This window comes from Dermacentor silvarum, chromosome 6 (assembly GCF_013339745.2).
Source record: "Dermacentor silvarum isolate Dsil-2018 chromosome 6, BIME_Dsil_1.4, whole genome shotgun sequence".
Lineage (NCBI taxonomy): Eukaryota > Metazoa > Arthropoda > Arachnida > Ixodida > Ixodidae > Dermacentor > Dermacentor silvarum.
Window position 1 is genome coordinate 103,048,914 of NC_051159.1, and position 144,179 is coordinate 103,193,092.

At 46.4% G+C, this 144,179-nt stretch overlaps 2 protein-coding genes and 1 long non-coding RNA gene across 4 annotated transcripts; 1 reads left to right on the plus strand and 2 right to left on the minus strand.

Annotated features, from left to right (window-relative positions):
* The first annotated feature begins 6,564 nt into the window (after positions 1-6,564).
* Positions 6,565-80,105, plus strand: LOC119455801 (facilitated trehalose transporter Tret1-like). Its single transcript, XM_037717272.2, is given in 4 exon segments — positions 6,565-6,936; positions 61,763-62,005; positions 76,050-76,366; positions 76,368-80,105. Coding segments are annotated over 4 exon segments (1,503 nt in total). The 5' UTR covers positions 6,565-6,869; the 3' UTR covers positions 77,244-80,105.
* A 10,531-nt stretch (positions 80,106-90,636) lies between these two features.
* LOC125946134 (uncharacterized) lies at positions 90,637-91,118 on the minus strand. The gene is made up of 2 exons (XR_007467418.1): positions 90,969-91,118; positions 90,637-90,807 (listed from the first exon to the last, which is right to left on the minus strand). It is a non-coding gene; the product is annotated as an uncharacterized LOC125946134 (long non-coding RNA).
* A 12,110-nt stretch (positions 91,119-103,228) lies between these two features.
* Positions 103,229-131,297, minus strand: LOC119455802 (facilitated trehalose transporter Tret1). 2 transcript variants are annotated; one of them, XM_037717273.2, is made up of 3 exons: positions 130,932-131,297; positions 114,390-114,632; positions 103,229-107,255 (listed from the first exon to the last, which is right to left on the minus strand). In XM_037717273.2, exons 1-3 carry the CDS (start codon positions 130,996-130,998, stop codon positions 106,063-106,065), a joined length of 1,503 nt encoding a protein of 500 aa, XP_037573201.1. In that variant the 5' UTR covers positions 130,999-131,297; the 3' UTR covers positions 103,229-106,062. The 2 variants fall into 2 exon arrangements, with proteins under 2 accessions (XP_037573201.1, XP_049525286.1); XM_049669329.1 differs by lacking the exon at positions 130,932-131,297 and adding an exon at positions 124,054-124,127.
* Positions 131,298-144,179: the final 12,882 nt, after the last annotated feature.

Here is a 144,179-nt window from a genome sequence, read left to right on the forward strand (position 1 = left end):
TTTAACCCATTGCGCCACAAACGCATTTGCAGAGAGCTACACAGACGCGCCTTATATATCTAACACTCCTCCGTGTACCCGCGCTCTTGCTCGGGGCGGTGCCGCCGCCTACGAGCAGAAAAGAGAAGTACTGCATTATGACACTAACGCGCACCGACAGTGAACGCTTCGGTGGTCTCAGCACTACGACGCCTCGATGCCAGCATTCGAAGGGACGCTGGCATCAAGAAGCACTACCAACGCCACCTAGGTGGCGTTGGTAGTGGCGTTCACCGTACTCAGCACAGCGGAGCGTGGCCTCCGCAATTAGCTCTGAAAATGTTTCTGAAGTTGATCGCGGAGGCTGCAATTACGACGCGCTGTACGCGCTGATTTGACTCGGTGACGATTCAGTTACGTGCTTTGTCTTGCGCGTTGTATTAGTGTGTCAGTTACGTGCTTCGTCTTTCGCGTTGTGCTAGCGTGTGCAGCGTAGTGCAGCTTCCATATGCACGACGGTTGCTCATGGTCATCGACGTTGGTAGTCGTGATGGAGGAGACGTGCCACCAGGCGTCAGCGTGGGTGCATCAACGCCTAAGGGCGCTTTAGCCACAAAACACCAATAGACATTATATATCAATGTGCAATAAACATTACACTACTTCTGTGAAGACACGTTTCACTTTCGTGTTCTATACCGATTCCTATATAAGAGGGATCAACCACATTTTTTTTTCTATTCTCCCTTGCTCTTACCCCAGTGTAGGGTAGCAAACCGGACGCTCGCCTGGCTGACCTCCTTGCCTTTCCTGAGTTTCCTGTCCTTGCTCTCTCTCTCTTGTACGTCGTGTGCTTATTGTAGCCACAACCAGTAATTGTGTGCTTGGCTGTTACGCTAAGCAGAGTTCTACGTGAGGCACCGAAATGCAAGCAGCACCCAACAGACACCACATCCACCCACTTTCACACCGACAGCAGCTTCACACGTAGCACAGGCGGAAAAGACTTGCCGATGATGCGGTGCATGTCGGCAGTACTGCGAGGCTTACCAAACAAATGAAACGCAAGTTTACGTCGCAATACGTCTCACTTCTTGAAATTGAGGTTTCCAACATTCGAAAATTTTGCAGAGGATAGGGCACGTTAGGGCATGCTAGCACTGCTCTTCGCACTTATCCTTTCAAAACTTACACGATTTTCTGAGCCTTACCTTTGGCGCTCTAGCGTTCACACCTCTACGCGGGCTTTATTTCTCCATCTAACTTGTATAATGCCGCACTTGGTACGAAAACATTCAAGGTCCATCTGCACGTTTAAGAAACATGGCCGAGAATAGCGGCAGAAAAGCCCCTATACTATAGGCATGGGGAAGTGACAGTGCTGGGTGTCAAGTTAGATGTGGATCGAAAGCTGTTTTCAAATTTTGAGCTAGGTGCTCCGATGCCAAATCCGCAAATACGGAATACAGATCGCCATGTATGTTTGATATTTTTTCATTACATTAACTCGAATAGTGCAGTGGAATAGTGCAGTGCAAGGTAGCTGTGGAATCTACAATGATTCCACAGCTACCTTGGTTCTCCACAAGAAAAGCAGAAAGATACCTATCAAGAAAGGGGTCAGGCAAGGAGACACAATTTCTCCAATGCTATTCACTGCATGCTTAGAAGAAGTATTCAAGCTCTTAGACTGGGAAGGATTAGGAGTGAGGATCGATGGCGAATATCTCAGCAATCTTCGGTTTGCAGATGACATTGTCCTATTGAGCAACAATGGAGAGGAATTACAACAAATGATTGAGGACCTTAATCGAGAAAGTGTAAGAATTGGGTTGAAGATGAATATGCAGAAGACAAAAATAATGTTCAATAGCCTGGCAAGGGAACAAGAATTCAGGATCGCCAGTCAGCCTCTAGAATCTGTAAAGGAATATGTTTATCTAGGTCAATTACTCACAGGGGACCCTGATCATGAGAAAGAAATTTACAGAAGAATAAAATTAGGTTGGAGTGCATACGGCAGGCATTGCCAAATCGTGACTGGGAGCTTACCACTGTCGTTGAAAAGAAAAGTGTACAATCATTGCATTCTACCGGTGCTAACATACGGGGCAGAAACTTGGAGGTTAACAAAGAAGCTCGAGAACAAGTTAAGGACCGCACAAAGAGCAATGGAACGAAAAATCTTAGGAGTAACGTTAAGAGACAGGAAGAGAGCGGTGTGGATCAGAGAACAAACGGGGGTAGACGATATTCTAGTTGACATTAAGCGGAAGAAATGGAGCTGGGCAGGCCATGTAATGCGTAGGATGGATAACCGGTGGACCATTAGGGTTACAGAATGGATACCAAGAGAAGGGAAGCGCAATCGAGGACGGCAGAAAGTCAGGTGGGATGATGAGGTTAGAAAATTCGCAGGCGCAAGTTGGAATACGCTAGCGCAAGACAGGGGTAATTGGAGATCGCAGGGAGAGGCCTTCGTCCTGCAGTGGACATAAATATAGGCTGATGATGATGATGATGATGATGATGTTTGTCGGGTTGACCTCCCTGCCTTTACTCTCCTTGCTCTCTCTCTCTCTCTCTTGACAGAAGTTTCATTCGTATATCATAGACATGCATACGCACTTCACTCCGCATTTTCATCAATGTTCTGTACATCGCAATGGAAGCAAGTTTCCAGAAAGCACTTTTTTTAGATCTTCGTCCCTTATAAACAATCACGTCGAGATGTTTTTCTTGATGACTGTCTTTACGGTGGAGACGCATGAGAGTTGTAGTTCTGCTATCCAATCATTTATTACCTTGCAGCGCATAACATTTATAATCACAGATATTTTGTTTTATAGATTGCTTAGTTGCAAATTTGGTTGTGAGACCTTTAAAACTTGCCCATAGTAGCAATCTTAGTCTATTAATGATGTAGGTCTCTAAGCTCAAGTGTTGTCAACTGTCCAGAAATAGAATCCCGGCCTTCCATGCCACAACAAGCACATTGCCCTATGATAGTGTAAATGTTTGTAAATGTAGCTAGCCTTGCTAATCTTAGCTTTATCGGCAGGTAGATACGGCCCACCCAATCTTCACACAAGAGAGAGAGAGAGAGAGAGAAAGGATGCATAGAAAGGTAGGGAGGTTAACCAGATGCAGTTCCTGTTGGCTACCCTGCACAGGGAGAAGGAGTAGGGGGATAAAAAGAGAGAGTTGAAGGGGGGAGAAAGAGAGACGAGCACAAACAAACCACGTACACTATGAGTGGTAGGGGGCGGCGTTCTTAAAATCTATCGTGAAGGCCCGTAGACCGCAGGAACTTTAGTAACGCGAGTAAGGCCTTCAGTGCGGATGTTCTGTCGGAGCATTGACCTAAAGCTTTTAGTTCCGTTAGAGGAAGATTGTCCAATTGGTCCAACACTCTGCACCACACTTGTCTTTCGGCATTATGGTGGACACGTCTTTCGCTTGATAGGCAGCTATTTGTTTGAAAGATCTTTCTTTATTTTGACTGAAGACGGACGAACACCGCCGTCTAGCTGTATCAGTCGTGGTGTACCCCAAGGCGGTGTGCTTAGCCCTACCCTATTCAACCTGGTGCTTGTTGGTCTCGCCGATTCGTTACCGCAAACCGTACAGCTCTCCCTATATGCAGACGACATTTGCAGATGGGCTTCAGGAGTGACACGTGTACAAGTCCGCGCACGACTTCAGAAGGCTTCAATGGCCGTGTCAGCATATTTAAGAAGGCAAGGCTTGGAGCTTTCCCCTGAGAAGTGTGCACTCGTTGCTTTTACTCGCAAAGCGATGGCCCCGTATGCATTAAGGAATAATGACCAAAAATGTACCGTATCAACAAACGCATCGATTTCTTCGCGTCATCATTGATAGAGACTTGTCTTGGAGCCATCACGTCTCGTACATGACAAAACGTTTGGCTGCCATTGTGAACCTTCTCGCGTTTCTCGGTGAGAAGTCCTGGGGCGCAACAGTACCATCAATGTTGCAACTATATAAAGCACTACTTCGGAATTTCTGCGATGTAGCTGACCTGTACTAGGAAATACTTGCACAACAAATATCCGCAGACTCCAGAGTGTGCAAGTCCAAGCACTCAGAACGTATCTTGGTCTCCCCAAGACTACGTCATCTATGGCGACAGTGGCAATTGCCAGAGACTCTCCTTTGACAGTTTGCATTGTTACTGATGTCCCGAGAGCACACATCCGACATCTGACTCGGATTACCCCACACCATCTTGCTTGCTTGCCAGCAAAGAGGCCACATTCAACATTCTCCAAAAGTATTGTAAGACATCCATCCTACTTGCTATCATAGTTAACGCCTGATACACGATTATCAGCCCAATTGTGGTGTCTGCACCATCCGCAAGTACAACTGAAAATACCGGGAATCAAAAAGAAAGCTGAAGCTCCGTTGCAAGCTTTGAAGCAGAAAAATTTCGAACACATTTACAACGTCCACAGATTCCGGCAACATGTGCACACAGATGGTTCGGAAAGACTCAACAGCTGTGCTGCTGCTGTCATCATCCCGGCAAAATATAAACAAATCAAGCTAAAAACTTCCTTTGTTACCAACCCGACGGGTGCAGAACTTGCGGCACTCCGTGCTGCAGTTGATTTCATTAATCAGGAACCACCGCAACAATGGACAGTTTTTAGGGATTCCAAGGCAGCCCTTCAGTGCATACAAGGCCCAATGCGCCACGAACCCAGTGAACAACTCGCCTCAGAAATACGAGAGATATATCATCGCCGCCATGACAAGGGACACAACATAATCTTTCAATGGCTTCCAGGACATTGCAACATCAGCAGGAATGACCACGCCGACGAGGCCGCCCGATCTGCACATCAAAGTGGTCAATCTGTCTTCATTCCACTTTCGCGAACAGACACTGCGACTGGACTGCGATTGATGTCCCGTGAATGTAGTTTGCCCCTGTGGGACTTGAACACTTTCACCATGTGCCATTTGCGTTCGTTGTCTCCGGATATACGGATGCATCTACCATCTGGATTACCACTACGTGAACAAACCATGCTGTACCGTCTGCGGCTAGGCGCTGCATTTACAAACTCATATACCTTCCTTATTGGAATGGCCAACAGCCCCACGTGGGACACGTGGAACAGTGATGAGACGCTCGCACACATTGTCTGAATCTTCACACAAAAGAACTATACAGGTAGGGGTATAGCGCCATCCTCCTAAACGAGTGGCGTTCAAATTTCGCTTCGCAACGTTCGGTTGTGAACATTTCCAAGATGAAACAACCTGCGCCGCTAGTCCAACCACAATATACAGGGTGTTTCAGCGAACACTTTCAAAATTTATTTAAGGTTGCCTGTGGCAGATAGCCCGATTCTAGATAATGTGCTGGTCAACTCGAAGAGGCGGACATTACTTGCACAAAAAATTGAAATGCATAATCTACTAATTAGCAGAAATTCACTAATTAAGTTTTTAACTAATTACCTGATGACCCATATTGCAATTTACAAATTGTAGCCGGGGAATTCACAAGGCGGATCCACTTGGAACGAATCCTCGGGATGACGCCAGTTTCGAGATATTAATTCCCAAACTTTGCGGAGAAATGCATTGGCGTTCCAGTTAATTTTGTTCTTCAATGCATAGAGCGACGTTTTGTTAAGAACTTAACTGGAACGCCAATGCATTTCTCCGCAAAGTTCGGGAATTAATATCTCGAAACTGGCGTCATCCCGAGGATTAATTCCAAGTGGATCCGCCTTGCGAACTCCACGGCTACAATTTGTACATTGCAATATGAGCCATCAGGTAATTAGTTAAAAACCTAATTAGTGAATTTCTCCTAAGTTTTCGATTATTCATTTCAATTTCTTGTGCAAGCAATGTCCGCCTCTTCGATTAGACCAGCTCATTAACTAGAATTGTGCTATCTGCCACAGGCAACCTTTAAGAATTTTTGAAAGTGTTCGCTGAAACACCCTGTATAATGTATGCGGTGGCACAGATACTGTATTTGACCTCTACGTACACGCAACGTTGATTTTCCACCATCAGTAATGAGCGGATCCTGTTTGTCAAAATTTTCAATTGACACACAGCTTGGCGAATGCATCGCGCACATTAGTGCGCCAGCGTCAGCGACTTGAGATCATCTGCGCCTGCCCCCTCCCCCCTTCTTTGTGACCCTACTTATCAATGCCATAGCGCAACAGAACGAGCCACTTTGCGAAAGGCACGTCTCCCACACGTTGTCATATATATACAGCTGCGTCCAGTATGGGAAAGCGGAGAGCAGAAACAACAGCGTCAAGCCTATCGGCGCCAGCTTCACTGCCCTCTTTCTCCGATCTTTCTCTCCGGTGTGACGATCGGTCTTCTAACGGATAACGGAAATCCACAGCCGAGTTAGCTACCTCCTCAAGCTGTTATCAGCACGCACTTCAAAAACTGTTCGGTGCCTTCTGTGTCTTGCCGACACACGGCTTTTGTGTCCGCCGCTGAACAGCGCGTGTAAGCCAAGACGCAGTAGGTGGAGAGGAGGAAATCTTGAGAGAAAAAGCGAATGGGAGGAGAAGCAGGGATAACGCGAGTCTTCAGCTCGAGAAGAGCCCCGTCGTGGAACCTCTTCAGCATTTTGAGCCTTACCGTAGGAAAAAGTTGACCGCTGCGCGCATAGCAGGGTCTGACTGTGACCAACAGGCGTTACAGCAGACGAATATCAGTGCACTTTGTCACCGCTACTGTTTTTGTTGTTGGTATTTCTCATCTTCAACAAAGCGGGATAATTTAGACAGGTGCTTGAGGATAGAAGAGTACACTCCCGTGCATTTCTACCCTACCCTAGAAGACTCGCTCGTATATTCGCCTCAAGGATCCCGACGATGGGTTTAAAGGCCAAACGCAGACCGTCTAGCCCGCCCGAGAGCCTCAGCTGCCAGTTCGAGAAAGGTGAGCTTCCACTATTTTGTCTCGTTTAAATGGATTATGAAACGGCTTTCGCACCCGGTAACAACCCTTGCGTCCAGAAACATGTTTTGCGCCCCCGAACATCTTCACCTACAAATTAGCTGGACGGTCCAGAGATGAAGCGAACTGACCACGATTGACAAGTGATTTGCAAACAAAACAACGGCTTTTTTTCAATTCTTGTTCTTCAAGGCTGGCTTCCGAACTTGTGCCAGTGCTACCAACGCCGCCAGTGAATGTTTTCAGCATCGGTGACGCATAGCAGGGGGGGGGGGGGGGGGGGGGGTAATCTGTAAGAGTCCACCTAATGGACTGTCCACTTCGGATGTCGCCATTGGCTGCCGCTTCACGAGCGCGAAGGCGACAGGCTGGCACTTTCGCGCTCGTGAAGCGACAGCCAACTGTTACAGCCGCAGTGGACAGTGCACTAGGTGGGCTCTTACAGACTACTCCCCCCCCCCCCCCCCCCCCATGTGTCGTAACAAAGCAGAAGCTGCGGAGACCTGGAAACGCTGGCAATGCATGACACACAGATAGCTAGGGCTCATTTAGCTTGACTTATAGAACCTTGGAATGGAAAATAAGAAGTTTGAAACTGGAACGTTCATCATAGAAGACCACTTTAGATTTAAAGACCGTGTTCTACCCGGTATAGTCGGTACGATCCCAATATTCTAGACAATCTTCCGATGCGAAATTAAACCAAGGAAAACGAAGAGGAATATTCACATCAACGAATGACTAATACCCTTTTGTTTTTATTTTGTCCTGTGGATTTCTGAAGCATGCACGGGACTGTTTTAAAGAGAAGCTTTCTTGCGAACCCTCTGGGACCTTCCTGACCGCGGCGGCGACAGCTGCCGCATCAGCAGCCCCAGCTAAAAACTTAGTAGCAAATAAAAATCTCATGGCACATGAAGTTGTCGACCCTTGCCTTTCCAGCAAGGTGAAGCGAAACGTCTTTCTATTCGCAGAATTCGATAATGCGGTTATAAATTCGGCTTCCGAACTCTGACGTTCCGTTGTAAACGCAATAACTGTACACATTTTATTGATCGGGAAAAATCTGGCATGTATTGTTCACTATACGATCTGAAACAGAGGAGGGAATAGGCGTAACTACAGAGCTCTCACATTGAAATACGAATCTCTGCCGCTTAACTGGTTTCATTGCTTTCTACACAACAGTCACATGGGCCCTTAGTATACCAAGCCCCGTAAACGTTACAGCGAGCAAATTCATTTTAAAGACGATCTTTCTTGGGCTACCTAAATACCTAAACGCGAGAAACTCTGTCTGTCTGTCTGTCTGTCTGTCTGTCTGTCTGTCTGTCTGTCTGTCTGTCTGTCTGTCTGTCTGTCTGCTGTCTGTCTGTCTGTCTGTCTGTCTGTCTGTCTGTCTGTCTGTCTGTCTGTCTGTCTGTCTGTCTGTCTGTCTGTCGTCTGTCTGTCTGTCTGTCTTGTCTGTCTGTCTGTCTGTCTGTCTGTCTGTCTGTCTGTCTGTCTGTCTGTCTGTCTGTCTGTCTGTCTGTCTGTCTGTCTGTCTGTCTGTCTGTCTGTCTGTCTGTCTGTCTGTCTGTCTGTCTGTCTGTCTGTCTGTCTGTCTGTCTGTCTGTCTGTCTGTCTGTCTGTCTGTCTGTCTGTCTGTCTGTCTGTCTGTCTGTCTGTCTGTCTGTCTGTCTGTCTGTCTGTCTGTCTGTCTGTCGTCTGTCTGTCTGTCTGTCTGTCTGTCTGTCTGTCTGTCTGTCTGTCTGTCTGTCTGTCTGTCTGTCTGTCTGTCTGTCGTCTGTCTGTCTGTCCGTCCGTCCGTCTGTCTGTCCGTCCGTCCGTGTCTGTCCGTCCGTCGTCCGTCCGTCCGTCCGTCCGTCCGTCCGTCCGTCCGTCCGTCCGTCCGTCCGTCCGTCCGTCCGTCCGTCCGTCCGTCCGTCCGTCCGTCCGTCCGTCCGTCCGTCCGTCCGTCCGTCCGTCCGTCCGTCCGTCCGTCCGTCCGTCCGTCCGTCCGTCGTCCGTCCGTCCGTCCGTCCGTCCGTCCGTCCGTCCGTCCGTCCGTCCGTCCGTCCGTCCGTCCGTCCGTCCGTCCGTCCGTCCGTCCGTCCGTCCGTCCGTCCGTCCGTCCGTCCGTCCGTCCGTCTGTTTGTTTGTTTGTTTTGTTGTTAGTTTTGTTGTTGTCGTTGATTTTAACGAGCAAACTTAAAATGTACTTGCGTCATATCGGACGCTGCCAACGTCAGTACCTTTTTGCGCCTTCAACGTTTTATGACGTTAGGGAAAATTTCGTACCGTTTGAGCTTTGATGTGAGGCTCCTTCTGCGAATAGCATGACTGGCATCCTGTATCATTAAGAATATGTTTCCGCCTTTAGCGGCTGTTTCTAATGCTATTAATAGCCTTTCATATGATGCCTCGTCATTTTATTTCAGACTGGGTCAACCAGCATAACAGAAATCAAACAAGAACACTACTCAGTTCTTGTTTTCTTCTGCTGCTCTTTTTCTTTTCTGTAGTTCCTGTGTAACATCATTTCATGCGTAACAGTCTATTTGCATCAACTAGTCCTGCAAATATCGTATCCTTTCTAGAATTTATAATTCCCCATTGCATGCCTATAATTTAGAGTGACTCCTTCCAGAATGGTGCATGTGAACCTCCAAAGGACACAGATTTACCTCGCCGAGAAATTCCAGAAACCTATTGGGAGTTCGGTATAGGTGACGCAAGTGCGTCGCTGCGAAATCTTGTTTGGGTTTCTTACGTCTGAAGGTGACGGATGTTGACTGCAGATGAGATAAAGCAATGGCACGCGCATCGACGCTATCGTCAGGGGTCTTTGCTTCTTGCACTACTTGAGAATGTTGTCCTCCAGTGACGACAAATACCGGGCTTGGGCACGTGCATGAGTGTTCCGTTTTGTGACTGGAATGGTTGTGGGTCAACAGCGCACTTCATTGGATTAGCGCACACTTTCCAATGTGACTGTCAATGTCCTTTCGTAACACTCCGCCTTGCCTTCGTCGAATCTGGATTTGCATGCTCAAATAAGATGAATGGCCGCGTTGATAACTATACGTGTTCAATCCTGTAATGTTATAAAATTACGCATTACTATCAACAATATCTGCTGGCTTCCCTAATGATGTCATGATTGTCTGCTTTTTTTCTTGCATAACGAGGCTTCTCATCCCCGTCATCGGGTTAATTATTTTAGGTCATAGGTCTCCCCCATGCATTTACAGATACCTTTGTACAGGTTGAAATCAAACCCTCACTACACCCATAAATTTTCAAATGGCATCAACACGTCAAACTTTTTATCACCATCAATTAAGTTTATCTTTCCTTAGCAGCCAAAGTTTAATGCGAAGTGATTACGCTTTTCTGTTCGACGCATTACATGACATAAACAGTTTTAGTACTTCCTCTTGATGTCAACGAGACTATCGTATTTCTAGCATTTATTGTTTAAAGTCACAAGTTTCTTCTCATTATGGCCTTCGTAATAACTTCTCTTTGACGAACGTGCCGGTTCGTTGCTTCGAAATTCTACAAACATGTGGCGATTTTTTGTGCCCGTACCTAGTACTGGACATTAGTTCTCCGCATGTAATCATCCTGTAACTTCCGTTTCGAGGCTATTTACAGGATGTGCTAACACGACGTGATCTGAGAACCGTAGGCTGCTGTTATATTCTTTGCTAATCAGAATTTATTTTGTTTTTATAGGGTCCAGAGTACTCACGGCAGACAACAATGTTTGACGTGATATATCTATAAACGTAAAACAAGTGCGGACATGATACTTAGTGTGAATTTGCGTACCAGGTCAATTAAAAAAAGAAGAAAAAGAAAACGTTTGAAGAGTCAGCTTATAGGCATTTACTGCGACACCTAATGTCCATACTTATATGTATTGAAAATACTACGCAAGCATAACTATCAAGCATATTCGAACGAAATGTTTGCTCAGACACGTGCACCCGTTGTGGAATATTACTAGCAATATTCGCTTTGTCGTTATTTCATGCGTTATCCTATGCCATAAACCAAATCGGGTAAGGCAGTAGAACAAGCGTCCCGATTCCGTCATACACTCAAGTCACCGTAAAATGAATAGCGCACTATCTGTTGAAGCGAACCCGAAAGGTATATAATCGCAGCCCATGCAAGCATGCGATTGGCACCAGCCTTACACGAATCGTTACTATAAGAGGCTGCGCACTCTATCAAACTCTCCGCATCTATAGCACCGTAGGCAGTATCTCTTCGCTTTAAGGCCGTCTTTTGTAGTGCACAGCTGCAGCATAATGTGCCGAATGCGCAGAATGAACACACAAACGCCGCGCAGTTGTCGTTGCTTCATTATATAAACACACCTGGTCACAGCCATCGTGACGCGAGTCGGGCGAACGCTGTATCGTAGCTTCCAGTCGGCGAGCACCAAAGGCCCATGCGACAACGCTACTTTACAAGTAAGTTCACCGCATTGCTGACGAGAAGTTCGCTGCAGGAGGGTATTTCAGTCGCAGAAATGATAGATTTATGGCAGGACACACCCACAATCGGTTACGATGAACGGAGTGGCGTCATATGTACTTCTCCACGGCATAAGCAGTAGTTGTATGAACTTGCCGCTCAAGCAAAAGAGCGGACAGAAACAAAAGTGACAACGAAATCATTCTCTTTAACTTAGCACGTAGGATCTGCGCATTTGGGTGGGATTGTGTGCTCAACAGAAGCACTTTGCTTTCCGTAAGCGCTCTTAGGTTTAGTTATTGTTACTTTTCTCTTGTTTTTTGTTTGTTTGTTTTTGCTCACGGTGGTTAGACCGTTTCAAAGTTACTTCAACACGACAAATATCCCGGCGGGAATTGCATCAAAATGTTATAAAAAGAAAGCTGCGTCCCTCCTGCATCCATATTTTCTTTTGCGTTAAAGAAAGAACGTGGCACAACAACTCTCCGAATTAGGTGCCGGCAGAGCGCTTTAGCAATAGCGCTGTATTCCCTATACTTACTTGGGTAAATTAAGTGGAATATGCATGCCTTGGTACGGACCGATGTTTCCAGTTGATCCACTTTTCTGCCAAATTTCACCTAATGTTTAATCTTAAACAGTCGAAAGCAAAAAAAAATTTGTCTTGGAACAGCGGAGGCGATTTTATGCCGACCAAAACAATGCAAGTTTCTTTTATCAACACTTTAGAAATATAAAAATATCATGGCTTTTTTTATTCAGAACCAACGTGCCTAACATCATAATTTAAACGTATATCAAGCTACAACCCGCCGTGGTTGCTTAGCAAGTATGGCGCGGTAATGCTTATCACGAGGTCACGGGATCTCATCATTGGCACGGCAGCCGCATTTCGATGGGGGCGAACTGCAGAAACGCTCATGTGCTGTGCATTGGGGGCATTTTAAAGATCCCCAGCAGGTAAAAATGTCCGGAGTCCCCCACTATGGCATGCCGGCTAAAATAAATCGCCGACCTAGCCTCGAGCAAGCGCCACTTCCGTCTCTTCCGCCCCCAGCAGGAGCAGCGCGCACACTGCTTGCCTAGAGAATGATCACGACGTGACAGCATCGCCCTCGCTACTGCTCGTCACAGGGACGCGGAATGGTCCCTGTGACGTCACCGAAAGCGTGGTGCGAAGCGGCACGAATTGCGTACGGTAGGAGAGAAAGAAAAGTGCCAGAGGAGGAAAGAGCGAGAGAGAACGCTAACGGTTGAAGGCAACTATAGTGCTTACGCAACGAGCCACACAGCCGAGTTGGCACCTGCTGTTTTAAAGGGCCCCTCACCAGGTCTGGCCATGACGAACTGACAGGCGCAGTGCATACAATGCACGCTAATGATCGTGGCTGCAAAGTATTCCACCGCTACGCGCCGCGGAAAAGAGCCTAAATTTCAAATTAAACGCCCTGCGCCCTCCTGGTCGCGGGAGCCGCGCTCCCAGCCGGAGAGTCGACGTCAATCGCGCAAGTGCGCCTACGTTATTACCTGCATAGTTCAACCGTGCAGTGACGTCACTCGCAGTTTCACGTGACTTTGAGAATTATTCAAAGCGCCAGAGGTATTTGTTTCATCTGTTGTTTCAATAGACAAATATAATTAAAGTTTCGAGACATAATAAAACCTACAAACCGAATGTCTGCGTGTCTTTGTTTTACTTCGTACCGTAACAAGAGAGATGTACTTCCGTTTCGTCTGCTTGTTCCCATGTCGTGCACTCGCGCTGCGCAGAGAGCGAAACTAAGTCATTTTCTACCGTGTTCCAGCGCGCGATCATGCTCTGTGATCCGCTTGCGTCTGCCTCAGTGTTCGTGTAGCACTGACTTATACCACGGCTATTTCAGCTGGTATACCCCCCAGGTAAACGGGAATTGCGTCACGAGAGACAGCTTTTCCCCTGGTGCTTGGTAGGCCATGCTTCTGAGAAAATGATTTATAAATTAAGCCTGATGTTATGGCAAAGGTTTTGTGGATGCTTGAGGGGGAGATGACCATCCCGCTTGTCATCAGGAATGCGCTCGACGATCGCGCGATTTCTTCGGCTGACGCAAGAGGAAACGCGCACTAGTTGCGTCGGCTGCTGCAGTCTGTTTTGTTCTAACAGCCGTCATATTCAGTCTCTTTATTCTTGTAGTTACAAAATTCTCTGTGTGCATGTGGTTGTTCATGTATTGATGAAATGCGAGCAGCGCATCCATGTTTCCTGAACGTTTACCCGATATTCCGCCATGTTACGTGAGCCAGGACGCCAAGGCACGTGGCTATTGCGTTTTGGCAGGACAAGAGCATGCAGAGAAACTTGCTTTATTTCGCTTTTTATTAGCGACTGTTCTACACCAAGAGATAAAATACACAAAAGAGTATTGCCGGCCTCAGCATCTCGAATATACTGCAGTACAAGCAGCACATTCTATAGGAGCATATATATAACAAAGCTTCTTACAAATTCTTAATACCAAAAGTCATGCTTTCTTTTCTGAGCATGTGACAATCCGAAAACGGAAATCTTATGTCGCAACAGTTATCTGTGATTACTTATGCAAAACAATTTTCAGTAAGCGAGATCGGTTGCCTTAAAGGCTGAAGGCATAGCATTTCGCATACCCAAACACAGACAAGAGAGATTCGGGAGAGGTAGAGTTGTCCTTGCTGGGGCTGTGGTCTGGAAAAAATGGAGGTAATAAGTTATATGTGTACGCTCAACTCAATTGCTGGAACAAATTTCAGCACTGTTTCCACAAAATAGGGCTTACCTTTTATGTACGTCAACTGTTACTATATTTTGTTGTGGGAACTATGCTAAAAATGTGGCATAAGAAATTAACAATCCAAATTCTTACATTGACTACTACTATACTGACTACTACTATACTGTTTGCTCATGCAGATTTCTCGGCACGTGTCAAGAAAATACTGATCAGTTTCTTACACTTATGTTATCTTGATACATGAATTTCTTGTTCACTTGTACATGAGGCACAGACAGATTAGTTTGGTCAACCTTTTATTTACTTCCTGTCGTCGTCGTTTTGCACAATGCCTATTACATGAAGACAAGCTTCCAAAAGTTACAAGCCACTCGTCAACAGCCTATGAGCATTTCCTACTCTAGAATAATTTGATTTGCACTGCGGGAACAAAACTTTGCGGGAAAACCGAAGCGCATGACTCGCTATGCGCCGATGCCAGCACGCCTTGACGCGAAGGTAAATTCGCTCGTTCTCAGCAAACTCTGCTTGTCTGCTTAGTTCTCAGTTAACAACTGCGAACAGCACCCGTCGCAAACGGATACCGAATAAAGAACAGCCAAGGCGACAGTTTTTTTTTTTTTGGGGGGGGGGGCGACACTCGTAACATTACGCAGCGTAACGCAAAATGCGCCCGGCGCTGTAGCAGACAACACGAATAAAACGGCGAGAACAGTGCTTCTTGCGTCAGCGCAGTGCTGCTTCAACTGGTTTCCGCACCTTGCAAACCTCTAGGCGGCTTGTAATGGCAAACCAAGAACACCAGGCAGCCACAATATTTTCTAACCTAACCCTCTCGTCCGTGCAGCAAGCATTGAAACATCTTCAGGAAAGATAAATTATCAGTTTTTTTTTATACTTTCATAAAGCGAACAGCCGTCGCCGAGATAAACCGAAGCGCAATTTGAGTCAGCGGGTCAGCTAGCAGTCACTCGACTCAGGAGCTGCTGTCAATATGTAGCTTCAATGAAATTAAACAAATATAATTTATTCCGTACCGCGTACGGAATACCCTTCCTTTCATCTTATAGCCATTTTGATAAGGTTAGCGGCAATTCGCTACATAACGACTGCATAAAAAGTGGGCTTACCTTTCATTTTATGGAAGCGCGAAATAGTGGCCCTGCTGTTCCTCCCCTTGTTTGCCCACCATAAAGCCTCTCAGAACGTCCTATGGCCTTTCTTCTGTTTTACTTGCATTGCTGGAACATTGGCCGATACAGAAACAAAATCTTACAGCGCACAGGAGAAGGCAAATGCATGCACGTGTCCAGAGAATACCAGGAACCGGCGAACAGAATGGCAGCCGAAGCGATAACAGCGAGTGCTCCGCCCGTTGGCGCAACGAAAGAACCGACCAAATACAGAAAGCACGCCAAATTAAAACAGAAAATACGGGGAAAACACCTTTATTGTGATAGCAATTATAAGGACACTGCAGGCGCACTTTTACTGTCTGCGTCGACGTGGGCATCGGCATTGCCGTAGGTGTCGGCATCGCCGTGATGTTCCGTATCAAATCCGAGGGCGATAACATCGCCGCCGTGCGCCGTATGCTGTATGTGCGAGTGGAAGCGTGCGAGGGTGAGGTGGCAGTTGTGGCTTAACCTCGCGCGCGCAAGGGAAGAGAGCGGGGAGGAAGCGCGCCGTCTTCCGTGGCGCACAAGTCACCGCGGAGAGAGGAGGGAGGGGTCGTTCGGAGTGTTCTACTCCGGCGGAGGTGCGTAAGGCGCGGCCACGCGGACGCTATCTTGAAAGCGATCTGCGATGGAGATGGAGTGCGCCGAGGGCTGATAGCTTCGTGTGCGCTGTGTTCTCGCCGCTTAGTCCGGATTGAAGCGAGAGCGAGCGCAAAGGTCAAATCAAGCACTACTGCCCCCGCGCTTTCTCACTCCAGCATTTTGACAGAAAGTGCATGTGCGTGGTCATCGAGTGAAATGTGTTCATGTTTACTTGTGCGCGTGATACCATACTTGTTAATTTAGTTAGTAAGCGAATGTTTACAAGTTTATACGGCCGATAAAACTACTATCCTGACTTCGTATAGCTGTCTGCTAATTTCTATCACAATTGATGCTTCGTCTTTTGGATCAAACTGCGACTTTTTTATACACACAATCAGTAATTTTACTTTAATATTCGTAGGTTTCAAGGATAGAGCCAAATATGAAAAAAATGTATTTATTTTTCCGTTAACCACCAGAAACATGGCGACGCTATTTGCCAGATACCGAAACTATCCTCCTGTCCACCCAACGCTTATAGCGCTAGTCACTGACGCTTTCTGGTGCACAGAAACGAGAGAAACGCAACAGCTCGCGCGCGAGACCGTCAGTGGAAGTGCGCCGCGCAACAAAAAAGCGAGAAAAAGAAGGCGGGGTCCGTGACGTATGCGTCACGCTATCCTCCAGCTCGGGTTTAGGGAACGCAAGGAAGGAATTTCGCTTGCGAAGACTAGACGGGGACAAGTGGAGAGAGTGTCTATGTTGGCGGTGACGCTCGCCTCATGAAATCGTGGGTTCGCGGCACTGAAACATTTCTATCTACCTCTTTCGGCTGCTCTTCGCCTTCTACTGACGCTCCGCATGCTAAGCCCGCATACTCTCTCCCTTTCACAATCCTCTCCCCATTTCCCTCCCCACCCCTCCGACGTGTCTTGTTCCCTCGACCATGCTTCGTCCTCCTCCGACGCTACTCCCTCGCTAAGGTCGGCCCACGCCCCCGTAAGCGGTGTGGGAACAGCGTGAGGTCCGTACGTCATTTGCCGGGCGCCGCGGGTTGGTTGGCAGGTGCGGTCTCGCTCGTAGCTGAACTGCTTGGCTCGGGGTTTGCCCCCGTCTTTTGTCGTAGCGCGGAGAAGAAGCGATCGGTAAAGCTGTCATGAAAAGCCGCTATTTAGACGAGTCGACGCGCGATGAGCGCAGTATATCGCTACTAATCCCTGCCATGGATTTCAAAGCTGATCGGGACGAGCTCGCCGACGGAGCAACGTGGACGGCTTCGTTGATCGCCGGACAAAGTTTGACATCGTTCCAATTTTATTCGACTCTATTGAGAGCACAGCAGTGTATTGACAGTAGGGGTCGCAAGCTTAGAGTAATTTTGTTCAGCGCGCTGGGTAGCTTTAGATAACCGCAGTGCAATTCTCCCAATAGCCTGTCATTATTTAAATTAAATGCGTATTTAATAATTTGGAAGCCCTCTGCAAAAACAACATTGTCAGCGCTCTTTTGTCAGTGAAATAATTTACCATTACAGCTCGTGCTTACCTGGGCCTACCATACACACACACACATGCGCTGAGACATAATCTCAGTGAGACGGGTGTCGTCCGCCATTTAATCTCACTTCTTCATCTTCACTTGTCCCCCTATCCACCCTCTTCGTCTTCTTTCATGCATCCAGCGCAGACCGCTTCACTCTTCCGGACTTCTTTTGATTACACCTCCTGGTGTAATACTTGAATGTGTTCCTAATGGAAGCGCACTCCGTTTGACAGGACGCTCCAGTGTACCAGACGTTTTTCAATATTCAACTTCGTGTCGTCCACCCATACAGCGTCTACGATATCTCCCGAAACAGAGGTTTGCTAAGCCGCACCGCCGTCATACACATCCATTGTAAACACGGAGGCAACGGAGGAAGTTGAGGCTATAAATGGACGCGTCACCACGTGATCAAACATGACAGCGCCCACGGGATCGCCACGAAAAGGGTCAATAACCCTCGCCACCGCCGATGCCTCTTTCACAAGTGTCGCGATACTCGGCGGCGGCATGTCCCACTAATCGCTGCTCCCCTTTGTCTCGTGACGTAGAGATCGCGCTAGCGCTGTTATCAGCAGTTGCCCTTCGGACTCGCTAGGGGACGGACGCTCGTTTAAGCACATCTTCCAGGATCCTGACGTCAGGATCCTGACGACGTCTTGCAGTGTGCCGCGGCTATTAACGCTGCGGCTCATACGCTAGTCTATGACGATGGGGCGGACTTAAATGGCACAGCAAACGCACTACTTGGCCATCGCGCCTGGCTAAAACAAGACGCCGATGTACTTGCTCTTGGACGAACATGCCGAACACGCTCAATATTGCTAATAATGATAATATATAAATTCACTATAGGAATATTCACTATAGCAGACCCACCATAGTCACAGCTTCGCTGGCTTCCATCTTCACAGTAGCGGGAGGGCTGTGAATTTTAAATAAAAAATAACACTATATTATAAACACTCATATTCTTACACTCCAACTCACTATGAAGAACATAGTGGCCTCAAATCGCCCCACCATCCACCCTATTGCATCGTGCATGTGCTTCAAGAAATTCTTGCACAAAACGTTCCCTAGAGCTTTCTCGCCTATATTATCATTACTATAGTGTTACGGCGCAACCAAGAATAGCGCCAAAGTCAGAAGACGACGATTTGATGTGTCGAGGTGAAATCGGTCTCGACAGGTGCTGTGTCGCGCGAAGCTACAACAGCCATCTTGTTTGTAAATCGTTGCCTGTCTTGTAATGTGTACGTGTTTATCTTCCCTGGGTTTCTGGACTCATCTGCAGAAGTGTGTTATTGCTGACTTACGTTTTTTTGTGATACATTTGTGGCACATTTTTTTTACTGATTTTGTGTCTATATTTTTTTGCCATGCGTCGAGCAGTAGCCGGCCACATCTAAAGGCGCCAGCCTTTTTTATTACAACATATTGTTACGGCGCAACCAAAAGTGGCGCCAGTCAGAAGACGATTTCACGTGTAGAGGTAGAATGGTATGTGCCAAAGATGATAAGGTCATCATCATCGGTCTCGCCAGCCGTCTTGTTTACGTTTCATTGCCTCTCTTGTAAATATTTTAAAATAAACCTGTATATGTGACTTCCGCAATGTAACAAATTGCTGAGGTGCTGGGTACCCACGAGAGAAAACAACGGAGCTCTGCAGTGGTCGTCACCTCGGACAGGACAACATGATCCACGAAACAGGACCCACGAAACGCCTACAACGCCGACGGTTGTCCTGGCTCAGCCGTGGGATCCAGGAACGTTCGGCGCACCGACCACCTTCACGTAGAAGACTGGATCGCCACGTATGAGCGTGTAAGTGCCCACAACATATGAGATTCGACGATTATGCTGGCTAACTTGGTGTTATACCTACAAGGCCCGGTGAAGGTGTGGCATGATAACCATGACGAAGAGCTTAACCACTGGCCTACCGCAGCCGTGGCCTAGTGGTAGAACGCCCGCCTCGGCTGCGGGAGGCTGTGGGCTTCGATTCTCACCGCCGCCGGGCACCCACTGGTTCAAAAGGGTACAAGCGTATACCCCGGCCTGGCGTTCGGCTTCCTTCAGGGGTGATATGCTTGGGAAAGGAGCCTGCGCCCTGAATTCCCGTCGAAACCAACGTGAGCACGGAAATAAAGTGGTGTCTGGGCCGCTCCCATGGCGGTCATTTCCCATGTGGCGCCCCAAGCACCTATTGAGGTGGGGGCACCTTCGGGTTGAGGTCAAACACCCCAGCCAGCGAAGCTGTGACTATGGTGGGTCTGCTATAGTGAATATTCCTATAGTGAATTTATATATTATCATTATTAGCAATATTGAGCGTGTTCGGCATGTTCGTCCAAGAGCAAGTACATCGGCTACAAGCAGAAGCTGAAGGACTTGTTCGGCCAACCCGTTGGGTGGAAGAGTGCCGCTAAGAACGAACTAGCGACCCGCGTCCAGACGTCCACAGGATCGTAAAGCTCTGACATGCAGGACGTGCTGGCTCTGTGCCGTAAGGTCGACCGCGATATGACTGAGTCAGACAAGGTTGGCCATGTACTGAAGGGGATCGCTGACGATGCGTTCAACCTGCTCATGTGAAAAGGTTGTGAGACAGTACAAGACATCATAGAAAGGGTGTCAGCGCTTTCACCAGGCCAGGAGCCGACGCATTGCAACGCCGTTCACACGTTTGCCGAACACAGCTGCGGCAACATCCTCTTGTGACGACAGGCTCGGAATGCAACGACCTTCATCAGCAAACGGCCTAACTTGAAGTCATGGCTCCTGCAGCATTTCCTTCCCGCCCCAGTGAGCCGAGCAACATGCCTACAGTACCATTTGTGCAGGCAATAGTCCGCGAAGAACTTGCTAATCTTGGAGTTCATTCTATATGTGCCGTTGTCACTTCACAGCTGTCGCATGTGTCTTGTCCATCCACTGGTCAGCGGTTCTCCACGCTACATCTCCACGCTACCGAAATCCAGCCAAGTGGCGAACCGCAGACGATCGGCCAATCGGTTTTGCTTGCAGGCGTATCGGTCACGTTGCTCGCCATTGTAACAGCCGTACTGTCTCCTCGACTCAGCGACCGCCATTCACCAGTTATTATCGCCCCAACCAGAGCCAGCATCGTTACCAGCCTCTATTTGTAGCGCAACAGCCAAACAGTCACACTCGTGCGGCTTGGAGCAGTCCCTCATCGTCAGTTCCGACGTCACCAGTCACGTTCAGCACCAGCTCGTCGACTATCGTCCCTATCGCCGGAGGTTCGTCACCTACCGTCCGCGATGCAGCCCCAACGCCCGTCTCCAGAAAACTAAGTGATGTAGCTCCCGGATGTGACGCTACATTGACGACTAGACCGCAAAACCCTCTGATCACTTTGCCGACTAAACAGAACTTGATGGACCTTGTAGCCGATGGTGTCAGTGTCCCAGCACTAATCGAAACTGGCGCTACACATATCCGTGATGAGTGCCCAGTTGCGCCGACGCCTGAACAAAGTTGTCACACCCGCTGCATCACACACCCTCCGTGTCGCCGATGGAGAGAGAGATAGAGAGAGAGAAATCACTTTATTCTGCGATTAAAAAAATGTATCGACGCCCTCAGTCCAGGGCATCGCTTGCGGCGTGCTTCAGCGCTAGGCCGATGAAGTCCGCAAGGAATCGTTGGTCGTGAAGGGTGGTTGCGGCGGTCAGCCACTCGGAGGAAGGGGTAGGTGGGAGGGATGAGGGTTTCGATGAAGGAACGCCTACCATGCTTGGTTTGTGCACTGCTCGTATTGACATCGCGGGGCGCCTAACCACTGTGTTATTTGCTTTTATGCCTTGATTTGCCACTGTGATGCGACTTCCGCAACATAACGATTTCAGGGTTCGAAGATTCTATTCTATGATACTTAAAGGTAAATTGAACAATTGGCGGTTTAGAAGCATGACAATCTTAAAGAATATCTGAATTTCTTCCCTTCTAAACAAGCAGTTTAGAAGTCTATCATGCATTGGGCCCTTATCGGTGCTACAGTTGCAGCTTACGTCTCAACTTAAGACCATATGACTAATGAGCAAGATTATCCATTTTTTGTTTTAACTTTTTTTTATTCCACATTAAGCGCCCATGAGTATTACATAAAAAGAGAGAGAGAGGGAGGGAGCGAACACTTGTGTCGACATTACACATAACAAGAAATAAAAACAGAGAACGATAAACACTGCGGTTTATTATGACAATCACCAAAATAAATAGAAAAGCAGAACAGGTTTAAAATATAAGGCCGGCTTAAGCTATCGTGGTAAACTTTGCGATCACTGCTTCAGGCTGTAACATCTGGTAGGACATTCCATTGTTTCATTTAATGAGGAAAGAGTATCATTCTCACTTGTGGCAGTCTATTTTTGCAATCGGATAACTTATTTAAGCGGGATGACACACTCAAGGGCGTTTTTAGCAATGCGTGTCGTGGTACCGGATGGGAGTAGAAGGAATGCAAGAGACGGAGGCGGAATAGGACGCAATGAGGCTACTGTATATCGAGCGAGATCCAAGGATTGGGAAGGAGTACTGTGATGTGGTAAATCTAGCAGCACGGTTTTGGATGACTTCGATTCCGCCAACGAGATATGGTGTCTAACATTGTGCGACAAGTTTGCTCTATACTTATACTTCCGTTTATTTAGAACGAGGGCTAGATTTAGCACACGTTGTCTTGTCCGAGATGGGATCAAATGGCACGATCAGATGGAATGGGAAATAGAAAGTTTAAAATTCCATAGACAATGTGTTCAGTCTTGTAAAGATGAGTAACTGTCCTTTGAATTTTGAAAGACAATTCTTGTTCACTAGTTGTTCTCTTTTTCTTCACCTTTGTTGTAATTGAAAGCTCTGAGGCAGCAGTTCTCCACGCGAATGACGTTTTTTTTTTCGTTTTATTTAAAAATAAATATAGAAAAACGTGGGCCGTGGTTTTTCTGCCAGTTCAAAAAATCATTGAAGAAAGTGGGCGGGTTCTACCAGTGTGCATCTCACAGGTACTGTATAGTAGAAACGAATAACAACACATGCGCATGGAAGCGTATGCTTGTAACTGTCGCGGACGCACATGCAGCCAAAGTATTCAGTATAAGTTCATTAACCGTGCAGCGATGTGTAGAATTTCCAAGGACAGCCAGTCAAAGCGAAGAGATATCAATATTGCATTTTTTCTTCGTTCTTGGTTCTAGCAACAAGTCGTCGCGCTCAGCAAGCTGTGTGAAAAATTTGCCTTCCAAATATGCCGAGCAGTAAAGCTTGGTGTTCAGAATGCGTACGAGCCTTTGGTAAGCGTTCGGGGCATGGCAGGTGCTTGTGATAAATTGATCTCTAACGGCTACAGAATGACAAGCAATTGACGCGTCTGTGCTTATACATCATAGAAATTCCATACCGTAATATGTTAAGCATAATACCAATGGGATTGAAACAGCCCGATGACGTCATCGTATATTGTGACGCTTTCGAACGACTTGTTTAATTGTTCCAGAAGCTCACAGAAAGATGCAGGGTCAAAATGATGAACAGCAGTAGTATAAACTTCATTTCTCTTAATGGTTTTGGGCAGTGGGTGGGTCCCTCAGTCTAGGACTTCACTATAGCTTCTGCGGTTTGCTGGGCTTGATAGAGAAGAGCTCTCTGGTTCTCTAGATCTTCACTAGCAAGCCACACCTCCCACTGCCTGTTACTTGGCACTTGCGCCGTAAGGGGCGAGTTGGAATTTAGAGGCCGTAGTTTACACGTATGTCCATGTTACGTGGGCAAGAGTTCGCCGCTCCCAGCACCAAGGACATATATCACCATAGAGTGCAGGGTGTAACATACTGAGTATTTGGAAGTTTGAATATGTGTGTGTCTGGTATACGGCGCCAATCCCTGGCCTGTTCTCCCGTAAGATCGGGGTGTGGGCGGCTGGATTTTTGTCTCTATTTTCTTTTAGTTTTCGAGGATGTCATGCGGGTGAAGGGGGGTGTTCCTTGAAAGGACCGTCTGGTGCTTGGATGCTTATTCCTAGAGCAGTTCGGTCCGACCTCTCATTTCCCTCGAGTACAGAATGCGCCGGGAACCACATTATCGCGTGGTGCAATTCTATGACTGTGACTATGCTGTGGATTTTGTGTGGGACGGTACCCACCATGAACGAACGACATGCTGCCTGGGAGTTGGTCATGAACAATGCAGATTATTCTTTTGCCTCTGCATCTCGACGGGCTGCTGCCTCCGCGGTGCAGGTCGAAAGGCTCCGAATGGAGGCCGATTGATTGAGGGCCACTATTGCGAATTTTCCTGTCGCGCTCTACACGCGTCCTTATAGTATATGTCTGGATTTCTTCCATAATTGTTTTGTAAAGCCTTTGATTGCGCTTTTCTTCTGGATTGGTGGTGCTCCGTGCTCATATTCTTTGGGATTGGTGAAACTAGAATTATTGCTTCTCGGCCCTTCTACGAATCGTTCGAAGTCGCTCAAGCTCGTACGAAGTCGAAATCCGTACGTTTTGTTGTGTACGTAAATGTGTGCTTAGTACCAAGTCTATTCATTACCTCAGAGACGCTCGACGTATACAAAAGAAAATCCAACGTCGTATGATCAGGCTGGAGGAACAACGGTGGAAGGCGTTCTGAGAATCACTTCGCCCTCGCAAGCCACTGTCTATCATATGGAGGACGGTGCGCGGTCTTGGCTCGTCTCCACAACAACGACATCCATTATGCGCCCTAGCCTTCCATCAAGGTCGTTCGCAGGTTGATATAGCCGAAGATTTCTGTGTGAAGATTGTGCATAGTGTGGTCACTATCAATGGCGAAATTATGGGTGAGGTTCCTGCGACATGCTTCCCAAAATTGAATGTGTCCTTTTCATTTGAGGATTTGAACGCTGTTCTGGCCAGCAGCAGGCATTCATCGTCGCCAGGGATTTGATCATCTACGCTGCTTTATGCCACCTAGGTGAAGATGGCCAAGGACGACTTCAGGGGGAGAGAGAGAGAGCGAGAGAGGAAAGGCAGGGAAGTTAACCAGAAGAGAGTTTCTGGTTTGATACCCTATACTAGGATGGGGGATATAGGGGTTGGAAAGAGTGCAAAGAGAAAGCGAGCGAGAGAGAGAGAGAGCGAAAAAAGGAAAAAGAAGACACAGACAGGAATGTTTCAACCAGTCATTGAGTGATGGTGGGGTTCCAGAACGGTGGAAGTCGAGCCGCTTGATACCACTCCTGAAGCTTGGAAAGTCACTGCTTGACCTAGCATCCATTACACTGTCCAGCTGCGTTGAGAAGGTCACAGAAATAATGGTTCTCACACGCCTCGAGTGATATCTTGAGCTCCACAATATATAACCCGAGGCCATGGCTCGGTTTAGAAGAGGCCGCTCATTCCGTTGACAACGTAATCGACCTCGTGACGTGCTGCGAAAAAAAAAAAAGAACTCAAACGTATATCAGTTGCGCTTTTCCTCGATGTGAAAGGCGCCTATGATAATGTAACGCATGATGCCATCCTTGATGCCCTAGAAAATAATGGAATTGGTGGACGAATGTTTCGGTGGATTCGGAGCTGTCTATTCAAAAGATCCTTCTTTGTGCAAAGTGCGGATGGCCGAACCGCCGACAATTACACTTGTCGTGGTGTGCTGCAGGGGGGTTTCTCAGCCTCACTTTGTTCAATCTTGCAATCATTGGACTTGCCGAGGTTCTACAACATACAGTCAACATTTCCATATATGCTGACGACATTTGCGTCTGGGCTTAGGCAGTTCCACGTCCCCAGGTGCAGTGCACGGCTCCAAAAAGCAGTGCACCCTGACATAGTCGTACCTGCGTGCTCAAGGGCTCCGCATTTCGACCGAGAAGTGCGCTTTAGGTCGCTTTTACCCACAAGCCAAATGGGAAATAAATATTTGATTTTCCTTCCTTCTTGGTTCCAGGCAACTAGTCGTCGCGCTCATCAAGATGTGTGAAAATGTAGCTCTCCAAATATTCTGAGCAGTAAGCCTCGTGTTCAGAGTGCGCACGAGGCTTCTGTAAGCGTTAGGGGCATGGCAGGCGCTTGTGATAAATTGATCTCTAACATCTGCAGAACGGCAAGCAATTGACGCGTCCGTGCTCCTACATCACGGAAATTCAATACTGTATTATTATGTTAAGCATCATACCAATGGTAGTGAAACGTTAGGATCATGACGTCATCGTATAAGTGTGACGCTTTCGAACGACTGGTTTAAACGTTCCAAAAGCTCACAGAAAGATGGAGGGTCGAATGATGAACAGCAGCAAAACAAGAAATGTCGGCCGTGCCATCGTTTCGAAAAGGAAAATTGTATTCGTCAGCCCGTTGCTTCCCTGACGAAGACAATCGCCCTTGGCGAAGCGTTGCTTCCAGTCACATTCCTTGTACTTACACTGTTCATTGTTTAATAGCTACATTATTTAACGTTTGTTCGATAACTTCAGTTACACACGGGACGCAGCGCGTACTGTTCGATCTGGTGCTATTGAATGACGGCGTGGACTGCGTCAGTCAACCGAAAACCTGAAATAACTGAAAAGCTGACAAATACCGGAGACATAATTTTGGTTTAGGTTCAAATTTATTCATCCCATTCTGCCCGTACTGAAATATATCTTCTAATCACTAGAGAGCCTGCACGAGAAATTGTCTTCCATTTTTCTACGCTCTACGCTTTCTGGTAATGTTAAGTGCTCTGAGGTCAATGACCCGCGCAGAAAAGAAAGCTGCCGCATCGCGTTAGGTGCCGGGAAACAAGGCGCTACGCTCAAGTGCAGCCCCGCGAGCACAGACAGTTCCGAGCTCATACAGGGTGTGTCGTTACAACGGGAAACGACAACGAAATGTGACGAGGTAACGCGAAAGAATCCCCGCATTCAGCGTAGAGGTGCTCTCACGATAACGGGAACGATCTCAAAAGCGTCGCGCAATAGCGCATTCCCGTAACTTCAAATAAAGATTAGCAAGACTGTGAAATGCGTTCAGCATGATAACGCTCGTTAGAACTACAACGCTCGTTCCAAACGCCCGTGTGCTGTGCATTGGGTGCGTACGTTAAAGATCCTCAGGTGGCCCAAGTTTCCGGAGTCCCTATATGGCGTGCCTCATAATCGAATCGTGGGTTTTGGGTCGTAAAACCGCGAGACTTAAAAAAAAAGGCTACACCCACCATGACGGTTCAAAAACTTGAGAACGTTTGACAAAGAAATCGTTTCTGTAAAAAAAATGTTCTACGATATCCAGTTTACCGTAAGGTGCAAATTCAATTCAATAATGTGCCAAAGTAATTTTTTTTCAGTTAATAAATCTTCTGGAGAAACCAACTTTGCGTTAAATGTAGCGCGCACAATTCTTTGTCCTAAGAATCAGCGTTGGCCGAGCAAACCACTTGGGATGTTTCGGAAGGAAATGACCTCATTTTACGTCGAAGCAGGACAGGTGTCAACAAATATCCAGCTTGTCTATCGCTCCAGTAAGCCTCGCCGTACCCAAGCAGGGAGTCTCTGCTAAAAGCTCTTCAGAATTTGCACACACGGCTTTATTGTGTAACAGATATAAGGACCATGCAGCGCTATCTCGGAGGTGCTTCAGTGTGTTCTCATGCAGCGTTGCAAATGCCGAATGTTCGTTTACGGCGTTCTACGGAAACCTGTGGCCACAACGCGTGAAGCGCCTCGAGAGGGAGCACTTAAAGTGATGCACACAGTACAATTCTAGAAGGACGTAATTACAAGTGAATGTTCATTTATTTATTTTTAACTGAAGTATCATGGAACGATAAGAACTTTTGAAATTATGACGAAGTTGAAAAGTATAGAACGAGGGTGAATATTTGAAACATGAAAATTGGGGTAGAGTGAACTGCTTGCTCAAACACTTTTTAAAAGCCTAACTTGGTTCTCGTTTACAGTAAAGTGCAAGCCTTTTGCAGATAAACACCTTAGTTGATTAGACTTATGCGTGAATATGCTAAGCAATGATAGGCTCAAAGGTTTCTATAATGCATGTCCGTGAAACGAGACGATATTCCGCGAAGATTATGTTTTTAAAGACGATAGTCTTTCTTGGGGAACTTAAACGCTGAAAATTTGGTCTGTCTGTCTGTTTGTCTGTCTGTCACCCGATTCAACCACCCGGCCAAAGTTGGACCACTTGCTTACCGCCCACACTACTTAAACTGGTACGGCTGTTCATACTTGTGAACGTTATCGATCACAAAGTAAATATTACGCATATCTGAGGCGCAGCATCACTAGGTAAGTTTTTTTTCTCGGTGTTCTAAAGAAAGAAGCGGCTTTGACGGCTTTAAGTATAGGAAGTACCTTTACAATCTTGAAATAACGAAACAGTTGTCCAAAGAGCAAATACTTTTAAAACATTAAATAAAATATATGACTTGTGCGGCAGTATTTTTCTGTTTCTTTCGACGCGTTGCCTCAAAGCATTGTAGAAAAATTTATTTTATACCTGACGATTCGGAAATGTAAATTGCAAGTAAAGTGCTAGTTGAATAATAATATCTTGATAGAAGATATTAAGCTAGCTCCCAGCCAATCACAAAAATAAACAGCACTTCCATTACTGCCCATTATTGTTTACGCAGTAAGAATTTTAACAATACAAACACTGCAAGGCAGCGAGATCACTGGCTGAATTTTAGCCTCCCAAACCTTCACACTTAAAACAGCACGTTTTTTCGTTACCTTAGACACACCAAATCAGAACGTGTTATTCAATAATGTTCGCATTAAACGTATTGTTCTCTTTTCTCGTGGCATCCTGTTTCCCCCTGTCTAGATGATTTGTTATAACATCTGTTATTTATTTATTTATTTATTTATTTATTTATTTATTTATTTATTTATTTATTTATTTATTTATTTATTTATTTATTTATTTATTGAAAATACTTTCAGGGCTTGAAGGCACTACAGAAAGGAGTGGGGGAAAATGAGAAGACGTGCAAATAACAATAAAATATTACACGGCATTTTGTAAAGCAATCTTGAACTTGTGTTCATCAGTTATGCTAGCGATTGTCGAGGGAAGGTGGTTCCATGCGACGCTTGTTCTAGGAACAGATGAGTCATTACACAATTTTGTGCGACAAGATGGTAGACCAACCTTGAAGCGATGATAGGTAGTTGAAGAAATATAATGAGGTGGATGAAACAGGATGGTCCTTTAAATCGTTGTTATAATAATAGATTTTGTGAAAAAGATTAAGGCGAGATGAATTTCGACGCAACGAAGGGTCAGGCAAGTTTAGGGTTTTCTTCATAGACGTGACACTGCAATGATGTGAATAATTCGATAATTATTCGATAATGTAATGCCCCTAAGGGGCTTTTAAGGTAATAAAATGAAATGAAATGAAGATGAAACGTGCTGCGCGATTCTGAATGGCTTCAAGAGTTTGAATGAGGGTGGTCTGAGTAGGATCCCATATGGCGAATGCGTACTCTAACTTAGAACGTACCAAGGTTTTGTAAAGTGTTAACTTCAAGGACGATGGGGCATCAAAAAAATTTCGACGCAGATAGCCAAGCATGCAATTCGCGTTGTTAGTTACATATTCGACATGCGTATTTCACGAAAGGTTAGAAGAAATGTGAACACCAAGGTATTTATAACTGTCAACAGATGGTAATGGGATATTATTGAGGGAGTAAGTACGCGGACAATGAGTAGTAGCGTGGCATGAAACTCGCATGCTTTTACATTTAGTTCTATTAAGTGTCATGAGCCATTGATTGCACCATTCAAGCACCCTATCTAGATGGTGTTGCGGATTGATATAATCAGCATGGTTAGTAATTTTCTGGTAAACTACACAGTCATCTGCAAACAGTCGGACAGTTGAGAAAGAAATGCAAAGTAGGAAGATCATTAATATAAATCAAGAAAAGTAGAGGGCCCAAAACGGACCCTTGCGGAACACCAGATGTTACGGGAGAGTTAGGTGAACAAAAATTATTAGCTGTCGCATACTGGCTACGCTTAGAGAGAAATTCCTTAATCCATGCAAGTACACTGGGGTCTATGTTAAGTTGATTAAGCTTGAAGATAAGTAGGTCGTGTGAGACGGAGTCAAATGCTTTGGCAAAATCTAAATATATGCAATCGGTATCAACGTCATGATCCGCGTTAATAAATAAGTCGTTGGTAAAACATAGCAATTGCGTTTTCATGCTGATAAATACTGAAGAAGGAATTGGATTCAAGGAATTCGATGAGGTGCTAGTATATTATATTCTCCAAGATTTTTACTGGGATGGATGTTAATTATATGGGACGGAAGTTATTGGAGGAATGTACATCACCAGATTTATGCACAGGGACCACCTTCCCTATCTTCCAGTCAGAGGGCAGTGTAGACACCCATAATGACTGTTCAAAAAGCTTTGAAAATATCAATGAAGAATAAACTTGTGTACACTTCGTCATTTTTGATGAGATACAATCTGGGTCGGCCGATGAAGACACTTTTAAATTGACAATAAGCCTTTCGACACCAACTGCATCAATAGCGATGGAGATCCATTGGTAAGAAGTTGGTTTTTGGTATTTGTGGAAACACTGTGGGAATGCTCTTATTAAAATGAGTAACAAACACATTGTTTAGAACATTGCAGCACTCGCTTTGAACTACTGGAACATTAGATTGGAATAATTGAATGTGTGTCCCTTTAGAACCGTTAATAATGCTCCAAAATTTACGGGGGTTATAAAGCTGTAACAAAGGAAGAGTTTTATTATAGAATTCCTTCTTTGCTTTCGAAAGCGCAGTACAGAATTCTCGGTTAAATTTTTGATAGCAAGACCAGTGGTCTGTTCTGGCTGTTAGCTTTGCCCGTCGAAATATCCGCTTCTTTTTGTTGCGCATGCACTTTAACGTGTTATGAAACCACGGAGAGCGAGGACTCGATGAAACTTTTCTTTTAGGTACAAAGCGATCAATTAGAGACAATAGTTTGTTTTTATAAAGCAACCAGTTGTCCTCAACCGACCGCTGCTCAAAACCATCAAAAAAAAAAACTATCAACAAATGCCTGTAGTTCCCTATTCATTCAAGTAATATCTGCTTTACTGTAGTCTTGGATGACCCTGGTTTTTTCTTGTTGGAAACCCGTGCCCGTAGGGTGAAGTGAATTATAGAGTGGTCGCTAATTCCCGGTGAATGAGTTAAGCAGGAAGCTAGGTCTGGTGTAGTTGTAAGTACTAAGTCTAGAATGTTAGCGGCAGTGGGAGTTATACGAGTGGGAAAGTGAACGAGCTGAGTTAAGTTGAAGTCTTGACAAAAAGTTAAAAATTCCTTGCTTTCAGCTGAGTTGCGTTTTAAGGAAACCGGGGCTCTTTCCCACCTGATGTCTGGAAAATTTAGGTCACCAAGTACGAAGAGGGGCCATTTTGGGTATCTGACGAACAGCTGATTGACAGCATCGTGCAGGTCATTACAAGAGGACAGTGATGCAGTTGGTGGCCGATAGCAAACACAAAAAAAATATTTCGCGAGAATCAATGAGAACGCGTACACACACAAGCTCAAGTGAAGATACAATTGGAATGGCATGAGAAGCAAGCGTATCGGCAACCGCCAACAGAACGCCACCACCAGACCGGTAATCACGATCACATCGGTAAAATTTGAAGCCCTTCTCACAGTCCAAAATTTCTTCATTTTTAACTTTTGCAGACAGCCAGGTCTCCGTCAGACCAATAATATCAGCAGAGCATGAATCAATAGCGGAAGACAGTTCAACGCGCTTATTCAGGATACCCCGGACATTGGAAAGGTTAATACAGGCGTTCCTTGCGCGGGATCTAGGCAGACATAGCTATGATGCACTAGAAGTGCCGGCACGTGCAGGTACAGTGGCCGCGCTATCTTGCGTATCTGCCGATCGTGGCAAATCAGTTTCGCGTACGCTGTCAGTTATTGCGCAGTAAACGTACCTTTTTTTATTCATGATCAGTTTATTCATGCGAAGCAAGTACGGCTGCCCTGCTACCTTTGCAAATTCTGCTAGTTTCCTCCTGGAGTTTCGCGTAGCTCTGCAAAAATCTTCGCTAGCTGATACACCAGTCCCTTTGAGCTTACGTTTCTGCGCCCAGACTGTATCCCTGACATCCCTGAGATGACGAGACAAAACATGTTGAACAAGGCCTTCTGACTGAACCCACGTCTGAGTCGGGCAGTCCGGTATTCCAAAGAACAATAGGTTATCTCGTCTGGATCTGTCTTCAAGATCGTCCAGTCAAGAACTGAGTGCCTGGCCTTCCATTCTGACAGCTTCAGTGATTAGACGTGGTGCATCACTTAGAACTGCAGAACCGTCGAATGATTCGACGAAAGATTCAACCGCGGATAATCTTACTGTTAAGTCACAAACGGTTTGTACTAAGGCCTCCTGTTTTGTCTTTAGGTCATCGAGAACTTTCATGACTTCACCGTGACGGTGGTCAACTTTTTCAGAAAGTTTAGCGATAGCATCAAGTATTTCTTTGTTAGTAGGGCCAGGGTTTAGTTCAATGTCTCCGCAGCATAGTAAGAGCTTTGTAAAAAATACACATTCACACAAACACTCAAAAAGCACACTTGGGCACGATAGGAGCAGCACGCAGACGTTGCTAGTCCGCTTACAGCAGAGAGAAGGAGGTTTACTAACCTGCACAAAAAACAAGATCGGGTTTATGAGCGACTGCAAGGCTGCCGCTCCACCGTGCCCACTGAAGGGGAATAGGAATTCCAAGGTCCTCATATCCTCCCGTGTCGCTGCAGTCGCCAACAGTGTTGTAGATCAGCTGAACGTGGAAGGGATGCCACCGTTAAAGCAGGGCTGAGCACCTGAGGATGCATTATTGAAGATCGGGGCCGTCAGCAACAGCGTCGATGAACAGCCGACAATCGCTGGATCCGTTGGTTGTTGCCACGTGCCAAGCCGGGCGATAAACTGCCCAAAAAGCAAGATCGGGTTTATGTGCGACTGCATGGCTGCCGCTCCACTCTTTATAAAAATCTAACGTTATAAAAACAGGCACTCTTGTTTGGCTTGTCGTTCAGAGCCATCAGGCAAAAGCAGAAGGAAAGTATTGTACTCGACGACATGAGAGTGAAGACACACATTCATTGTAGTTGCATAGGCTAGCGCCCAGCAAGCGGTACTCAGATCAACCTAACTCTCCTCTATAGAAATATACCACCTATATTGTGCTACTTTGCTATCATCATAAATGTATCTCTCTGTTGTCTTGTTTGTGTAACATAGCTCAACTAAATGCTGCTTAATATGGGGTGGCAAAAACTATTGTCACGTTAGCAAATGTGTATCGTGTTTCTATTGATACTTCTGCGTATTCAGAAGGCATCGCTTTCCTTTTCTGCTTATTCAAGAGGGCTAAAAATAGTAGGCGTCCTTTAAGCTCAAACATCCCTAGCTCTCGGTAAATAGTGCTGTTGCCTTCTGTTTCGTTTTCTTATTATTGTAACGAAAGCTTGCCGTTATTCAAGTTCCGCAGATGTTTACCGTCCGTTTGCACTTTCCAGTGAGATGCTCTTGCAGTGAAAAGCAGGCAGGAGGCAACAAAAGTCTATATGAAAAAAGTTAGCTCACAGATGAAGGGTTCTAGAGCATACTTTTGCCATGATCAACTCAGTTTTCATTGCATGGTTACACATTGGCCAAAACGACATCCGATTTAGAAGACCACCTTGAGTGTTCCGAAAAGAACAGAAGCTAGAAATATGTTTACGGAACATTTATAAGGGGGCTAAAGCGCCACCAACTACGGCATGTTGACCCTACAGTGGCACTGTCTACATACAGGCTACAGTACTGTTGCCTTCAACCGTCAGGCTGTTTACGAGAGTTCTTCTGATATACCATCAGCTCCAACGCCGTGGGGAAAGAAAGGACCTGTAGTTCTGACAATCCAAAGTCTGCAATGTCAGAAACGCCACAGAAACTGTACAACGCAGCGAAACGGCATTTGTGGTAAATCCGCGAAGTAGACCGCACACTTTTGACAAAGAGTGCACTTCTCCGACCCACTGAGCGCTGCCTATATCACCGCTAAAGAATTTCTCGGAAAGCTTCATTTGTGAAAGTTTGTGCCACCGCCAGAGTCCGATTGGGTGCTCCAGAGTGGGAGGTTCACTGTTCATGCGCTGTTTATTATTTATGGTGAGTCTAGTAATGACAGGGTTCACGAAGCAGTGTTTTAACATGAAGACGGGCACAGTATAGGCCAACAATCATACAACAAAATATTTTTTTTAGAATCGGCCATGGCTCGTCACTGAATCGTACTCGTACAAGTACTTACTGATTCTATCTCCACATTTATCATATATATATATATATATAATATATATATATATATATATATATATATATATATATATATATATATATATATATATATTCATTACATAACGAGGGTCTCGAATCCGGTAACGTTGATGCCTTCAGGTAGCATATGTGGGTTTATTGACCAGTTGCCGTTCACCCAAAAAAGATCACGTACTCGTGACGCCTGCGGCAGAAAGGATGTTCCAGATACGACCCTAGGTTTGTGGGTGGTAGCGCTGGCTAACACTCCCAGGTTTGGTTCTAGTTGTAAGACATAAATACCCCAGAAAGTGGACGGGAAAACGGCTCCGCGGTAGCTCAATGGTGAGAGCATCGCACGCGTAATGCGAAGACGTGGGTTCGTTCCCCACCTGCGGACAGTTGTTTTTTCATCCATTTTCATTTCCATTAATATATCATTTCTGTAATTCAATTAGTAAGTACCAGTAATTGCCCCTATGTTGTCCTTGGTATCATTGTTTGGTGGCTTCTAACGACATATATATATATATATATATATATATATATATATATATATATATATAAAGCCGTATTGATGTTCTCTTCATCTCCCCAAAGACCCTATCGGTCGCTTTTAAATAACAGCTACCGCCCAAGTAGCTTGTAGTACATGGGTATTTGTAGGCCCAAGGGGCTGCATATTTTCGTAGGTTTCCATACTTAATTCCTTTTCGCGAAGAACTGGTAGAACGTGAATGAGTAAATCCTTCGTTGGTAAACAACCGTGCACTTAAAGCAGTTTAACTTTAGGGATTTCTATAAATAAGGTATTTATTACGAACTCGAGAGCTCGCCTTTAACGGTAGTTTCACTCTAAGCGAGTCACGGTGACGAAGCACTTGCGTTTTCATTGCGTGCGGTTTATCACGTCCAAGGCATGCCACCAATTTAGCAGCCGATATTTCGCATTAAAAAAAAGAAAAATTCTGTGATGGCAAGCACAGGTGTGATGCTTTTCCCTGTATATGATCGCTACATTTCCTTGTATGGCCGGCGCACCACCGAGTTATGCGACGTATATTTTGCGGAAGACTAAATTCTTTCTGATTGAGCTACGCTCAACCTACGCTTCTGTAGTATTCCCCACCACATTCCTTTACATAAGGATAGTGGCCCGTCCTATTCCATAGCATATGCGTGCTACTTCCTAACAGGGCGCAATGACGACACGATTTCCCTGTTTACATAGCCACATTTTTCTCACATGCGGCAAACCCGCTTACGATACATGTAGGCAAGCGTTCCAGCCAAGTGAGTCGATCAGGGGATCAGATTGTGCAGTTTCTAAAGCCGCGTTGCCTTATATGTATACCACCAGAGATCACCATTAGGTGAAAGCATAAAGGCTTCTATCATATAAAGATCATCATAAAGAGCATAAAGACTTCTTAGCTAACCATATACGTGAAAACAGAGAAAATTTTACACACTGGACACTCAAAGGCAGCCCCAGCCTCAGCCGCACTGATGCCTTTTTCAGTGCCCTTTCTCCGTTCCGTGTGCACAGTTTGAGTTATTTCCATAAAGATGCATCGTTCACGATTCACCAAAATGCCTCCTCTCATAAATGGAGTTCGGACCGCTACGAGCGCGGAGGTGTTTGAATATTTGTAAGCGAGGCAGAATAAAGAAACAGCTTCACATGTCTAGAAGAAACGCTCAGATTTCTAATCAATACGAAGAAAGGTAATTATTACAATGGAGGGCGCTGCCTACGTTAATAATTGAAGAAGAACACGGAAATTAGTTTTCTTACGAGGTGTGCACCTATCTAAACGTGCAAAGTTTAGTAGCAGGACTAAATGCACAGTTAAAGTAGCAAGAGCTGCATATTTTTTGGCCGTGTGACGACTTAACCAAGAGCTAAAGATAGCATAGCAATCATTCGAGTTTCCTTTCTTTTAATGTGTTAGCATTCTTGAGGTACTTCATGGACATTCTGAGAGCTAACTATCTATCTTTCTTGCATGTTTCTATCTAACCGTTTTCCCGCCAACCTGGATTACTGTGCAGCCTATAGTCGAATGGCTAAAGCACCGGGCTGCTTTGCTGAGGAAACAGGGTTTGTCGGACCACCTTAAGTCACTGAGTTCGAAGAAATGCATTGGCGTTTCAGTTACTTGTGTGCTTCAATGCATAAAAAGACGTTTTGTTAAGAAAGTAACTACAGTCAACCGAAAGCATTACCGTCAACAGGCGTCATGAGAATCCAAACTTGATTTCATTTGTACAAAAAGTGGTGATTATGGTGATGTGTGTAGTTTTTTGACGCAAAAAGAGACCGCTAATCGACCTCGAAGATCGCAATGTTGGCTCAATTACGGCCGTAGTTCGAAGTTTTCCGGCAAAACTTCGTTCACTTTCAGATTTAGCAGCGCATTGTCACTGTCGCTTAAGTCCCTCTATACACTTAATACGTGTATATGTTTACATTATCAAAATCAAATTCTGGAGTTCAACTTCACTAAACTTCACAGTGGATCGTGACGGTTGCAGTAGCCGAGGCTTATGAATTGATTCACACCAACCAGGGTTGAGTGCACGCCAAAGAGCGTGCACCTAAATTTCTAAGTAAACGAGCTTTCTGTATTTCACCCCGATCTAAATCGACCGTGAATCTGACCCGCGATCTCGTGCTTAGCAGCAGTATGCCATAGCCACTAAGCAATCACGCCGGTTGTGTCTATATAGTGCTTGTCCCAGCTAACGCTAGTAAAAACTGTTAAATGAAAAAAGAAAGAACATACGGTGAAAGATATGATTATAAGCCCTGCAGTGCTCGGTCGTCAGAGCTCAGACAACCGAACAACGTAGGTCTTTTAATCATGTGTTGCACCGTGTTTAATTCCTTCTTTTTCCTTTTCTTCTTCTTTTTTATTCCCTTTTTTTGCAGAGCTTAGCTAACGGTAGCTGGGACACTCTATATAATGATGGTAAAATAAATAGATAGGCAAATAGATAAAATCACAAGCCCAGAGAGTGATTCCCCTATGCATTTGCAAACTATTAGGATCAGTGGTCCAGCTGGTGAGAAAACACACCTGCTACACATGACCGTAGTCCGTAGTCTACACTAAAAAGATGAAATTCCATATGTCTGACTCCTTCCTACCTCAATGAGTGATAAAACTCTGTAGAGCTTGTAGCATTTCAAGTTCAGCTTGTTTATCTATTGCTCACCATTTTGTCGACCCCAGCTTTATGTCATCATGCACACCGTTACAGCGTTCTAGGGGTACAAATTTTGGGGCATTTACGTGCACCTTTCGGTTTTGTATTTTCAAGCTGAAGGTTCCGTAACCCCAAGGTAATCACCTGAAATGTCAATTGGTAAATATTTGTGTATGAAACAAAAAGTTAGAATTTTTTACAAAATATCTCATCTTAGGCGTGCTGAAGCGAATAATCTGAAACAAAACATTCTTATCACCATTGTTTCCAACAACGACCTCCTACAGAGTGTTCTTGAGAGTTTGAAAAATCCAGTTTGATTGGGACTGTGTCTAAAGGATGGTGGGGGGTGCAGCGTCCGATCCACATCTTCATGCATGCATGCCGAATTTTAAGAAATATTGAATGTCCACGAGAGGCCGGTTCTCTATGCTGTGAGGAACATATTTTTCGGCAATGGTGGTACTGGTTTGATATTGCATAAATATATAATTATTATATCTATAATACACAATATTGCATTTCTAATTTGATTTAAGTCAAGGTAATGCTAACATATTACGATAAAGCGCTCGGAAGTGTTCCGCAGATCATGTAGAATTAATCCAAATATTGCGCTCACCAACAAACAGGAATACGGAATGCCACGACAGAGAAACGTTAATGAAATTCAGCCTATAACAGTGATACAGGCGCATTATTTCTTGTTTCTGAAGGCAATGCGGTGCGAAAAAAAAAGGGGGCGCATGCTCATGTGAAAGGATACTGTGAGTGTTTATTTTTCAGTCTGCTACAAAAATGTGAAATGAATTATTTTTTAACCTTATACACTTTTTTTACTGTCCGTGTATACATCCCTACCATTAAGCAATGAAATGACGAGGCACTCCACTTGTCTCAAGTATTTTTCAAATTTTTGCATTCACAGGGCCGAGAAAAAAATTAAGCGTATATTTTTCTGTTTACGGCGGGAAAAATTAGCAGTGGTTTTCTCGCATTGCTCAGAAGCTATACAGCCTTATATGCCAGCAGTGTAAACGGTGTGGGGAAGGAAAGTGGTATAGCGAACAATAAATTTTAAACCCACTTGGTCCCTACATTAAACCAATCCTCGTGTTAAGTCCTCAGAACTAGCAACAGACACACACAAACCAAGCTCGAGTTACATTGCTGGCCGATAGCCTCCTCGCGCAACGTAAACCACGTTGACGTGATCAGCTATCTCACTGAGAGCCGCCGAACGCGGCATGCGTTGAACCCGTCACGTGAAGCGATTCGCGGTTGGATTCGGTAGACGAGCAGAGGCTGCAAACGAGGGAGAGAGCTTGGCCAGGCCCCGAGCCGGAGAGCGTGGCACACGCGAGACTTGCGAGTGGCTGCTCGCACGTGTTGCAACCGCCGGAGTGTCAGTTCAGCGCCGTGCTACGTTCACTCTGCGTCGCGCCAGCCTGCCTGCGCTGGTTTAAACCCGTCCCCACCGGTTTGCACGCCTCCGCTGCAGCCTGTGCCTGACACGTATACTTATCTCAGCTCTTTCTCGCTTGCGGCGTCATTCCACAGAGCTGTGAAACGATCGCCGCATCCGTTTGAGCAATCCGTTTGAGCAGGCTGAACTTCGGCTATGTGGAGGCTGCTAGGAGAATCTCCGTGTCCTTCCTTTCTATATAGCACCCACAAACAGCTACTCGCGCTTCCTGAACGTTGGCTAGCTGCTTCCATTCTGCAGTATATCGTTCGTCTTTTAATGCGCAAGCATTCTTTGGCGAGGAAACCCCAGCAAAGCCTTTCCGTCCCGTGGCGCCTTATATCTGCAATATAAATGCACAACTGGTGAAGTTAACGCATGTAATCGTTATTATAATCTAGTATTAGATGCTTGGTAGCGTTAGAAAAAAAATTACCGTAACTTGCACTGCAGGCGCAATGCTAAAGAGACAGCGGAGCTGATGTGCACCTAGCTAGTCCTGGCTTTTGGGCTTGGCTAAGCACTACGAAGTCAGCCCCAGCATTTTCCGGAATTTATTTATTACTGATCAATTATCGATTAGCTATTGATTGGCTATCGATGACTGACTAAGCTTAAGTAGTCCCAACCATGCTTAGCTAGATTTAGCCAGGATCAGCTTCGCTAGTTCACAGGGAGGCCGAAACAACTTTATTTTGTTAATTTGGCTTAGTGAGGGGTGGCTACCAGGGGATGCCTTACAGCCACCTCCTCGGCTCTTTTGATGGCCCGAAGTTGAACCTCCAGGTTCGGGTTCATAAGTATCGCTGCCCAAGCTTCAGGCGAGGGAGTGGCCAGGAGATCTGGTGGGGGGGGGGGGGGGGGGATCTTGTCTGCAGTCCCAGAGAATAGGATTTAAGGAGGCTAACATTTTTTTCCGACGACGGAAAGACTAACGGCCCACTTGAACAGCTAGGCCGTCGCCATGTCAAGGTCGTAACAAAAAAAGGAAAATACTGAAGTTAACACATGTAATCGTAAAAATAAGGTAATAGTAGATGATTGGTAGCTCTAGAAAAAAAATCTGGTTACGTCGCCATCGCCGCGTCACGGTCGTAACAAAAATATTCAACGAGGTAGAGCGTGGGTGACGCGTGGGTGCAATTCACAGCAGCAGCCGCAGACAGACCACCGCTCATGCAGCGCTTTGTTTCCAAATATAGTATCGGTGACGTCATCATCGAACAGACGACGTGCACTACTCTGGCACTATCTCGTAGTCATCGTCGCCGCAGAGCCCGTCTTGCAAAGGAAAATAAAGTTAATATATGTCCGTTTAACAAAACAGGTTTGCGGCTAGTTGGTGATGCATTGTTTATATTTTATTAAGAAAGTAATCCAGCGCTACTTCTTATGACGAGATCACCCAAAGACACGACAGGAGGGGTGCTTACTCCAACTATGTTTATTGAAACAGACACACGTTGCGTTTATCAAGAACGAAGGCACTGAGCGCATGCGCATTCATGTCTGCAGGGAAGAACCTATGCATCAAAAAAACATCTTCACCGACGATTACGATAGACCATATTCTGAAATCTGAGCGCAGCTCTATACGTGTTTTCATTTCGCGATATATTGGCTAGCGCGGACAGTCGGTCTCGTCGCACCACACTTCGCTTCGTTGCAAACGAAGCGAAGTGTGGTGCGACTGCCTCGCTAATCTGGAGATCGCGCCAGCCAGCTCGTGGCTGACGCGTGGTGGGCGCGATTCACAGCACCTGCCGCAGACAGACCTCCCAGACAACGCGCGCTACTCTGGCGCCATCTCGTCGCCATCGTTATTACGCCGTCGCCGATGCTCGCCGCGTTAACGGGAGCCTGAGCTGCACTCTAGAACAGTAGTTAAGGTAGGCAGACTGCATATTGTCCCTTTTTGTTTATTTTAATTCACTGGCACACAGGGAGACTGATGTGGTGCTGACGCAGGTGTCGCCTCTCTGCACGGCATTGAATGCATTTTTTTTATTATGCAGAGAGGTGACGCGTGTTTCACCACCACATGCGTCACCTATCTGCATAATAAGAATATAAAAAAAAAAAAAGCTTCGGATAGCGTGCAGAGAGGCGACACGTGCGCAAGTACCACATCAGTCTCGCTGCGTGCCTTGATTGGTAGCGTTAGAAAAAAAAATTACTGGTGACGTCACCGTCACCGCGTCAAGGTCGTAACAAGAGAAAAAGGCAAAGAAAAGATATGTTATATGTTATACGATATATAGATAAGTTATATCTGCAAAATAAATGCATAATTGGTCAAGTTAACACCTGTTCTCGTTATAATAGTTTAATAGTAGATGACTGGTAGCGACGGGTAGATATGCATAAGCTAGCTGAATAAGTAAGCAAGAGCGAAGTAGTAGACGAGCCAACGAATGCTTACGCATTAGTAGACAATTCTCAGAATTTCTGTCGATATTATTTTTCGCATTTCCCGATTTACGCGACTAACAAGTTCCCACAAACGTAACACTATCCGTTCCGCCACGCCTGGCCGGCACCTTCCTCCCAACACTTCCGCGAAATAAATGCAGCTACGGTTTCAAGTAAACGCGCGCCGCCGTCGGGAAATCGTGGTTGCGCTATCACCGGGCATTTTCTGGAATTCTTGCCGCCCTCCCTTCGTCAGTACAGCTACTTGAAACGGAAGTACAGGCAGTTCACCTCCATCGTTGGCATTAGAAGGACGCTCGGTTAGCACATTGCTGCCTATTGGTAAACCAGTGCGGACACGCCAATGAGCATTACGGCGTGTCTACGCAGTTGTTTCGATGAGGTCCAGCAATTCTAAACGACATTCCAGTTTGCGCTAACACCACCAAATTGGCGCATAATTGTCAGCGCCTATTGTTAATGCGGTCAAATTTGTAAATTTTGTAATTTAAATTTTTGTAAAAATGGTGAGCGCCGGATTTAGCCTGCTTGACTTCAATATACGGTAACCAGAGTGATAACATGAGCTACTCTGGAGACATCTCGTATAACTTGCAGAGTGCGGAGTACGGGTGCCACACTACCTTTGCAATAGATTCAGCTTCGTGGCCATTCAATGACTCAGGAGCGCTCGTAAGAAACGGGAATTTTTAAAGCAGATTGATGTCCTGCCCCATTTATAATCATGACCACTCGTGGACCGCTTTCTAATAAGTAACTGTTACTGCCGAATTTCGCTGCTGCACAACGCTGTGTCATTTATCTCCATATAACCTCACTGAGCGCGTTGCTAAAAATCCTCGAGGAACACGTGAACCAATATTGGCCTTCGCGTTGAAAAGGAGCGCTGTACTCTTTTCACGTTAGCCTATATTCACAGAGAGATAAGCCCGGAATCAAGCGTTTGATCGTTCGCATATGTGGGTCTTACATGCGTGTCATATAAATAGCTTAAGGGATGCAAGAACAACTACTCTACGGTCATTTAGAAAACGTTTGTGGTCGTTTAAGGCGTCGCCAAAGATGTATGTATATAGAGCTTCCATGGCGCCACGAAGGGATGATGACGTTGGTGCCACGCTCATACGGAAAACGTAGCGAGGATGTCAGTGTCATTACACAACGTTACATCTTCCCCGTAGTCCGAAAACATTACCTTTTAAAAATGGTCTGTGATATAGACAGTTCAACACAATCAGAAGCTTTTGAGCTTAGTTGGATCAAGTGATATGATTGTCGTTATGGTAACCAGAGTGATTACATGAGCTACTCTGGAGACACCTCGTATAACGCAGTCGTTCACTCAAACTGCGTAATGATAAATTTGTGCCAAAACGAAAGCCATTTGGCAGAAAGATTCTGAGCAACCGTTTTAGGCATTTTGCCTCTTTTCCGGATCGAACAGTAGCACGAACAGGTAAAAAAAAAGAAACTATAAGAAATGCACGCACATGTATAGGGATCCGTGGAACATGTCCAGTGTGCTGCATGTTCTTACATTATGCACGTTCTCTTAAGTCATGTAATGTGTAGCTAGCCCATACTACACTTACATCAAAGTCCTACATCAAATGTTTTGTAAAAGGAACGATACCGCGTCCACTTGACCTCGTTTTCTGTCGTTGTTTCTTCCGTAACAGCCTCTGGAAATGTTGCCTCTGGAATACGTACAGCACATGATGCAACCTGGAATACTATTTGCGCAGGCCGCGTCTAAACGTCTTTCTTGCTTCCGGCCGCAGTCGATAACCCATATCACCTCGGCTTCGTGTCCAACCTGCGCCGTAAACAACCGTTGACGCGGGCTACGTGACCGCGGAAGACGTTTTCTCGGACTATGCGAAAGCAAAGATTGACTCGAGGGCGGCTGAGCATGGGCAAGTCTTCCGGACTCCGCGCTATCACCAAACTTCGCTGTTGGCACGCGAACTCATCGATGAGACCGATTCCGATAGGAGGCATTATATGTAGCTTCTCCTTGAGCTGGATAAGTTTATCCACGTAAGCCTTAGGGCTTCTGTGTGGGTTAGTAGACCGGCTCTCGCTCGGTCATTGACTTACTGCTTTTGTCTATGGAATGACTGTCTAAGAATTCCACACACGAGTGCCCGATAAGTCCAAGTGTGTATTGGGTGCCTTATCTTCCCCAGCAGGCTAAAGTGGCAGTGAGTCTAACATACGTGCGTCTTGGAGGACATGTTTCACAACAATGGTATCTGCTTATTTGTAAACACTGCAAGGTAGATGAGGCGCACCTAATGAGGCAGCACGCTGTATTCGCAGTGCAGAGAATGATCTTTAGTGATAAAAGAGATCTGGTTTAGAGGTCTGAATTTTATTTGGCTTGCCGACTTTGTGGCAAAATGTCTTGAACCAGGCCATTTGGCAATGAGTTAGCACGGAGCTCAATACGGTAGATGCTATGGAGTCAGTTGACACCGGAGGAAAGTAAACATTCGTTGGTTTGTATGAATCACGTTGCTGGCCCATGTGAATCGGTGCATTGCAATGGAGCTTCTTAGCACAGTCACCGACTCGGGGTCGCGAACTCATTCTTTTTTTTTATCTTGTGACTTATGCTGCTTCTTGAATGAGAGGTGCAATGTTAAAGGTAATCAAACTACGCTGTGCTTGCAGCCATCAAGGCGTAAAAACTGGCGGCGCAACTGATAACTTCTTCAGCGCATTTTATTCATCATCCTTAGTTGCGATGGGGTGCCATTGTTTGTGTTTCATTCAATGAAAAACAATGTTTCATTCTTGTTGCTTTGCTTGGTACACGATGCTTCTAGTTTACTTTTTTTCGTGCAAAGGATATTGACAGAGCTGCACTGGTTAGTGCATATCTCATTATCAATGAAAGCTCCAGAGCGTTTCCACTGTCACTGAGAAACAAACAATTCTTAATGCTTAACACGTCGGTTGAGTTCTAACACAGCTCGTTGGCACAGTCTCTATACAACTACGGCTCAAAGTTAGCCTGACTTTGTTAGCACAGCTGTTAGGCTCAGTGCATTCTACTTTAAGGTTCATATTTAAAAGTGGCATAATGTAAGAGACCAGCTGTGTTACGAATCTTTTCCATGGAGCTTGAGAAACGTTTTTGAAGCCTGTAACCAACGAATATTTCCAACAACAGCACGCCCAATTCAGCAATTACCACCTATACTTTCTTCGCGGAGGAAATACCTAAAATTTACTGTCTGCCTGCATCGCTTGCAACGGTTTTCGCACATGAAGATAATTTTTCTAAGTGCAACGTTTTCCTTACGTGGCTTATTCGTTGATGATTAATAAAAGCGCTAGTACTCGTCAGGTGTACATGTTAAGCACATGTTATTTAGGAATGAACACGTTATGTTTAGCTGTTGGTCGTTTAAGGTGTCGCCAAAGATGTGTGCATATAGAGCTTCCATGGCGCCGCAAAGGGATGATGACGTTGATGCCGCGCTTATACGAAAAACGTAGCGAGCATGCATGTCAGTGACATTACACAACGTTACATCTTGATACGTTACGCGGCACTCTAAAGATTCTGAGATTCCGCAAACGTTTGCACGAACGTCATTATGAACATTGCAACCATGCTTCCGTCCCACATAAACACTGAAACCGTATGTCCGCTCCTGCTCAGTTTCATTGCAAGTTTTTTTTTTTTTTTGCCATGTTGTCTTATTGTATTTTCTCCGCCGCTGAGCAACGAGCTCGTATTTCTTGGCTTTCCTTTACCTATATGCCTTCTTGAATATGACTCAGCTTTGCTTTGCCTATGCTTGGGGGTGCTCTTTCTTTTTAAAGAAATAAATTTTGAACTTCAAACTAGATTAATGCTCCGAATTACGTATCCGGCCACTACTTCGTGTTCACCATTCCTCCCTTCTTTTCTGCCTTCTCGTTTGGTTGCGTGCTTGCTTTTTGTTGCTTTGAGACAGATTCGTCTTATAGCACCGACATTCCTGCTGCCTATCTACTCTTTCCATGCTCTCTCAAACCAGGGCTTGCTGTAGAACGCGATTGTAACCGTCAACTGCACGAGCAATGGCGTTTGCGGTGTTTGGTGTCCTGTAATATGTAATTCGCATCTGTGTTAGTAAACGTGAATCATGGTCGGTAAAGAAGACACTCGCAGCCGGCAAGATCGTAATTGGTACGCAAGAAAACAGGAGTGATGCTAAGTTCGCGAGCTAAACTTAGTCCTTCGTCTTACCGTTGGCGCGTTCATCTATTCCTCTGCCAAACATTTAGCTTGAGACAGGGTGCCTGTGGAAGTCGAATGACGACAGCCGCTGACAGCTTGCAAGAAACGGCTGCTAGAGCATGGGCGATCACCCCCTGGTGACGTTCACGTTGTCGGGACTAAGGCAACGTCCGCTGCTCTGACAACCGACGCCGCCACAGGCAGCAAACATAAAGAGAGAGAAAAGAGGAAGGCGTTGACTGAGAAAGATTATCTGTCAGAGCACGTTTATGAATAAAATAGTTTTGTTCCAACTGCGCTGCGCGAGCTTTCGTCCGTCAGAGAGAAGCTCTAGAATATGCCCTCGTCGACCATGCCAGAGCGTCCTTGCTCAAAAGTCAATTTGCGCACACACATACTATACGGCGTATAACCTCAGAAACCCACTTTACGGTTGCGCGGCGTTAAACCGCGCACTTTCATTTAATTAAGCAATCAAGGAAAACAAAAGCAATGTTATGAGTGCCGATATGCTTAGTTTATTTTTGTTGTTTAGAGAAAGCGGGCGAAAAAGAAATGGCTAGATGGTGGCCATCCACCTATTTACATTGTCAGAGCGAACGTTTGCAGATTTCTGCATGCTCTTTAAATATGCATAAGCCGAGAGTAGCGTCAGCTGAAAGCGATGCCCTTAAGACCCACAAGAATCTAAATTGAGCCTGTATATGACGCGGCCCTCTAAAGATTCTGAAATTCTGCAAACGTTTGCACGAACATCCTTGTGAAAATTGCAACCATGCGTCCGTCCCACATAAACACTGAAACCGTATGTCCGCTCCTGCTCAGTTTCATTGCAAGTGTTTTTTTACCGAAAATTTTATATTTAAAATTCTTGTCACGCCCTCTTTAGGGCTGTCAGCGGAATCTACACAACGTCTGCTGAACTCCTATAAGTAATTTCCCGCTTCTAAGTGTTCTCGCCTTACTGTAGCAGTCATTAGAAAATCACTTGAAGGCTCCACCGCCACGAGCGTGGGTGTGCTCTTAGCAATTGACGTTGCCGCGTTCACTTCCCACGTGTACGCGCGCACGTGGGCACGTGGCACAATTCTGATCAAACAGGAGAGGCCGGGCAGAGCTTAAGAAAATCCGTCGCGGTAGCACAATGGCCATGGTGCCATGCTGGTGAGCTCGGTGTCGTGTTGTTGATCCCGGCTGTGGCCGCTGCATTTCAAATGGAGTAAAATGGAAAAATTCTTATGTACTTAGATTTAAGTGTACTTTAAAGACCACCAGGTGGCCAAATTTAAGCCAGTTGCGCCCCCCCCCCCCACCCCCCTCGTTTAGGGCGCGACATATAATTAGGTCGTGGTGTTGGCACGTAAATATCCGAGAATTAAATTTTAGAGCAGAAGAAAGAAGGTTTTCTCTAGGAGTGTTCTTAACATTTGACGACTGTGCGACAAATGCAGTAAGTTCAATTAAAAAACATGGCAACCAGGACCGGGATAACGTACAACTATTACAATCTGTTTTTATTCCAAATTGGCCAATAGCCCTCCGTGATAGGCCAAAATGGTTCGGGCTCTGTCCAGATGGGCGTGACGCCCGCTCAAATGGACTGGAACCGAGCCATTCTGATCTATCACAGAGGACTAATGGCCGATGTGGAATAAAAACAGATTGGGATAGTTTTATATTAGACCGACCCAGATGTACCTAAAGAGTCTCAGAAACGTAATCACTATAGTAGGCACGCAATGTCGAAAGCAAGGAAAGACGGAGTTGCGGCAATGAAAACATACAAATGTTCGCGAACGCTTAGCGAAGCATGTGAGGAAGGTCTGAGGGAGACAAATCAGGCCACTCTCTTGAAGGCATCTGTTCTTTCTGTTCAGCACTGGTGTACTACCGGCGATTATCTCTTCTTCTCGTGAATTACGATAGGCGTGACGGTGAAGAACTCGAGGACTGAAGCATTGTGTTAATTGATACTCAAGATGCCTTATATCTCACTAAAAACCATCCAAGGACAGGGAAAAAGTAAGAGCGGACGTATTCACAACATCAGGATGTGCGAGGCGGACTGATCAACTTTTTGAAAAAGAGAAAGATAATCATCCACGCATGAAGCTGGCGTGTACTTGCTACTGAAGCACGCCTATTAATTTTCTAGACACCCGCACGCACGCAAGAAAAAAAAAAGAAGAAATACTTCACTCGAAGAAGTGCGTGTCATACGGAGTCATGCTGTTGTGGCTACAACAGCCACGACAATTGGAGGTACGCGAGAACAAACGCCACTTAACGCGGCGCCGAACATGATCACTGCGCACAAAACACTGTACAGCTGGGTTTCGCGGCTTGCGTGCAAGCAAGACCCGTGCGAAGCCTTGTCTTCACACCGCAACAAGGTGTACGTTGAAACTTACATCATACACAATGTGGATGGCATTTCAGATGCTTTGCTCTGGACTTGCATGTCCTCCCCCCTCCCCCCATTTTTTTTACCCGTAGGCGTGCAGCATTTCTGACGCTATAATATTGCACTGAGCTGCCTCTCGGATTCCAGAAAATTATATACAAAAAAAGCGAATGTGACTCGCACTTCTCTAGTTATGACCTGTTCTTCCCTCCACTCTACCTTTCGAACACAAGCTATACAAAAAAGCGGGCAGATTCCACGCCCTGTGGGAATCGATGTTTTGCGAAGCAGTGTGCGGGGAGCCTACGAAGTTAACGAAACGACCATGGGAGCACCAAGACTTAGGCGGCTGTTTCTTGACCTACATGACACGCATGTCATGGCATTCATCTCATGATTCCTGAGGAGTACCTTAGCTAGGTCTAACAGACCTTAAGGCGAAAGCCTTAGTCATGCTCATGACTATGACTATCAATGTTTAGCCTTTTCCTTCACTTTGTACCACATCCGAACTCATTACATTGGTTTTTGAGTGTCAGTCTTCTTTCGCTGAGTCAGTCATTTTTGCTGAGTCATGGTCATGACTATGACTTCTACCACCATCCTTTAATGTTTCCTTCACTTAGTACCCACATGCGAACCTATTTGAGCGGTTTGTGAGCGTTAATATTTTGTTGCTGAGTCATTGTCATTTCGCTGAATCATGCTCATGACTATGGTTTCTATCACCATCCTCTAGTGTTTCCTTCCCTTAGTACCTAAGTCAGAATACATTTCAGTGGTTTTTGAGTGTTCATTTTTTTCCTGAGTCATTGTCATTTTTGCTCAGTCATGCTCATGACTATGACTTCTAGCATCATCCTTCAGTATTTTTTTCACTTAGTAACCATGTCAGAACGCATTTCGGTGGTTTTTGAGAGTTAATATTTTTTTTCGCTTGGTCAATGTCAATTTAGGCGGCTGTTTCATGACCTACATGACACGCATGTCACGAAATTCATGTCATGACCTATCATTTATGTTCGTCATACACTGTTGTCACACAATGCCAATTTTGGTACCTACCAAGGTAACGAATCGACTATGAGAGCACCAAGACGTAGGCAGCTGTTTCATGACCTACATGACACACACACGTGTCATGATATTCATGTCATAAGTCATAACCTATCATTTATGTTCGCCATACACACTTCTCATACTATGCCAATTTTGGTAAATACCAAGTTAACGTTGCGACCATGAGGGCACCAAGACGTAGGCGGCTAGATAGATAGATAAGATACTGTCAAAGTGGCAAATGTTCGCCAAGAAATGCTTCGCATTTAATAACCGTGTCCTTAAGTGTGCGCACTCTATAAAAATCAGCATGCGAGGAAGCTCTACTCGGACCGCATTTCCTACCACACATTTACTACGAGCACAGGCCATCCAGTAGCACATGTGACCTGTTTATTGTTAGGCACAAAGCAGAGGTTGTCGTTTTCCAGTGTGAAAAAGTATTGCCGCATCCGCAGCTCTTTTCTTTTTGTGCTAGCGTTCTCGATTCTTGATTAATTAATTTCGCTTGTGAGCAAAGAGTATGCAGAACATCCTGGCGTATGAGGAAGGGAGACATAATAATAAAAATATTGCTTCCCTGACATCATACAGCAGTCACGTTTCCCACGTGCAGGGGAAATTTTCAGGCCTTACACTGACACTTCTGAACATCAGCTTTTTGCTTTTCCCGAAGCCGGATAAAGCAAATGTAGGAAGTACACATTAGTCACAATGGTTTCGCAGTTGTACAATGTACAGGTGTAGGTGTTTGTCACACTGGACGACATGTCGCGCTGTTCAGAAATGCAACAGTATGGCACAACGTTTCAGCAACGTAACGCGAATTCAGCGGAAACTCTCTGATCGTAAAGTCGTGCGAGCCCGCGACACGCGAATGTAAACACAGATGTTTCCTACTCTATTTTCCGCTCCCAGCATTCTCTGCGGGTGAGCTTTGTGTACACGTAGCTATAAAAATGTCTCGCTTGCTTTCGGCGCAGCAGGAATGGTTCAATAACCAAAACATTTCGAAGCCTAACTAGTCATGAAGTTCTTTTTGCTGATAGTGTACTGGGCTTATACACTTCGCAAATAAGTATCTGTGTTCACGCTCTGAACCACTATCAAAGTATTCTCGGTGGCATTCTCTAGCATGCACATTTGCAGGGCAATATACTACTGCAGTCATTGCCTTCGTTCAACGCCTTCGATGAGCAAAGGCAATGACAGGATTAAGATTAGCATTTGTTTTCCAAGACCAACAATGTGTGTTTTATGATAAGCAGCAGAGCGAGAAAACATGTCATTGATATACGTCCACCCAGTTCAGGCTCAGGAGAATGTCGGAAGCCAGTTCAAAAAATAAACTTTTTTAAACACTAGGTGTGAAGGACGTGTTTTTTGCCCCAAATTAAGACACTCGCAAAAGGACGAAACATAGACGGCGGCAAGGGCATTTATGTTTCTTCCTTTTGTATGTGTCATAATTTGCGGCAAATACATGTCCTTCAGCAAACAACAACTAAAATATGACCAACAAACAGTTCTGTTGAAACTCGGCATGAAGCTCCCAACCTATGCCACTTAATTAAATACATTTCCGGCATTCTAGCCTTCATTACTGCCAGATCATTCCCCCGCCTTACCTGCACAGCCGCAGGCTCAACACTACTCAGAGCGCGGAAGCGAGAAGGAAAGCACGTCCCTTATTGTGTCAGCACTCCAAATTCAACAACGAAGTGAACTCAAAGCGACGAACGGGCAGCAGGTCAATGCCGCACACGGCGCCTTCCAGCAACAGTTCAAAAAACCCGCGCCCGCACAGAGAGAGGGTGAGAGAGAGAGAGAGAGAGAGAGAAAGAAAATGAGAGCTAGTCGACGACCTCAAGGCCGGCTAAAAGAAATCCTCGACAGCCTCGAGCAAGCGCCCCTGCCGTCTCTTTCGCTCCAGCAGGAGCAGCGCGCACGCTGCTTGCCGAGACAACGATCTCAACGTGCCAGCGTCGCGCTAGCATACTGCTTCGTCGTAGCCACGCGGAACGGCGCACTGCCGTCAAGGGCGCAAGCCGGGAGCCGCGTGTCTCCGCAGCACGCGGTCGTAACGCCTGCGTTGCAAAACTCGCCGCTCACGTCACCGAAAGAGTGGTGCGAAGCGGCCGGAATTCCGTACGGTGGGAGAGGAGGAAAAGTGCGCGAGGAGTAAAGAGAAGGAGAGAGACCGCTAACGGTTGAAGGCAACTAGTGCTTACGAAACGAGCCACACAGCCGAGTTGGCATCAGCTGTTTTAAGCGTTCCCTCTGCTCCACCTACCTCTTTCGGCTGCCCTTCGCCTTCTACTGACGCTCCCCATGCTAAGCCCGCATACTCTCTCCCTTTCACAATCCTCTCCCCATTTCCCTCCCCACCCCTCCGACGTGTCTTGTTCCCTCGACCATGCTTCGTCCTCTTCCGACGCTACTCCCTCGCTAAGGTCGGCCCACGCCCCCGTAAGCGGTGTGGGAACAGCGTGAGGTCCGTACGTCATTTAGCGGGCGCCGCGGGTCGGTTGGCAGGTGCGGTCTCGCTCGTAGCTGAACTGCTTGGCTCGGGGTTTGCCCCCGTCTTTTGTCGTAGCGCGGAGGAGAAGCGATCGGTAAAGCTGTCATGAAAAGCCGCTATTTAGACGAGTCGACGCGCGATGAGCGCAGTATATCGCTACTAATCCCTGCCATGGATTTCAAAGCTGATCGGGACGAGCTCGCCGACGGAGCAACGTGGAAGGCTTCGATGATCGCCGGACAAAGTTTGACATCGTTCCAATTCTATTCGACTCTATTGACAGCACAGCAGTGGATTGACAGTAGATGTTCCAAGCTTAGAGTAATTTTGTTCAGCCCGCAGGGTAGCTTTACATAAGCGCAGTCCAGTTCTCCCAATCGCCTATAACTATTTAAATTAAATGCATGTTTAACCATCTGAAATTCCTCTGTAAAAACAGTTGTAACGCTCTTTTGTCAGTGAAATAATTTCTTCACCCATTTCAGTCCGTGCCTACAGTGATTTACCAATAATATTTAATATTTTTTTAGCGTGCTTGCGCAAACATAATTCCTGCATTCATATTCTTAATCGCTTATAGCAATGCACCTAAAACCTAGATGAGGATAGAGGTCGGTTGAGCTTGTACTGAATGATTATCTTTTTATTGCGCCTGTCTTCCTTTCAGCCTGTCGGGACCACATGCGTACGATTGAAACGCGCTTGAAGCAACCCGTACCTGTGTCACTAGAGACATGTATTGGTCATTCAGTGCATGTATCGGTCAATTTTGATTAAGCCTGTTAAGCGTATTCGCGGTAAATAAGTGTGTGAAACGTATAATTTTTCCTTCAACCTGGACCTTGTAGCTCACAAAAAACATTTTTTAGAAAAAAAATAATACTTTGATATGAACACCCATATTCTTAGACTCCAAATCGCGCCCTCAAATTGCCCTCGAGTTCGTGCGTAAGCACCGAATGAAGGGCCACTTTGCATAATGCTAGTACTGCAAGAAATTTTAAAAAATAAGATATGGAGATTTACGTGCCAAAACCACGATCTGATTATGAGACACGCCATAGTGAGGGACTACGGAATAATTTGGACCACCTTGGTTTCTTTAACGTGCACCTAAATCTAAATACACGGGTGTTTTCGCGGTTAGACCACATCGAAATGCGGCTGCCGTGAAGAAATTCTTGCGCAGAACATTCACAAGAGCTTTCTGTCCTATATTAGCATTATATCAGGATTCGAAGATTCAATCTCTCGTGCATTGGAGGCACGTTAAAGATCCCCTGGTTGTCATAATTAATCTGGAGTTCCCCGCTAAGGCGTGCCTCATAATGAAATCTTGAATTTTGGCACGTAAAGCCTCAAAATTCAATTCGAATTCAACATTCAATCCTATGATACCTAAAGTTAAACTGAATCATCAATGGTTCTGAAAGATGGCAATCTTAAAGAGTATCTGAATTTCTTCTCTTGTAGACAAGCGGTTCAGAAGTCGTTCCACGGCCCTTCTCGATGCTACAGTTGCTACATATGCCTTAACTTAAGACCATACGACTAGTGAGCAAAATTATCCAGTTCTTTATTTTTGTGTTTTTTTTTGTTCCACCTAGCTTAAGTGCCCATGAGCATTACATAAAACAAAGGGGAGGGGGGAGCAACCACTTGTGTCGACATGGCATACAACAAGAATAACAGCAGAGTAAGATAAACGCTGTGGTATATCATAAGAATCAGCAAAAGAAAAAGAAAAGCAGAAGTTTCTTCTCTTTAAAAAAAAATACCGGGTTAGTCTTTCGCGGTAAACTACACGATCAGTGCATGAGGCTATAACATCTGGTTGAACATTCAAATGTTTCATTGAATACGGAAAAAAAAGTATTATTCCCAAGTGTGGCAGTCGATTTTTGCAAAAAGAATGACTTATAGAGCGGGGCGACACACTCAAAGGCGTTTTTAGCAGTGCATGTCGTGATACCGGATGGGAGTAGAAGGATTGAAAAGACAGAGGGGTGATATGACACAATGAGACTGCTGTATATCATGCGAGATCCAAGGATTGGGAGGGAGTACTGTGGTGTGGTAAATTTAGCAACATGGTTTATAAATGACTTAGAATCCGTCAGCGAGATATGATATCTAACATTTTGGGACAATTTCAATTTGCTCTCTACCTCTATTTCAGTTTACATAGAACGAGGATTAGACTTAGCACACGTCGTCTTGCCCACGTTAATGACACGATCAGACGGATTGGAAAATCGAAAGTTTGAAATTCCATTGACAATGTGTTCATTCTTGTGAAGAAGAGTGACACTGTTAATTTATTTCTGTAAGAGAACTCTGCTTCAACAAGTATTTTCTTTTGTTTTTTTTCTTGTGTTTTTTTGTAATGGGAAGTTCTGGGTCTGACTTAACGCGTATGACTTTTTAAAGAATAAATATAGAAAAACGTGGGTCGGAGTTTTCTGCCAGCTCAAAATATAATTGAAGAAAGTCGGTGGGTTCTACCAGTGTGCATCCTACAGGTGCTGTACAGCAGAAACAAATACCAAAACATGAGCTTGGAAGCGTCTGCGTGTAACCTTCGCTGATGCACATGTAGCCAAATGTGAAGTATAAGTTTATTAACCGCGCAGCGATGAGTAAGGCTTCCAATGGCAGCCAGTCAAAGCGAAGGGAAATCAGTAGTTTATTTTTTCTGCCGTCTTGGTTCCAGCTGCAAGTCGTCGCGCTCAGCAAGCTGTGTGAAAAATTTGCCCTCCAAATATGCCGAGCAGTAAGTTTCGTGTTCAGAATGCTCCCGAGCCTTTTGTAAGCGTTCGGTGCATGGCAGGCGCTTGGGATAAATTGATCTGTAAGGTCTGCAGAACGGCAAGCAATTGACGCGTCTGTGCTCCTACATCATAGAAATTCAGTACTGTAGTATTATGTTCAGCATTATACCAAAAGCTCACAGAATGATGGAGGCTTGAAATGATGAACAGTGGTAGAACAAGCAATGTCGCCCGAGCTAGCGTTTCGAGAAGGAATATTGTCTTCATCAGCCCGTTGCTTCCCTGACGAAATCCATTCCCCTCGGCGAAGCGTTGGCTCCAGTGACATTCCTTGTACTTGCACTGTTCATTGTGGAAACGTGACATTGTTTAACGTTCGTTCGATAGCATTAGTTGCGTACGTGACACAGCGCGAACTGTCGATCTGGTATTAGGGAATGACGGCGTCGAATGCGTGGGACAACCAAAAATAGAATTAGTTGATTAGTTACAAAAATCAGATATATAATGTTGCTTTAAGGTTCCGATTTATTCCTAATACTGAACTATACCGGCGAATCATTACACAGCCTGCACGTGAAAATTCTTCCCATGCAGCTGTCTCTGCTCTACGCTTTCTGGTAATGTTAAGTTCTCTGAGGTCAATGACCCACGCGTAAAAAGCAGCTGCGGCGTCGCTTTAGGCGCCGGGAAACAAGGCGCTACGCTCAAGTGCAGCCCCGCGAGCACAGACAGTTCCGAGCTCATACAGGGTGTATCGTTCCAACGGGAAACGACTACGAAATGTGACGAGGTAACGCGAAAGAATCCCCGCATTCAGCGTCGAGGTGCTCTCACGATAACGGGAGCGATCTCAAAAGCGTCGCGCAATAGCGCATTCCTGTAACTTCAAATAAAGATTAGCAAGACTGTGAAAGGCGTTCAGCATGATAACGCCCGTTAGAACTCAGTCTGTCCGTCGGAGGCTGATAAAATGCAAACACGCCATGGCCCCTCACGCAACACTGATAACGGCTCACAGTTGATAAATGAGTATGTCGACGGCCGTCGATAGTTTAGAGAAATGAAGAGTTACGCTCAGATACAATTGAATGACCGCTGAGTAAGTTCGTTTGAAGGGTGATAACATTTCTCGACATCTAGATCTACATGCTAAAAATTGTTGCAGCTGAGAGAGAGAGAGAGAAAGAAAAAAAGCGTTAATGAAGATTAATAAATAAATGATTGTGTAAATAAAATCCAAATCCTCTAGGGTTCCTGGCGGAGTGGATTTAGTCTCCAGGCTTTTGCCCTTGGCAGGCATAAGATCTAACTGTCGTAGACGGCTGTTTTGTAGGTTTATACTACTTAATGAAGAATAATAAATAAATGATTGTGTAAATAAAATGCAAATCCTCTAGGGTTTCCGGCGGAGTGGATTTAGTCTCCAGGCTTTTGCCCCTGCCAGGCATTAGATTAAACTGTCGTAGACGGCTGTTTTGTGGGCAGGGGTTCCTCATGTAAAGATCCGGTCGTTTAATGCAACGACAAACCTCCGTAGTCCAGCATGGAATATGTTTCCCAGGGCCGATAGATCAGTACAGTTAGACAACAAATTGCGCGAAGCTCAAGTGTGTCGCAAGTGCCAGAATATTGGTCCAGCGCTTTGTCAAAATGTCACGCTCTGAATGTAGGCACGGTAATTGCAACAATAAAAAATATGCAGATCCATAGCTCGTAAGGGACCTAAGTTTTAGTGAAGCGGTTTATTAAAGTCTATAGAACTAAATTCGACTCACTACGGGAAGCAGCACTTTCGGGCGTATACCACGCTGACTAAGCCATAAGATAGAGCAGGTATGCCTAAATTAGCGTACCTTAAACGACGGCTTATGCAATAGTTGCAGATACGGATGAATTCCAACTGGAGGAACCATCCCGACGAAAACCAACAGTTACTTCCTTGCAAAGTACTTGAGTATGTATGAAGGGCCAGTTGGCTCAAGTATTCATCCTGCAGCAGTAATACGCTCTACGTATAAGCAACGCAAGCGCGAATTTACGAATTAACCAAAGCGATAAAGGCGAACGCTCGCCATTACGTTATCGAAGGTCCTGCATTATGACCTAACCCCCCCCTGAAACTGTGACCCGCAACAAAATCACGTGGCAAGCGCATACAGTTTATGCGCGGCGCTGCCCTGTCGCAAGCCTGCAGCGGGGAGCGACCCGTTGTACGGCGACGGCGTCGATGAAAGCGACCGCGCCAGACACCAGGGCGCGGGCACCGTTCCAACTTGACGTTGCCTCAGCGAGAACACGCGCTCCGAAAAACGAGCGGGGTCTTCTGCCCAGAATTAAACTCAGAAGGTTAGGAGCACACAACGGCGAGCTAGAGAACGCAATGGTACGGCGGCATCGGAGCCAAACCTGGGAGTGCTATGCCCTTCACCCGAACCGGGATGCAGTTATTCAGGCTGTGAAATGTGAGAAGCAGCTCGATAACACAAGGCTATCGGAACGTGAGGGCGGTTGCTGTCGCTTCCCATATTTCCTGTACCCTTGGGCGGCTCCTCCGCCGTGCTTATGTGTGAAATGGAAGAACATTGTTCAGCAAATCTAGCCCCACTGAGAGGCAAGCGGAGAGTTAGCATCAACCTTGAAGCAGCACGGAACTAGCGTAAATGTATACCGGTTCCACAGATACATTCACCGTTACAGATAATGTGTCGTGGTACAGTGAAATAACCCGGCACCGCTGCCTTTGCGGGGTAGTCACGTTATAAACGGCGTTGACCAAATAGCTATAGGACATAACGGAGAGAAAACGATTTTATGGACTTCTAGAAGCGTGGTCTACTGATTATGAGCAAATTATAGTTCTGTGTAAAACACAGAACTAATTCAAAACCTTCTCAACGCTGACAAATGAAAGCCGTTGAACAGAAAGCCAGTTAAGTGTGCTATAAATAAGGTCTGCAGGCAGGTAGATACTTAAGGACATCGAAAACACAACGCTAAAAAGACAGTTTGGCCGTCTGATTAGTCTTTAGCGCTCAAAAGTAAAAGGGTCTGCATGAACAGGAAGAAGAGCACGAAAAAAGAACGAAGGCAAAGAAGAAGACAGGACTAGACAAGGAAAAAGACAGTACAAGTGTTTGTTCTGGTGTCTTCCTCGTCTTCGTTTTTTTTTTTTTCGTGCCATTTTTTTTTTCGCTTCGTGAACAAGTACAAGCTCGCCCAACAACTTAACTTGCCATGAAAGGACCTTACGGCTGATGTTCTTTGAATCGAGCTGACCTTATCGCGATGTGTAGCCGTGCTAATTACGGCAAGGCCATCACAGAAATCGGCGCTCCCCCAAGTTTGTGCGGCTTGAGTTACGTCTCTGCTCTCGACGTCTCGAGTTATCGCATACAGTGGCGCCTTCACATTACGCTGTCAGGGACTCGTAAGATCTTGGGCGCACTGTGCATTTTTCTTACTGCTAGATTTGCAGTCTCTCGCACTCTCTCTTTATACTCGTAATGCTATCTCGTAACCGCGCGACACGCGGACCACGTGGGACCTTGTGGCGGGTCATCGGCTGCCCTGGTTAACGAGGTCGTCTTTCTCTGGGATGAGAGGGATTAAAAAGTGACGGATATACTTGCATCAAACGGTTAGAAGCGCTTAATAACAAGGTTCTAAACCCTCTATTCCCGTAATCTGCGAGTTTGTGCGTACCTTTAGGCAGCCGTGGTCGATAACAGGGGGTCCATAAACAACTTGATACCTGCGCCAAGAGGTTAGCGAGTACGGAGGCTTCATTGCAACTCTGATGGCGCATTTTTACGGATGAAAAGAGGCATGACGGCTGTGGGACATTTGCGGTCCTTGTTACTGGAAACCGCTGCTAATAGAGCAGCAAATTATATTCCACGGCTTTGTTACTTTTGGTATTGTGTGAAGCGGTGCTGATGACCACAACTGCCCTAGATTTTTTCGTGTTACACAATGTGAAAAAAGAAAATAACTGTTACTAGGGAGCCAAGAAACACTTTGCCATGAATTAATAAATTCAGGGGTTTTAAGTACTAATACCACGATTTGATTATAGGGCACGCCGTAACGCGGAACTCCGGATTAATTTTGACCACCAGAGGATCTTTAACGGACTCCCAGTGCACGGGACACGGGTGTTTTCGCATTTCAACCCCATCAAAATGCGGAATGCCGCGGCCGGGATTCAATCCCGCGACCTCGTGTTTAGCAGCGCAACACCATAGCTGCTAAGCCACCGCAGCGGGTACCTTGCCATGAATAAAGTTCGCGTAGACTTCGCACGTAAGATTATATATTTAATTCAATTTGCAATGATGACACGCTCTAGTACAGTTGCTGCACTAAAGTTTTTATTTTTCATGACGTTTTTATTGGAAAGCAACATTTGGACAAAAGTGGATATTCTATCACTTCGTGGGGTCTTTTCACTTCCTTTCTCTGATTGAAACTGAGTACATACTCCTGATTGAAGCTTTATTGAAGTCATTTAAGTGTCATCTGTTTCTATGCCAAGAAAAACTTCGTACTTGTTCACTTTATGTGCTTAATTCTTATAAATGGTCAGTGACGTGTATTGCGATACTACTTCTGCCTCTCCAAATATTTCTAACCTATTTGTACCTCATCAAAAGTCTATTGTCTTCACAGTCATAAGAGCCATGCATATTTATTTAGTTAAATAATACCATATCAAATTACATTTTGCGCTTATTTGTTGCGCTTTATGACCTTAATTGTAAACTGTAGTTCTAAGTAAATACTGACAAAACAAAATACATCTTTTTTACAATGAATAATAATTTGGCACCAGGCCACCTGAAGTTAACATTTAGGAACCAGGTTTTGCAGAATGCAATGTAAATAATTTTTAAAAGAGATTTGGTTACAATTAAACTTATATAACTTGGTCCGTTTCTATTGGAGTTATTCGCAACGTACTCCGGAAACTGACTGAGATAATGAACATGATTCGTAATTATTCTCCTACATTCATCAAAAAGCAAGTATATTATACTGCGATTTAATAATTGTTTTCTAGTGCGGGGAACGACTTCTAAACCTAAGCTCGCGTTCCTGCTAAGAGTTATGCGGTCCATTTGTAATCTGATATTTCCAGAACACATTACACCATACATTCTGAAACTTAAAATACTTTCCTTAAAAGTTCTGGTCCAGTGCCAACTTGCTGTTGAAGCTTTTCAACAAGACTTACGAACCACAAAAACTTTGACTGATCTTGCTATCAACACGAGACTGGCACAAGATTATAACCCCGCGCGCACGTACCAACTACGACACTCAGACATCAGCATTTCAACTTTCTTCTTCATTAAACAAAAGCTATTTAATACCTAATCAATGAGCCTGATTCATCTGCTTATGCCTTTAAGAGTACCAAGGATGCACTTGGTTGGTTGCTTTAATACGCCCGAGATAAAATTATGTGTTACATGATTGTTCATGCTACATCTTTTTGTCATTTATACATGTCACTGATGTAACATTTGAAATCATTTGTATGTGAAGCTGTATTGGAGGCATTTGTATACTTCATTTGTTTTCGACTGTATTGTACCTCGCTGTGGTCCGCTGCATGGCACTCATTGTGAATTAGTCCGAGGGTGTTGCGGCCTAGTCAGACAAACTGTTGCCTTTAGCCGCATTCCTCGAGACGGCTGTATATATCTGTACGGTGCGTCTCAATAAATAAATGAATGAATCAATGAATGAATAGATAGATAAATAGTTAGATAAATAAAGAAATAGATGAATAAATAGATAAGTAACGTCATTCCCACACTGCGTGAGAGGCAATTTGGTGTCAATGCATATGCTGTATATTATGTTATAAGTCATCTTGGGGTGTGGAAAGTGTGAGTTGTGTTGGTACTACTACCGCCCGTTTCTCGCAGGCTCAAAACATCCAATAAAATGCAATAAAATCAGAGAAATCGCACTCATATGCATCAGTTATTCATGACCACTACGAAAGATATGGTGCATTTGGAGAAGTTGGCTGTTGGTTGTGGCCAAGCAAGGAACGGGCCGACACATTTCATTTTGTTAGCATGTAGACTTGTGCAGTAACGTGTTGCGTTGACCACAAGTTCGCGGATTTACCAGGAGTGTGTAAAAAACACGTGACTGCAAATACGTTACTATATATTCAATGACACCCTGCAGGAACGACGTACGACACAGGAGCTGAATTTTCGCTGAGTAATTTACATTAATTTCTTAATATATTTCTTCATTTACTTCAATATAAGAAAACGAGCATAGAGAAGTCTAGGAAGAAGTAAGTCCCGTGATCTCAGAAATTGTAGTCCTCTGGTACAACGGCAACAGGACGCACCTCAAAATATTTGGATAAAGAGCAGCAACTGTTAAAGTATCACTGAAACAGGGGTTGCAGGGACATGGCAGGGACAGGCCTTCGTCTTGCAGTGGACATAGAAATGAGCTGATGATGGTAAAACAGGGGTTCTGAAAAAAAGACTTCGTCATGGCAGCAACTACCCTGACGAAGATAGAGTCGTTACTGCCATGATGAAGACATTTCATTTCTTTTTTTTCATTTTATTACCATAATGACACCCTCACAGGGAGTGTTAGATAAGGGATCGGCATACGTAAGCACATACAGGAAACAAGAAAATAATAAAAAGAATTAATTTTATAAAAATGTGTGACATAAAAACAAACCTATACATAAATATACATACATACATATATTCAATGGGTAATGGATAAAGCACAAATTTGCGCCAACGGAGTTGGCAAACGAATCAGAGCAGGTGAGGATGGCAAGTTGTGGGGAAGGCCATTCCAGACAGAGGTGCTCGGGAAAAAAAATCAAGCAATAAAGGTTGTGGTGCGGGCACGTGGACGGGAAACCTGAAGGGGTTGACTGATGTGATGAGATATGCGTGAAGGGTGTGCGATGTAGAATGCGCTGTCGACGGCAGAATAAATTATTCTGGGAAATAACAACAATCTAGCAGTTCGACGACGGGCGTAAAGGGGCGATAAGCCACACTGGGCTTTTAGGGACGAAACGCTGATCTCTGGCAGCATGATTTTGAACGGACTCTAATGCATCGGCAAGGTATGACTGATGTGGGACCCATACTGCGGATGCATATCCTAGTTTTGATTTAACCAGTGTCTTGTATGCAAGCGGCTTTACATGTTATGGTGCGTGGCGCAAATGGCGTTTCAAGAATCCAAGAGATCGGTTAGCTGATTAAATAATGTTAACAATGTGCACGCGCCAGAACAGGTCTGAGGATGTAGTGACACGAAGGTACTTAAAGGGGCACATAGCAAATAAGTATGTCACCAACTGTGTAAGAGAAAACGAGTAAGAGAAATTTTAGTCCTTACTAGGATTAAGTGTCAGGAGCCATTTATCGCACCAATCTTGCATGAGGTTAAGATCGGATTGAAGGACGATTCAATCTTGCTTCCAACAACATTCTTTTTTCGTTAATTACTTCAAGTGCCCACATTCCTGTGAACATTTCTTTCGTTTGGATTGATAGCACGAGCAGACCCAAAGGAAATATGTGTCTTGTCACAGGTACATGTGTCAGATGTAGTACTGTCGGCTATTCCAATGAGGAAGGCATCGGAGTTAGTAAATACGACGACGAGCCACCTACGATACAACATGGTCTGTTCACGTTGTGGTAAACTGGGACTCCTATGTAGTTGTGGAATAAACAAAAAAATGAAAGTAACCCAGAGGGAAGCAAATTTACAACAGGGCATTCTGTCCTTTTGCGCAGTTCCCAACACTGCCGATGTCGACCTCCCGACTGCATGCTCCGGCACAGAGAAGGACGCCAGGAGGCGGCTCTACCTCACCGTGGCCACAACATACATGGCCTCGATGTCGTTTGGCTTCTCTTGCACTTACTCCTCGCCAGCTCTGCCGGACATACGCAAGAGCATCGAGTTTTCGGCCTCCGACAGCGCGTGGTTCGGCTCTCTCGTCACCCTCGGAGCTGTGTTCGGTGGACTCGCCGGTGGTGAGAATGTGCTATTTATTTTTTCTGTGTTCAATACCCATAAGAAATGGCAATATGATGGAAAAAGTGTTACTCAAAAGCTAGTATCATGCAGTTCTAAAAGCCTACTGCATAAAAAGGCAACTTCTGAAGCCCGTATCATCGAGCGCGCTTGCTGAACATTGTGTTGCGAACAGGCATGTTATTAAATGGGATTTGCAGGCGCGTGTGATTTTGAAAGAAAATAATCGAACCATGCGTCTTTATCTGGAGTCGTTTCACATCCCAACTATGGAGGACACTCTCAACAAGATGCCAATTGCCGCCATGGTCCGCTAGGCGTCTCGGCCATGTCATATGACATACACTGTAATTAAGCTACGGTTTTCATGGCTTCTGGTCTTGTTTTGAATTTGACTCCCATATGGAAGCTGAAACGTTAAATTTTAACAATCTCTTGTTGCCGGTGTTGTGTCTTGTTTCTTCATTAACATCTGAAATGCCGGGCGATGCCGCATTTGGCGATTTAGGTGCACTACCTTTAAGAATCCAAACATCGCGCCTGTGTTTATACTTCGAAATAAATAAATACTGCTCCTAAATCTAGGTGCAGGTAGAAGAATAGTATGTCTTCAGACTTCCTACCATCTCTCTAATGTTTGGAAATTGCTTAATGCACGTGACTTCCGATTTTCGGCACCCTTAATTTATCCCAAATCACGTCCTCTATTCCCGCTTATTTTTCTCTGGTGAGCACTGGATCTTTTCAGTTTATGTATACTTCTTCTAGCAGTGTATAAGAAGAGAGCACCGCTGCTGCATAGAACCGTCAAGAAGTTGACCTCAAATCGTTTCTGACTAGTTATATACCTGCAGAGGATGATGTGTAATCTATGAGTAATCGTGCGCATAATCATACCTTTGTCCTGAAAAGCAGCCTCGAAACATTTTATTGTTTACTGACTCTCACACTGTCAGCGGCAACCGTGAACCCTGAAGGAATTCAATTTGTATGAGTGATTCCGCGTGAATGCATTCCATGTTTGTGTCGGCTGAATCTGACTTGGGAAATCTGTCAGCAAATCTCCGAACTTCACTAATAAAATGCGCTGGTGCGAAGCAGCAAGCTAAACACGCAAGGACGTGGCCTCGGACGGGAAGAGGGGTGGGGGCACACTGGGCATATGCCCCCCTCCCTCCGAAGTTTCTGTGTACCAGGATACACGTGTCATAAAATGACTTGCGACAGCACCCTCCTGCCCCACCGCTCCTTTCTCGGTGAACTGCGAGCCCTCCCCCGAAAAACATTCCTGGCTACGCCACTGTAAGCCGTCATCTTCTTCCCGTGTTATAGTGTAGTATGAAGAATGTGTTGTTGAAACCCTTCAGTATTGTAGTTGGCCCTAAAGTATTCCCTTCAAAACTTCGGACTAATGCAGCCATTTGCAATGCTATTTTTTCTGCTTGTTTTTCATACCACATGTTGTAAGGAAGCGTTAATCCGTAAGGGTTAAAACTAGATACAAACTGGTGTCTGAACTGTAGCATGACTGTCTCAGGAAGCGAATTGCCCTGTAGTTCATCTCTCAGGACAACTACCGAACCCTGTTTCGCTGTATGTGTTGCTTATCACCGCATATTGAATAAAGACCTAAGAGCTAGAAGAAACAATGCAGTCTCTTGCAAAAGGGAAATCGCACGCATTGCTAGTCCCTGATGCAGACGTAGTGCTTAGACAAAATGACACAATGATGTCTCCTAGGAGTTACAAGAGCTGTGTACTGCATGACAGCGATTTATACGAATTTTAATGCACTTTATTATTCTCAAGCGCTCATATCGCTGCTGCCAAAGCGTGGGTAATATCCGCAGGTGCATGATCGTCGTGCCTTAGCACATGTGTTTGCGACGTAATCAAGGATACCACGCGCACGCATCTCGTAGCACGCACCGCGACACTCCGACAAAAGCAACACTCGGAGCGCTATTCACTTCCCTTAAAGCAAACGAGTCGGTGATCTATACTGCAAGGCAGTACGAAGTACTGGGTGAAAAAAGAAACAGAAGTGGCGTACCCCGAATCACTGTTTTTGTAACATGGTCTTCTCTAGGTATATGTTAACAAAAGTGGAATTCTTCGCACCTAAGCCTGACCATAAACGAATCAGCTAATTGAGGTCTTTTCAACCAGTGCCAATGATATTTCATCTCCTAACGTAACATCATTACGAAAATGGTGTTTAGAAAACTGGAATGCCAGGAAAGAACGAAAATATTGGCCAATATTTTGTAAGCACACACATATAGTCAGTCATGGTCGGAAAATGGTAAGCACACAAATTCCGCATGTGTTTTACTTGTGAAATACTGAGCTCAGGTATGTCACTAGCTGGGGCAATGACACTAGAAATGACGTTTTATTTCTGACAGAACTTTAAACCAAGTTTCTTTTTAAACATTTTTCAAGAGCGCCTTTCTTCTCGGCAACATCGTCAAACAATGTTCTCAATTTAAAGATCAAAGGTACTGTCGCTCTATCTCACGGTGTGCCTGGCAAGAAAACAACGTATGAGCCGCGGTCGCTGAGTGGCTACGGACTTTTGCTGCTACACAAGAGGTCGCGGGTCCGATGTCTCTCGAGAAAGCTAGTTGAAAGAAAAAAAAAACGCTCACGTAATAAGCTTTGTGCATAGGTATAGAATAATATGCCCACTGCCATTCCCAGTGAGACATAAAATCCTGTGCCTTTATAACGCAAGACCCCGCAATTAAATGGTTCGATAAATAAGCACTAATATTTAGGCATGCACAGATTTTAGAGCTGTCATGTCAATAAACTTCCTTGCTCGCAATTCTTCCCGACTACTCCTCGCGCTGTAAAGTCAGTATTAAGCCAGTGACAATGTGATTAGAACGCTGCATCAATCATAAAAAGCTGTGAGGATCTCTTCGGCTAAGGAACAACAACATCGCCACCACTTGTTGACATGCCGATCTTGAAAATAGTCCCGAAGAAAATTAAAGCCACATACATAAAGAAGAGGCTATACATGTGGTGTGTACATTTTCGATGCAGTGCAGAAAATTTCCAGGGCAGTCACCGTGGATGGCAACTGAACTCAGGAGAAATGCGCAATGGAATGCGGCAGTGAAAACAATGCTTTGTGCATTCCTCTTAAAGCAAATACAACCGGTTTCCAGCGTTCTAAAAGAGCTTACCGAATCATCAAACAGTTTCGATGACGGCATTCTTCAATACGCGGCAAAGCTGCATTCCTGTGAATCTTACTTTAGTGGACGGAACTGAACTAAATTTTACCACAGCTTATACACGGAAACTTTCATTGGTTATCATTTGTCCACAAGCGCGAAGAAGGCTGCAGGTTTGGGGCAGTTGGTCGGACATAAATGAATGGCCGCACGGTGTTTGGCCGAAGCGGTACAGTGCGGCCAGCAACAACCTCCGAAGCAGGGGGTGACAGTTTACCATTCATTCATGGCATGTCACACACCATACAAAAGTTGGCTAACACATACATTTTCGTTTGATGTTTTCTGCCCCCCGAACGTTGCTAGGGTTGAGTGGGACGGTCGCTGACCAGGGACCAAGCGGCTGCCAAACTAAACATCTTAAGCCCACACGGAGCATGCGCAGAAGCAATTGCGCTCAAGATCCAGCTTTTATTTATTTATTTATTACAAATACTTTCAGAGCCCGAAGGCATTACAGAAAGGAGTGGTTATTACATATACAAGTGTGCAATAATACAATTTATGAAAATACAAGTTAACAAAATAAGTAATCTTGAATGGCACTTCTGAACTTAGTGTCGATAATGGCAGAGATGGAGGCAGGAAGGCGATTCCATTTTGCGCTGGTTTTGGGAATAAAAGAATCATTATATATGTTGGTTCGACAAAATGGCACACCAACCTTAAACTTGTGGTCTATGCGCGATGAAATGTGTGTCGGTTGAAGAAAAAGGTTGCTTTTTAACACTTCATTTTGATGATAAATTTTGTGAAAGAGGCAAAGACGAAGACATTTACGACGTAAGGACAGATCGGGCAGGTTTAGTGTGTTCTTCATTGTGGATACAGAAGCGTAGCGGATATAATTTGAGAGAATATACCGGTCTGCGCGATTCTGAACAGATTCGAGGGTAGCGATTAGTACGGATTGACTGGGGTCCCAGATGCTGGATGCTTATTCTAGTTTTGGATGGACTAAAGTTTTAAAAAGAATTAATTGTAAAGAAGATGGCGCTTTGGAAAAGTTACGGCGCAGGTAGCCAAGAGTGCGGTTAGCATTGCGGGTTACGTAATCAAAGTGCATGTTCCAGGATAGGTCGTTAGTAATATTAATGCCAAGCTATTTGTAGGAGTTAACGGAATTCAAGGGGGCTACTTTAAGGTAATAACTGTGGTTTGTGCTGTGAAGGTGCCGGGTTATTCTCATGGATTTACGTTTATTAACGTTTATTTGCATAAGCCATTTGTCACACCATAGAGATAATTGGCCTAGATCTTTTTGGATATTTAGTGGATCAGATGAGTTCATTATTTTGATGTAAATTACGCAGTCATCTGCAAAAAGCTTAATTGATGAAAAAACAATACTGTCAGGAAGATCATTTATATATACAAGAAACAACAAAGGGCCCAGTACAGACCCCTGTGGTACGCCGGACGTAACAGAAGAAAGAGCAGAAGAATAATTGCTAGCAGTAACATATGAAGTTCGGTTTGAAAGAAAGTCTTTAATCCAGTTAAATTCGCTGGTGTCGATATTAGGTTTACTAAGCTTGAAAAGGAGTAAGTCATGAGGTCATGAGTAAGTCATCATATCAAATGGCTTTGCGAAAGCGAGAAAAATGCAGTCTATATCAAAACCAAGGTCAGATGCTATAAATAGACCATTAGTAAACGTTAGTAGTTGGGTCTCACATGAAAGCATTTTCCTAAATCCATGTTGAGAGTTGTTGAAGAAAGAATTGTTCGCCAAAAATTCAATTGGATGAGAATGTATGATGTGTTCCATGATTTTGCATGCTATGCTTGTCAGTGAGATTGGACGATAGTTATCTGCTGAATGAGCATTACCTGATTTGAGGATAGGGACCACCTTCCCCACCTTCCAGTCGCTGGGTAATGTGGAACACTGTTACGATTGCTCAAAAAGTTTTGAGAGGATGGTTGCTGAGTACAGTCCAGTTATCTTTAGCATCTTTGAGTTGAGTAGGTCAGCACCAGCGGAAGAGGAGATGTTCAGATTGTCAATGAGCTTGGTAACGCCAACCCAATCTATAACAATGGGATCCATAGGGGGAATGTTTTGGTCAGGTAAACGTGGTAATAATGCAGGAGCAGCTGTACTAAAGAAGGAAACAAATGCGTTCTTTAAGATTGTGCAAGATTGGCTAAGCGGAAGGATAGTGTCATCGCTATCAGATAACTGTACGAGTCGTGTTGTTGAACCGCTGACAATGCTCCAAAATTTGCGAGGGTTTGTTTGAAGTACCGATGGCAGGGTGTTATTAAGAAAATAATCTTTTGCGCACGGAATCGCACAGGTATATTCTTTGTGAACTCGCTGATGTGCTGCCCAGTGATGAGTATTGGTAGTTCGCTTTGCGCGACGGAACATTCTTTTCTTTTTATTTGATAGGCGCTTTAAAGAAGAGTTGAACCATGTTGACCGGGGATTACAGGCGATTTTCTTTTGCGGAATATATTGTTCAACCAGATGTAGAATCTTTTCTTTATACATGGTCCAGTTTTCTTCTACAGAATGTTTGCCGAAGTTGCTGATATAGCCTTCTGTAAATAATTCTAACTCAGCTATTATTGAACTTGTATCAGCTCTGTTGTAGTCCTATATTATTTTATATTTTTTCGCATTACTGTGTCGTGTTTTTAAGGTAAAATGAATCAATGAATGATCACTTAATCCTGGGAGGTAAGTTAGCTCAGATACTAACTCTGGAATCGTAGTAAATAGTAAGTCAAGAATACTGGAAGATGTTGCAGTTGTACGATTCGGCTCATGAACGAGTTGAGTAAGTCAGCACAAAGATTAAGGAATTGCATGTAGTGGAATCGTTGCTCCATAGTATTGTAGGAAAGTTGAAGTCGCCTAAAATAAACAGAGGCGAATTGGGAAACCTAATTATAAGGCTATTATACTCGCGGACAACTTTCTGTGGCAATGAAGGGAAAGCTAAGGGCGCGTGGATGCTGAACATGTGTTAGCGCGCCAAGTTATCCGGCAGCGTTTGACAGTGCTTTTGGTTGCTCGGAACGGACGCTGAATCGACGCAGCTTTCACGTGCGACGGTTTCGCGTTTGCCCAGACGCGGAAGGGAAAAGCCGCAAAATAAGTAAACTTTTACACTCAGTGGTGTGTTCTGTCTTATTTAACTGTTGCTAATAAGCTGTTCATGTTTTTTCTTCGCCAGCCTAAACCAACTTGGATTAAAACGCGGAACTCTTTTCAGAAGCGCTCTCACTTGTGCGTGCTTTGCCTCCGTAGCTTTCCCTTCATTGCCACAGAAAGTTGTCCGCGAGTATAGGGAACATCATAAAGGTCGTTACAAAAAGAAGATGAGGCAGCTGGAGGACGGTACAGTGCATAGAAAATAAATTCACGATTTGCAATAGATACATTAATACAAACAAGTTCCAAAGACGATACGACTGGAACAGCCGAGAATGCCAACATGTCACTAACAGCAATAAGTACACCGCCCCCAGATTGAACGTCACGGTCCCAGCGGTATATATTGTAATTATTTTCACATTGGAATATTTCGGAGTCCTTTATCTTAGCAGAGGGCCAGGTGTCAGTTATAACAACTATATCAGCAGTGCAAGAATCTATGGCTGATGATAACGCGACACGTTTGTTAAGAACGCTTCTTGCATTTGTAAAGAGCAGTGATACATCGTTTCCGTCTTTCTTATCAGTTCTTAGCTATGATGAACTTGAAGTTGAGCCCCCATTGCCCCGCGCGTGAGTCTTAGCAACAGGTTCTATTTCGCGCACTGAGTCAGTAACTCCGCAGTAAGCATACATTTTATTATTCATGATGAGTTTGTTATATCGCAGTGAACCCGACTGGCCCTTCGACTTACTAAATTCAATTAACTTCTTACGCGATTGACGGGTTGATCTACAAAAATCTTCACCGACAGTTATGCCGGAGATTTTAATTTTACTTCTTTGGGAGAAGATCATGTCCTTGAGCTTCGCTGAAGAGAATTTTGCAATAATAGGTCGGATTTTGCTGTCATTAAAACTGCCTAGTCTGTGTGCTCTAGAAATATCGCCATCGGATAATTGCAAGTTAAGCTGTCTTGAGAGCAAATCACGCACAGAGCTTTCTGACTTAGCCCACGTTTCAGCTGAATTGTCGGGGATGCTGTAAAACAAAAGATTGTCACGTCTGGAACGGTCTTCCAAGTCGTCCAGGCGGGATTGTATTAAGACGTTCTGTCTCTGAACTACCTCCGATACTATGCTCGAGATTCCAGTTTCAGATCTATTGCATTCAATATTTTCAACGATTGCCTTAAGAGCAGTCAACTGATTCGTCACGTCGCAAACTTTTTGTGCCAACGCGTCTTGGTTATCTTTCAGTTCATGGAAGGCATCCATTAATTCCTTGTGGCGTGTATCAACCTTTTCAGACAGGGCTGCAATGGCAGCTAGCACATCACTATGGGTTGGTCCGGGATTCATTTCGATATCACCGCAGACCAGCCGTTGTTTCGTAAGAAGTACACATTCACATATCGTTATGAACAAAACACTTGGGCACGGGAAAAGCAGCAGGCAAGCATTACTCGTACGCTTGGAATAAAACGCTAAGCTATTACTAACCTGCACATAGTAGAAAAGGGGATTCGTGAGCGACGACTGCAGGGCTACCACTCTCCCGTGCCCACTGAAGATGGTTAGTCGTGGTCCGTGTCTTATACCTTCGTAGGATAGCGCTGTCGATGATGACGCCCTTTCGTGGTCAGTTATGAAGAAGGTGGTTCTGCGCATGTACTTGTCGTGTAGGCCACAACAGTCGATCGTCGGTTCCGATACCAACAGCTGAGGTTGTAGTGGTGCCGACATCGCCGCTGACAGCTCAGGAGCCATGGTACAAGCAGCACGACAAACTGCACATAGTAGAAAAGGGGATTCGTGAGCGATGACTGCATGGCTGCCGCTCTCCCGTGCCCACTCCTTTTGCTGCGAGCGTCGGCTTGAGCATGATTTAAGGCGAGCCGGAGCTTAAAAGGCATTTGGCCGCACACTGCATGGGCTATGGGTGTACACCCAAGTTTGAATGGTGCACCGTTGTAGGTAATACTAACGATAGAACCATAACGGAAATTATCGAACTAACTGGAGATGATACGTTGCAGTCCCAAATGCGTCTGTGTACCTGCGATTGTTCTATCTGAGAAGGAATTGAAGCTTTTAAACATAGAACGTGGAAGTTTCCTCACATAGCATGCGTATAATGTTCGTTTTGCTGTACAATTATTTGTGTGTATTTCGTGTTTGTATTGTATTTTTTATTTTTGTATTGCATTTTTGACTCGTTACTAATTTTTTGAGTTGTTGTTATCCATGAACTGTATGAAAGCACCTATTTCAAAAAAAAAAAAAAACACCAGTTGAAAAGAAGACATGCCTTTTTGTGTGCAACCAGCATGAAGCGCACACTGTCAACCGATTTATACACTTTAAGAGTGCAAACTGATGTATATCTCACATCTTTACACCTCTGCAGGCGCAAGGATGTGAGTAATAAGCAGAAAATACCGTGAAGGGTACACATTGGTTTACAGTGCCGATTTCAGAGGTGGGTTGCAAAAATATCAGCGCCGACTAGACACATCAACACGGTATAGATATATGCCCAGAAGGTGTGCTCTCACGTGTGCGCGCAGCTGGTGCTCTTTTTCACCCCTTCTTTCTCTCTTTTAGTCCCATTATCTACTTCTCTTTGCGCCGGATAGCAAACCGGCCGGGCATCTGATTAACTTATCTGCCTTTCTTTATTACCTCTCTTTATGTCTGCTTGCATGCCTAGGGTACGAAGAAATTCAACGTCTTATGACTTCAGCGGTCGAACGACTTTCAGTGTAGTATGTCAAATAAACTTTGTTCGGAGAACTTAGCGATATGACCCAAGACTGTAGCTCTGCTTCCTTTAAGATACGGAGCTGTTAACGCCACATTTTGTCCCCATGGTCACTTATTCGCGAATACACTTATGACGAGGATTTCTCGGCGAACGAGTGTCACCTGAGCCTTTTAGCCACAGTCACCATGTATTCATGCATCACAATGGGTGCAAATTTCCATATTTCCAGAAAGGACCATTCGGGAACTGCAAAAAGCCGTCGTGCTTACTTAGTGGCAATGGCGCTGCGCTCCTAAACCTGAGGGCGCGGGATCGAATCCCAGCCACGGCGGCCCCATTTCTATGGCCGTGAAATGCAAGAATCACCCGTGTACAGTGCATTGGGTACACGTTAAAGAACCTACATGGTCAAAATTATTCCGGAGTCCCTCACTACGGTGTGCCTCATACGGAAATCTTGGTTAAGCACCTAAATTCCAAGAATCTTTAAATGTTTTTTAGTGTAGTATAGAAAATGTTAAGCCTTTAAAGAAGACTGGGCAAAAGAAGAAGCGAATTATTGCCGTGATATAAATTGGCGATTCGTATCGTGAGCTCACGCCAAAATTCAAATTTCATCGCAAGGTATTTGACTTCGATAACATTTTTAGCGTCAGCGGATGAGGACAGAAGGAAGACGTTGACAACGCAATGCGCTAACTTTAATATTTTATGTTGGTGGGTGTAATCCAAGGAAACAATGAATTTCCAATTAAATACAATTTCATTGCTCCACACCTGAACAATACGTCAAACTTGAGCTTTCCAAAAAGTTCGTTTGTTTATCTAACTGGTCGACAGACCTGTTACACCGCTTTGACCACTCTGATTGATAGCATGTGCTTCAATAATTTCGCCCACATCTTTATCTCTGATCCTGGCGAGAACTACACAATCACTGAACAAAGGATCGCAGCCGCATTCATGACAGTAAACAGACAGATGGCCGTCACGGTAATTTTTCACATTTGGACTAGGCTCTCTTGAGCGGTTATTAAGACACCGTCCAGGCTGTCCTATGTACTTCTTACCACAGGACAGCAGCAACTCGCACACCGCTGTCTCTTCACAATCTACAAAAGGATTTCAATGTCCCATTGGAACACCCAACCGTAGATTTTGGGCACGGGTCTGTCAAGAGACACATTCTGCTTAGTTTTTCTGGAGCTGAAAAGACAACTTTTGTGTTCACGTGACTAGCAATTTTTTTAAGACAGTGTGCCGTCCTGTGTACGTAGGGCACAACCACTACCTTCCGTTTGTTTTGCGTTCATTCATTGGCTGTGTTCCGAGGGCTATTTTCTAAACGACATCGTTTCAGCAAACCCTCTTCTACAGAAACCTGCAGGGATATCGGAACCCTGCTGTATACAACAGTGTCGATTGATTCTTCAGGCATGTGTACTTCATCTAATGGCACGACTTAATTATATAATTTCCAAGACATTGGTTAGTAATGCTCCTTTTAACAGGTTTTGAGCAAACGGAGTTGTACAGTAACAAGGTTTATTAGCTCTAGGCTTAAAAATCCAACCCGCGTGTTGGTCCGAGAACTGCAGCTGGATATCTAAAAACCACAGTGCTTCTTCGGTGAGCGATTCAACTGTAAGTGTTAATGGATTCAGGGCTTCAGTAAAAAATAAAAAAAAATGTTTATCCACTGAGTGTTCGAAACTGTGTAAGGTTTTTCTAACAGGTCGATAGAGTGAGAGAGAGCAAGGAGAGGAAAGGCAGGGAGGTCAACCAGAAGAGCGTCCGGTTCGCTACCCTACACTAGGGGTAAGAGAAAGGGGGAATAGAAAGAGGAAAATAGGGAGAGAGTGAGTACTGAGTACACGTGGGACGATGTACAGGGACACTATAGGCGGTCTCTTAAACCGATGCACTTCAAATGTGGACCGTGACTACACCCAGTGACGGGTGTAGCCACGGTCCGATTATCTTCGACTCAGAGAACGGTCTCGAGCCCAGTCCGTTTAAAGTTGCCCTGAGGGAGAGGCGTTGTATGTCGTAGCGAGGACAGGTACACAATAGGTTCTCGATGGTTTCCTCGCACCTACAGGAATCGCACATCGGGCTCTGGGCAATTCCCATACGATATGAGTAAGCGTTCGAGTAAGCACTACCAACCACAAGCGGCACAGCAAGGTTGTTTCGCTGCGGGAAAGCTAGATGGCAGTTGTAGCCGTAGCAAGGGGTCCAACTTATACAATCGGCAAATGAAAGTACGTGAACTCCAGAAAGCTTGTGATTTTTTGCGTGCAAGCAGACAAGGTTCCGTGGCAGCGTCCGTCCTCGCCAAAGGTATTGTACTTGTCTGAGTGTCATCGTGGGCAGACCTGGCAGCCCTGTCAGCAATGTCGTTGCCGACGATGCCACAGTGAGCAGGAATTTACTGCAAGACTATGATGTGCCCTGTTTCCAGAGCATGGTGGTGGGCTTCCCTGATGTCGGATATCATATGCTCGTAAATTCTGTGATGTAAGGCAGACTTGATGCTGTGAAGGGCTGCCTTAGAGTCACAAAATATGACCCATTTCTGTGCCGGCTCTTCGGTGACGTAAGTCAAAGCTGCACGGAGGGCAGCAAGTTCTGCAGACGTAGATGTAGTCATATGTGACAATTTGAATTTAACTGCAACTTGCTTGGCTGGAACGACGAATGCGGCCGTCGAGCTGGTAGGTGAGGTCGAACCGTCGGTATATATATATGTATGCAGTCATGATATGTCTGGTGCAGTAATAGGAGCGTCAGTGGCTTCAGAGCCAGCGATGGATGATTGGGTGTCTTGGTGATTCCGGGAATAGTAAAATTCAATTGAGGCTGTCGCAGGCACCACGGGGGAGATGAAGGCTTCGCCGCTGGTATACACTCTTAATAGGCGCTAATCACTTTTGAAAAGATCGCTTGAGGTCTCTCGGCTGGCAGGGAAGCTCAGTGATGGTCGGGGATCCTTGACAGATGACGAATGTGCGCTCTGAGGGAGTCGGCAGCTACGTGTGTCTGGATCGTATGGTCTCTCGCGATGGCTATTGTTGGTGTTGTTGAGGTGCACCAAGGCAGCCCTAAAAACGCGCGTAAGGCTTGACCTTGTATGCTCTCCAGAGTGCGAATGTTCGTCTTGCATGTATTTGACATAACTGGCAGACTGTAACGAAGGAGTCCCAGGAAGAGTACCCTGTACAGCTGCTGCATAGGATGGACTGGTGCACCCCAGGTTTTCCCGCAGAGAAATTTGAATACCTGAACAATAGCAAATAACTTCTTCAGATAGACGCAGTGAGGGGTCCACGAGAGGTTGCGGTCGATGATAACACCCATAAAGCGGTGCGTCTTAACATAGGACACAGCTTGACCGTTGATCGAAACGGGATACAGTGACATTTGTTTTCGCGTAAAGCCAACCAATGCGCACTTTTCACTAGACACACTGAGGCCTCGTTCTCGTGGATAAGACGCCGTCATGGTTGCCGCCCGTTGAAGCCTGGCCCGCACCTGAGGGCGAGTCACTGCTGAGGCCCAGATGCAGATGTCGTCGGCGTATATAGAGACATGAGCTGTCCGTGGTAAATAATCCACAGGTCCTACCAAGACGACGTTGAACAATATAGGGCTCAACACTCCATCCTGCGGCACACCACGGCAGATGTAATGTTCCGAATTTGAGCCGTCTTCAGTCTCTAAGAAAAAGCACCTCTCAGTCAAATAGTCCCGAATCCATTGATACATCCGGCCACCAACTCCCACAGCCTCAAGTGAGTTCAGTATGGCCTCATGGGCGATGTCGTATGCTCCTTTGACATTGAGAAAAAGTGCAACTGGTAGGCACTTGAGGATTTTCTGTTCTTTGACCCAGGTAATGAGGTCAATAAATTGTCGATGGACGAGTGACCTCGAATAGACCTGTTAGATAAAGAAACAGCTATTTTGGGAAGCTAAGTCAGACGTATTGTACAGGTATGGTGCTGCTCTGCCTGGTGTATAAATTGGTTTATTTCTGGGAATAAATTGTTGAAGTTAGCGCATTGTGTTGTCAACGTCTCCCAACGGTCTCGTCCTCTGGCGCTAAAAATTTTAACCAAGTTAAAGTACGAACGTGTCCAACATACAGCCGTATTTGACTTCATTAAGCAAATATGCAGTCAAACGTTAGCCTGTATATGGGGGAAAGTATTTAATCTCGTTAAATTAGATTTTCATTGCTACCTGAACCGCATTATTTTGTAATTATGCCCATAAACATTTGACGTTGCTAAGGGTGTAGTGCTGTGATTTCCACCCTCAATAAGCATGTTTCTCACACGCAAAACGGCCATTTTGGGCGATGTAAGGGCGTGAGGTATAGGCACATAAGAATACCTATATGGATGTAAATTGGTTTACAGTGAACGACAACAAAAACATCAAACGTGCACTACTCGTACAGGGGTAAGAGAGCCACAAGGTTTATTACACTAGCACGCTCCAAAAGACGTCATAATGCCCTCGATGTCCCGATGGTGTGAGAAGTGTACTACATACGCACAAAACCTAGCATAAATGCATGTGTTTGTAGAGACAAGTTCATACGCAGCTGCCTAGCACCGCTATCAAAATACAATGTAAAGGTTAGAGCACATTGCATTTCTTTCATGAACAAGTTGAGCGGTGCGCAACGCTGTAAATGCGGTGGTCTTATTAATACAAGCCATGTATGTATCGATATTATAGGAGACATACATGGCAGGAGACATATATAAACATGTGGTCACGAATCATGTGACACTGCAGCTTTAAGACTCACACACGTCCACGCGGCGCTGCGCCATCGCATCCCACACTCCTTAGGGCGACAAAGTTCTTGACCTTCGCCTTCTCCTCCCTGTTACCTAACTGTGCAGGTCAGCTGGTGAACCTGATTGGTCGACGTGGCACGCTCTTCGTTGCCGCTGCAGTGTTCATGGCCGGCTGGCTGTGCCTCATGTTCGCGCCGTCCACGACGCTGCTGTTCGTGGGTCGAGTGCTGACCGGCATCGCCGTCGGCATAACCGCCCTGACCGTCGCCGTCTTCATCTCCGAGATCAGTCCCTCGAACATACGCGGCCTGCTCAACACTGGTGCCAACGCGATCCTCTGCGTTGGCATCCTGCTCACTTTCTTCTTGGGCAAGTTCCTCTCCTACCGCTGGCTGGCCGCCTTTTGCCTCGTGCCCAGCGTTCATCATGGCGCTCGCGCTCTTCTGTGTGCATGAGTCGCCGAGCTGGCTGCTTCAGAAGGGACGCCGCAAGGCTGCCATCGCCTCGCTTCACTTCTACCAGGGTCCCAAGATTGCCGAGGAACTAAGCGCGCTCGACGCGAGCCTGGCCAACCAGCAGCCTTTCACCCTGGCGGACGTAACCATGCCGTACATCTACAAGCCGTTCTTCTGCACGCTTCTGCCGATGTTCATGCAGCAGGCGTCCGCCGTCTGCGTCATTCTCTTCTACGCGCAGGACATATTCGAAGATGCCGGAACATCCATCTCTGCTGACGACTGCACCATCATTGTTGGCGCTCTCCAAGTCGTCGTGCTTTTCGTCGCCACAGCGCTGACCGACCGGCTAGGACGCAAAGTGCTCCTCATCGTCTCTTCTTCGGGATCCAGTGCCAGCCTCGCCCTCCTGGGCATTTCCTTCCACCTGAAAGCCACTCGTGGTCAAGTGTTTCTGGACTCATATGGTTGGTTGCCTCTCGTAGCCATCGCCATATTTTTCGTAGCATACGCCATGGGTCTAGGTCCACTGCCCTGGGTGCTGTTGGGAGAAATGATTCCGCTCAGGGCCAGAGGCTTTGCCACGGGTGTCTGCACGGCGTTCCTGTTTGCGTTAGCCTTCCTTGTCACCAAGTGTTACGACGATCTAGTGAAGCTCATGACCGCGGCGGGAACGTATTGGATGTTCGCGGGACTTCTGGCCGTCTCGCTTGTTTTGTTCATATTTATTGTGCCAGAAACTAAAGGCAAGAGCTTAGAAGAAATAGAGCTCATATTCGGCAAGACCGACTCATCTGCCTCTCTCGACACAATGGACAAAGACGTCGAAATGAATGTGAAGTGAAAAAATCCAAGGAAACTCCCATTCCTCCTGTATAGGACAGTCAGTGTGACATTCCTGCGCATCTGGCGCACAACCGAGTGCTCTGCAAAGGTGCCAAAATGCCTAGTTTTTAGGCAAGTGTTTCGTATGCAAAACCTTCACCTTTAAGTGATTCAGTAACCGCGGCATGAACGTGGTATATTTTTTATTCTTGCTTGCTGGCAATGAGGAGATTGCGCGTATGATTGTTACTACATTGTTGAGAGTAGGTTTTCAGTGAGCGCGTTTTAGTGCTCTGTCAGTCATTTTAAGAAGGGCTGCAGGCTTTTGAGAAGTCCCGAACCATGTTACCTAGTCGGGTTCACCAGAAGAGAGATAATCAGATGCCCCAAATGTGCGTCGACAATCAATATATCTATTTAGTTATTTAAACCGTGCCCTTGACCAGGAGGTTATTCCCAGTGAGATGATATAAAACAAAGTATGACCTTCCCAATTATACTTATCGTTATATCTTCACTTGTGAACTTGATTTAATGGGGAGACTGCGTCGGCACTGCCTAACAAGCGATAAATCCAGTGGCTCCTTAGAGCGACAAGGCTCTTTGCTGAAGGTTACGTGATCGCCGTCAACAAAGTGGCACATAAATAGTAGTAGGAAGTGTATCGCATTTAGTAGGAGGCCCAACTGCTCAATCATATCGGCCAGGAGATGTATGTGCGAGTTATTATGAGAGTGATTATTATTATGAGGGTGAGACTATCTGAGTGATTATGTTAGAGCAGCATGGAGCGATGAGGCTTTAAAATTTACCTTATAAACAAATTAGGAATTGACCATTGAACACGGCTGACACAGGCCAGTGGCATTAGCGATAGATCAGTGACAGTGCGATTATACGCGATTCTTTTCACACTAATAGGAATTACCTTCCTATTATACTTATTTTCATAAACACTAGTTACGAAGCACCCATTTTGTCATAAGTTCAAGTAAGCTAGAGTCGTGTTCTAGTTAGGATTCAGTGAAATGTTACGTCAGAGGACCCTTGTGCTCTTGTAAACGATATACCTTTTACGTGTGCCCGGTTTCAGCGGGGTCCAAGAAGGAGTGCGTGTTTTTAGTACTTAAGTTGTTTGTGTACAAATCCACTTCCTGGCAACAGTAATCGACTAGCTAGTCTGTCTGTTTGTGCAAAGTATTTTATTTTGTCGCCAGTCTGTATGTTGCACAGTAGGTGCACAACCAGATGTAATATAACATACAGGGTGATCTTTTCTTTAATGGAATTTTCAGAAATCGCATGTGGCAGGTAACATAATTCTTGTCCTTGAGCTGAATTATTCGAAGAAGCAGACGTTAATTACTAGCACAACAAATTGAATGTCCATTATCAACTAATTAACAAACATTGCGTAATGAGCTTATTAGTTAATTACTTTGGGACACATATTGCAATTTACAAATTGTAGCCGGTGAGTTTGGAAGACGCATTCACTTGAAATGAATTTACAGGATAGTACCAGTTTCGAGATATTATTTCCTAAAGTGTGGAACGAAATACATGGGCGTTCTAGTTAATTGTGTGCTCCAATGCATAAAAGAGTGTTTTGTTAAAAAAGTAAGTGAACAACAGTGCATTTTATGGCAATTTTGATGGCGCATATCTCCAAACTGGAGATATGCGCCATCACTGGAGAAAATCTGGAAATTCATTCCAAGCGAATACACCTTGAAAACTCACCGGCTACAATTCATGAGTTGCAATATGTGCCGTAAAGGTAATAATGCAAAAGATAATTAGTGAATTTTTGTTCATTAGTTGAATATTTGTTTTGGTTTCTCGTTGAAGTAAAATCCGCCTCTCTGAATAATCGAGCTCGAGGACTAGAATTATGTTATCTGCAACTGACTATTTTTACAAATTTAATAAAACTTAATAATGATCGCCCTGTATGTAGGGAGATGGATGGCGTTACACTTAACTTTATCTTATTTTATATTGGACCTGCCGTGGTTGCTTAGTGGCTATGGTGTTGGGCTGCTAAGGACGAGGTCGCGGGATCAAATCCCGACCACGGCGACCGCATTCCGATGGGGGCTAAATGCGAAAACACTAGTGTACTTAGATTTCGGTGCACGTTAAGGAACCCCTAGGTGGTCTAAATTAGTCCGGAGTCCCCTGCTACAGCGGGCGTCATAATCAGATGGTGGTGTTGGCACGTAAAACCCCATAATTTTCTATATATTGTAGTTCATTGTTTACAACTCCTTTCTCTCAGCGCTCTTCTATTCTTTATTGTTTTTTATTGCGCTGAAAGTCTTCAGGCTCAGCGTGTACAGTATCGAAACATCGCTGATATACTTCCAGGCCAACATTACGTGGTTGTGTGTACATATGTTTAGCTGGCATTGTTGTTTTCTTTACGGAAAACCCGGCTTCCGATTGGTGGGATAACGGTTATTTAAAAGAATTGATGCCCGCAGAATCCTGAATTGGTTATGTTGCCTAAATGATGCAGTCCTATTGGAAGTTGTTGAGTAATATATTACGTAAATCGTGAAAATTATACGCTGTTAACGGATGGCTGACCCATTTTATTTCATTTCAATATTTCTTTCTATCGTGGTCACTCCCCGCAAAAGGGGTATTACAATGTATGGGAATGAACATTCAATTAGCACCGAATAACTTCAAGCATTATGGAAGCCCGTGAGTGGATTGACTGCCCAGTGGAGCAGCTACATAGCCCACGAGCCTCATTGTTAAGCAAGTTTTTATGTCATTAAAGGGGCACACCTGCAAGGCTTTTACTTGGCGTGTGTTTTCTTTTACATTTGCTTGGGGATCGTGACATAAATAAACATGCCATATTTTCCTACCCCTAGTTGCACGTACTCCTTCGCTTCTTTTTTCTTCTTTTTTTTTCTTGCTGCGATAGTCCCGCAGTACGAGATTACTGCGAAGACTCGTACCTGATGATCGTATCTCACCGGAAACTCACGTGATCTTCATGTGAACCGACTCGACAAGAGAGGGAGCGAAAAAAAAAAAAAGACAGCGAGTTTTATCACAAAGTTCCAGTTGGCTGGCCGTCTGAAATCTCGCTGTTGACCTTGTGCAAACACTTCATAACGTGCTTGATCGAGTGCTTTTTGAGCTTTTCGGGATAAACATAGACGGAAGCAGGCCCAGCATTTATAAGGCCACAGTTTCTTTTTCTTTCTTTTTTTTTTACAGCGAAGCTGTGTATTGCTAGGGTTCCGTGGATTTTTCATGTGCGTCGAGGAAATGGTTGTGATCGAAGCTTGTCGTGTGTCTCTTCGGTGGTCCTCCTAACGAATTGCACTGACCAGTACCACGGTGTGCTCGCACCACTACTGGTCACACGCACTGCAGCAGGCTCCGTTGTTCCGGTTGAGAAAATCAGGTTGAAACCTGGCCGTTGTACCGGGGATGTTGGCGCTAGGGTTGCCGAGGCGTGCACCACCATTGTCGGGTTCCTGGAAGGCAAGAACGCTGATGTTTGGCTTCAACATCACGCTCCCGCAACTCGTGGTTGGAGGCTCTTCTCTGACGTTTCGCGCTCCCTCAACTCGGGGTCCGTTGCTCTTCGCTGACATCTCGCCCTCACGCTAGAATCGGCACGTCGACGACGAGCCCTTTCCCGAGCGAGTTCATTATGAATGGATTTTGATAAAGTTGCTTCAAATTTAAATCTGTCCGTTACGTGAGCCAATGAACGGCTCATACCCCCGTAAACGCCGCCTCCACATTACGATGCCAAAAGAAAAGTGAAAGTCTACGCTGGAATGATTAGCGGCAATGTAGCCAGCTGTGGAAGCAGACGACGACGACGAACGCGGGAGTAGTGGCACGAGTGCGTTCCGAGCACGAGCACGAGCACAAACCGAGGGGCGCCAACGAGCCAGCTGCGGAAGAAGTCGACGACGCTCGAGCCAATGCTGATGAATATAATTTTGTGCGTACATGGACGCTAGCGAAATCTGTGAGTTTAAGGCTGTGTTCCAATACTCGCTGTAGACGGCAAAATAGACGGCTAAGCGGACAGAGGCCATCTTAAGTCTTGTTCAAGTTCTCACGAAGACGTCGAAGAAGTCAGCTTCGCGAATACAGCATTGAAGTCAACAGCGATGCAGGCTACTTTCCTGTCCAAACAATATGGCGCCTGAACAGGACACTTTAAAACTCGACGGGAAGGTCATGTGCTCACAAGACGACGTAGGCACGCTTTCCAATGCACTTAATATAAGTTACATCGTGCTTTTTATAGGTTTGCAGACGGAAAGAGTAAAAATACAAAAATAATGTGTGCTTTACTAAACCTTTTCTTGTCGTCGCCAGGCGGCATCACGTTGCAGAAGCGTCTTCCATACGTCTTCCAGACGGTTCGAAACGCGTTCAATTACTTGGGCTCTCAACTGTCTCAGCTGTCTCCTTAGCTGCCTACGTAGACTGTCTGCGATGCTGACCAGAATTGGAACACACCCTTAACAAGCTTCGCTTGAAAATGTGGGCCGGTCCTGGTGATAGTGAAGAAAGGGTCGGAGTGCAATGGCACATAGTAGTGTGGACTCCAGGACCTGTAAAGCTCCCGAACTACCCTCGTCACACCTGAGGCACAACGGTAAGAACTGAGGTTTTTGAAAATGTTTACATTTTCCGTGCGATGAAAATAATTGTTTCTTATTTGTAACGTTCCTTTATTCAAGGGGAGCCAGTGTCTGCGTGCTTCAGTGTGGTTGCAGTGTTTGCTTTTTGAAGTTTACTCACGTGGTGGCAGGACAAATCCACTGGGGAGAGTGTTCCCCTCGCCTGGATGCTACGTGCGTAGAGTAAACATAGTCTGAAGCCGCAATCGTTTCGCTGATTGCGAGCTTCTCGAATAGCCAGAGGTATAGCTCCTGCTGCAAAGTCGTTTCAGATCTCTGTCGTTACCTCGGTCCGAGGATCCGAGCGCACCGACGACGATTGCTTCGATGCTGACTCGCTGGTAGCGGCGCAAGCGGTACTCCTGTACGGGTTTTTACTTCTCCACTGTGGGTATTTGTGTGGGCGCAGGTCTGTCGGAGGGACTAAGAAATCACCCAAAGACAGAGAGCAACGAGTTTTTAACACGGACAGCAGACAAGGACCAGACGCACATAAAATAGAGAGAGTAAATGACACAAGCCGCACTATTGCGGATAATCCCAGTCTGGTGCTGTACCGCTCACAGTTCAGTTCCAATCGCCGTAGTGGTCACCCGCCCCTGCGGTGAGGTAGCGACGGCTGGGACGCAGCTGAGCCGCACGTCGCTGCTACAGTGACGGGAACCAGGGCGCAGCCCGGCGTCGACGGGTGACGAACGGCGATGACATCGTATAGGGCGGCCTATCTATGCCTAATCGGAGCCGGGGCGCAGCCCGGGCTCGACAGGGCAGGACGGCGCTGGACGCCGCAGCACAGCCCGCCTCAGGAACGCCAGAGAGCCGGGGCGAAGCCCGAGCACGGCAGGATCCGCTAGGTAGCACGGCCTCCAGGGACAGCGAACCGGGGCGAAGCCCGGTTTAACAGGGCCGGGATCGCTGACGTCGGGACTTGGCCCGCCGCTCGATCCGCAGAGCCCGGCGAGTGACCACCGTGCTGGCCCTGTTGGGACTCGGGTAGCGCTTGGGCCGGTGAACCTTCAGCCAAAAGGGATGAGTACGTTCGGGACTAAGAGCGATAGAAAAAGAGGGTTTATTTTACAGTATTTACAGTGGCTCCAAATATGGAAGCCCACTTTAAAGTCTCAGCTCACTACATGTCTGAGCACATATCAAAACACGTCAGGACACACCACTGCACCCAAGGTGTCCTCTTATAAAACATTCGTCTTCCCTAGTTGACCCGACTAGGGAATGAGATGACCTTCATGCGGCCAATCAGAGGGGTCGTATTGTTCACTGAACTCCGCCTCGAATGTTGCACCTTCGAAGCAAGAACGAGGCAATCCGGAAAGAGGGGGTTCACACTCCTTCCACGAAAGTCGGTGACTTAGTTTCTTTCACCTCTCGGTGAAATGCGAAAAATGGCCTTTCCCTCAAGGAATCCTTTCACTAATGGCAAAGTTCCTACTTCAGGGGTGGTTGAAGTACATGTAAACGTCATATTCATGACTGGAATGGTTTCCCCGCTTTGAAGCACGACGTATTCCTTTCCTGGTATCCCGGTCTCGCTCGCTTCTACGGTCGACAACACGAATGACGCCTGTTGCTTTTCTTGCGTCTTTCCTGTTTCACCAGAAGAACCAATCTTGCCACTCGACGAGCCAGTTGTTGACTGATTATTTCTCGTCCGAGACCAACACTCGGATGCACGATGACCGGTCTTGTTGCACAGAAAGCATTCAGTGTCGTCTCTAGGCGGCCTCTTCGCGGACTCTGTCTGACGACAGATCTCCGCTGCAATGTCCTTATATAACTTGTCATTGGCCAAACTGGAAAGATCCTTGGCCTCTAAGAAGCAATAAGCGTTTTCTGCCATCGTGTTCAGTTTCTTGGAGTTTCTCTCCTTCAAAAATACCGGCAGTGCAGGCGAACTGCTCTGCAACTGGTCGCGAAGAGCATTGTACGTCTTCTCAACATTTGCTAGCTTTATCCAACGGTCGAAATGCCCGCTATGCGAGAAGCATATTGGAGACCGGTCTCGTTGTCATCTGGTCTCACTTTGCGAAAATTTTCGTGGTATCCTTCAGTGGTATACTGGAGTCGTAAGAGTAAGGCCGCAGAGGCAGAAGCGGAGTCAAGTCAACTAATGACAGACAAAGCTTCTCCTGTCAGGCACGAACTGAGCCATAGGACCCATTTGTTCCGTGGCTACTCTTGAGACGCTGCGACGTGCTCGAACTGTTGCTGATGCGCGTCCAGATCATCTTGCGCTTCATTAAACGGTGGCAATAACTTGTGCGGATTACAGCGATCCATCATAGCTGGTACAGCCGCGTCGCTGCTCACCGGTAGCGCGTTCGAACTGGCTGCCTGTTCTTGAAATTTGAGCTTGAGCTGCAGAACACGCTCCTCGGCTTGTAGCCGTTTTTCCCCAAGCTCAATGTTCACGCGCTGATCAGCACGAGCTTGCGCACGAAGTTCCCTTCCTGTCATGCGTTCCGCGTCAATTTACTCGCGGGGAGCGGTACCAGATAGGCCCAAGTCTTTGCCGATCGCGTGTAGCCTCTCAATATCCATGGGATCTTCCAGTACGTCCAACTGTCGGCAAGATGGTAAAGCCAATACTTGCAAGCTCGCCAAAATTGTGGGTATTTGTGTGGGCGCAGGTCAGTCGGACGGACTAAGGAATCACCCAAAGATAGAGAGCAACGTCTTTTTGACGCGGACAGCAGACAAGGATCGAGCGGCGGGCTCTGTGGCCCGCCGCTCGATCCACAGAGCCCGGCGAGAGACCACCGCGCTGGAGCTTGTCCGCCTCGTCGCTCGAGCTGCTCTCTCGCGGAACGCGCACCATCCACACGCACTCCCGTGCTCTTCGGCCCCGCACACCGAGCACAAACATCAAAATGCCGTCCTCCTACCACATCCACCTTTGCTTGTCGAGCTGATTCCAGTGCTTCAACGTGGTTCTCGAACGGACATGTTACGTCAATGATGATCTCTTCTTTCCCCCTCTCAAGGACCAGATCGGGATGGAGGGTCGTATCACCGACAGGCCTCTTCTCCTGAGTCACCGTGATCTTCTTTACGGCATCGGTCTTCACCCGGTCCATAATTGTGTTGTGGCGGCTTGTGTATGCACAGCTGTGGCTCATGCAGTGACAAAGAACGTGCGGAAGGGCTTCCTGCGCATACTCGCACACCCTGCAGGGCTGATCCGAGGCGTGTGCCCACGGCCTAGCTGCGTTCAGGGGCAGCAAGTTGAGGCATGCCATGTGCACGAAGCGCCAGTCACAGGAGCGAGTGAAGCGGCCAGACCGTATGAAGTGTGAGCTGATGGGGTTGGCAGTGGCACACTCCATCACCTTTCCTTGGTTAGGTTTCTCCTGGAGGGCGTGGTGCCGGGCGCGCGTCCTGCTAGCCCGGAAGCGTTCTCATCACTTTGGTGCGATGCCTTGGAGTCATGGTGTCCTTTCCGCAGGTGATGATGGTACCATGTTCATGCATTTGCCAGGAGACGCTCACACGCGGGAGGCCTAGTGTGCTTCGATCCATACAGACTGCAGTTGCCTTGCTCGAGCACGGAAGTCGCCTTTTGTCTCTCCGCACGGGTACCCTGCGAGATCCTCCAGAGTTGCTGGCCTGGAAAGACGTTTGGAAGTGATATTGGATAACAATTGCAGCGCCAGCTCTCGAACTTCGAGGTATGGTGAGGTGAAAAACTTGACGGCGTTTTCTATGCGGCAGGTGTCGCTCGTAGCAGCGGCAAAGGGGATGACTGCTGAACCTGCTGCTGAACTGCCGTTCAGGTAATTGTTTGCCGCATTTGCTGGCAGAAAAAGTGGCACCTTGAAGAGCGGCCTCAGGGGGGAGGGCGTCGTCGAGGCATGCCCACTCTGCTTTCCCCACAAGCCCGCACCGCATAGCGAAGTTGAGGACGGGAAAGGCAAATACTTTAACCGCATCAATCCTCTGCCAAGAGAGAGAAAAACATGATTTAATGTGATGCTTGAGATGTTAGCCTGGCTATTCGCCTGACATGCTACTCCAGGTGCTGGGTGATGATTATGATATATACAGTGATAAACAGTTACCAGTACACACAGTCACGCTCACACTCATATTACAGCATTTACAAAGTTTTGTTAAGGCCCGTGGCGCGCAAGAACGTTAGCAGCGATTTCGTGGCGCGTAACGCGCAGGCGGTGCTTTGCCATGGGCCGAGAATATGCCGCATTTCCAAGCTCGAGTCCTGTTTAAGGTGTAATGCCGCCTTTAAAGACTGTCTCTCTGACACGTAGCGGCCGCAGCCTTACGGAACATGTTGCAGGTCTTCATGGACGTCACAGTGAAAGCACGTTGGCGTGTCAGTCAGTTTAATCTTGCTTTTGAAGTAGCTCGTGTACTCGACGTTTAGTCTGATGTGGTGTAGGCATGTTTGGTCTTGTATCTGCCAAGCGGTAAGCTTGGAGTGCAGCAGGGTGCGTCCGACGTCGATCACCTCTTTGACCATGCTGCTGTCTGGCAACAGAGAGAAGCCGCCAGGGCGCCCTAGGAATTTCTGGCCCTCGAAGTCCCCTACGGTGGGAATTTCTTCACCGTTGACTGTGGATGGCGTCGGCCGTGTGCCTACGGGGCTTTTTCCAGAGAGGTGCTAACTTTTCCATTTCTCCAGGTTGAGCTGAACTCCTAGTTGGAGAGCGAGGTTTGACACTACGTTGATGCCTCTCTGGAGTGTACCGGGTCGGCCGCCAGCTGCATCAGATCTTCGGCATAGGCAAGCACGTTGTGCTGCTTGTCGCCTCCCTGAACTGGCCGCATGACGGGGTCAATCACCAGGCTAAACGACAGGCTGCTCAGTGGGGATCTCTGGAGAATCCCAGCTGAGTTTTAGATCGATGCGGTCGGGCCAGCCTCAGCTACTATGCATGTTTTGTTGTCACGGTAGAGGCCTGCAACAATGACGCAGAAGTCCTCTCCGGTGCCTGCTTCTCGGAGTGCGTCGATGTGAGTGCTGTGCAGGACAGAGCCAAAGGCGGTCGCAAAGTCGAGGAACGCCACCCAAAGGTCCCAAGCGCCGGCTCGCGCTGCGTCCAGGCGTTCCTGCAGCAGAAATTTGTGTTCGAACATGCCGTCGTGCGGCAGGACCCCTTCTGACACCGCGAGAGGACTTCTTGGTCGCACAACCAATGTTGTAGTCGGGATGCAAGGCAACCCGCATACAGCTTGGAGATCGTGCTTCCAAGGGCAATGGGTCTCCAATTCGTGGCGCTCTGATTCCCACCCTTCTTGTGAATCAGGATCATCCTTGTCTCTTTCCAGACAGGGGGCACGCGCTGGTACCCGAGGCAGACGGTAAATACTGCTGTACGAAAAAACGCACCAGGGTTAATTGAGCGCCACTGCTGGTAGGTTATTCAGTCACCGCCGGGGGCTGTGTCATCTTCGAAGGCGTTCAGCAACTTTTCCGTCGGTGAACATTGCCAGAAAGGGTTCTGTCAGGTCACTGCGACGGGCTTTGTTTAGGAGCAAACGGGTGTCTATTGCTCTTGGTGCCCATGACATAGACAAGTGTTCCTCCAGCTTATCGAGGGGGATCGAGCACTGCTTTGACTTGCCTTGCACGATGAGGCGAACTTCGCGGCGACGCTTGCGACGGTACATACTCTGAATCTGCCGAGCCTTGTCCGAATTGGTCGAGCGCCTTGGTTTGCTAGCGGCGGGTACCGCTGGAATTTTAACCTCTGGCGACTTCCAAAGTGGTATCGCCCAGAATTGACACAAAACCACTCGAACCCTCGGAAGAAACGGGGTCCTGAAGCAAGTCCCACAGCTTCCTAGTATGCTCAGCTAGCAAGCACGTGTCATCGATGGGCGCTTACAGGGAGACTACGTCGGTGGACTCATCCTGTGACGCATTGGCGTCATTTTCGACGCTTATTTCACTCTGGATGACCTCTGGAAAGAGCTGTAGCTGTGTGGGAGATCCTGCACCGCTACAGCTGCTCCTTGCTGCCGAGTTTCGAGGCTCGAATTCTGCTGCTTCTGTTTGCAAAGGGGATGCACTGAGGAGGGAAGCGTCCGGTGTTGATGCGGCAGGTGTTGCTGGTGTGGCTTGCCTAGGTGGAGGCGTGACGCAAGTAGTGGTGTGCTGCGGGCTGCTTTCTGCTGAAAGACAAGGAGAGGGAATTCCCGTTAGTGCCTCTTCTGTTGCCGTCTCCACGCTGTGCTCAGTGGAGGGTGCTTCAGGAGTGACTGAAAGGGAGTCAGGAGCATTGTCAGCGAACGCTGGCTTTAGGCTGGCTTGTTGCTGCAGTGCTGCTTTCTTCAGATGCCACATCAGGTGGTTGTCAAGTTCCTTCCTGGCGGCGGAAGACGAAGAACACTGAGAGCACTTGTGCCGGAATGCTTCGTCGGATTGCAGGTCGTGCTTTCCCTATGTCAGGCAACGGTGTACGGTTGGTCGGTTGCCCAGCTCAGCTCTACAGAAGGTGCAGAAGTTAGTCGAGATTCTCATTCTGTGCTGGTCAGCCGGGTGTCGTATCAGACTGTGGCGCCTGCTCGCCCACGTAGTACCAGTGTACTCTGCGAGGCAGCTGGGAATCGGACATCTGAAACCTTTTGCGATAGGAAAAAGGACTGTTACAATTAATCCCTCGAGGCTTGGCTGGTTGCCTGGGCGGCTTGTTGGGCTGTTACTGGTTGAGATGCTGTTAGGGGATCGGACCGGCGTTCTCCTCCTCCTGCAGTTAGTGCCATATACCTGGGACGAAGGCATTGCAGTGGTGCATCCAACCAGGGACCAGATATTCTCGGGAGTCGTAAACAAGGTGGCGCCACCACACAACAAAAAGCTAATACACTATATGCAAAGTCATATACAAGACACTGAATAAATTAAATACCGCTAATAGTGGGGAGCAAGTTACATAATTACAGAGCGCACAATACATGTAAATAATGCACTACAGTATAATCATCCGTATTCATGCGTAGGCATCGTTACCGACAAGCTCAACGAATGGAAAAGCGTTCACATAAAACAAGAGAAAAAAAAGAAAGAAAGAATATTACTACAGAAAAAGAAAAGATAAAGGAGCGTGTTCGTGAAATGCAGGCGAGCGTGTTTCTCACCGCAGTCTACAGTGAACCGACAAGTTTACCGCATGCAAGAGCGCGCATACAAAAAATGACGGAGAGAGAGGGAAAAAAAAAGCACCTATCGGCTCGAATGCCGCCGCCAACGAAGAAAAAAAAAGCTTAAAAAAGAAAGGGTGCCTTGCAAGCGAGTTTGAACTCGCTGCGGCGCCGAAATAAAAATTAGCAGCGTACTAGAAGTTGCGGCATGCAAGAAAGAGGGAAAACTTTGAAGAAAACTACTGTTATGCTTGCAGCTAGAAAAATATAAAGATAAGGAGTACTACTTCAAATAAAACAAGCTGCCAAATAGGCAACATTGACTATGTACAACTCAGCAGGCAGCTGGTCTTTCAAGGGGTCCAGGGACCGCGGTTACATGGTTACTCATCACTCAATGCATGCTAGTAATACACTACAATATAATCATGCAAACTCATGCGGAGGCATCGCTTCCATAAAAAAAAAACAAAGGGTTTCCTACGCCAGGGGACGTACTGCCAATTTGAGCTTGGCAAAGAGGCCAAGCGATAGCAGCAACGAAGGCTTGCAGTCAGCCGGCCACCGCGGCTCGCAGGAGAGCGTGAGCCGATCACAAATCGTTTAGGTGGGGGTCGAGCGGGGATAGTCTTGCAGAGAGAATTGAACACAGAGTGAAAGCAGCAGCTATAACCCGACTGAGACGGACTGCTTTTGCAGAAGATAGAGTGGAGGATGGTCAAGCCAACGCAACACTACAGTTTGATCATAGCCCTAAAGGCCGACACGCGATGAATCTTGGCCCAAAATGGCGACCCGCGTCGGCCTTGTCTACTTTCGTACCGCCCTCTCTTTGTCGGCGTTCCAAGCGCTTGCGTAAAAGCAAACAAGGTGTGCATATTGCCATCGGAAGACCACCACACGTTGTGAAAAAATCGACATCGGAGTACATGTCAAATGCCTCAAATTGTATCATTCAAGTAAGAAGTATATGTGCCTAGTGTTCTATATGTAGGACGGCTAGAAAAACACAGTTCGAAAAAAAATTTTTGAATAAAAGGTTGATTCTGCTTTCTGAGGTCCCAGAAGCAATTATTACCGGAAAATAAATCACTTTCTTTTATTTCCCCAAGTTCAGGCTTATATGGGTTAAGCGTACTTCGTGTTCTTTTTTTTTTGACTGAAGCCCAATCGGCGCATCGGCGTTTATTTCTCACGTGAATAGACGCAAGCACCTGAATTAGCAAGTAGAGTGATGTATGCGCGAGGCCAAGGCTTTCGAAAGAAGTGAGTGGATCTATCTGCGCCAACATTCTAACGCGCTATAGGCTTACCTTTTTTTCCACAAAAGCTAATTCGCGAAATCTGTTTAATCATTGTTTCAATAGGCCACAAGCCTTATTTTAGCCTTGAGAGCGAAGCATGTATCGAAGGAGTGTTTTCTAGAAAAGTTAGTGGACCGGGTTTCATCGATATTTTACTGGGCTATACCTTATTTACCTGCAAAACACAATTTGTGAAATCGGTTTCTTCATTGCGCAAATAGGCGGCAACGCTTGAATTTGACGTGAAAGGTATGTATGTGACGAGGGAGCACTTTCCAAAGAAGATGAAGTGGATCTAGTTTCATCGAAATATTACTGGGCCTTACCTGTTTTCCAGAAATGCCAATTTGTGAAATCGGTTTCTTCATTGCGTAAATAGGTGGCAACGCTTTAATTAGCCGTGACAGGTATGTATGTGACGAGGCAGCGCTTTTCAAAGAAGATGAAGTGGACCTGGTTTCATCGACATTTTACTGGGCTATAGCCTTACCTGTTTTCCAGAAACGCCAATTTGTTAAATCGGTTTCTTCATTGCGTAAATAGGTGGCAACGCTTGAATTTGCCGTGACAGGTATTTATGAGACGAGGCAGCGCTTTCCAAAGAAGTAGTGGATCTGGTTTCATTGACATCTAACTGGGCTATCGCCTTACCTGTTTTCCGGAAACGCCAATTTGTGAAATCGATTTCTTCCTTGCGTGAATAGGTGGCAACGCTTGAATTAGCTGTGACAGGTATGTATGTTACGAGGCATCGCTTTTCAAAGAAGATGAAGTGGACCTGGTTTCATCTACATTTGACTGGGCTATCATCATAGCCTTAGCTTTTTACCTGCAAAAGGCAATTTGTGAAATCAGTTTACTCCTTGCGCAAATGGGCGGCCACCGTTGAATTAGGCGTTAGAGGTATATAATCATCATCATCATCATCATCATCATCATCAGCCTCTAATTTATGCCCACAGCAGGACGAAGGCCTCTCTCTGTGATCTCTAATTACCCGTTCTTGCGCTAGCTAATTCAAACTTACACCTGCAAATTTATTAACTTCATCAGCATACCTAAGTTTCGCCGTCCTCGACTGCGTTTACCTTCTCTTGGTATCCATTCTGTAACTCTTATGGTCCAGCGGTTATCCATCCTATGCATTGCATCGCCTGCGCAGCTCCATTTCCCCCTCTTAATGTCAACTAGAATATCGGCTATCCCCATTTGCTCTCTTTTCCACACCGCTGTCTTCCTGTCCCTTAACGTTAAGCGTAACATTTTTCGTTCCATCGCTCTTTGTGCGGTCCTTAACTTGTTTTCGAGCTTCTGTCATGGGCCAATAAAGGAAGACAGAGAAGAAGATAAGAATAGAACAACAAGACCTGTGGAGTGGGTGGCAGAAATAAAGAAAGAAGAAGTTAGAAAATAAGAGCGTCGAATAAGAGGAATACAACATGAAAGCAGAAGCATAAGCGCAAAAGTGCACGCGCAGCTACGTGGCCAAGGGGAGAAGGGACACGTAGCCGAAGAGAGCAGCCCAGCTAAGCTCTCGGAAGACGAGGGGCAGAAGGAGCTGGAGGCCGAACAGGACGGTTGGATCGCGGACACGGCGGCAACCCAATGGAAGCTGTTCTTCAGCTGTCGCGGCTACGAAGCGCTAGCTGAGCGAACGCTCCACCGGAAGCCGCAGCTACAGGCTGACGGCGCCTCTTCCCGGATTCCCTGCGGCTACGATCCGCAGGCTGGCGGAGTTGACCGGGCGATCCAGGCGCCTCGGTCACCCCACCGTCCTGACCACCAATCCAGGCCAACCGTGGACCGAACCTCGGACACAGCGACTTCGAGTCTACGACGAATCGGCGGGCCCAGCGACGTGTCGTCGGAAGCCGTGACGACGAGGTGACGTGGCCACGTCGATGGACGCAATGTAAATATTTTGGACTTATCAATTCAAGGTAGCTGAGTACTTTGTGGAACTTATAGAATTAACTCGTGCTGTAAATTGTTTGTTTTGTGCTGTTGTCCTTGCCGTTTGTTTTTACGATTATAAATGTTTGTCTTAAACGAGCAACTTGTCCCTGTCTGTCTTTAGTCCACCGAAATTCGTGACAGCTTCTTTGTTAACCTCCAATTCCAGCCCTATATGTTAGCACCGGTAGAATGCAATGATCGTACATTTTTATTTTCAACGACAGTAGGAAGCTTCCTGTCAGAATTTAGCAATGGCTGCCGTATGCACTTCAACCCAATTTTATTCCTCTGTAAATTTTTTCTCATAATCAGGGTCCCGTGTGAGTAATTGACCTAGATAAACGTACTCCGTTACCGACTCTAGAGGCTGACTGGCGATCCTGAATTCTTGTCCCCTTGCCAGGCTATTGAACATTACGTTTGTTTTCTGCATATTAATCTTCAAACGCACGCTTACACTTTTTCGGTTAAGGTCCTTATTCATTTGCTGTAATTCGTCCCCATTGTTGCTGAATAGGACCAAGTCATCTGCAAAGCTAAGGTTGCTGAATATTCACCGTTGATCCTCACTCCTAGGCCTTCCCAGTCTAAGAGCTTGAATACTTCTTCTAAGCATGCAGTGAATAGTATTGGAGAGATTGTCTCCTTGCCTGACCCCTTTCTTGATAGGTAACTTTCTACTTTTCTTGTGGAGAACCAAGGTTGCTGTGCAATGCTTGTAGATATTTGCCAAGATATTCACGTATGCCTCCGGTACTCATTGATTACGCAATGCCTCTATGACTGCTGGTATCTCTACGGAATCAAATGCTTTTTATAATCTGTGAAAGCCATTTAGAGAGGTTGATTGTACTCCGCAGATGTCTCTATTACCTGTTTGATGACATGGATATGATCCATCGTAGGATATCCCTTCCTGAAGCCAGCCTGTTCTCTTGGTTGGCTGAACTCAAGTGTTGCCCTGATTCTAATGGGAATTTCCTTGATGAATATTTTATACACTACTACAAGCAAGCTAATGGGTCTCTAATTCTTAAATTCTTTGACGTCTCCCTCTTTATGGATGAGTATGTAGCGGCAGCAGCATCGGCGTCGCATGAGAATTACCTAGACGCTCGGGTCTACACGAGGCACGAGCGGCTGGCACGCACCTGCACGGGCTAACGTTCCGAGACAGATTAAAAATGCTACGCTAAGAGATCGGGTGTCGGTTTTTCCTCTCCCGCGAGAGCCTGAGACTTTACCGGTCTACGTCGTCACTCGTCGCCACAAGTATAATGTTGGCGTTCTTCCAGTCGTGAGGCATTGCGTATAAAGGGCAGCAAGCTTTTCAAGTGTATCTCCTCTCTCTTTAATTAAATTGACTGGTATTCCATCTTCTCCCGCGACTTTTCCCCTGGTCATGTAATTCAAGGCCCTTCTAACTTCATCGCTAGTTATAAAAGGAGCCTCTGTATCCTGTTCATCACTACTTCGAATGAAAGTAGTTTGGCTGCTCTGGGAACTGTACAGCTCAGTATAGAATTCTTACGTTGCTTTTACTATGTCATCGAAATTGCTTATGATATTACCTGTCCTATGTTTCAGTGCACACATCTTGCCTTGTCATATGCCAAGTTTTCTTCTCACTGATTTCACGCTGCATTCATATTTTACTGCTTCCTCATTCCTTTCCACGTTATAATTTCGGATATCCCTTAATTTCTTCTTGTTGATCAGTTTCGAAGGTTCAGCGAATTATATCTGATCTCTCGAGTTTGACACTTTGATGTTTTTGCCGTTTCTTTATTAGGTCCTTTGTTACTTGGGAGAGCTTACCTACTGGTTGCCTCGGTGCCTTACTTCCTACTTCAATTGCTGCTTTTGAGATCAGCCTAGTTGCGGTTTCATTCATTACTTCTTTGTTGTCTTCATCTTCATGTTCTAAAGCTGCATGTTTATTGCAAGCACCATCCTGAATTGGTCTGCTTTGAGCCTTACTGCGTCGAGGTTGGCCTGTTTCTTCTTGACTAATTTTATTTCGCTCTTGAAATGGAGAGAAATCCTAGACCTCATTAACCTATGGTCACTGCACCTTACCCTACCCAACACTTCTTCATCCTACACTATACTGGCAGAGAGTATGAAATCTATTTCATTCCTTGTTTCTCCATGAGGGCTTTTCCAGGTCCACTTCCTGTTGCTGTGCTTCCTGAAGAAGTTATTCATTGTTCGGAGCCTATTCCTTTCCGCGAACTGTATTAACATCTCTCATCTGGTGTTCCTAGAATCGCTGATATAGTTGCCAATTGCTTGCTCACCAGCCTGCTTTTCCCCCACTTTTGCATTGAAGTCGCCCATGACTATACTATACTGAGTTACACTTTTCTCATTGCTAATTCAACATCTTCATCAAACTGTTCTATTTCCTCATCATCGTGACTGGAGGTTGGGGCGTAGGCTTGTACTACCTTCATTATATACCTCCTATTCAGCTTGATTACGACGACTGCTACCCTCTCATAATGCTGTAGATTTCATCAATGTTGCCCGCTATGTCCTTATGGACTAGAATATCTACTCCGAATTCTCTCTTACCTGGTAGACCTCTGTAGCTGAGGAGATGGCCGTTAGTCAGCACTGTATAAGCCTCACCAGTTCTTCAAACCTCACTAAGGCCAATAATATCCCAGGGAATACCTGATAATTCTTCAAATAGCCCTGCTAAGCTAGCCTCACTTGATAGGGTGCGCGCGTTGAATGTTGCCAGGTTAAGTTTGCAGTGGCGGCCTGTCCGGACCCAGATATTCTTTGCACCCTCTGCCGCGTCGCAGGTCTGACCGCCGCCTTGGTCAGGTGCTTTGCAGCCGCTGGGGACTGTGGGTCATCAGGGAGGTACCTAGTGGCCGAATACTGCACCAGGGAGGCCAGTTCCTGCTCTGCTGAGGGAGTGACTTTGTTGAAGCTTAGTGGGCCTTCCTAATTTGGTTGCACCTGGACTAGTATAGCCCCACTAGCTTTCGGCGATATTTTTGTTTGCCGGTGTCAGGCGCCATTCTATGCCTGAAAAATGGAGTGGACTGGGTGAAGATTCGAACTTACGACCTTCATATTAAAAGCCGGGTGTTCTACCTACATATATATTGCCGCCAGCATACTGAGAACGAAAAGACGCCCGCCGCATCATAGCTGTGTCTCAAAGAACTGCCACAATACAAGCGTCAGGCAGGGCACCACAAGGCAACGCTGCGCCGCACGTACCCACACCACGTGCTGACAGACCGGTGACTCGTGCTCGAGGATCGGATGAATGGCGCGCGACAGGAGGTGAAAAAGAAGAGAACAACGTTCGAAGAGGCGACGCTCGCAGGCGTTTTGGTAGAGTGTTGAGTCTCTGGAGTTCTCGGGCACAGGTTTGCCCAGAATAAATCAGTTTTATTAGAAACGGTTGTCGTAACTGTCGGTTACATTTCTGGTGGAGGTGCGGGGTATGATTCCAAGCCCCACACACGTTAGGGAAGGTAGCCCGGACCGCCGAAGTTTGCAGCCAACGGAATTGACGCCTGTTCACCAACGCACAAGTCGTTGCATACGAGGTGAGCCTCCCGAGTTTGGTCCTCTCACCGAATCACCAAGGGAAGCGACGGCAGTCAGCCTAGGCGCCCGTGCGATGGCTACTCAAGTGACCCCTCCTCACGTCGTCGTTGACTCACCCAAGACGCCAGAATCATTTAACACACATTTGAGGATGCCGAGGACTTGCTCGAAAACTTCGAGCGTGTCGCCAGATGCAACGGCTGGGACGCAACGAGGAAACTCCGGTATGTGTACTTCGCGCTGGAGGAATCTGCACGCACGTGGTTTCAAAACCACGAAGCGTCGTTTTCATCGTGGGATGACTTCCGACGAGAGCTGCTCGCTACTTACCCGAGCACGAACAGCAGAGAAAGGGCAGAGACTGCTCTTCAGGCGAAGAACCAACGAAACAATGAAAGTGTGACCATGTACATTGAAGACATGTCCCACCTCTTCCGCCGAGCTGACCCAAACATGGCTGAGGACAAGAAATTACGGTACCTAATGCGCGGTGTTAAGCAGGAACTATTTGCAGGCCTGGTACGTAATCCGCCCCGCACTGTAGCCGAATTCAGATCAGAAGCGATGACGATGGATAAGACGCTGCAGCAGCGTCCAAGACAGTGCAACAGAGATGCAAGCGTCGCATTATTTGAAGTTGGGTCAGGAGCCCTCCCCAGCAACATCGACGCCCTACGTGAAATGGTGAGGTTTGTCGTTAGAGAAGAGCTGCAGAAATTGAAGCTGGTTCAAAGCCTTCCTACGGTGTCATCACTTGCAGATGTCGTACGCGAAGGCAGCTTACTTCCTTCGCTACGACATCTACGTAGGCTACGTAGACTGACATCTACGTCAGTCTACTGACTGTGATGCTGGCAAGAATTGGAACACACCCATAACAAGCTTCGCTTGCAAATGTGGGCCGATCGTGGTGATAGTGCGGAAAGGGTCGAAGTGCAGTGGCACATACCTAGGAATACTCCGGGACCTGTAAAGCTCCCGAACTACCCTTGTCACACCTGGGACCCAAAGAGGTACCAGGCATATGGGTAAGAACAGAGGTTTTAGAAAATGTTGTTTACATTTTCCGTGCGATGAAAATAACTCTGTATCTTAGTAGTAACTTTCCTGTATTCAAGGGAAGCCAGTGTCTGCGTCTTTTTGTGTGAGTGCTCTGTTTGCTTTTTGAAGTTTTCTCATGTCGTGGCAGGCGAAATCCACTGTGGAGTGTGTTCTACTCACCTCGATGCCACGTGCGTAGAGTAAACATCGTGTGAAGCCGCGGTAGCTCCTGCTGCAAAGTCATTTCAGGACTCTGTCGTTACCTGGGTCCGAGGATGCTAGCGCACCGACGACGATTGCTTCGATGCTGACTCGCTGGTAGTGGCGCAAGTGGTTCTCCCATACGAGTTTGTACTTCTCCACCTTTGCTTGTCGAGCTGATTCCAGTGCTTCGATGCGGTTCTCGAACGGACAGGTTACGTCGATGATGATCGCCTCTTCTCCCTTGGCAAGGGCCGGATCGGGGCGGAGGCTCGTATCACCGACAGGCCTCTTCTCGTGAGTCACCGTGAATTCTTTACGGCATTGGTCTTCACCCGGTCAACAATTTTGGTTTGGCGGCTTGTGTATGCATAGCTGTGGTTCATGCAGTAACAAAGAACGTGCGGAAGGGTTTCCTGCGCATACTTGCACACCCTGTAGCGCTGATCCGAAGCGTGTGCACACGGTCTAGCTGCGTTCAGGGACAGCAAGTTGAGGCATGCCCTGTGCACGAAGCGCCAGTCACAGGACCGAGTGAAGCGGCCATACCGCATGAAGTGTGAGCTGATGGGATTGGCAGTGGCACACTCCATCACTTTTCCTTGGTTAGGTTTCTCATGGAGGGCGTGGTCAGGTGCGCGCGTCATGCTAGCCGGGAGCGTTCTCACCACTTGGGGGAGAACGCTCCAGGCTAGCAGGGGTCAGGGTGTCCTTGTTGAGTCAGGGTGTCCTTGCCGCAGGTGATCATGGCACCATGTTCATGCATTTGCCAGGAGACGCCGAGATGGCGGGAGGCCTTCCGCGCTTTTGCAGTTGCTTTGCTGGAGCACGAAAGTCGACTTCTGTCTTTCCGCTCAGGTATCCTGCGAGATCCTCCAATGTTGCTGGCCTGCAACGACGTCTGGAAGTGATACTGGATAACGCTTGCAGTGCCGGTTCTCGAACTTCGAGGTCTGCTGAGGTCAAGAGCTTGAAGGCGTTGTCGACGCGGCAGGTGTCACCGGTCTCAGTGGCAAGGGAGGTGACTGCTGAACCGGCTGCTGAACTGCCGTACAGGTAATTTTTTGGCGGCCTGAGCGGAGGGCGTCATCGAGGCGTGCCCACTCTGCTTTCCCCACAAGCCAGTAGCGCATGGCGAAGTTGAGGACGGGAAAGGCAAATGCTTTAGCCGCATCAATCCTCTGCCAAGAGAGAGAGAGAAACATGCTTTAATGTGATACTGGAGATGTTAGCCTGGCTATTCGCCCGACATGCTACTCCAGGTGCTGGGTGATGATTATGATATATACAGTGATAAACATATAATAGTACATATAGTCACACGCACACACGTATTACACCATTTACGAAGTTTCGTTAAGGCTCGTGGCGCGCAAGAACGTTAGCAGCGCTTTCGTGGCGCGTAACGCACAGGTGGTGCTTTGCCATGGGCTGAGAATAGGCTGCATTTCCAAGCTCGAGTCCTGTTTAACGTGTAATGCTGCATTTAAAGACTGTCTATCTGACACCTAGTGGCAGTTGTCACACATAACATGCTGCAGGTCTTCAGGAACGTCACAGTAAAAGCACATTGCCGAGTCAGTCAGTTTAATCTTGCTTTTGAAGTACTTCATGTACGCGACGTTTAGTCTGAACTGGTGAAGGCATGTTTGGTATTGTCTCTGCCAAGGGGTAAGCATGGAGTGCAGCAGGGTGCGTCCGACGTCGATCACCTCGTTGACCACGTTGCTGTCTGGCAGCAGAGAGAAGCCGACAGGGCGCCCTAGGAATTTCTGGCCCTTGAAGTCCCCTACGGAGGGAATTTCTTCTCCGTTGACTGTGAATTGCGTCGGCCGCGTGCCTACGGGGCTTTTTCCAGAGAGATGCTAACTTTTGCATTTCGCCGGGTTGATCTGGAGTCCTAGTCCGAACCAAGTGTGACACTACGTTAATCCCGCTCTGGAGTGTCCCGGGGTCGGCCGCCAGTGGCATCAAATCATCGGCATATGCAAGCACGTTGTGCTGCTTGTCACCTCCCTGAACTGGCCGCACGGCGGTGTCGATCACCAGGTTAAACAGGCCGCTGAGTGGGCATCTCTGGAGAATCCCGGCTGGGATGTCGATCGGTGCGGTCGTGCCAGCCTGAGCTACGATGCAGGTTTTCTTGTCACGGTGGAGGCCTGCAACAATGGCGCAGAAGTCCTCTCCGGCGCCTGCTCCTCGGAGTGCGTCGATGAGAGCGTTGTGCGGGACAGAGCCAAAGGCGGTCGCGAAGTCCAGGAACGCCATGCAAAGGTCCCCAGCGCCGGCTCGCGCTGCGTCCAGGCGTTCCTGCAGCAGAAATTTCTGTTCGAACATGCCGTCGTGCGGCAGGACCCCTTCTGACACCGCGAGAGGACTTCTTGGTCGCACAACCAATGCTGTAGTCGGGATGCAAGGCAACCCGCATACAGCTTGGAGATCATGCTTCTATGGGCAATGGGTCTCCAGTTCGTGGCTATACATGCATGCATACATACTATACATGCATACATACATACTATACATGTTCTTTATCCAGCATTTTTGTATACCTGTCATTATTCTTTTTCTTTTTCGAAAATTTACCTTGTACCGCTACCTATGATTTTAAGAGATCAGGTCGTATCCATCTTTTCCCTGCTTTTTTTGCTTATCTCTACGGCTGATCTGTTCAATGTTTTCTTCCACTTTAAACCCAAGCGCTTCTGGGAGTTGCACGTTACCTGCGGTTCTCGCTGGGTGGATCCCGTCGCATTCCATTAGGATGTGCTGAGTGGTCTCTTGGACTTTACTGCAGCATGCACATGCCTCATCTAGTTCCGAATATTTGCTCCGGTATGTTTTGGTCCTTAGGCAACCGGCTCGAGCCTCAAATAGCAAGGCACTGCCCTTTGTGTTATCTTACAGATTTCCCCATCTAATTTCTTTCTTCTCATTCTTGTAACGAATGAGAATGTAAAGGCCCGTCGGCTTCAGCGTGACGCCACCTGACGAAGACAAGAAAAAGTTCAGAAAAGCACTCATTATTTCTGTATTTTCAGTCTTTCCGTCTGCAAACCTATAAAAAACACGATGTGACTTACGTTAAGGGCATTGGAAAGCGTGTCTGCGTTTTCTTGTGAGCAGACGGCCTTCCAGTCGAGTTTTCAAGTATCCTGCTTAGTCGCCATCTTGCTTAGACAGGAAAGTAGCCTGCATCGTGTTTGACTTCAATCATGACTTCGCGAAGCTGACTTCTTTGACGTCTTCTTGAGAACTGGAATGAGACTTAAGATGGTCGCTGTTCGCTTAGCCGTCTACAGTGAGTATTGGAACATAGCCTTAAATTTACACATTTTGGTGGCGTCAATGTACGCATAAAATTATAATCATCAGCATTGGCTCGAGCGTGGTCGTCTTCTTCCGCAGCTGGCTCGTTGGCGCCCCTACGCACGCGCTGGTGCCACTGATCCCGCGTTTGTCCTTGTCGTCTGCTTCCACATGCTAGCTGCATTTCCGCTAATCATTCCAGCGTAGAATTTTACTTTTCTTCTTTCCTCGTAATAGGGAGGCTGCGTTTAGCCATTGCTTAAAGAGGTATGAGCCATTCATTGGCTCACGTAACGGACAGATTTAATTTTGAGGTAATTTTATGGAAAACCATCTAGAATGAACGCGATCCGGAAACAGCTCGTCGTCGACGTGCCGATTCCAGCGTGAGGGCGAGATGTCAGCGAAGAGCAACGGACCCCGAGTTGAGGGAGCGCGAAACGTCAGAGAAGAGCCTCCAACCACGAGTTGCGGGAGCGTGATGTTGAAGCCAAACGTCAGCGTTCTTGCCTTCCAGGAACCCGACAATGGTGGTGCACGCCTCGGCAACCCTAGCGCCAACATCCCCGGTGCAACGGCCAGGTTCCAACCTGATTTTCTCAACCGGAACAACGGAGCCTGCTGCAGTGCGTGTGACCAGTAGTGGTGCGAGCACAACGTGGTACTGGTCAGTGCAATTCGTTAGGAGGACCACCGAAGAGACACACGACAAGCTTCGATTACAACCACTTCCTCGACGCCGGAGGGGCTACTGATTTTTTGTAGCGTGAGCTGCACTGACCGAGGGTGAGCAGTTTCGCGTCGCTCCTGGAGAGCCGTGCTGCGCATGCACGAGGAGTAGTGACGTCACACAGCGCACAGCTGGCTCGCCGGGCGTTTGCCCGGCGTTTGCGCTGGGCGTTTGATCGTTTGCGCTGGGTGTTTGGCAATGTAGTATAGCTATGGCGGAGAAGAGCGAAATTGCTGCTCAGCGGCGCAGAAGAGCGGAGAAGCTTAACTCATCGGATCCCGAAGTAGTTGCCTGGCAATTAGCGGTTGAGCGTAGGAAGAACGAACAGCAGAAGGCTAAACGTGCTGCGGAGACACCGGAGCAAAGGGAAGAAGGTCTAGCAAAGCGGCGTCGCCAGAATGCTGAGCGACGTGCCCGACCATCTCAGCAGCAGCAACAACAAGACGCCGTCGATGACGTCAAGGCTAGCCGATTGACTGACTGTACGGTGAAACTTAGCGACAGCGCCAGTGCGACTCGGACCTTCGAGACGGACTTCGTAAACAATCCGTTTAGATTTGTGTGCGACGTGTGTGAAAGACTGTGGCACATGAAAGACTTGACGCCGGTAATTAGTGCCATGCGTGAAACGTTGAGTTTAGCGGCGCCGCCTGAGTGGGGTGAAACCGTGGCGCGGGTTCGTACAACGTGCAAAACTTTCTCGTTAAGCAGAAGATTCCACTCTTTAGCGTTACCAATGGGCATCGTTACCCGCCCATGCCACCAGATCTCCCGGTTCCGAACGATGTGGCTAACTTAGCTCACGCTACGTATAGCCTGGCATAGCCGAGCTAAGCCAGTGCAATTTTTTTTTTGTTTTTGTGTACGCACATGAAAAATCCACGGAAGCCTAGCCATATACAGCTTCGCTGTAAAAAAAAAAGACTATAGCCTTATAAATGGTGGGCCAGCGTCCGTCTATGTTTATGCCGAAAAGCTCAAAAAGCACTCGATAAAGCACGTAATGAAGTGTTTGCACAAGCTCAACAGCAAGATTTCAGCCGGCCAGCCAACTGGAACTTTGTGGTAAACCTCGCAGTCCCTTTTTTCCCTCCAAAGACAGAGGAAAAAGTTGGGCAACCGTAACGGTGACAACCAAAGAAAAGCTGCTACCGTGCGCGACGGTAAAAACAAACGACGTCGACGAAGCAGAAGAGCTGGCAATTGCCCTGGCCCTCACTATACAAGGCAGGACCAGAGTGGTTACAGACTCGCAACAAGCGTATAGAAGCTTCCTGTCAGGCTGGCTGTCCTGGTTGGTGCTTCGGGCGCTCAAAAGCAAGGAACCCTCGAAAGGGGAAGAGATAGAATTAATCTGGGTTGCGGCCCACTCCGCAGTGGAGGGCAATGAGTTCGCCCACCAGCAGGCCCGAGCGCTATGACATCGGGCCACAGCCGCGGAGAGGGAAGAGGAGAACGCAAAGAGCCAACCACTGGTCATGCACAAAGACAGAGTATTGCAGAAACGGGTGACAGAGCTTCCCCGAGCCACACCTCAAGTTAATGAGTGAGCAGCAGAAAACATATAGACAGATCCAGACAGAGTCGTTTCCCCACCCCCCAATACTAAACCGCATGTACCCGAGCCAGTACGGGCAAGGATGCCCAGTGTGTCACGAGCCAGGACCACTCCAACACATGGTAGCAGAATGCAAATTTAGCTAACAACAGCCACCACTCCTCACCAACTCTACCCCCAACATGATCCCCCTACCCATTGAACCCCTTAGAGAGCAATGGAAGATCTTGCTGTCCAGCCCAGCCCTGGAATACCAGCTTTGGCTCGTAACCAGGGGCCAGGTGGCGAGAACAGCATACGGATTCCCGTGAAGTGGGAACCACTTCCATCCAACGCATGCGCTGAAAAGCAAACGAAATAAAGTTTTTCATTCATTCATTCGCTCGCTTGTCGAGTCAGTTTGTAGGAAGCTCAGGTGAGTCTTCAGTGAGATACGATCATCAGGGACGAGTCATCACAGTAACCGAGTACTGCGGGACCAAAACAGCCAAAAAAGAAAAAAAAAGGAAGAGAAAGAGTACGTGCAACCAGGGATAGGAAAATACGGCACGTTTATTTATGTCACGATCCCCAAGCAAAGGTAAATAAAAACATACGCCGCGTAACAGCCTTGCAGGTGTGCCATTTAATGACATAAAACTATTGCTTAACAATGGGGCTCCTGGGCTCTGTAGCTGTGCCATAGGGCAGTCAATTCACTCACGGGCATCCATAAGGCTTGAAGTTATTTGGTGCTAATTGAGTGTTCATTCCCATACATTATTGCATACCCTTTTTGCGGGGAGTGACTAAGATATAAATAAATATTTAAATGAAATAAAATGAGTCAGTCATCGGTTAACAGCGTTAAATTTTCACGATTTAGGTAATAAATTATTCAACAACTTGCAACATGACTGCATCATTTAGGCGATTTGCGCTTTTCGGAGCGTCGTATGCAGTAACTATAGACATGACGAATTCAGAATTGTGCGGGCATCAATTGTTTTAAAGAACCCTCATACCACCAATCGGAAGCCGGGTTTTCCGTAACGAAAACAAGAATGCCAGCTAAACATATGTACACACAACCACGTAACGTTTGCCTGGAAGTATATAAGCGATGTTTCGATACCGCACACGCTGAGCCCGAAGACGTTCCGCGCAGAAAAAACACTAAAGAATAGAATACCGCAGAGAAAAATGAGTAGTAAACAATAAACTGCAATATATAAAAAGACTATGGGGTTTTACGTGCCAACACCACCGTCTGATTATGAGGCACGTGTAGTAGGGGACTCCGGACTAATTTAGACCACCTGGAGTTCTTTAACGTGCACCTAAATCTAAGTACACTAGTGTTTTCGCATTTAGCCCCCATCGAAATGCGGTCACCGTGGCCGGGATTTGATCCCGCGACCTCGTCCTTAGCAGCCCAACACCACAGCCACTAAGCAACCACGGCGGGTCTAATATAACATAAGATAAAGTTAAGTGCAACGCCATCCACATCTTCACATGCAGGGTGATCATTATTAGGTTTTCTTAAATTTGTAAAAATGGCCTGTTCCAGATAACATAATTCTAGTCCTTGAGCTCGATTATTCAGAGAGGCGGATATTACTGGAACGAAAAACCGAAACAAATATTCAACTAATGAACAAGAATCCTCTGATTATCTTTTGCATTAATTACTTTACGGCACATATAGCAATTTACGAATCGTAGCCGGTGAGTTTGCAAGGTGTATCCGCTTGGCATGACTTTCCAGAATGACACTAGTTCGGAGAGATGCGCCATCAACCTTGCATGTTGGTCCACTTACTTTTTTAAGAAAACGTTCTTTTATACATTGAAGCACAAAATTTACGGGACCGCCTATGTATTTCGTTCCATACTTTAGGAAATAATATCTCGAAACTGGTGTTGTCCTGGAAATTCATTTCAAGTGAGTGCGTCTTGCAAGCTCACCGGCTATAATTCGTAAATTTCAAGAAGTTCACTAGTCAATATTTGTTGATTAGTTGATAATGGGCTTCGATTTTTGGTGGTAGTAATTTCTGCTTCTTCAAATAATTCAGCTCAAGGGCAAGGGTTATGCAAAGAAGCAAGAAATTATGAAACGCGATTTTTAAAAATTCCACAAAGAAGATCACCCTGTATGTTATATTACCTCTGGTCGTACAGCCTACTGTCCGACATACAGATTGGTGTCAAAGTAAAATACTTTGCACAAACAGACATACTAGCTAGTCCAGTACTGTCGCCAGGAAGTGGATTTCTACACAAACAACTTACGTACTCAGGAAAACAACACGCACTCCTCCTTGGGCGCCGCTCAAACCGGGTCTTCTGACGTAACAGTTGACTGAATCCTAACTATAGAACACAACTCTAGCTTACATGAACTTATGAAAACATGAGTGCTTCGTAGATAGCGTTTATGAAAACAAGTTTAAATAGGAAGGTAATTCCTATTAGTGTGAAAAGAATCGCGTATAATCGCACTGGCACTGATCTATCGCTAATGCCACGGCCTGTGTCAGCCGTGTCCAATGGCCAATTGCTAATCGGCTTATAAGGTCAATTTTAAAGCCGCATCTCTCCATGCTTGCTCTAACATAATCACTCAGATAATCTCACTCACTCAAATAATCTCACCCTCATAATAATAATCACTCTCATAATAACTCGTACATACATCTCCTGGCCGATATGATTGAGCAGTGGGGCCTCGTACTAAATGCAATACGCTTCCTACTACTATTGATGTGCCACTTTGGTGAAGGCGATCACGTAACCTTCAGCAAAGAGCCTTGTCGCTCTAAGGAGCCACTGTTTTTTCGCTTGTTAGGCAGTTCCGACGCAGTCTCCCCATGAAATCAAATTCACAAGTGAAGTTATAACGATAAGTATAATTGGAAAGGTCATACTTTGTTTTATATGATCTCACTGGGAATAACCTCCTAGTCAAGGGCACGGATTAAATACCTAAATAAATCTATTGATTGTGGACGCGCTATTGGGCATCTGATTATGTCTTTTCCGGTGAACCCGCCTAGGTAACGTGGTTCGGGACTTCTCAAAAGCCTGCAGCCTTTCTTAAGATGACTGACAGAGCACTAAAACGCGCTCACTGAAAGCCTACTCTCAACACTGGCGTAACAATCGTACACGCAATCTCGTCATTGCCAGCAAGAAAGAATAAAAAAAAATATACCGCGTTCATTCCGAGGTTACTGAATTACTTAAAGGTGAAGGTTTTGCATATGCAAAATTCGCCTAATAACTAAACATTTTGGCGCCTTTGCGGAACAGTCGGTTGTGCGCCAGATGCACAGAAATGTCGTAATAACTGTCCTTTACAGGAGGAATGTGAGTTTCTTTGGATTTTTTCACATCACATTCATTTCGACGTCTTTGTTCATTGTGTCGAGAGAGGCAGATGAGTCGGTCTTGCCGAATATGAGCTCTATTTCTTCTAAGGTCTTGCCTTTAGTTTCTGGCACAATAAATATGAACAAAACAAGCGAGACGGCCAGAAGTCCCGCGAACATCCAATAGGTTCCCGCCGCGGTCATGAGCTTCACTAGATCGTCGTAACACTTGGTGACAAGGAAGGCTAACGCAAACAGGAACGCCGTGCAGACACCCGTGGCAAAGCCTCTGGCCCTGAGCGGAAAGAGTTCTCCTAACAGCACCCAGGGCAGCGGACCGAGACCCATAGCGTACGCTGCGAAAAATATGGCGATGGCTACGAGAGGCAACCAACCGTAGGAGTCCAGAAACTCTTGACCACGAGTGGCTTTCAGGTGGAAGGAAATGCCTAGGAGGGCGAGGCTGGCACTTGATCCCGCAGATGAGACGATGAGGAGCACTTTGCGTCCTAGCCGGTCGGTCAGCGCTGTTGCGACGAAAAGCACGACGACTTGGAGAGCGCCAACAATGATGGTGCAGTCGTCAGCAGAGATGGATGTTCCGGCATCTTCGAATATGTCCTGCGCGTAGAAGAGAATGACGCAGACGGCGGAAGCCTGCTGCATGAACATCGGCAGAAGCGTGCAGAAGAACGGCTTGTAGATGCACGGCATGGTTACGTCCACCAGGGTGAAAGGCTGCTGGTTGGCCAGGTTCGCGTCGAGCACGCTTAGCTCCTCGGCAATCTTGGGACCCTTGTAGAAGTGGAGCGAGGCGATGGCGGCCTTGCGGCGTCCCTTCTGAAGCAGCCAGCTCGGCGACTCGTGCACACAGAAGAGCGCGAGCGCCATGATGACGCTGGGCGCGAGGCAAAAGGTGGCCAGCCAGCGGTAGGAGAGGAACTTGCCCAAGAAGAAAGTGAGCAGGATGCCGACTGAGAGGATCGCATTGGCACCGGTGTTGAGCAGGCCGCGTATGTTCGACGGACTGATCTCGGAGATGAAGACGGCGACGGTCAGGGCAGTTATGCCGACGGCGATGCCGGTCAGCACTCGACCCACGAACAGCAGCGTCGTGGACGGCGCGAACATGAGGCACAGCCAGCCGGCCATGAACACCGCAGCGGCCACGAAGAGCGTGCCACGTCGACCAATCAGGTTCACCAGCTGACCTGCACAGTTAGGTAACAGGGAGGAGAAGGCGAAGGTCAAGAACTTTGTCGCCCTAAGGAGTGTGGGATGCGATGGCGCAGCGCCGCGTGGACGTGTGTGAGTCTTAAGGCTGCAGGGTCATATGATTCGTGACCACATGTTTATATATGTCTCCGGCCATGTATGTCTCCTATACTGTGGAGACATTCATGACTTGTAATAATAAGAGCACCGTATTTACAGCGTTGTGCACCGCTGAACTTGTTCATGAAAGAAATTAAATGTGCTCTAACCTTTACATTGTAATTTTGATAGCCGTGCTGAGCAGCTGCGTATGAACTTGTCTCTGCAAACACCGGCATTTATGCTAGGTTTTGTGCACATGTAGTACAGTTCTCACACCATCGGGACATCCAGGGCTATATGAGGTCTTTTGGAGCGTGCTAGTGTAATAAACCTTGTGGCCCTCGTACCCCTGTACGCGTAGTGCACGTTTGATGTTTTTGTTGTCGTTCACTGCAATCTAATTCACATCTATATAGGTATTCTTATGTGTATATAACTCACGCTCTTACAGCGCCCAAAATGGCCGTGTTGCGTGTGAGAAACACGCTTATTGAGGGTGGAATTCAGAAGAACCTTTGCAACGTCAAATGTTTTGGGGCATAATGACAAAATAACGCGGTTCAGGCAGAAATTAAACATTAATTTAACGAGATTATATACTTTCCCCCGTGGATAGGCTTTCGTTTGACCGAATATTTACTTAATGAAGTCAAATAGGGATGTACGTTGGGCATGTTCGTACTTTAACTTGGTAAAATGTTTAGCGCCAGCGGACGAAGACATATGGGAGACGTCGCCAACACAATGGGCTTCACTTCAACAATTTATTCCCACAAATAAACTAATTTATACACTACGCAGAGTAATGCCATACATTTAGAATACGTCCCACTGAGCTTTCTAAAAAGGCCGTTTCTTTATCTAACAGGTCTATTCGAGGTCGCTCGCTCATCGACAATGTTATTGACCTCGTTACCTGGGTCCAAGAATAGAAACTCCAGCGCCTACCAGTTGCACTTTTTCTCGATGGCAAAGGGGCATACGACAACGTCGCCCATGAGGCCATACTGAACTCACTTGAAGCTGTGAGAGCTTGTGGCCAGATGTATCAATGGATTCGGGACTATTTGACTGAGAGGTGCTTTTTCTTAGAGGCTGAAGACGGCCCAACTTCGGAACATTACATCTGCCGTGGGGGGCCGCAGGGTGGAGTGTTGAGCCCTGTATTGTTGAATGTCGCCTTGGTAGGACTTGTGGAGTATTTACCGCGAACAGTTCATGTCTCTATATGCGCCGACGACCTCATCAGTGACTCGCCCTCAGGTGCGGGCCAGGCTTCAGCGGGCGGCAACCATGACGGCGTCTTATCTACGAGAACAAGGCCTCACTGTGTCTAGGGAAAAGTGCGCATTGGTTGGCTTTACGCGCAGACAAATGTCCCTCATCCCGTTTCGATCAACGGTCAAGCTGTGTCCTATGTTAAGATGCACCGCTTTCTGGGTGTCATCATCGACCGCAACCTCTCGTGGACCCCTCACTGCGTCTATCTGAAGAAGAAGTTATTTGCTATTGCTCAGGTATTCAAATTTCTCTGCGGGAAAACCTGGGGTGCACCAGACCATCCTATGCGGCAGCTGTACAGGGTACTCTTCCTGGGACTTCTTCGTTACCGTATGACAGTTATGTCAAATATATGCAAGACGAACATTCGCGCTCTGGAGAGCATAGTATGCAGTGAGTTTTGCTGGGCAAGTTTCAGACAGATTCTCTCGAGGATCGCTTTGGTCTTGGTCTTTGGTCTTTTGTCTTGTGCAAACTATCATGTGTCATAAGACAGATTTATGAATCCGAGACAAAGCTGCGGTTACAGAAAGTGCTCGAGTTGCCAGACATTAACATGCTGTGCGATGTTCCTATGATTAGTGCCAGCTCGCTGCTAAGACATTTTGATGTCACATTTAGTGACAGCGATATTGAGAAGAAAGTTGCACGGCTTCCAGTTGTGACGTATGTTGCATGCTACTGCTCTCATGCAGCTCTAAGGAAACTGTTATGCTAATCATGCAAATAAAATCTGGTAGTGGATGATGCAGAGATAGATATTACGAGAAATGTCCTTATTACGAGCATGACCAGGAGTGGGCTGAAGTTCCCGCATGAACTTGTTATAAAAAATGCTGTACTTACCAGAGAAATAGTGCTCGACAAGCTTATGAGTCCACGCATCGCCACTCAGTTTTTTGCGCTTCGTAAGCAGAAAGAGCTATTACTGGTTCTTGTGTATGGTATCCTCCATGATACTGATGACCTGGATGTTTATGTTATTGGGCATTCTCCTCAACAAGTCATGCATTATATTTTGAGTGCAGTAGCAAACACCCTTCTAACAAACATATGCAAACAGAAAACGACAAGCTGTCTGCATAAAGGGAAAGCGAAAACTTCAAACTGTTAAAAGTTGAGGTGTCCTTTATGCAGTTTGCTTCCACAGTATAGTTTGCAAATAAAATGCTTTTTTTTCTGTCATCAACGTCAAATAAAATACCCAGCATCCTACCATTCTCCAGAAGGCTTCTAATCTCTATTTTTCTGTTCTGCTTCACGAAAATCGTGCACGTCTGTGTTCTGCATGCTTGAAGCAAAAATTTGTGCCGAAGCAGTAAGTGCATTCATAGAGATGTCATTGTACCAATTTTTTCCCGACACTGAGTTGCATGTGCACCTTTACTAATAATGTGTTGCTCTACACAGAACAGACTGTCAAGATGTATATAATAAACGATCTTATATTGCTGCTGGGCAGAAATGAGTGTCATTTTACGAGTATTCGTGTTTCTTCCACTTTCAACTGCTGGCATTTAACTTCATTTAATGTTAAATGTTGCAATTTTTCTAACAAACCTGTTAGATCTTTTGAAGCTTTCGAAAAGAACATCTGGAAGTATTAAATATATAGGAATCACAGCAGGGTTGAAAAGTGATTACCTCATATCTACGTGATATGTAGAGGATACCCAACACTGATGATAAAAGTTTAGATCATCCTTCCAATCATTTAGAAAACGGTTTCTTGCATGTATACGCAAAGCGCCTTCTTAAGGCGCGAGGCTATTAACTGCGACGATTTTTCCTGACCGAACTGCGTACATTACTGTAGACGCGGCATTTTAGTTAGTTTATGCGTGTAACACGTGTGTAACACGAGCGAGCGAACGTAATTTTATTTCGCGACAACGCGCCTCTTATATGGAGTAAACGGGCGAGGTGAAGCCAACTTCCACTAGGATCTGACCTGCGTGACGTCAGGCCGCCTTGTGGGGGGGGGGGGGGGGGGCTTTAGTCTTCTAGGTGGTGTTGGACGAGTCGAGTGGCTGGAGAATCGAGGGCCGTGGTGCGACGTCACAGTGCGGCCACGGCTCAAAGTGCGGCGACGGCGAAGAGGAGAAAACCTGGCGTAATGTAGCTGTCGCTACAAAACCGTTGCGAGGCGAGAAGGTGGTAAAGACTTCCGACGCTGCTCGACGAGTGTCATTTTATAATCTCGTCGAAAACCTCCGAGCCGCCGCCAGAGGCACCGGTAACAGTCACCAACGCCGCGCGCGTATGGTGCGAACGCGGGCAAAACACCGCCGGCGTCGACAACAGTTCTGCGCGTTGCTGGTGCTGCTACATGTCCAAGTTTATACAGCGGATAAAACTACTATCCTTACTGCGGATTGCTCTCTACTAATTTGCTATAGCAATTGATGCTTCGCCTTTCGGGTGAAACTGCGACATTTTTATATAAATACGCATTAGGTGCCGCAACTAAACGTCGCCTCCCCTCCCTCCCGTTCCCCCACGGCCTTTCGCGCGACGGAAGAAGTCACGTTTGCTCTCTCTCTCTCTCTCTCTCTCTATATATATATATATATATATATATATATGGTGATTGTAAAGGAGGAAAGAGACGCCTAGTTCTGCAGCCCTTCAGGGAGCACGGCGCAGAACGCGCGTTTGCTCTCCGCCGTGCGATCGCTCCCCGTGAAAGCGCGCACATACAGCATACGGCGCGCGGTGACGATTGTATCGCTGTTGGACGTCATACGGAACCTCACGGCGACGCCGATGGCAGAAATCAGCTCGGAGTGTCCATATAATTGCTCTCGCAATAAAACGGGTATTTACGACTTTACCACAACCAACAGACATAGTGACGTCGGATTTCGAATGTACTAGAAAACATAATTCTATTACGACCTTTTCCAGCAATTCTACGATACCAACAGCAGCGCGCTCGGGCAGGTTACTTGCGAAAATCCTATCCACATGGCGCTCGCATGCTCGACAGGTCAAATTGGGACCTAGCCTGCCTAATGAGCTTTGGGCACGCGCGGGCGTCGAGGCAATAACAAACAATAAAATAATAAAAAAAGCTGGTAGGGCCTTCACATTTAATATAAGACGACTTATATTGCCCTTGAAAAAACGTCTTCCCAGCAATGCATTTCTGCTGAAAAGTGAAGCCGACACAATAAGGGGATCGGTGTAAGCTTGGTCTCTGTAAGCTGGCTTTCCCACGTTCTATGTTGAAGTGAAGCGCACTTAAAGAAAAATGCAATGTGAACGGGGCCCGATAACGCAATCGCGTTCCACTCTTAAAGGCGTAGCTTAAGCGTCCTTCTATTTTTTTTAGATGCGAAGCATCTTATTTTCGGGGCTATGTCACTCCCTCCCTCCCTCCCTACCTCCCTTCATCCCTCCAACCGCCGTGCGTCCATACCCCTACTGCGCATGCGCATCCTCCTCCCCCTCCTCTCCTCTCCTTGTCTCATCTCCTCTTCTCTTTTTCGAAGCGTCGTGGAGTACCTTGACTTGTCAGGGCTCTCTGCGCGCCTCTAAGACCAGATTTCTGCAACAGACAGATGGCCTCGCGGCCTCCCAATCCACCCCAGACCTGACAGGTCCGGAACAACACCCCTGCGGTCTAAGCTGCACTCTAAGGCCTACCATCTCGGCCTGATACGTGCCACCTCAGCCTGCCGGTTTGCCTCGCCCAGCCATGGTGACGACTTCACCCTATCCCCTTTCTCTCCCACTTTCCCCTCCCTGTTGGCGCTCAGCCGTGCTCCCTCAGGGGCTGCAGAAGATAGCGTCAACCTTTCCTTATCCACACGAACCACTTACACACTCTTCTCTTGGCATTCATGCGCATCCTCCTCCCCCTCCGCTCCTTTCGTTGTCTCATCTCCTCTCCTCTCGGCATTCCTCCTCTCCGACGCTCCTCTCCTCTCCGCATTGCGCAACGAATGACAACACCTGCGGCTCCGCGCGCGATAATGCGAAGCAGCTTAGGTTAGAGGCGCGACGATAGGCGCCCAAGAGGCACCGGCAACAGTCACCAACGCCGCGCGCGTTCGGTGCTAACGCGGGCAAAACGCGGACGGCGTCGACAACAGTTCTGCGCTTTGCTGGTGTTGCTGCATGTCGAAGTTTATACAGCTGATAAAACTACCTTGAGTCGACCCCATGGCTGCTTCGCATGCTACTCAGGGTTCCCCTACGGGAAGATGGTGTAATTTTTGTAGCGTTAGCTACACTGGCCTAGCCAAGCCCGTTTCGCGCGGCACATCAAGAGCCGTACTGCGCATGCGCAAGGATCAGTGATGTCACACGGCTTGCACACCGGAGCCACCGGAGCCGGCACCTCTCGCGCACTCCGCCGCCGCCGCGCGCGGCTCACCGCCGCCGGTCTGCGCATTCCAGAGGAGTGACGTCGTAGCCGTGGTAGACGCACTGGCGCCGGTGCGCGCTCGCTGTGCAGTCGCCGCCTGACACTGCGCTGGAGCCGCTGCGCTTCTGACTGGCGTTTGTGTGTGTCGTTGGAGCAGCAGTAAGCATGACAATCAAGCTAATCCTTGACAATCTAGACAACCAGGAAAGCTAAGAATAATCAGCTGAACCTTTGCTAACGCTACGTATATCCTGGCATAGCCGAGCTAAGCCACTGCAACATTTTTTTTTATCTGTGGAGTTCGCATATTTGCTGACCGATTTCAAAGTCAGATTCAGCCAACGTGGGATTACTGATTTCTTCAGGGTTCACGGTTACCGTTGACAGTGTGAGAGTCAGTGAATAATGAACTGTTTCGAGGCTGCTTTTCACGGCAAAAGTATGATTATGCGAACGATTACTCATAGATTATTCATCCTCCTCTCAGGTATATAACTAGTCAGAAGCGATTTGGGGCCAATTTCTTGACGGCTCTATGCAGCAGCGGCGCTCTCTTCTTATACACTGCTAGAAGAAGTATACATAAACTGAAAAGATCCAAAGGTCCAGTGCTCACTATAAGCGGGAATACAGGACGGGATTTGGTATAGATTAAGGGTGCTGAAAACCGGAAGACGAATGCATTAAGCTATTTCCAAACATAGAGAGGTGGTAGAAAGTCTGAAGGTATACTGCTCTTCTACCTGCACCTAGATTTAGGAACATTATTTATTTACTTTGCAGTATGAACACAGGCATGATGTATGGACTCTTTGAGGTAGTATACCTAAGTCATTGAATGCCGCATCACTGGACATTTCAGGTATTAATGAACGAAGAAGATAATGCACTGGTCATAAGTGATTTCGTAAAGTTATCGTTCCCGTTCCCATATGGGAATCAAATTCAAAACAAGACTAGAAGCGATGAAAACCGTAGCTTAATTACAGTGTTTGTCATACTAAACAGCGCTCGCATGTATAGGCTCCCTATGTCATACGACATGGCCGAGACGCCTAGCGGACCATAGCGGCAATTGTCATTGTGTTGATTGAGAGTGTCCTTCATAGTTGGGATGTGAAGCGACTCCAGGTAAAGACGCATGGTTCCATTATTTTCTTTCAAAATCACACCCGCCTGCAAATCCCATTTAATAATATGCCTCTCCGCAACACAATGTTCAACAAGCGCGCTCGATGATACGTGTTTCAGAAGTTGCCTCTAATGGAGTAGGCTTTCAGAATAGCATGATACTAGCTTATGAGTAACAACGTTCCCATCAGATTGTCCTTTTTTATGGGTATTGAACATTGAAAAATGAATAGCGCATTCTCACCGCCGGCGAGTCCACCGAATACGGCTCCGAGGTTGACCAGAGAGCCGAACCACGCGCTGTCGGAGGCCGAAAACTCGATGCTCTTGCGTATGTCCGGCAGAGCAGGCGAGGAGTAGGTGCAAGAGAAGCCGAACGACATCGAGGCCATGTATGTTGTGGCCACGGTGAGGTAGAGCCGCCTCCTGGCGTCCTTCTCCGTGCCGGAGCATGCAGTCGGGAGGTCGACGTCGGCAGTGTTGGGAACTGCGCAAAACAGGGACAGAATGCCGTCTTAAAAACTTGCTTCACTGTAGGTTACTTTCGTTTTTTTATCATTCCACAACTACACAGGCCGCCCGGGTTACCACAACGTGAAGAGACCATGTTGTAGCGTTGGTGGCTCGTCGTCGTATTTACTAACTCCGATGCCTTCCTCATTGGTATAGCCGACAGTACTACATCTGACACATGTACCTGTGACAAGACACATATTGCTTTGCGTCTACTCGTGCTATAAATCCTAACGAGAGCAATGTTCACAGGAATGTGGGCACTTGAAGTAATTTTTTTTTAACTTGAAGTAATTAACAGTAGTCGAAAAATGAATGTCGTTGGAGCCAAGATTAAATCATCCTTCAATCCGATGTTAACCTCATGCAAGATTGGTGCAATATATGGCTCCTGACACTTAATCCTAGTAAGGACTAAAATTTCTCTTACTCGTTTTCTTTTACACAGTTGGTGACATACTTATTTGCTATATGCCCCTTTAAGTACCTTCGTGTCACAATGTCCTCAGACCTGTTCTGGTGCGTGCACATTGCTAACATTATTTAATCAGCTAACCGATCTCTTTGATTCTTGAAACGCCATTTGCGCCACGCACCATAACATGTAAAGCCGCTTGCGTACAAGACACTGGTTAGATCAAAACTAGGATATGCATCCGCAGTATGGGTCCCACATCAGTCATACCTTGCCGATGCATTAGAGTCCGTTCTAAATCATGCTGCCAGAGATCAGCGTTTGGTCTCTAAAAGCCCAGTGTAGCTTATCGCCCCTTTCCTCCCGTCGTCGCACGGCTAGCTTGTTGTTATTTCAGAAATTATTTTATTCTGCCGTCAACTGCGCATTCTGCATCGCACACCCTTCACCCATATCTCATCGCATCGCTCACCCCCTTCAGGTTTCCCGTCCACGTGCCCGCACCACAACCTTTATTGGTTGATTTTTTTTTAAAGCGAAGCTTTACAGGCTCACAAGTGTCGGCCGTGGTGGTGGCGGCGGCGGTGGTTTAACGCTGAAAAGTGGGCTGATCCTGGCGATGGTGCAGAAAAGATCCAAGCTGAATGGCACATACATACCAGGGACAAAAAAGAAAGAGAAAGATAGAGAAAGAAAGAAATAAGGAGGTGGGAAAGACAGATAGAGAGAAAGAGAGAGAGAGAGAAAGAAATAAAGAGAGCCAGATAGATCGGAAGAGAGAGATAAAGAAAGAAAATAACCACGAAGGTCGAAGGTCAGAGAAAGAAAGAGAGAGACAGAGAGGGAGAAAAAGAAAGAAATAGAAAGAGAGAAGGATAAGTAGATAGAGAGAGAGAAAGAGAAAGAAGAGAGAGAGAAAGAAAGAAAGTCACCCCGAAGGTCAGAGAAAGAAAGAGAAAGGGAGAGAGATCAGAAGAAATAGAGAAATAAAGAGAGAAAGAAAAGAAATACAGAGAAAGAGAGAGGTAAAGAAAGAAAGCGAGAGAGAAAGATAGAAAGAGAGAGAGAAAGATAGAAAGAGAGAGACAAAGAAAGAAAATCACCACGAAGGTCAGATACACACACGACAAGCTTCGCTTACCCCCATTTTCTCGACAGGTTAAGGGCTGGTGATTTTTTCCCGAGCAGCCACTGTCTGGAACTTGTGATCCTCACATGCTCTGATTCGTTTGCTAACTCTGTTGGCGCAAATTTGTGCTTTATCCCTCACGCATTGAATATATGTATGTATGTATATTTATGTATAGGTTTGTTTATAGGCCATACATTTTTTGTAACCACAATTCTGTTTATGATTTTCTTGTTTCCTGTACGTGCTTACGTATGGCGAGCCCTTATCTAACACTCCCCATGAGGGGGTCATTATGGTAATAAGATGAAAAAAAAATGAAATCAAATGTCTTTATCAGGGCAGTAACTGGACTCTGTTTATCTTCGTCAGGGTGGTTGCTGCCACGACGAAGTCTTTTTTTCAGAACCCCTGTTATCATCATCATCATCATCATCATCATCAGCTTATTTCTATGTCCACTGCAAGACGAAGGCATGTCCCTGCCATCTCCCTGCAACCCCTGTTTCAGTGATACTTTAACAGTTGTTGCTCTTTCTCCAAATATTTTGAGGTGCATCCTGCTGCCGTTGTACCAGAGGACTACAATTTCTGAGATCATGGGACTCGCTTCTTCATAGACTTCTCTATGCTCCTTTTCTTCTATTGCAGCAAATAAAAAGAATACATCAAGAAAATAATGTAAATTACTCAACGAAAATTCAGCGCCTGAGTCGTACGTCGTTCCTGCAGGGTGTCATTGAATACAGGGTGTTTCAGCGAACACTTATTTATTTATTTAAGGTTGCCTGTGGCAGATAGCCCGATTCTAGCTAATGCACTGCTCAACTCGAAGAGGCGGACATTACTTGCACAAAAAGTTAAAATGCCTAATGGATTAATTAACAGAAACTCACTAATTAAGTTTTTAACTAATTACCTGATGACCCATATTGCAATTTACAAATTGTAGCCGTGGAGTTCAGAAGGCGGATCCACTTGGAACGAATTCTCGGGATGACGCCAGTTTCGAGATATTAATTCCCGAACTTTGCGGAGAAATGCATTGGCGTTCCAGTTAATTTTGTTCTTCAATGCATAAAGCGACGTTTTCTTAAGAAATTTCTTTAAAATTTCTTAAGACAGTCGACAAGAAAGGAAGTTGTTACGTCTTAACCTGGTCCAGAATATACCTTGGATGTTTACCACGAGGCAGCCCCTTTCATCAGTGTCGCCCAGACGGCGCTACCACCCGACACCGACCATGACGAGTTGAACGGATTGAGGCTAGAGGGAAACTTCGAGGATTTACTACCATGGGAACGACAACGATCTCGGCTTCCTAGATGACCACGCAGTGGCAGCAAAGGCGAATGCGAGGATGCTACAGTAGAGGCGGAGTTGGGTGAACAATACAACCCCTCTGATTGGCCGCACCAAGGTCAGCAGATTCCCCAGTCGAGTCTCCTAGGGAAGACCAAGGGATTAAAAGCGGAGACCCGTGGTGCAGTGAGGTGGTGTTGACGTGACCTGATACGAACTCAGATGTTGAATATGCTCCTGATGGAGTGGGATTCCGTACCAGGGGCCAGTGTAAATAATGTAGATTAAACCATTTTCCTATTTCCTACTACTGGATGTACTCATCGATGGGCTTGATGGATTCCTGGCCCAAACGCCACCTCGAGCCGCAACAAAGTATACAAGTGCCTCAAATACAGCTTCACATACAAATGATTTCAAATGTTACATCAGTGACAAGTATAAATGACAAAAAAAAAATGTGGCATGAACAATCATGTAACACATAATTTTATCTCGGGCATATTAAAGCATCCAACCAAGTACATCCTAGGTACTCTTGAATACATAAGCAGATGAATCAGGTTCATTTATTAGGTATTAAATAGTTTTTGTTTAATGAAGAAGAAAGTTGAAATGCTGATGTCTGAGTGTCGTAGTAGGTACGTGCGCGCGGGGTTATAATCTTGTGACAGTCTCGTGTAGATAGCAAGATTAGTCAAAGTTTTTGTGGTTCGTAAGTCTTTGTTGAAAAGCTTCAACAGCAAGCTGGCACTGGACCAGAACTTTTAAGGAAAGTATTTTAAGTTTCAGAGTGTATGGTGTAATGTGTTCTGTAAATATCAGATTACAATTGGACCGCATAGCTTTTAACAGGAATGCGAGCTTAGGTTTAGAAGTTGTTCCCCGCATAAGAAAACAACAGTGAATCGCATTATAATATAGCTGCTTTTTGAGGCATGTAGGAGAAAAATTACAAATCACGTTCATTATCGCAGTCGCTTTCCGAAGTACTTTGCGAATAGCTTCAATATAAATGGACCGAGTGAAGTTTAATTAAAACCAAATTTCCTAAAAAAATATTTACGTTGCGTTCTGCAATACCTGGTTCCTAAATGTTAACTTCAGGTCGCCTGGTACCAATTTATTCAGTCTTAAAAAGAGATACGAGGGGAGATAAAAACGTTTTGGAACTTGGCTATAACCAAATATCTGACAGTGATCTCTATCTACCTTTTGTTTAGGTCATCTCTGCAGCCTATCCAAGTCTGAATATCAAGTGTTCGAGTTCGTTACTTGTTCTGCACCAGTTCAGTCAAACATGGCGTCCTCCCACGATTTCAAGCTCGAGTACCGGACCGTTGTCAAATTTTATTGCGATAGCTATTATATGGACACGTCAACCGGATTTCTGCCGTCGGTGTCGCCGTCGCCGTCGTCGTCACCGTCGCCGTCGCCGTCGTCGTCACCGTCGCCGTCGCCGTGAGGTTCCTTATAGATAAAGTCTGCGCCGCGCGCCGTATGCCCGAGCGGAAGCGTGCGGGGACGCGCGCTATCATGGAGAGCGAACGCACTCAATCTCCCACGCGCAAGCAAGGAAGCAGGAAGCCAGCGCCGGAGGGAGCGGGGGGGGGGGGGGGGTGGCGCACTTCTACTCTGCCAACAACCGCGCTCGTCGCTCGTCCGCACCGTCTCTTACCTCCACACGGCTCTGACCTTTATGCACCGTGCATTTGCCGCTCAGTTTCCGTTGAAGCGATAGACCGCACGTACCTTCGCCCGCTGCGGCGTATGCTTGCTGCCAGCGTTTTGACAGTAGTTGTCTGCAGTCATTCAGTGTGATGTATTCGTGTTTGTTTGTGCGCGCTCAGACCACGCTTGTTCATTCAGTTAGTAATAGTCGGGCCACATTTTCCAACGTACGCTACACATGCAATGCTGCCCGGATCGGCAGTGCAGCGCTACAGGTGTGTCCCTTCGCACGCGCTACCCACGGGAAGCGCTTCTCATCAACACCACCGTTTCACACGCGCCTTCTCGTGGTCATCGAGTCTCTCTTCATGTCGGTCTACTTACGCCGCAGCACACCTGCTTACTTAATCAGCTCATGTTTACTACAATTCATATTGCTACCAAAGCCGCTCACCTTACTTCGTATGACATTGCTGTGTTGCTATCGCATTCATTGCTTCGCCCTTAGAGCGAAACTGTGACATTTTTTGTGCAAAGAAGGAAGTTCCGTCAAAGAAATCCCCAGTAGGATGGCGAATGTGTATGGCAGTGAATGTCCTCCATATGCTACAGTGACTCGGTGGTTTTATGAGTTTAAACGTGGCCGTGTGCATGTGGAAGACAACCCAAGGTGAGGGCGGCCAACCACTTCAACCGATTTTGATCATTCAGCCTCAGCAGAGAGCATTATCCTGAATAATCACCGAATCAAGGGGTTCGAAGTTGCCGGAGAATTGAACATTTCTTATGACAGTGCCTTCACTATCATCCACAATGTTTTGGGTATGTCGAAGGTCTCGCACGATTGGTGCCACGGAACCTCTCAGCGCAAGATCGACACCACCACGTGCATTCACCAATAAAACTTTTGCACCTCTATTCAAGCGACCCAGAAGATTTTATCTCCCGTCTTGTGACTGGGGATGAGACGTGGCTGTATCAGTGGGACCCAGAAACAAAACAGCAGTCTATGCAGTGGAGGCATTCGGGGTCCCCTCCCCCGAAAAATTTCGAGACCTAACGCTCAGGGAGGAAAGTGATGGCGACACTTTTTTGGGACGCAAATGGGATCGTGCTCATTGAATATCTTGAAAACGGTAGGACAGTTACAGGCGAATACTACGCCAACGTTCTTTGAAAACTGCGTAAGGCCATCGTGGAAAAAAGTCGAGGATTAGTGACAAGAGGTGTTCTCCTCCTCCTGCACGTCAACACGCCAGTCACAGGTCTCGTGTTGCCCAGGCTGCCATTCGAGAGTGTGGATTAGAACCGCTGGACCACCCACCCTACAGTCCCGACCTGGCCCCAAGTGACTTTTATTTATTTCCGAATTTGAAAAAACACCTCAAGGGAACGAGGTTTGATGACTTGAACTTGCTTCAAACTGCCGCAGAGGAGTGGCTTAGCAACCAGGAAGAAAGTTTTTTTTGTTGCAAGGTATCAAAAGCCTTCCAGGAAAATGCGAGAAGTGCATTAGTGTGAGGGGAGATTATCATATGTTGAAAAAGCAATTTTTTCCAAGGTCTGGCAGTCTTCCTGATGTGCGAGTTGGAAAGCTTTTTGATCACCCCTCGTATCTTGTTTTGTCAATATTGACACGTGTACTTGTTTACCTTTCACCGGTGACCGCTTTTCACCGGCTAACAAATGTTAAACGTCATAGCTCGGCGCAGGACACGCCTGCATGTATCGGTGGTTTCTCGAACGTTATCGATGCTTCTATCATTTGTCTGTTGTCACCGACGCTTATTTAATCTCATTCTATGAGACACGCGAATTGTGTAGTACTTTCTGGAAGACACACGGGCACAAGGGATACTCTGCAACCTTCCATGACTCATGTATAAAAGCCGACGCGTTTCACCGCTGATCAGATTTCGGCGATCACCGACTGTGTTCGCCGTTATCGTGGTGCTTCAAATGCAACTTGATTTTGTGGGCACAGGTTCGCCCAATAAAAGTCAGTTTCTTCATTCACAGTTTTGCGACCGTTTTCTTCACCGTCACTACTACGTGACATCTAGTTGAGGTGCTAGTGCGTTCATGTACCGAACGCTCCCGCACAGCCTAGATCCAAGCCCTAATTCAGAGGACAACACCAACGTCACCAAGGACCAGTGAGGAAGCCGTAGGCAGCAATGACTTCTGCCGGAGTGCAGACTCCTTTCCGAGAAGACCACTGCGATCAAGGCAATGCCAACAGATCCCAATGGCAGCCCCAGCGTCCCCCATCTTGCTGCAACAACCTCGGGAGCCACCGACCTTCCGTGGATCATCGGCTGAAGACCCTGAAACCTGGTTGGAGACATACGAGAGGACCGCGACGTTCAACAAATTGAGCGATAACGACAAGCCACGCCATATCTAGATTTCGTTGGATGACGCTGCTCGGACCTGGTTTGAGAACAGAGAGACCACCCCGTGGTGATGTGGGACCTATTTCATGAGAACTTCGTGAGGACCTTCATGAGTGTCGTACGAAAGGAAAGGGCCGAAGTTCTCTTAGAAACCAAAGTGCAATTGCCGAACGAGAACATCGCAATCTTCACGGAGGAAATGGCTCGCCTCTTCCACCACGCCAACCCCGACATGTCTGAAGAAAAAGTTCGGTTTTTGATGCGGGTGGTCAAAAAGCAATTATTCGCCGGATTGATACGAAACCCGCCCAACACTGTCGCAGAATTTGTTTCGGAGGCCACAACGATCGAGAAGACGCTTGAATTCGCGCCAGGCAATACAACCACCGTGCGCTGACAAACTACGCTGACGCTCAAGCGCTAAGCGCCGACGACCTGCTAGAGACGATCAGAGCCGTCTTACGGGAAGAGCTGCAGAAGAGCTGCCCAAGGTCGTAGCCTCAGGAGGCCTCGACTGCTGACATAGTTAAAGAAGAGATTCGGCGGTCACTGGAAGTGCCAGAAGTTCCAGCATCGCCTCAACCGCAGCCGGAAGCGATGACCTTCGCCGCCGTCGTCCGTCAAGGTCCTTCTCCGCGCTCGCGCCATCGCCCCGTAACGCCGCAGTTCCGTCGTCCACCGCCGCCACTGCCAGCACGCCCACTCGTCGCCCAGTGCAGCTACCACAGGAAGACGGACATTTGGCGTGCCCACGACCACCACCCGCTCTGCTATTGGCAGCTTGGCGAGCGGCCACTTGACATCGCCGATTACCTCGCCGGGGCCCAGTGGAAACCACGACGATCTTCACGCTCGCCGTCACCAGGCCACTACATCTCGCCGCATCGCCGGATGTTCACCGGCCCAACTCGGGACCGATCTCCTAGCCCTTACCCGGGGAACTAAAAGCAGCAACCGATGGAGGTGCGGTTGCTGTACGACGCAATTCCGAAGATCCTCCGCCGCCGACGAAGATTCGCGAATCATTACGACGAGGTATCAGCGCGCCGCCTGGCAAGAGCCTTCACGACAACACTTCGCCGCCGAAAGAAGACCTGCCGACACGACGTAACAGCAGCGGAGCAAGACGACGCAGCTGCGATCCGACGCCATGACTTAAGCCCAACGCCAGAAGTCGGTCTACCGACCTAGACGTGATAATCGATGGTCATAACCTCACCGCTCTCGTCGATACTGGAGCCGTCTATTCCGTCTTCAGCGGCGCGTTAACGGCCAAGTTGAAGAAGGTGAAAACGGCCTGGCAAGGACCCGATATATAGACAGCGAGAGGCCACCGAATAACGCTGGCTGGAATCTGCACAGCGCGAGTCATGATTAACAACCGCACTTACCCAGCGAGCTTCGTAATCCTGCAGCACTGCTCCAGGGAGTACATCGTAGGCATGGACTTTCTAAACCAACACGGTGCAGTCATCGACTTAAGGTCCATGTCGATAACGCTTTCAACGCACAAAGCGATGCTACCGGATACAAACATCAGTTACCATGCCTTGAATGAGCTTGAAGAACAAGTCACCGTTCCGCCTCGCTCCAGCGTAATTATTTCCGTCGCTACCGAAGTGCTTGCAGACATGGAGGGCATCGTCGACGGCAATCATCACTTACTGCTCAACCGTGAAATTCGCGTCGCTAGAGGCATAGCTTAGCTACATGAAGGGAAAGCAAGAGTGACGCTCACAAACGTCAGCCACGAATACAAGCACATTAACAAAGGCTCCACGTGGAGGTCGCCTATAGCGATGAAATAGTACAAGCCAGCAGTGCTTTCGCCTTTACGGATTCTAGCGCACCTGCAACGACGACTGTAGTACCTAAACCAGCTTTCGACTTCAATCAGAACCTTCCCAGACATAAGAAAGAACAGCTAAAAGCCTTGCTCCTGTAATACAAGGACTGCTTCTCCTCTTCGTCAAAAATTTGACAAACCCCTGTCGCGACGCACCGCGACGCCTGCTCCTGCCGTCAAGAGACCGTGGGCGTCCTCCGTGGTGTTGGTTAAGAAGGATGGAGCCCTACGTTTGTGCGTCGATTAACGCCGCCTCAACAAAATCAAGAAGGACGTATACCCTCTCCCACGGATAGACGACACCTTGGACCGACTCTACAACGCAAATTATTTATCGTCGATGGACCTCAAAACCGGCAACCGGCAAATCGAAGTCGACAAGAGGGACCGGGAGAGGGACCGGGAGAGGACTGCCTTAATAACACCAGACGGACTGTTCGAGTTCATGGTCATGCCGTTTGGTCTTTGCTCGGCACCTGCGACTTTTCAATGCGTCATTGATACAGTACTGGCAGGCTTAAAGTGGCGGACTTGCCTCGTCTACTTGGACGACGTCGTTGTGTTTGCCTCAAGCTTTGAAGAACACCTCCGGCGCCTTGAAACAGTTCTTCGAGCAATCAAGGCCTGCGGACTCACGTTGAAGCCAGAAAAGTGCCGCTTCGCAAACGAGGAGCTCTTGTCTTTGGGCCAAGTGATCTGCAAGTCTGGAGTATGCCTTGACTCACAGAAAACTGCGGCAATCGCTGTCGTTCCTCCACCCGCCGACAAGAAGGCAGTTCGGCCGACTAGCATCACGGTGGCGGTGACCAACTGTGTTTATATAATGAAGCGAGGAGAAATGCATGGCGTTTGTGGGTTTATTTTGTGCATTCGGCGCATTGTGCTGCAGCACAATGCGCTACAAAAGATGGTCCAACGGCGAAGATGTGCTGAGTACGGCGATATAGCTGCGGAGAGTTTGATAAGCTGCGCAGCATCTTTTAGTAACAATTAGTGTAAGGCGGATGCCGATCACATGCTCGATCCGGTTGCGATTATATAACTTTACTGATTAGCTTCAACAGATAGTGCGTTAATTATTGTACAATGACTTGATTGTATGTTGTTATAGGGCGCTTGTGCTGCCACCGTCCCCGATTTGGTTTATGGCATAGGGTAACGCATAAAATTAACGACAATGTTAGCGTCGTTAGTGATGTTTCATAACGGGTGCACATGGCTCAGCAAACATTTTATTAGAATGTGCTTGATAGTTATGCTTGTGTAGTATCGGACTGGACAAACTTTATTTGCGTAGTATTTTATATACATATAAGTAGGGACGTTAAGTGTCGCGTGTAGTTAATGCATATAAGCCGGCTCTTGAAAAGCTTTCTTTTTTATTGACCCTGCAGGCGAATTCACAATAAGTGTCATTTGCGTGCTTGTTTTAAATTTATTGATGTCTCATTGCAAACATCGTTGTCTGCAGGGGGGGTACTCTGGACATAATAAAAGCAAAAGAAATTCTGATTCACAGGGAATATAACAGCAGCCTACGGTTCTCAGATGACGTCGTGTTAACAAATTCTGTATATAGCCTCGAAACGGAAGTTTAGAGGATGATTATATGCGGAGAACTAATGTACAGTACTAGGTACGGGCAAAAAAAATCGCCACATGTTCCTAGGATTTGGAAGCAACGAACAGGCACCTTCATCAAAGTAATTATGAAGGTTATAATAAGAAGAAAAGTGTGACCTTAAACAATAAATGCTAGAAAGACGATCATCTCGTTGACGTTAGGAGAAAGTACTAAAACTGTTTATGTCATGTAATGCGTCGAACAGAAAAGCATAAACCTAATTGATGATGATACAAAGTTTGTCGGGTTGATGCCATTTGAAAATTTATGGGTGTAGTGATGGTTTGATTTCAGCAATAGGAAGGTATTTAGAAATGCAGGGGGGAGACCTCTGTCCTGAATTAACTCGATGACGGCAATGAGAAACCTCGTTATGTAAGAAAAAACGGACAATCATGACGACATTAAGGAAGCACGCAGGCAAATATTGTTGATAATAATGCGTAATTTTATAACATTACAGCATTGAACACGTAGTTATCAACGCGGCCATTCGTTTTATTTGAGCATGCAAATCCAGATTCGACGAAGGCAGGGCGGAGTGTTACGAAAGGACATTGACAGTCACATCGGAAAGTGTGCGCTAATCCAATGAAGTGCGCTGTTGACCCACAACCATTCCAGTCACAAAACGTAACACTCATGCACGTGCCCAAGCCCGGTATTTGTCGTCACTGGAGAACAACATTCTCAAGTAGTGCAAGAAGCAAAGACCCCGTACGATATCGTCAGTGCGCATGGCATTACCCTATCTCATGCGCAGTCAACATCCGTCACCTTGAGACGTAAGAAGCCCAAACAAGATTTCGCAGCGACGCACTTGCGTCACCTATACCGAACTCCAAATAGGTTTCTGGAATTTCTCGGCGAGGTAAATCTGTGCCCTTTGGAGGTTCACATGCACCATTCTGGAAGGATCACTCTAAATTATAGGCATGCAATGGGGAATTATAAATTCTAGAGAGGATACGATATTTGCAGGACTAGTTGATGCAAATAGACTGTTACGCATGAAATGATGTTACACAGGAACTACAGAAAAGAAAAAAAAATTGGCCGTGGCTTAACGCAGTTATGCTTGGGTGTGCGTAGCGAGAGGTACAGTTAATCTTATTGTTTAGCTTGGTTCTCTCTACGGTTACCTCTTTATCGTTTAGCTTCCTACGTCTGAGTGTTTAGGTTTGGTTGTTACCTCTCGTTAAGTTATGGTTACATTAAAGACTAGACATTTTTAAAGTGTAACACATTTATTTTGAAAGTCTTCATCTTGTTGTTTCTCAATTGCCACAAAGAGGGCCCGATGGTTGGTGAGGCGGGAGGATAAGGGGTTGTCGTCCAGTGACTTGAACACGTTTCGGGTGCTATCCTCATCTGAATCCACTCGCCTGGCCGCTTCGTACGTACGACGCTTCTCGAGGCGTGCGACTCGTTCTTCCTACGTCTCCTCGGCTCGCTGCCTCCTCCTGGTTTCGTTCCGACGACGAAGCCTGGCTTCTTTCAGTCTTTCCGACTCACTTTCCATATCTGCCGACGAGTCCCACCGAGCCGCCCCTTCTATATATACGATGCAACGCTGGCTCCGCCTCTGTTGTTGCAACGCGGTTTCACCGGCTCCTCCTCTGACGTCATGCCAAATGGCCCTGTTAAATTAACAGATGAGACGAGAAGGGCCCCAATATTTGTCCGAGCCACGGCCGCGAATTTAGCATGAATCACAAGACGGCCGTGGCGTCGGTTGTGGTTCGAAGTGGAGAGTTAGGTGCCGGTGAAGATAAAAAGAAAAAAAATCACCGCCCAAGTACTCCGTACAGATGGTTAACCAGCGAAGCTGAAACGTGCGGCCCCGGTGTTTAGCAGTGCGTCAATTCCGACGCTGTATTGAAGGGTTTCTGAATTATTGGTTACATGTTTGTGTTTCTAGTGCAACGCAAGCGCCAATGACAGGCGGATGCTGCTAAGCACGACGCCGAGCTAACTCGAGATATCGAACGCATGCGACAACGGCGAGCCGAGGAGGCGGCGTTGCGGACAGAGCAGCGTCAACGTGTCATTGGAGGGAACGCGTTGGCCGGGGCCAACGCCCGCTTTCGGCGGGGGTTTTCGAGCGGCACTTTGGCTTCGGCTGTGACGAAACGACCACGTTGAAATTGCGAAGTGGAACGCAAGCGCCATTGGCGGGCGGATGCTGCTAACCACGACGCCGAGCTAACTCGAGATATCGAACGCATGCGTCAACGACGAGCCAAGGAGGCAGCGTTGCGGGCAGAGAACGACGTCACTGCGTCGTGCTCGCATACGACGCAGAGAACGACGTCAATAACGCCGCTGCCAATGCGCGCGCGCTTGGGTGCGACGTAGAGAACGACGTAACTGACGGCGCAGCCAAACCACTGGAATGGGTTCGGACGTCGGTACTAAGTGAAGGAAACACTAAAGGATGGTGGTAGAAGTCATAGTCATGAGCATGACTCAGCAAAAATGACAATGACTCAGCGAAAAAACATTCACACTCAAAAACACTGAAATAGGTTCGGACGTGCGTACTAAGTGACGGAAACACTAAAGGATGGTGGTAGAAGTCATAGTCACGAGTATGACTAAGGCTTTCACCCTAAGGTCTCCTAGGTGTAGCTAAAGGGACTCCTCAGGACTCATGACATGAATGTCATGACATGCGTGTCAGGTAGGTCATGAAAAAGCCGCCTACGTCTTGGTGCTCTCATGGTCGTTTAGTTAACTTGGTAGGCTCCCTGCACACTGCTTCGTATAACATCCATTCCCACAGGGCCTGGGACCTGCCGGATTTTTTAATATAGTGTTTTTTGTGATTTTTGCTGGATACAGGGGTGACGATGCTCATAATGACGTGAGTGCGCCATGCGAGACAGGGAAGTGTGGAAATATTTCTATGGTAGTGTGACCTGCTTAATAAAGCATTTGGTTTATAATACTCTTAATTATGTAGTTTGTAAGATAATACAATCATCACAAAAATAAAAACGGTGTTTAAAGGCCTCTTATATATATAGGCACGCGATATGTGCGAATAGAGTAGCAGGGTGCGTCTGTACGCCCTGCTAAAATAAATGATAAACGCAGAAATAATGTCCTTTTGCAATCGCTCAACCAATGTGAATTGGAATTTGCTTAGTTTAAAAAGAAAAATAAATTGGTCAAATTTAGGAGCCATCGGGACAGCATGTTGCACTTATTATTTAGAGTGTAAAAAATACCTACGAAAGTGTTAGAAAAACTTGTAATTAAATGCTACCTAAAGTGCATACCTCTCAATTCCGCAACGAAAACATCGGAATCGCAATTCCGGAAACATCATCTAATAGAGCGTTTAAAGCGGGGACATTTCCTAAGTAAATTTTCGGTTTATTTAAAATGTTGACTTCGTTCATGCGAATATCACAAAAAAGTATTGTTTTCTTGTTTTATTATCCTGGGCTGGCACGCAGCATAACGACAAAATCAATTTACATTTAGGCATGGATGACCGTTTCATGCAGATAGCACAACCGTGACTAGTTTTAAAGAGGTGTTGTATAATGCGGTGTCATCGGGAATGTACCAGTTTTGTCCGCTATAACTGCTTAACCAGTTGTCATTGAAGGAATTCCGATATCTGTCTAAGTTCGTGGAGCTACAAAGTTTAAAGAGGCGTCTAAAGTATTGTACCTTTCGGTTTCTACATTTCTGAAACGAAATTAAGCAAAAAAGTTGCGCGTATTAGACAATGTCACCCTCGACAGTAGGCTGAAATTCGTTCTTGCTAATGTGGAAAACGTAATTGAAAGTGTCAGTGGCTGCCTAAGCTGAAGAGTTCTGTTTTTCAGTTGTATTTGAATGTTGCTCTTAAGCGTTAACGTATCTGCTTGAGTAGTGTATTAGCAGACGTCATCATGCCAGCTCAAGCTAACAAGAGACGTCTCCCACGTTATATGCATCGAAACAAAATAACCCCCGTTGGATACTGCATGCTCAACTTCAATAAGCGTTAGAAAAACTGTATGACAGTGGCCTCTCATATAAATTTAAGAGGTTACAGGACTGTGTGCCTTAAAACATTCTCTGCGCAGCTGCCAAAACGTGCTTCATGCGTTTTTTAGCCAGCACATTTTGCAGTAAAGGCTGCCAAAATGCGCCATACTTAGAGATGATAGCCTATGGCGCCTAGCATCCATGAAACTACCGTGTTATAGAGCTTTCTTCTCGAAAATTTGTGTGCATGTTTTTTGGCGGTGCTGTCTAATCAGTTTGCTGAATAGCTTAAATGTTCACATTCCGTAGCTGTTTTAGTTCCGGCTTTTTGATAGCAGATTGAGACCTAGACAGCATTCACATACGTGTTTTATTCATAATGGAGCCCTGTTCTTGAATTTTGCTTATTTACACGTTATGCGGGCGTTGTTAACCAATAGAGATCGTCTTACGATCCCAGCTGTCAGTACTTTGAATCACTTAATAACCTGCGCCCTTCAATATACCACTCGGCTTAATGCACTTAGGATAAAATAATTACGCTGCCAGAAATAAGCTTTGCGGTGGACTCTAGAGAAGTCAAGTTGCTTGATTTGATCCGGTAAGTTTGTTTAGAAGAGGGTTGCGCGTCTTTTAAGCATATTGCAACTAGAACAGGTAATGGGAGAACACAAAGACATGCAAGCGAATGTCTTGATAACAGTGCAATATGGCCAGTATACTTATTTTCTGCACATAATGTCTAATGCGCTAAAAAAAAGAATACGGTAATTAAAAATAGAATTTGCTCGCTTTAACGTTTACGGGACGTGGTATACTAAGGGCCGATGTGACTTTTGTCTAGAAAATAATGAAACCAGCTAAGCGGCACCGATGGGGATTTCAATGCGAGAGCACTGTAGTTACACCATTTACCTCCTGTGTTTCAGATGGTATAGTAAACAATAAATGCCAGATTTTTCCCGAGCAATAAAATGTGTACAGTTGTTGCGTTTACAACGGAACGTCCGAGTTCGGGAGCCGAATTTATAATTATCGAATTCTGCGAATAGGAAGACGTTTCGCTTCACCTTGCAAGCGTCGACAACTTCATGTGCAGTGAGATTTTTATTTTCTGCTAAATTTCAAGCTGGTGCTGCTGCTGCGGCTGCTGTCGCCGCTGCCGCCACGGCCAGGTAGGTCCCAGAGGGCTCGCAAGAAAGCTTTGCTTTAAAACAGTCCCGTACATGCTTCAGAAAGCCACAGGGCAAAATAAAAATAAGAGCTATTGGTCAATCGTTGATGTGAATATTCATCTTCATTTTCCTTGGTCTAATTTCGCATAGGAAGGTTCTGTAGAATATTCTGACCGTGTAGAACACGGTCCTTAAAAGTTAAGTTGTCTTGTATGATCAATAAAATGTGTACAGTTGTTGCGTTTACAACGGAACGTCCGAGTTCGGGAGCCGAATTTTTAATTATCGAATTCTGCGATAATTAAAAGTTTGAAGATGAGTTTGAAGCTTGTTTTCTATTCGAATGTTCTTTAAAAATGAGCCCTAGAATACTCCTATATGTGTGTGTCATGCATTGCGAACGTTTCCAGGTCTCCGTAGTTTCTGATTTGTTACGGCGCCTCTATACGTCACTGATGCTGAAAACATTCATTGGTGGTGTTCGTCGTACGGGCGCAGGTCCGGAAGCCAGCCGTGGGGTACCAGAACCAACAACGAAAAAAAAAATAGTTTTTTGTTTGCAAATGACTTGTCAATCGTGGTCAGCTCGCTTCGTCTCTGAACCGTCCAGCTAGCTTGTAGGTCAAGATGTTCTCGGGAGCAAAAGATGTTCCCGAACGCAAGAGATGACGCTGGGTGCGAAAGCCGTTTCATACTCCCTAAAACTAGACAAAATGGTGTAAGCTCACCTTTCTCGAACTGGCAGCTGTGGCCGTCAAGCGCGATAGACGGTCTGCGTTTGTCCTTTAAACCCATCCTCGGGATCCTCGAGGCGAATTTGCAGGGGGTAGGGTAGGAATCCGCGGGAGTGTACCCTTATATCCCCGAGGACCTGACTAAACTAGCCTGCTTTTCTGAAGATCTGAAACAACAACAGCAGAAAAAGAGCAGTGGGGCTATCACTGCTTTTCGCCTGCTGAAACACCTGTTGGTCTCAATCGTAGCCTGCTACGTGCGCGGTGGTCAACTTTTTCCTACGGTAAGACTCAATATGCTGAAGAGGTTCAACGACGGGGTTCTCTTGGGGCTTCGGGCTCGCGTCACCCCGTTTTCCCCTCCCGTTCTATCTTACACTCCAGATTTCCTCCTCTCCCCTTACTGCGTCGTGGCTTACACGCGCTTTAGAGCGGCGGACACAAAAGCCGGGTGTCGACAAGACACGTAGGGCACGGAGCAGTTTTTGAAGTGCATGCCGAGAATAGCCTGAGGAGGTATCTAGCTCCGCTGCGGATTTCCGTTATCCGTTAGAAGACCGATCGTCACGCCGGAGAGAAAGAGCGGAGAAAGAGGGCAGGGAAGCTGGCGCCGATAGGCTCGACGGTGTTGTTCCTGCTCTCCTCTTGCACATGCTGGACGTAGCTGTATATATATGACAACGTGTGGGAGACATGCTTTTCGCAAAGCGGCTCGTTCTGTTGCGTTGTGGCATTGATAAGAAGGCTCACGAATAGGGGTGGGGGGATGGCGCTAGTGATCTCAAGCCACTGACGCTGGCGCACTAATGCGCGCGATGCGTACACCAAGCAGTGCGTCAATAGAAAATTTTAGCGAACAGGAGCCGCTCATTACTGATGGCAGAATATCGACTTCGCGTGTACCTGGAGGTCAGATACAGTATCTGTGCCACCCTACACATTATATATAGTGGTTGGACTAGAGGCGCAGGATGTTTTGTCTTGGAAATGCTGACAACCGACATTTGCGAAGGGAAATTCGAACGCCACTCGCTTATATGATAATGACGCTATTAGGCCTACCTGAATAGCTCCTTTGTGTGAAGATTGAGTTGGCTGCATCTACGTGCCGATAAAACTAAGATTAGCAAGGCTAGCTACATGTACAAACATTTACACTATCGTGGGGCAAACTGCGTGTCGTGGCGTTGAGGGCTGTGATTCTATTTCTGGACAGTTGACAACACTTGAGCTTAGAGACCTACCTCATTCTTAGGCTAAGCTTGCTACATGGAGCAATTTTGAAAGGTCTCCAACCAAATTTGCAACTAAACAATAGTAAGAAACAACATTTCTGCGATTATAAATGTTATGCGCTCCAAGGTAATAAATGATTGGGTAGGAGAACTAGAACTCTCATGCGTCTCCACCGTAAAGACAGTCATCAAGAAAAAAAAAAACATCTCGGCGGGATTTTTTACAGGGGACCAAAATCTCAAAAGGAAGCTCTCTGGAAATTTGCTTCCACTGCGATGTACAGAACGCTGATGAAAAGGCGGAGTGAGGTCCGTATGTATATCTACAATATACGAATGAAATTTCTGTCAAACTTATCACTGCATTACTCGTGGTAAAGTAATGGAAGAGATCAGACGGACATGGCGATCTATACTTCGTATTTGTGGATTTGGCATCGGAGTGCCTAGCTCGAACAAATCAGAATTCTAACTAGCTTGACATCTAAATTGACACTCAGCACTGTCACTTCCCCTTGCCTATAAGTACGGGCTTTTCTACCACTGTTCTCGGCCATGATTCTTAAACATGCAGCTGGACCTTGAATGTTTTCATACCAAGTGTGGTATTATACAAATCAGATCGAGAAATAAAGCCAGCGTAGAGGTCTGAACGCTAGAGCGCCAAAGCTAAGGCTCAGAAAATCGTGTAAGTTTTGAAAGGATAAGTGTGAAGAGCAGTGCTATCATGCCCTAACGTGCCCTATTATCTGCAAAGTTGTCGAATGTCGGAAACCTCAATTTCAAGACGCGAGACGTATTGCGAGTAAACTTCCGTTTAATTTGTTTGGGAAGCCTCGCAGTACTGCCGACATGCGCTGCATCATTGGCAAGTCTTTTCCGTCTGTGCAACGTGCGAAGCAGCTGTTGTCGTCAATGTGTGTGGATGTGGTGTCTGTTGGGTGCTGCTTGTAATTTGGTGTCTCGCGTAGATCTTTGCTTAGCGTAACAGCCAAGCACAAAATAATTGCTGTGGCTACAACAAGCACACGACGTTCAAACATTCATGCATTCTGAGCATTTAATTCCGGTCAGACTCCCTTAACTACATTTGTTTTGAGAAAAATGAACAGTGGAAGTGCGAAGTTTATTGTAGCCGTGCCTACAGAATACCTATTCACTTAGACATTTTCAGGGACCCAAGAAAAACGGGGACCCCCCAACCATGCCCCATTCAGAAAATTGGGGTGTACATTGAAAGTTGCAAGGGGCCGTCTATATGGAACTTTTTACCACAGTAATTTTTCGAATTGGTTCATTGTTAGAGGAGATGAGGGAAATTTATATGACGCGTGGCCATACTGCCATTATGCGAGCTTCATTGTCAGCAAAAACAATATCTCCTCCTGTCTCGACCTGCCACAATGTGCCAGCTACCGGGCGCGGTAGCTGCGATTTTCACATTTGCGAGCACTTAGCGCAGGACTGAATTATTCTTGGCGTCAGTTCGCTTCATCGAAAACAAAGTAAAACACCTTAGAAGCTGTTTTCATGACAGTTTTTTCGGTTCGACTGGGTTACATTATTAAACCAAAAATTAAGCAGGTAGGCCACAATGACGGGTCTACCATCGACAGTGGGATTGGTTTCCCGCACTTGCCGCATGTGCGTTTTTGCAGAGAAGTTCAGCACTCCGAACAACGAAAAATCGCATGCACGAAGGGTTGGACAGCCCATTTGCCGCAACTGCGAATGCGCAAATGCGAAAACGCAGTCAAACGCAGTCAGGGCTTTAATCGTTAATCGTCATGGCGAAGTGCGTTTCCCAAGTCAAGGACGGCTGAAAGATAGAACAAATGAAAGATTGGTTGCAATCGCTCTTCTAAAACCGTGAAATTCAAGTCCGCCTGGAAGGCGTTCTCTTTTTTCTCTACCAGGAACGTAGACGGCTCTCAGCTGAATGTGTAGCATGAACCACAGGCGCCAGCCGGAAATCAAGCAAGAAAGTTAAGTGAAATTATTCCGCGATTGAGATTTTCCGAACAGTCGTAAAAACACAGTTATTAATTGCTAATTGTTGGGGTTTAACGACCCAAAACTATGATATGATTAATAGAGACGTCGTAGTGGAGGGCTCCGGAAATTTCCACCACCGGGGATCTTAAATGTGCACCTAAATCTAAGTGAACGGGCCTCGATCATTTTCGCCCCCATCTAAAGTGCGGCCACTGCATTTGTTGCTTCACTTATTGCTTCATTTGTTGCGCATTTGTTGCGGGTATGTGGCGGATTTGTTGCGCGTATGTTGAGCATTTGTTGTATCAGAATGCGGCGGCCACACTGCGGCCCCGTACTGCGGCCGCCGCATTCTCGCCCAAAACCTCACAGAGTGCCACTGCCTTGACAAACACCACGACATGATTCACTGTAAATTACCAACCCAAAAGGAAGAGCCCAGGAATGAAATTGTGATAGTTACACCGGTTTCTTGAATCATGTCAGCGCGAAGCGACGAGAAAAAAGGGTGGGTAAGTCGCGGGGGGGGGGGGGGGGGGGTTGACCCCCCAACTCCCCTCCCCCTGGCTACGCCCCTGGCCTCCATCTACTTGATAGTCACATTGTCGGATGTATTTCCGCCATAGATGGCGAATTCTTCTTCTACTGTGCAGCAATTACTGCTCCCCAAGCTCGCAAAAGCAAACTGTATAGCCTGCTTTTCATCGTCATCGTCTTCTAACTCCAACACGCACACTTCCTATAGTGCAGCAAACATACTGCGGATTATACTGTGCTAGCTATCGCATTACTTCGTCGCATTATGAGCGAAACTACAACGTTTTGTTGAAAAGTAAATGACATCTTCACAAAGATGAACTTTCTTTATTATCGATTGTAATTTCTATTGGTTAGCTTAGCTTTTGCGGCTTTTCGAGCTGCATTAACGATACCATTCATTCATTGCTGTTTCCGGACGATCCAATATTTTAGCTTTCCTTTTCTTACCAAAGATGTGTTCAGTGACTCTTGTGAAAATTATTATATAATAAATTCAAAATAGCAGTGAGTACAAAAGCATGGATTGTGATTGGAGGTCATTCGGTCGCGCACAATTTAGGAGATTGCAATGTTTGAAGACATTTCTTGGCTTGAAGGCGCAATGCCATCCTAGAAGGTTGACATCCGGCTCTCGGTCGATATGATAGTGTCCGGGAGAAGTCAGCTTCATAATCTCTGAACGCACAGCACTGACGCGACAAAAGAAGTCAATAAAGCTCTTGTCATATTGGTATATTCAAAGTGAACCATGCTGGTGGCGAAATAAACATAAATACATTGTGCAGCTGCAATCAACTACATACTTTTTTGTGAGACGGAAAAAGAGAGTAAATGGTAGGACAGGATGCAACTACCTACATAATCTCAGCGAACGAGAACGAGAACGCATTTTCGCGGCACTCACTATGTTGGCGTACTGGCTATGACGGTATGCTGCTAAGTTCGAAGGCGCGCTATCCAGTGCCAGCCACGGCGGCCGCATTGTGGCGAAATGGAAAACGCCCTTGTACCGTGCGATGGGCGCAGGTTGAAGAACCCCAGGTGGTCAAAATTAACCCGGAATCCCCCACTACGACATGTCTCCTAATCATATCTTGTTTTGGCTCGTAAAACCCAAGCATTTATTTTTCTACCCAGGTTCGGTGAAATACACTAAGGGGTTACTTTGGATTCACGACGAACAATATAAACGTTTTCTTCATAGTTTCTGATTGAAGTTCCGGTGAACAATAGTTCATTAACGGTCTGTACTCACCGGAAGAGGAGTCTCAAAATGTGAGGATCAGTTTGGTGATGCAGATAACACAGGAACCAATCGATGCCAGTGAACTCGAAGCTTCGGGGCGTGCCCCTGCAGTGAAGGCACCGACATGCCGCGGTGGTCAAGTTCCTTGTCGTGCATATGGAGCTTTGGATGATATCTTGCCAAGCAGTTGAAAGCTGTCTAGGTAGGACACAAATTCATGAAAGTTATTTTGGGGATTTTCGTCCTCTCTTCAGCAGAGAAAAGCATAATAGAGTGGAGAGCGTACAAAAAAATGCTCTTCGTACCTAAAGAAAGCTAAGAATTTGACGTGCGCCGGCGGTTTTGGAAGGCTGAGCTTACGTAAAAAATTTTTTAAACCGAAATGTTCCTGAGAAGTATGAGGCGTATATCAAAAGGTTTTTTCCCTTCTTTTTTATTATATTTTACAGTGCCCGGTCCTCTAGTGTTACGATTGCTTCGTCAACCGTAATCAGTGGACCACCCTCCCTCTGCCACTACACTTCGCATCTATGCGAGGGCTACAACCGTCTGCTTCCCGAGAAGTCTCCGCGAGCTTAGAAAACTACAAATAAAGTGACGACGTAGATATGAGTAGTACAAGCGTTCCTTCAAGGCCTTCTCGACGGCCAAATTGAGGCCGCCGCCCGTCTAAGTTCACCGCTTCTTTGCCAGTTGATTGCTCCATGACGCCCGGAATTTATTGCGACTGGACGTGGTTGAAACAGTTCTGCAAGACATTCCATAGTTGTATTTATAGTATCAGAAGTTCAGGTAACATAAACTATGTATTGTAAAAATGGAAACTATTAAATATACTATCGATAGCGCACTGTCAATAGTGTAAAGGTAAGGACAAAGCACTGTAACACCCCTGTCTCTCGAGTGCGTATGAAGCACTTGTGGGTTCCAGCTACGTCAGTACAGGCCAAACATGTGTTTTCAGCTAATGAGGAGATTATTTTAGATTTGTCAAAAATAATGTTGCCTAAAGGCATGATCTAAGTGTCATTGACAATCTTTTATCAAAATATTTTCAGTAATATTGCTTGTTAACAAGTTCGAGACTATTAACAGCCCCATCGTTAGAGAACGTTGGTGAACTATCGTAATAGTATCTATAGAAACTTTTTTCGTATTTTTTACTGCTAATGTTATCTGAAAACTAATAATACTACCGATGGTCAATTTACCTTGACCAGGAAGTTTCTCTAGCCGTTCGTACTGAGACTTTCATGGCGAGATCAGTGGCAGTAGGAATAGCTCGCGGTTGACAATCAATGCCGTATGTAACCTGGTTATCCACTACTTCTCCAGCTTGTACCTGCACACCTTCTGAGAACGTCTGGCCGTGGTACAAAAACTCTACCCGTAGTGTCCATGGCACGTCGCCTGTTCATCCTGGAGCCTAGCATGACACCAAGAAACCACGTGTATCGAGTTTGTTGAATCGTCGTGTTTCCGTTAGGACATGTTCATACGTGTTTCTCGGCGCCGAAAGCCAATAGAGGGCATAAACCGGCACTTTCCCCTGATATTGTCCTATCGAGGTAAGGTAAGTCTGGGCAGACAGAACCGTTATTTGGGCTGTCGTTGCCAGGCGTCTATGCCTCTGAGTTGCCCTGATAGTGCCACAAGCAGCAGCGAGTGTCAACGTGCTCCACGAATCCCGGCTGCCACCGCTTCGTCTTCTCGCCTCTCAGCGACTGCTTCCGCACTTTTCTCGTCAAAGTGAATCGAGCGCGGGGCGAGCAGTTGTAATTCGCATTAGGAGATGTACGAAGTCGCGGGCTTTCATGGCGCTAAATACTATTGTCCTTGGCCTCCTAGAATGTCCCCAAAGGAGGCAGCGACCTCTTCCCCATGGTCATACAAAACCTGCGCTGCCAGCTCTCGTCGCATGTAGGCGTAGCGGAAAATGCGGCTGCTGATAGACTTGCGCGAAAGGCCTTATACGGGAGGCCGACATTGGTGCACCGCTTCGGCACGCGGTCATCACATACTCCGGCATGGCTCCACAATATCAGGTTCACCGCGACGCCATTGCATGATTGCACTACTGGTGATGCTGAACGATGTTTGTTGGAGTGTCCTGGACTTGCTGAAGTTCGCAAACATTTGTTGGGATGCATTCCAGCGTCTAGGTTCTATACGAGACAGTGTGGACGACATCGTGTTCCCGAGTCGACACCGAACATTCAGGAGAGAGGCATCCCGACTCCTCCTCAAGTGTTTAAGTAATGTGGACTTATCCAATGAGGAGTAACACATGGCAGAATAATGTCAGCGCGTTATGTCGCGGGGTGAGTGGCCAGGTGCGGCATCGTGGGCGCTTTGGATCACAGGGATCGGGCTTGGGTCCGGTTTCGCCTTGCTTTGAGCGTCGTCTTGTGGAAGTAGTTGAAACAGTTTATTTTATGAAGGTGCGATTTAGACTACAATTTATTTTACTTGCTGCTCGCAAAGCAATCTCTGAAGCATTACTGAGAGTCCTCTTTCCGGCTTCACTCTGTCGTTCACCTTATGTTCAATGTCAATACCAAGACCTGCTTATCGAGTCCGTCGGAGGTTTATTCCTACTGGGATGAAAACGTTTTCTTTAAACGACAATAAGCAACACTTCAAGTTAAAGTAAGGTTACAAGCAAAGAAGTGTTTTGTTCTATGGTCAGCAAATTGCCGCTAGTGTAGTTGGTCTGAAGCGGTTGATAACTTTTCTGTAGATTGTCGGCGCGCTGTGTTTCTTAGGGGACGTCCTACAGAGAACGCTAAAGAAAAACATAGACATTATACCACGTACGATTCGTTACCTTCCATGTAGAAATTTCGGTGACAAGCCTTACGACATGATTGTGCTCCTTGGCTTGCATATGTTATGGCGGTGGAAAATGTGTGATAGGCATGCTGAAAGACCGATATCTACTAGATCCTTCTTTCCGGAAGTCTGCAGACAATGTAAGGAGAGTGTAGGCTGCTGGAGCGACCACCATATTTGATGGCGACGCATAATGTATGTGTGTGCTTATCTGCTTTCTAAGTATTTTGTGTTCAGATACACTGTTCTTGAATTTCTATTTGTGTGGTTTGCATGTGTGGCCTTCCACGTATTAAAAAAGTTGCACGATAGCATGGTGATGAGTGCCCACGACTCCTAAATGCACACTGCTTAAGTAACATGGGCTCAAATGGCAGTTGTGCTGGTTGTGACATTTTTTCATTTCCTTCGACCTGTGGCAATGCCAAAGCTGGGGACGACGAGGTGGCCTCACGACGACAAAAGTCGTTATGTGTCATCGATGAAGACAACTGTCAGTCATCGTCAGCGTATCAGAATGTACGAACGAACAAGGCAAACGCACTTTCATGTGCTTAATTGCTGTCGCAGTATAAACATTTCCGTTTGGCACGGATTCTTTCAACTAGTACATTTTACCCTAAAACAGCCAACGTATCACGTTTCATACCCTGAGTTTCGCACTTCTATATGTAGATTTATATCGGAAAACAACGCAAAGTCCACAGTAGCACACCCTGAAATGAAGTTGCAGCTGTTAATTGTAATAGAACCCGCCGTGGTTACTCAGTGGCTATGGTGTTGCGCTGCTGAGCACGAGGTTGCGGGATCGAATCCCGGCCATGGCGGCCGCATTACGATGGGGGCGAAATGCGAAAACACCCGTGTACTTAGATTTAGGTGCCCGTTAAGGAACCCCAGGTGGTCCAATCTTCCGGAGTCCCCCACTACGGCGTGCCTCATTATCAGATCGTAGTTTTGGCACGTAAAACACCATAATTAAAAAAATTGTAATAGATCCGGGCAGCGGTTATCTCACTTTAAATGGACGTGCAATCAAAAAGCGTTCGTGTACTTAGATTTCCGTGTATGAGAAAGAACCCGGTCAAATTTAATTCAGAGTCCCACACTATGGCGTGCCTCATAATCAGAACGTAGTCTTGGCACCTAAAACAGAAACGTGCATGTTTAAACATTTATTTACTATCACAAAATTACCATAACATTTAAGATATAAATAAAGTAAAATGTATGTGTTGTTTGGTGTGAATGTGCTCACGGCGTTCAGGAATAAATCGTGCGAGTTGTTTCGATTTTCTTTCGTGGGGAAAACTGCTTCGGCTTTGTCGGGTAAAAAGGTGATGTTTCACTGGATGCACTGAGATTTTATACCGGAATTGCTCGGTCGGCAGCTGTCGATTAAAAAATGAAATTTAGCACATGAAATTTAGTTGTCCATGTGTCCTAAGGTAAGTAACTGCTAATGTCACGACTCAGCTCGGATTGTTTTGCCCGCTTCTCGACACATGCACCACGTTTTATCAAACGCGCAAAGCGGAGAGGCCCAAGTTTTGCGCAGCTCATAAGAGATGGCGCTGCTGCTCCTCCGACGTTAAAACCCAGGACAGAAATGACTGCGGCGCCATCCTTTGAGGTTTGCCGTTGCACGGCGGCTCTCCGCCGCACACAGGACTCCCTGCTTCCTCTTTCCTGTTGGGTGCCTGGCGACACGTGACTCGACGAAATTTTTGATCTCGCGGAGGAGGCCGCGCGTGCTTTCTAAAGGCTGTCTGGCTCATCCACTGAGTAACGCAGTTGTGTACATAATGCGAGGTTCCTCCACTGTGAGCGCGTCGACCAAACGCGTGCATTTTCATGGATACGGTTTACGCAAATGTGTTGAACTGCCCGTTGCGCTCCTGTGGCAAAAGCTTTTGTGAAACGGAAAGTGGGTTCTAGCGGTGAGTTTGCGAGAAGCTCAACGGATCGCTGTGTACCCGCCTCCTTGAGAGTTAAAGAGAAAGCTTCTTATTTGCTGTTGTGCAGCAAGTCGGGCGAGTTGGCTTCCATTGGTAATTAAATTAAAAAGTGCAGAAAGGGAACAAAGACAAGACGGAAGGAAGGGCTAGCGCTCTGTTTCAACTGAACTATGCTATGGAAATCATGTGACATATGTACATGCCAGAATAACACGCGGCAGATAACAAAGTCTACTGCATTCCTAATTACCAGCGTAAGCTATTATCATATTCAAACGAGGTTGCGTGAACACTGAATTGCAGTCAGTGCTCAGACATATATTGGACCTCTTTGCGAGCTTCACGCAAGGCTGGCTGATGCAGACATCACTGCGCGCAATGTAATAGGCCTCTCTCACAAGCCTCGCTGCTTCCCGCCTGCTTGTGCATGGAACGTCAATTTGAAATAGGGCCTCACATCTATACATGTTTTACAATGCGCTGTTAATCACGACCGTGCTAAGCCAACAGATAATGGAGCCGATGAAAGCATAGACAAGATATTTGTAGATTTCATCGAAGTGTAGAAATGAAAAATTACAGGGAGTGAAAGTCGACGAAAAAACAACTTGCCGCGGTGGGATGAGCTGTTAAATTATACTGCACCTTAGACCGAATGTTATTGCTGTGTTCTGTGAGCGAATGACTTACAAATCGCCTGCTCAAGCCAATATAAACGTTTGCGCACTATAGCAGAATTCTGTTTACTGTGCCTGTGCGCCAAGGCAGAAACTCAACAATGTAACATACATGTACGCTTCACAAATTGAAACCATTGCTTGCATCTCGTTTTTTCCCCCTGTCAATTGCTATAAAAATATGCCCGAGCTTGACACGTGCTGTGAGGGCTACAGTGACACCATAACGATTGTCAACAAACTTTCAAGCCATGCGACAGCAATGAATATAAGGTGAAACAGCTACTTCCTTTGGCGTATACCTCTCACTTCATGAATTCACCTGCGCATCATTTTGATCGATCGGCCTTATTAACTTTTTAGAGAGGAGTGACTATTTTAGTGGGGTAGTTTGATGCTTCTAGCCTATACGAAGTTCTGTATAAGTGCTTTCTTGCACCGCTTGCAAACGAGATCTCTCAAGTTGTGAGCGCAGGCTAGATAACACAATGACATTTTTTACAACTTTCGAGTGACCCGAATTAAGGCTAATAAATGTTTCATGATTGTCCTGTAACACCGACAAAAATGCTTATGTGTCCATTTAATGGTAATGTCTAGAAAGTGGAGCCGCTTCTCCTTTGGTGTTTCAAACGTAAAGGCGATGTTTTGCGCCTAAGTCATTCAATATATTTAATATGCTACTGACTTTATAAGTTAACGATGCTTCAGTGATAAGCAGATAATCATCAACGTACCTGCACATTTCGGTAAATATTCCCTATAGCCGTCGATTTAGTTGTCGATCAGCATGGCTCAAAAAGGTTACACGGCACTTAATCCTCCCTACGTGCATTGAATGCGAAAGCATTACTGGCGTGTCGACCATATCGACGTCCATTCTATTTCGATGTCCATGTCATTATCACATGACGTCATCACTTGGTCATGTGCTCGAATTGGGCAAAGTCAATTTTGGGAGTGGGCCAGGTTTGTTGTGAACGTGGGTCAACTTAATTTTCTAATTGGGCAAAATAAATGTTTTGGGTTTGGGCCACCAAAATTTTTGGGGAGGGCCAAGTCAACTTTGGGAGTGGACCAGGCCGGTTTTGAACGCGGGTGAACTGAACGTACGAAGTGGGCAAATTCAATTCTGGGGGAAGGTCATGGACATTTTACGGGCGGGCCAAGTGAATTTTTGGAGTGGGCCATGTCGGTTTGAAGCGTAGGTCAACTGTATTTTTTAGTGTAAGGCACCCAAATTTTGAGGGTTGGTGAAGTAAATTTTAGGAATGGGCCATGTAGGTTTTCAATGTGGGTCAACTGAAATTTTGAATTGGGCGAAGTCAGTATTTTTTGGGGGGGTTGTGGACCACGGCGCCCGTCCGATGCCCTGCCTGTTCAACGTGGGATTTCGCAGTGCTAGCTGCAGCAGGTTCAGCGCCGGAAACGTGACCTAATCACTTGGTCAACTGGGTCTTCTTGACATCGAATGTTAACGCTGGACGCTCGCCGGATTTTCCGCTTCATGGGGCGTATAAGGCTTTCGTCTTCAAAAACGATCCGCAATAGCGTGGTGGTGAGTGCCCGCGGCTCCCAAATGTACACTACTCCAGTAACATGGGTTCAAATCCCAGTTGTGGTGGTTCTGGCACGTTTTCGTTTACTTGGTACTGTGGCCATGGCGAAGCCGGGAAGGACGAGGTGACCTGACGATGACCGAAGTCGTTATGCGTCGTCGTCAGCGTAACGGAATGGACGCACTTCAAGCGCAATTTCATGCGTTTAACTGCTGTCGCAGTGAGAGAATTGTGTTTGACACACATTCTTTCCAACTCGTCGATTTTACCTTATAACAGCCAACATGTAATTTTTCATACCATTAGTTTAGTACTTCTATATGTAGATTTAGGTCGGGAAACAACGCACAATCAACTGCACCACACCCTGAAAAGAAGTTTCAGTTGTAAATTGCAATAGATCCCGGTCCCGGCTGCGGTGATCGCACTTTGAATAGATGCGAAACCGATAAGCGTTAGTGCACATGGATTTTGGTGTATATGAAAGAATAAGGTCAAATTCAATCCGGAATCCCACGCTACGGTGTGCCTCGTAATCAGAACGCAGTTTCGGCACCTAAAACACAATAATGTATGTTTAAAGATTTAATGACTAAAAAAGTTACTATAGTAATAAACTGATAAATAAAGTAAAATTTATTTATTGTTTGGTATGAATGTGCTCTCGACGTTCAGAAATAAAACGAAAACGAGTAGTTTCGCTTTTCTTTGGTGTCGAAAAGTGTTACGGCTTTGTCGGGTAAAAAGTTGATGTTGCACTGGATGCATTGAGATTTTATACCGGAATTGCTGAGTCGGCTGCTGTCGACTAAACACAGGAATTTAACGCGTAAAATTTCGGCCTTCATTCGTCACAAGGTAGGCAGCTGCCGCTGCCACGACTCAGCTGCGAGTGCTTTGCCCGGTTCCCAGACGCACGCACCCCGTTTTATCAAACACGCAAAGCGGAGAGGGCCAAGTTGTGCACAGCTCTCAACAGATGCCGTTGGTGCTCCTCCAGCATTGAAATCCTAGAGTGTGTGAGAGTAGCGTCGTCCTCTGGACTTTGCCGTCAACACGGTGACTCGCCTGCACACGCGACTCTCCGCTTCATCCTTCCTATCTTTTTATGTTGTATTGTTTTTTCTTCACGGAGAAGGACACACGCGCTCTGTAAAGGCTGTCTGGCTCATTCACTGAGTAACCCAGCTGTGTACACAA

What these genes read in the sequence shown, in the direction of transcription:
- LOC119455802 (XM_037717273.2), bottom strand. Translation starts at nt 130,998, where the DNA reads ATGGGTTTAAAGGACAAACGCAGACCGTCTATCGCGCTTGACGGCCAC. An exon ending in CAGCTGCCAGTTCGAGAAAG is followed by an intron (nt 114,633 to 130,931) that starts GTGAGCTTACAC and finishes TGTTTTGCGCAG; the next exon opens with TTCCCAACACTGCCGACGTC. An exon ending in ATTCGGTGGACTCGCCGGCG is followed by an intron (nt 107,256 to 114,389) that starts GTGAGAATGCGC and finishes CTAACTGTGCAG; the next exon opens with GTCAGCTGGTGAACCTGATT.